Consider the following 124,287-nt stretch of genomic DNA (forward strand, 5'->3'; position numbering starts at 1 on the left):
ACAACCCCTTCCTGCTTCTGAATGGAGAGAAATTCAAAGGGAGAAAGCACAGGGGGACTGAAGAGATTGTGATCTTCTGGTTCTGTTCATTGCTAACCACCACAAAGTGATGTTACATTGGAAATTTATTCTTCCTTTCTCTTTGTTTTATTAAACACATCCAGGAAATAAACTGGCTTGGAAGTAGAGATTGGGATGTGAAAAACTGCACTGCCTGACCTGCTACTTGGTGCTCTCCTTGAGCAGACCATTTCCAGGACTGCAGTGGATCAAAACAGGAGCTTTACTTCTTCCCTTGTGTCAGTATCACCTTTTGAAAGACAAGATTGTGAACTATGACACTGCAAAGGAGGATAAATTACGTTGACGTAGAATTTGGAGTATATACCTACATTACTATTCTGTAACTGGAAAAAAAATAAGATAATTCTGTCCCAGTTATGTAAAAATATGCTTAATCACAATGTAGAAAAGCAGAGAATATATGGCTTATAGTTCAAATACACTGCTTAAAACTTTTAGGTACATAATACTTTTTTACTTGAAATACAAGTATGTTTATGTATAATATCAAAATTCTGTGATTACACGTTGCTATAATAAATATTTTAAATGCTTTTATACATCAGTATTAAATCTTCTAAACTGTCTGATATGTGTTGACTTTGAAGTCTCGTGGTTTATCCTGTCCATAGATACACTTGCACACTTTTTCTGGTGTTTTGCAAATTATCTGGCAGTTATGTACTAGCTATTACACAAGATAGTCAGAAGACACAAGGTGATGGGTTAGAATGTTTCAGATCAGTTGCTGATTATTAAAATGCAGCTCCAATGACTTTCAGTGAGAGAATAGTGACAAACGTTTTTGAAAATCCTATGACAAACATCTCAATTGCTTTGATTCAGTTGCTTGTATGCAGACCTCATAGTATCTGAGAGAGGGTATCTGCTATATAGGACTGATAGATATTAATAGGACCTCATGGAAGTTCCTAGATTTCTGGACAAATAGCATGAATATTTTTATGATAAAAGTTGGGGAGGTGAGGTGAGGATGCAGCATATTCTCCACGTTTAGGGGAACTTAGTCATACAATGCCTGTAGATCTGACCTCTATTGTCAGTTTGAGTTTGAAATTATCAAACTAAGGGCAATTCCCGATAAAGAAATGCTTTATGCTTCCTTGTGGAAGGATGATAATCTGCAACTCTTAAAGAAACAACCTGGAAAGATTCCTCTGCCTGACTTTTTTGCAATTCTGTCTTTGACCTTTCATAGGGTTAGATGATGAGGAAAAAAAAAAAATCAAATTCCTTTGATTTGGCATTTTCAGCAGTTTGGAAAATACAGTTGGAGTTCTAAATATCATCCTATCAAAACAATGAAGTTTAAGACCTTATAAGACCTAAATGGAACTTAGAACTAATGCAGCACACCTGGCACTAAAGTATCTGTTTTTCTATATGTTTGCATCTGTTCTGCTCCAGACATCAGCAGAAGATAACTGAAGTTCTTCCTAGTAGGCAGGTCAGCCAAGTCCCATAAGACTTAAAATCCTTGTCCTCCAGTATCCCATTGTTGTGTCAAGTAACATTCATGCTGTGTTAGGCTTCCTGTGGCTTTTCTGCTTATAGCCTGCAATGCCTGTACCACTGAAAACTTATCCAGCTTCTGTTTCTGCCTGATCCATCTTGGTTCTGTGCTGCACAGAAAAGTCCATCCCAGAATCACAGAATCACAGAACTGTAGGGATTGGAAGGGACCTCCAGAGATCATCGAGTCCAACCCCCCTGCCAAAGCAGGTTCCCTACAGCAGGTCGCACAGGTAGGCATCCAGGCAGGTCTTGAACATCTCCAGAGAAGGAGACTCCACCACCTCCCTGGGCAGCCTGTTCCAGTGCTCCGTCACCTCACTGTAAAGAAGTTCTTGCGCACATTTGTGCAGAATTTCCTATGCTGCAGTTTCCGGCCGTTTCCCTTTGTCCTGTCCCCACTCACCACTGAAAACAGCCTGGCCTCGTCATTCTGCCCCCCACACCTTAGATATTTATAGACCTGGATCAGGTCCCCTCTCAGTCTTCTTTTCTCAAGGCTGAACAGACCCAGTTCACTCAGCCTTTCCTCATAGGAGAGATGCTCCAGGCCCTTCACCATCTTTGTGGCCCTCTGCTGGACTCTTTCCAAGAGATCCTTGTCTTTTTTTGTACTGGGGAGCCCAGAACTGAACGCAGTACTCCAGATGAAGCCTTACCAGGGCAGAGTAGAGGGGGAGGATCACCTCCCTCGACCTGCTGGCCATGCTCTTTTTAATGCACCCCAGGATGCCATTGGCCCTCTTGGCCACGAGGGCACACTGCTGGCTCATGGCCAACCTGTCATCCACCAGGACACCCAGGTCCCTCTCTGCAGAGCTCCCCTCCAGCAGGTCATCCCCCAACCTGTACTGGTGCATGCAATTATTCCTCCCCAGATGCAAGACTCTACACTTGCTTTTGTTAAACCTCATCTGGTTTTTTTCTGCCCAGCTCTCCAGCCTATCCAGGTCTCGCTGAATGGCAGCACAGCCTTCAGGCGTGTCAGCCAATCCTCCCAACTTCGTATCATCAGCAAAGTTGCTGAGGGTGGCCATTATCCCCTCATCAAGGTCATTGATGAAGATGTTGAACAAGACCAGACCCAGCACAGACCCCTGAGGAACACCGCTGCTTACAGGCCTCCAACCGGACTCTGCACCACCAACAACGACCCTCTGTGCTCTGCCAGTCAGCCAGTTCTCAACCCACCTCACTGTCCACTCATCTATCCCACACTTCCTCAGCTTTGTTATAAGGATGTCGTGGGGGACAGTATCAAATGCCTTGCTGAAATCAAGGTAGACTACATCCACTGCTCTCCCCCATCCACCCAGCCAGAGACAACATCATAGAAGGTTACCAGGTTGGTCAAGCACGACCTCCCCCTTGTGAACCCGTGCTGACTACTCCTGATAACCTCCTCTTCTTCCAGTTGTCTGGAGATGACATCCAGTACAAGCTGTTCCATCACCTTTCCAGGGACAGAGGTGAGGCTGACTGGCCTATAATTGCCTGGGTCTTCCTTCTTGCCTTTTTTGAAGAACGGGGTGACGTTGGCTATCTTCCAGTCTTCAGGCACCTCCCCCATCCTCCAAGACTTCTCAAAGATGACAGAAAGCGGTTCAGCAATCACCTCTGCCAGCTCCCTCAGCACCCGTGGATGAATCCCATCGGGTTCCATGGATTTGTGAACATTGGTGTTGCCTAGGCGCTCCTGGACCACCTCTTCCCTGACAGAAGGGAGGTCTTCCATTCCCCAGATCCTCTCACTAACCTCCAGGGTCTCGGATTCCCGAAGGGGAGCTTTTTCACTGAAGACAGAAGCAAAGAAGGCATTCAGTATCTCCGCCTTCTCAGCATCCCTCGTTACCAGAACACCCCTGTCACTTAGCAGGGGAGCCACATTCTCCCTAGTCTTTCTTTTACTGTTAATGTACTTGAAAAAACCTTTTTTATTATCCTTTATCCCCTTTGCCAGATTTAATTCCAGGCGGGCTTTAGCCTTCCTTGTCACATCCCTGCAGACCATGACAACATTCCTGTATTCTTCCCAAGTAGTCAGACCCTTTTTCCACATTTCATGGGCCTTCTTCTTTCCTTTGAGTTTGTGCACGAGCTCCTTGCTCATCCACACAGGCCTCCTGCCACCCTTTCCCGATTTCTTCCTCTCTCCATACCTGGAGAGAGGGAGTAAACAGGGAGAGCTCTTGCAAATGTGTTTATGCCATATCTTATCTTTGACATTTTTTCCAGAGTGGTGACAACCTGAGTCCATGTTATTAATAGCTCCAATGCCTGCAAGTAATTTTACCTGCTACTGTATTCTATTTTTGTGAGAGATGATATTTCCACTAAAATTCACCAGTACAAATGTATTGCCTCAGTATATAAAGTACATTTTTTATTTCTTTTCCTCTTAATTTCTGTCAAGTGACTATCTACTATCTCAGAAAGAAAAATGTCATTCTCCTAATGGGATGTGTCAGTCTCCTTAAGCCCTGGTAGGTTTTTATTTGAAGCTTTTGTTCCCTTCTGACTCTAGCTGTTCATGAAAAAGAAGCCTATTCCAAATAATGCTTATCATATATTTGTGAATGGGAAACCCATTTCTAATGCAGCTCCTTGTTCTTGCACTATCATTTCTGAGCAGAAACTCTGACCTATGTTTCCATCGTTTTCAGATTTCAGCTTGTTAAAGGGAGTATTTGGTATGCAGCACAACGTTCTGCCAACATTTCATTACATTTAGGGATCCAATTACTCATGCAGAAAGTATTTTTTTTCTAATTTGGAGTAAGTTTCCTTTTTCTGGGGAAGTTTTATTTTAATTCCCTTCAGTTTGCAATATCCTACAAGTATTCAATTTTTTAAATTGTAGCAATGACAAAATAAACAACCTTTTTTTCTTCTTTCTGTCTCTCCTCTCCTCTCCTCTCCTCTCCTCTCCTCTCCTCTCCTCTCCTCTCCTCTCCGTCTCTCTCTCTCTCTCTTTTTTTTTTTTTTTTTTTTTAAAGTTACTCTGGAAAAGAACCAAATCCAGATGAGATGCATCTACAGGACTTCTGAGTGAAGGCAACATTAGAGGGTATCTAATTAGACCTACAGTAATAATATCACCATCCTTGTTACAAGACATATATATCTAAAGGCTTGTGATCTGCTGAGTTAGGAAGTTAGCAAGCTGGAGGGTCTACCACAATTTCTGAGGGCCCAATCAGCTACACCACACATTACACACACCATGGAAATTATAACCTACTGTATAGCTTTTGTGTAATCAATTTGGAATGACCAGATTTGCTCTCAAAACAAGACTTCCAGGATGCAAAAACCGCAGATCTGAGCAAAACCACAACTCCCTATATGCAAACTGTCACATTTTTATGTAGTACAGTGAATCTAAAGAATTTAAAACAAGATGCAGAAAATCTGAAATGCCAGCAAACTAGTTGTGCTGTTTGCCCATGACCACAGAAAATGAGTTTGCATGTCCTATAGAGTCTGCAACTTTTTAAAGAACATTTAATGAGTATATTGAAATTGCTATCTATGAATCCAGGCATATAGCCTCACCAAATCCTAATAAAGCATTTCTTCTTCACAGAATCACAGAATCACAGAATCACCCGGGTTGGAAGGGATCTCAAGGATCATGTAGTTCCAACCCCCCTGCCTAGCAGGGCCACCAAACATACACATTCAGATCAGGTTGCCCAGGACCCCGTCCAACCTGGCCTTGAACACGTCCAAGGACGGGGCATCCACAACCTCCCTGGGCAGCCCGTTCCAGGGCCTAACTACTCTCCTTGTGAAGAACTTCCCCCTAACATCCAACCTAAATCTTTCCTCCTTCAACTTTGATCCATTTCCCCTAGTCCTGCTGTTGTCAGCCCTTCTGAAGAGTTTACTCCCCTCCTGGCTGTAGGTTCCCTTCAGGTATTGATAGGCTGCAATGAGGTCACCCCGCAGCCTTCTCTTCTCCAGGCTGAACAAGCCCAACTCCCTCAGCCTGTCCTCATAGGGGAGGTGCTCCAGCCCCCTGATCATCTTAGTCGCCCTCCTCTGGACCCTTTCCAAGATCTCTATGTCTTTCTTGTACTGAGGGCTCCACACCTGGACACAGTACTCCAGGTGGGGCCTCACAAGAGCCGAGTAGAGAGGGACAATCACCTCCCTGTCCCTGCTGACCACCCCTCTCCTGATGGAGCCCAGGATCCCATTTGCCTTTCGAGCTGCCAGAGCGCACTGCTGGCTCATGTTCAGTCTCTCGTCCATCAGGACCCCGAGGTCCTTCTCTGCCGAGCTGCTCTCAAGGACCACTCCTCCCAGCCTGTACGGGTGCCTGGGGTTCTTCCGGCCCAAATGCAAAACCTTGCACTTTGACTTCTTGCACTTCTTCTTGCTCTTGCTTGACTCCTGAATTCCAATTCAGTACTGTAAGGGTAAACGTCCTTATTCTCTGAAATGTTGATCTATGCTTGTGAATTTTAAGTAGCATTTGTTCTTAAGAATTTCAATTACTTTGTTGGGCACTTATATCTCTTTTTTTCTTTCTTTCTTTTTTTTTTTTTTTTTCTTTTTTTTAAATTTTCCTCTTCCACTGTATCTATTTGCCATTTTACGCAACATTGAGTTTTGATGCTTTTATTAATTTTGGCAAAAGACAAGAAATGAAATATCATAAATAATTCTAGTCCATTTAGAAAAGTCCATGACTGTCACACACTGAAAAAGGCCTTTCAAATGAATCCCATTCAAATAAAAAATACAAGGCAGCATCTTGCCTTGCGAAATTCCCCTTTATTTTGACACATATGTTATTTTATCACATATGCCATGAATACTGTGAAATTAGTTAAAGGAAAATGAACACTGGAAGATAAATTTATCTCAGGCATTGAGGAGATTACATTCAACGTATACCCTGGACTAAAACTTCTTCTAGGTAGTCTGTTTAATACTCTTTCCTTGCTAGATTTTAAAAGGAAATACTGTACTTTTTAGCATCCAACAAAGCACCTTTTACCAGTGAACTTCTCTGCAAGTATGTTGGTTTTTTCCTTTATTTTTGCTTGAGTGATTGAAGTTTTAAGCTGTCAAACTAAATCTCAGGAAATCTGGAGTTATTCCCAGTGCCCCCTTGTGTAGCCTGGAGTTCACTACCTGAGCTGAGATGGGGATAACAGAGAGTGGTGCCCTTCTCTCTTTCATCACACTGTCCTCCACCTGGCATTATATGGGCAGAACCCTTCTGGCTTCTGTATTTAAAAGATGCAGTCAGTATTTAGAACACTGCAAAGAGAGTCTAATAACTGAGCAGGCTGAGGCAAACCTAGAGAACGCATATGGATAGTCCTATCCTCCCAAAAAGAGATGTGGCAATCTCTGGTGGGCCTGTGACAACAGGCTAACAGGGCAGGCAAATGACACACTAGTCTGGCTAGTTAAGTAAGAATTCATACATCCATATCCTTGGTTCTTCAAATATAAATTGAAATTTCCCATACATATACATATTAAGGAAAAACTATTCATACCTGTGTCGGTGCTTCTGTACAACAGGAAGATGTTGGAAGAGGTATGTTTCTTCACAGCAACTTGCCCTCAAAAATTTGAGGTCAAATTTTCAGTGTTCTATATTCAGTCAACTCAAATTACACTATTAGTACCATCATTAGAAGTTTCTTAGTGTCATGAAACCCAAAGTCATTTGATCATAGATATCAACCCATTAACTGCTTGTCCTTGTTTCCCACTGTAGCCACTTGGAAGAGAAAAGAATATTTACAATTGAGGTTTTTTTTATAAGACATTTTATGACCAAGCTCTTCAGGTGGGTGGTGGAGGAGAGTGTACAAAACTAGCTGGCAATTGCCCTTATTTAGTTAACTGAATCTTACCAACTGATACAGCTGGGACAGAACGCTGAGGGGAACGCTGATTAAAGAACAGTGGTGTACCAAGGGCTGAGAACAGTGGCAACTGAAGCCATGATTTAGATGGAAGGGTGTACACCTAACGGCCACAAACATCATGTAATACAGAAGCACACGTTGGCCTGGCCAACAACTCAGGGAGCAAAAATTCTCTCCTTTCCTCTCTGCAGTATATCCACACTTGCCAGTCATAACTGTATAGGAGCAGAAAAAGGAAAGTTACACAGAGCAAGTGTCTGGTTTGAAAAACATCTGAGTAACCTGAATCGAAACATCTGAGTAACCTGAATCAAGTGGCAATGCAGAGGTGTCTTTTTTGACACATACTAGCAAAATGTTTATAGATCTACTCTAGGATCCAGAAAAATGTTCTGTTTTCTGTTGCACTCAGTTAAATAGATCTGGATACTATGCACTCCCTCTGTTATCAGTAAGGCATTTACGCTCCTAAAAACCCTCACTTCTATGAAATTGTGGATCAAAATGAGCAACCAAATCTTCTGAAACTTTAAACTGCTAGTCTGAAGTTGTTCCAGAGTATGTCTGCAGATAGAGTCAGCAAGGAAACAGATTTACAACATGTGATGAGAGGATGGGGACAGGAATTCCTTTGGTGTTTAGTCCATACTGGATCAAAATACATGATTAATCCCAAATAATTTTTTCCTCTATCTTGCAATTCTTTGGAGAAATCAACACTTTTCCTGAGCAGTAACAGGAGCTTCTGATGCTTCACTGTTCTCAAACAAGACTGACTGCCCAAGGCTGGGGACCCACTGATCCTCCCCTTCTAGCAGAGCTGTCAAGAATGAAGAGAATTTGCAGAACATGCCTTTGCTTTGCCGAAAGTTTCCCAAATTCATTATATTTTCAGGAAAACAAATACACATATCACACAGAGAGCATTCTGCCATCAGGAAAATGTTGGCAGGATGTATTCACAGCAAAGAACAAAGGCATAAAAATAAATAAGACTAACAAAGACAAGTATTCAAACATATTGAAGTATGTGTTCAGAGTCAGGCATCTCTGATACTTACTCAAGAAAGTAATTACTTTCTTGAAGTATATCCAAAACACTAAGCTAACTTACTTGTTATTCTAGAAATAAAGATGGACAATACAGTTCTGGTTTTCTCGCATGCCCTGCTGTATCAATTACATAGACCAAAGAGAATAAGTACAAAACCCCCTTCACATGACAGCAGTTGCACTTAACATGTAATTTCCGTCCACAGAAATATATGAAGTTTAGAAAGCAGATTTTATATGTATGTATATGTCCAAACTCATCTGCACATACAGAGTTTGCATGATTTCCTAAACTGCTGCAAGGCATAAGAAGACAACACAGCCAATTAATTCACTATATCACTTCTCCCTGTCAAACAGAATATAAGTAAACTGCAGTACATCTTCACACTGTGTAAGAAAATGCATTAATTAGTGGTGAGGACTGATGGGGGCTCAAGGTGGTCTTAATGTCCCTCTTACACCAGCATCATGACAGGACTTGCCTAGGGATGCAACCATGCCACTGATGAGGTTACTTTCTCCTGCCATCACAGCACTGAACACTGTTATGTCTATGCATCTTCTCTCTATGCCCTGACACTTCCTTTCACCATTTTACAATGTACAAAGAATGCACTGTTGTATTATTTTCAGTCTACAAATGGTGATGATGTGTTGATTGTTGGACTGGATGATCTTAGGGGTCTTTTCCAGTCTTAATGATTTCTATGGATTCTGTAAGTACTTTAAGGATTTTGTTTCCTTGTACACCATAAATTCTGAAGTTTTTCTACCACAGGCACTGTTTCTTTCTCTTTCCAATGACAAGAAAAGAAATGTAGCAAGTCTGCCTCTAACTGAAGTACACCTATAAAGGTCCTGAAATTAGATGGAATGATTATAGGCCATTTTGATGACCTGCCATAGTCCCTCTCCACTTGAATTTCAAAACGCATCTTCAATAATATGACACTTCAATCATTCAAACTCCCTTGTCCTGCCAAAGATTTCACATTGCTGCATGCTGATTTGTTCACATTAGTAAATGCTACAAATGAGTCTAGTAGGTAAACTTGCACAGCAGTATGTGATCACGTACTTTGGCTGCATATCCTAAGACTTTTTCCTAGCTTTCACACTGACATAGTAGCTAATTATATGAGCAAACTGTAAGCCTATCTGTTTGCCCTTCCCTGTTGCCAAGTAATGTTTGGTTTGACATGTGACAATAGTTTCAAGATGCTTGAACCATGGTTGATATATAATAAGAGAATGATGTTGAGTGGAAACAATTGCAGTAAGTAACTTCCCTTATAAGGTAAAGAATCAGGAAACTATAAGGTATACATTTAAAATGCTATATCCCTTTAGCAGTAATTTCCATGTTAGAGGATAAATCACATTATCATTTTACCTTATTTGATATCTATAACAAATAAAGAAGTACACAGCTTTCTTTATAGACTTCTACAAAAGAGAAGAAAAAGAAGAAGATAATGTATATATAAACTATCCAAGTATGACTTTGGATCCATGATTTCCGAGCTGGCTGATTACTTCATCTGTGACTTTGATCCAACCAGTGTCTACAGTTATGCATAAGTTTACATATATTGAAAGCTATGCAACCAATGACAAAGATTTTGCAGCTAATTCATAAGCAATTGCAGATTCACTTCCTAAGCTTGTATCTCAGAACATGCAGTCAGTATCATGGCATAGCAGAGATAATTCTTTCCACTTTCCTACATCTTTTCAAGTTGGAATAATTTGGCTAAAATTAACTTAATTTCTAAGTCATCAGAAAGCAAAAAAAAAGAAGTCTTGCTTATATATATGCAATTATTTGGTGTCCTTGAGAATTCTTGGGGAAAACTGAATCCACTGATTCCCAAATATGTGAAACCTTTCCATAATATTTATATATATATATATATATATATATATTTATGTGCTATGAAGCATTTTACATCTTAAACCCACAAGTATTGAATGAACCCCTTAGAAGCATATGGGAGAGTTGGGCTGGCATTTCTATTGACTCTACTCTAGTACTGACAAGTGCCCCACATGTAATCTTTTGCTTTTTAAATTTTCTTGGTTGCCTAACTTAAGCAAATGTTGGAAGAGCCTGTTCATAATCCTCCTAAATTGTTGTTAACATCCTATTCTTTTCAAAGTCCTAAGAATTGAGAATAATTACTATTTTCTCTGCTCCACAGTCAAAGTAAATCTGAATTCTATTCAAGTCAGAGTAGAATTCTGCTCAGAGGGTAAAAAAAGTGCACTGATGCAAGTATGTCTGATTTGTTGGAATAGTGATACTATTGTCAATAGCAGTAAAGCACCCATTAATTTCTCACAGAAATGCATTGTGCCTCAAAGGAAAACAAACAAACACAACAAAACAAACAAAAAACAAACAGGAAGGAACGTTCTCTTCATTCTATTCATTTCTTAACTGTTCCAGCTATTTATGGCCTGTTCTTTCTACCCAACCTTTTGGAGGCATCCATGTTTTTCCCTGGATGCCTCTATCTGTAAAGAAGGAAAGGGATTACTTTTGATTGATCAGTTGAATCTCTGGTGAGAATGAAAATTAATTCCCTATTATGAATGGAGAAGGAGTGGTTTCAATGTCTTGACCTGACCTGACAGCCATCTACTTAGTATGTTGTCTGAAACACTTATTTTGGGATGTCAGCTATTCATCCTAATCAATTGAAACTTTTAGTAGGAGACTAAGGGAAAACAGCTTTCTATTACAACTGATCAAAGTTTAAATAACAAATGGCTAAATGATTAGGTTTTGTAGAGAGAAATCTGAAGAAGAATGTATGATACATTTTAATATTTCACTAACATTTTGTACTGTTCAACCTTGTTTAATTACACTTCTAATTTAAATAAATAAATAAAACATGACATCACTGCATCCAGGAGAAAAACATCCTTTTACCTCCATCACGTTCTGTACAAAGGCACAGTCACAGGTTCAAGAGAAAACACAGTCTATTTCTGGATGGCAGATGCTCCGCAGTGTAATCATTATTCACTGGGCACAGGGATTTTGGGGCAGGCTGCCAAACATCCCATGTGACTCTGCTTATTACCACGTTTCTTAAAGGAGGGATTTTTCTTGGAAGAGATGAGAGTTTATGTTTGATTTGCTATGTAGTTCTTGACAAGTAGTTTTTAAAATTAAATGCTATCATATTTTTTCACATGTACAAAACTTCAAAGAATGTGATCTTCTGCCTCCCAAACAATCACACATTAAACTACAATTCTATGTAGAACTCAGCTCTTCATAAGAAGATAGGAAAACTGAGGCCTGCAAACCCTTAGATAAGTGCATGTAAAATATACTATAAAGAGCAAGCAATATGTTCACTAACATGTTCCTTCTCCAATACAAATTGATCTTACGGTTATTTTGCCTATGTGCCTCTATTTAGACATCTGTGTTCATCTGTGATCTGTACAACATACTCCTCCCAAATAGTAGTGGATAAAATAATCTAAAGATGAATTTAGTTCCAGGATTTGATGGGACACAGGACATAGGACATGACAAACACATAGTTTGCATACTCTAGATCCTGTCTGAGAATTCACAGCTGTAGATCACCAGATCCTTAAGCTTTGCTCTTTAGATATAGGATGTAACCTTATAGGGATGGAATAATAGGACTTCATTATAGACAAATAAAAGGTGGTGAAAAGATGAATATATTTCTTCACTGCAAACTTCAAAGGCCCAGATTTATATCTTTTAACTTATTCTAGGTTCGTAAGAGTTAATTTCAGCACCTCCAAATTAAAATGTCATTTAGACATAGATGTCTTTATAGGTAACTAGTTGGGCTTTAGCTTACTTCATGTATGTGTCAGCAATGTAAATGTCTCATCTGAGCTGGTCATCTAAGCTCTCCTTTTAGGTAGTTAGAGAATGTGGCACCTTATAAAGCTATTCTCTTCCTGAAGTAGATTTCCAGAGTAAATCTTTTAGCCACATCTTAAAAAAAAAAAAAAAAAAAAAAAAAAAAGTCCTTTATTGATGTTGACAATAAAGAGAAGATAGGGAACTGGTTCCCATGTAGATATCTGTGTTGTGGACATTGTAAGTACTAACATCTTAAATACTAACCCACTAGGCAAATAAAACACAACCACGTTTAAAAACTGGAAGCAAGATGGATTATTTATGAGGAAAGACAGAAAATGCTGGCATATGAATTCAGCTTGGTTAAGCTAAGACGAAAATTCTCTTTCATGTTCTTCAGCAACACAAATAACAGGAAAGAAGAGGAAGCCTTCCTGATATGATGAGACTGCCCAGCCTTGTCTACATTAGCTGACTGGCAATAAGACTGAGTTTGCCTGTGGACTGATGGCTGACTCAGTCTCTGGCTGAGAGGAAGCACACCAGAGGGTAACAGCATCCCAGCCACTCTGTAATGGAGACATTGGGCCCTGTAGGAGCCACAGCCACCTCCTGTCCTTGCCTCATTCCACGAAGCCTCCTTCTTGGCATCCATCTTGGGGACAGAAGTTCCTTCACTTCCCTTCTGGAAGCATGAGAGAATTATTACTAGAGAATAATGGGAGGGAGAGGGCAGATGGACGTGTGGCTCGGGACCACCAGGAGCTCCAAACTGCTGTCCTACTTCCCAGCTCTTCAGCTAAATAAGGGATCTGAGATTCTTAGGAAGGAAGGAAAAGAGCATCTCAGAATAAAAATGCCTTTGAAATGTTCTCAGATGCTGAAGAAGTCCTTAGGGGAAAAATTAAAATAAAATGGGTTTGATAGCCTCTGGTTGAACGATTAAAGCAGCTTTTTCCATCTCTAATTTCTATGACTTCATACTGGTATGTTGAAATCCACACTCCATTGAAACTAAGGATGAAACTCCCACTCAATTCCAGGAGCCAGGCTTTTATCTGCAGTGATTGAGGAGACCCTTTGCTAATTCTAATGTCCTAAGTGCTATTCTAGGAATTTCCCCATTGTCATTAAAGCCACTGTTGTCTTCCTAGTGCTGCAAGAGTAATTCCAGTTGAAAAGTGATCAGCAGAAATACAAGAATCATAATTGTAAAGATCTCTTCCTTTTTCTCACTGTCTTTAACAAGAGATGTTTCCACTAATCAGTCTGAGAGCTAAAAATGTTAACCTACAGATGGGATGTAAATCTTGGTAAGATCAAGTTTGGCTCTACAAGTCTCCATGGCCCATATGCAGCTCAACAGCTTCTTTCTATGCTGACACCTCCCACTAGTCACAGCTGATAGCCCAAAGCAGCTCTCAGGCTTAACAGATCTATAGATAGGAGGCAATAACTGAGATCTGAAGGGAACTTGGAGATCCCAGCTTGTTTCTTACTAGATCTATCCATTGCAACTAATGCAAAACATGGAAGCATTTAAATGGTTTTTCTCTCTCCGTGCTAGACTCTCCTCAGTATGAACACTCCACAAGTATCTTTTTGGATATGCTCTCCTTCCTTGCTTGCGGAGGGGTCACCATGTTTGTGCAGTTGTTTCATTTTTGAGGAGCTGAGATAGTGAGGAGAATGCAACAAACCCTTTCAATTTAACCATGGCTGTTTAAATACATAAGCACAGAAAGAAGAATGCAGTGTGAAGGCACACCTCTGAGATTTAGTGCCTATCCCTGGATGATGGGAAGGAGTGTCCTTCTTGTAGTATTTCCCTACTCTTGATGGTATCAGGCTCTGTAGTGTTCCCAGCCCACCTTCTAATGCTGGAAATGCTTCAGCTTGAAATCCTGGATAGATCAATGAGCCATGTATGACTCTTCAGTGTATCAATACCAGTCAAAACAGGAGGGCAGTCCTTTGTTCCCTTAAGTGCTTCTCCTTTCCTCATGCCACCTGGGCAGCTTGAGACTTCAGTGGGTCTCAGCTTCCAGAAAGCACCAAAAGCCCAAAGTGAATCCAAAGCTTAGGTGTTCTGAGTAATCCTAGTTTGTAATCAGAGAGAACTAACAATATAGGTATAACTAAGATGAGAGGCTGTCATTGTCCAGCCTAACAGGGTTGTTAGTTTTGGGTTTATCCAGGAGCCTTAATTTGGCTGGGCTTCATTGCACATCAACTGTATGGTAATCAGTATTATTTTACCACACTTTCCCTATGTGGCAGTTTGGACAATATCTACATAGTTTTGTTCATATTAAATATTAATGGTGCTTGGCATTGCTTCTTTGCAAGATGCTTCTTCATGTTCTTTCATTTGTAGCTTTCTCTTCCTTGATTGCCTCAAATTTTCCTACATGCTTATAATTGCTTTTAGCAAATCCGTGCTTCCTAAATGAGGCATGCAACTCTACAGGCTGGAGTGTTCCACAGCAGATAGACTGCAAAACTGCATTCAAATTTGTTGGCGTTTCTTTCTCTACCAACAAAACTAGAAAAGGATTATGAAAAAAAAACAAATCTGCCTCCAGAACATCCTGATGGCAATTATTTTGTCCTGCAAATGGCAATTTAATATTACATTTTTTTTTATCTGATGTGTAAAACTGTAAGAAAAAAAGTGGGTTTGACCATAACCATGTGCACAGCAATATGAATAACAGATTATATGAATAACATTAATGCTCTTTCTATCAAAACGTTGGGAGCTTTTTTCTTTACTTTTCCACTTTGTATGAAATTACCATTATCATCTGTTTTTTTCAAACATCAAGGCAACCGTAAAGCGAAGCAAATACCTGTTGAAGTTGAAGTAGGAGAAGCACTGCTATATTGAAAAGAATCTTGTGTGGCAACCAGACTTCTATCTTCATTCCCAAGATAAAGTAACATAAGACTATGGATTTTGACATCTCTAGATTTATTCCTGGTTTCTGATTAATGTGATATATAGGATTGATCAAAGTGATACATGCGCACCAAACTTCCACATGTGAATTCAGCAAAAACGGTTTAGATTATCACCATATAAATTAGGAATGTGTCATTTTCTTGAATGAATTTGTATCAACTTTTTGCTGCCAAACAATTGAAAAGTCCCTGCTCTGGGAAATTCCTTGGCGTCAGCTCTATCCATATTCTAAGAATAAGTAATTAACTGCTTATATTGAAAACAGCAAAGAAAAAAAAATGGAAACAAATGGCTCTCTGCACAAATACTTACAGACTGAGTTTTCTAGCAGAGTATCTTTGAGGTTCCTGACAGTAAAATAGCATGAGAAAAAAGACATATTTTTGACCAGAAAAATCAGCAAGAAAAGAATCAAAAGGGAGGTTGGAACTTGATGATCCTTGGGGTCCCTTCCAACTCAAGTCACTCTATGATTCTATGATACTTGTATGTAACAGAAAGCAGAAGTACCAAAGAAGTTTTCTTTTTTTGCCATCGAACAAACTAGTTTCTAACAATAAGAAATAAGAATGAGAGTAATTGTAAATAAGTAAATAAATAAATAAGTAAATAAATAAATAACAGAACTTAATAAATTAAGTTGTATTCTCACAAAGTGGAAGTAAATTCTGTGCTTATATTTGTATGTTGAAAAAAACACGCTGGGCCTTTATAAGTGAGAGATTTTCCATTGCTACCAATTTACAATACCTTAGCAGATTGCATAGGAAATCATTAGAACAAGTCCAAATGCCTGTCTGTGCTTTCTGGAATTGTATTTGCTAAAGAGAACTGGCTCACACTATTAAGCAGAGTTAAAGCTACTATGGAGGTTTAGTAGCTAAACAGCAAAGAATACCTGGGAAATATATTGTGTATTTGTCAGCTCAGTTGTGGTTTTTTGAATAGTTCTAAACTGTAGACATGGAAAAAAAAGCTTTGAGGAAATAAGATCTTGTTATTCTCCCCCCTCCCTCAATCCCTCAGAAGAAAAAATACAGAAAGATATAAGTGACAGATTCTAATTTCCCTCTTCTGTAAATTATTGTTCAAAGTCCATACCCATAAGAAGCCTCAAAGACCGTATAGATTACAAACTTATGCATCATCTCTGTATGCAATGAATTATGACCTGGATGAACTTCATAAATCTCCGTGCAAGAAATCATGCTGTAATGATATCAAGGTTTCCTGGGAGGGCATTTATCTTTCTCTGCTGTGAGATTATCCCTTCCCTGCAATTTCCCACCTTGGTCAATACAAAATTGTTATCTTCTGCAGCAAAGGAGCCAGAAACTTACATGGTAAAACATTTTTTTCATCTTATGATTCTTTCTCAATTCCCACATATGTACACTGGATTTGCCATCAAAGCTGTTCTTCATGTAACTGTCCTAAGGAAACCTCAAGTTCTAACTATTCATTTCAGAGATCCACATAAATCTGAAGAGGCTGTTGTTTGCATTGTGATTTTTATTTCCAGTATTTTGGGGATTTCCAGAGCTGCAAGTAAATCCACTAAGCTCAGAAAATTTGAAATCTACTATTCTCAAATATTCCAATTCTCCCTCTAGTAAATAAACCCAAGATAAATTTGTAATAAACAAGTTTTTCTAAAATGATGTAATACTTACTTTGTCAGCTTGGCAAAATGCCATCAAAAGTGCAAGATTCCTCAACTTATTCAGTCTTTACTAAAACTTGCTTTTAGGCAACACGTGACAAAGCTCAGTGGCATCTATAATTTGTGTAACCCTAGTAAACTGTGTAACACAAGACAAATAGATACATCATCAGCTTCAGTGAGTCTTCCTATCAGGATGAAACTATTTTACTGGAAAGACAAATACTGAGCTGTGCTCTCAGATACATTAACACAAAGTTGGAATTATTTCAGTTAAAATCAGTGAAATTACTTTAGCTTCCCCAAAAAAGCTGCACTGTGATGCGGTTGACATCATTCAATTTTCAGTCCCTTGGAATATAAGAATATTGTCCACAATCTATCACTCATTTCCAAACAAGTAAAAAATCTCTGTAAAAATCTGTACATGTGAAGATTTTTGAAACATTCAATCACTTTGCCTTCTGAATAGTGAAGTTTTCCTGCATTGTATCATAGCCATGCTTTGCATACCAAGATATATTAGTAATGGCCATTCAAGGATCCTGTCAGTTAAGAAACAAAATTACAAAATAGCTGTGACATTTGACAGAATTACCATTTGCAAGAGTAGAGTTACACAAATGCAAGAAGCTGAAAGGGTGATCACTTTCTTTATTTCTTCGTATTAGCTTAATTGGATATTAATCTTCCTTCAGTGTTCCCAACACCAGGAATTATGTGGGGAAACTGTCAAAACTGTTTTCTGTCTGGTACTAACTGGCTTCTATTGATGTTCATGAATTCAGACTTTAATAAAGACTGTCCAACATTAAGCACTTTTGAAAATTGCTTCTGCAAGTTACTTCTGACTGGGGAAAATGTTTTCTTCAGGCTGAGCCCTTCTTTGGTCAAGAATCGTCTCAAAATAGATCCCACAGTGGGACAAATGTGTTTGTTGCTTAGATATGGTCTGCCAAATTTTCATGTGGAATCTCTCAAGCCAAGGAAAGAGAATGACCTGTACCGTGCAAGTTCTTCATGGGTGTTTAATACCCTCAGTTTGAAACCCTAGCTCTGTTTATTTTTCTCATAAAAAAACCAAGTCTTGTTTCTGGGTCCTAGGTTTGGACCAGACCTCCCTGCCAGTGAGGCCTGGCAGGAACAACTGAATAAGCAATTGCTTTGGGTCATGCTGAAGTAACCCTGTGTGACTGACTGGTGGGAGCAGGCAGAACTTGTAGTTGCTCCTGGGCTGGCTGACAACTGAAGGCTGTTATTGCTCACCCTTCCCCTAACCTTCAGCTTATCTTGTAGCTACTGGCTTTGTTTGGTCCCTGAATCTTCAACCTCAGTGCTGACTTGCACCATGCCTATCCTACTGCTGAAGCAAAGGTCATGTGATGTGTTTACCAAGCATAGAGAGTAAATCTTAACAGTCTCTGCGAGTTCTTCAAAATATGCCACCCCTGTGAATGTCATTCAGAAGCTCCCTAGCATCTGGGTTAGCTGCATCTGGATGTGAACAGCTACAGCAGAAAGCATCCTCTAATCACTGCTTCCAGATGTGCACACCTCTCATATGAGGTGCTAGGACTCATAAGGACATATCCTGTGACTCATAGTACTGCATGTACTGGCACTACTCTGAATTGTTTTCATTACATGTTAGGAGTGATCCCGTTCATTTCCAGATGCCTACACTGAAGCACTCACAGCCCACTAGCTCAACATTTCCTTCCTATTTCTTATGCTCCATATTCCTGCCTAGGATTCTTACTCCAACAGATGGCAAGACACAGACTCTATGGAGGGTGCAGACCTGTTCTGGCTGCTGACATTAATCCAGTTTTCATTCTGTAGCCCCAGAGCAGACTTCATGATGTGGGGTATGTGCAGTAGAGCAGCTTGGCATCTGAAGAAGGCATCTTGGCCTTGTAAAGAAGACCATATAGATTGCAAGTGGATACAGCAGGCTTTAGTAACTACAACATTTCCTTGTGCTGATGGTCAATACTGGAATAGAGTACCAAGACTGTATCACTGTGCTTTCTGGTAAGAAACGTACAGAAAACTATAAAAGGGACCTGATCCCACTCAGATAAGAACAAACAAGTCAGAAAGACTCTATTATGCTAGAAATGAGTTATTATTAAACATAACATAAATGGCCTTTAAATGGCTAGAAGTTTGTGTTTCACAACAGCTGACAATTTATAGTGATTGTAACATAAGATATTTTTCAGGTGAGCTACTGCTGTGGTAGTGGTACTGCTGAAGACTTGTAAAATTCCTGAAATGTTGAAACAAATAAAATATCAGGGCTTTCATCTAGTTCACTGGACTTTGTGAAGCAAGAGATAAGGAATCCCATACTAGCCTACAGTGCTGGCACATTTTGAGGATAAGGTAGAACTGGAATTGCTGAACTTAGCTGGCATATCTACCTAGTTTGTGGAGCTTACCTGAGATTTGGTGACAGCACAAAGAAGATTGAGAGAATGCTAGAAGTTCATTCTCTGACAGTCTGCCCTGGCATTTCTTCTACAAAGGAAATTACCCCGCATCAGTGTACAGGCAGGCACTGAAATTAGTGTTTATAGGAACAAGATGCTAAGTGAAGTTGCGGGAGCCCTGATTATTGCATCCTGCTTTGGGATCTGCGCAGTTCTGCAGTTTCTTGAATTTTAAAATCAAGTCAACCAGGAGACTGAAGTTACACATTGAGCTTTCAAAAAGAGCTTCCTTCTTCTCTACATGGAGATCAAAGAATGATAGTTTGGGTTTACAAAGGCTGAAAACTGTTTCTCTCTTCCCAAAATGCCAGTGACTGTTCCAGCTCTTCTCATCTATCTTCTCTTAGATGGGCTCCCATTTTTCAAAATGGAAATGGACTTCCTTTTTAGACTAAGTGTAAGTAATTGTTCTGGTCCATCATATTACGGACAAGTTCTGCTGACAGATGAGTCAGCAGACAAAGGCATTGACAGGGATTCCATACACTAAGAATGTCAGAGTAACAGATTTGCAGTACCGTTACTGGGGCAAATCCAAGTGCAAGACAGTGCAGAGAGATTATTAGGAACAGCTCTGAGAAAGTCTTGGATGAGATTCAAATCATTTGACTGAATAATGTGTTTCAGATTTGGCCAAGAGGCAGAGTTGAGCCTTCAATTTCCACAGAAAGGTGCCTACCATTAAATAATGCATTCTTTCTGACACATCACTTTTTACCAACCTTACTGTTACAGCACTATAATCATTAGTTACTTCTACTATCAGAGAGGTTTGTGTGCAGATAGGATGATGTGTTTCCTACATCCAAAATGTTTGCTGCAGGCTGTGTTTGCTGCTAAGCAGATAAACCACATCTGAAGCATTAATGCTCTTATAAACTGGCTTTTGCTTTCTGATCATTTCTTTTAAACACAGCTTCTACTCAGCATCAGAAAACATTAGCACTTTTCAGAGAAACCAGATCCCTCAGCTCTGACAAAATTTAGCACCCTGATCATTACACAACACATGGTTTCAAAGTGTCTGTTGCAATTTTAAACATGTGTGATGCTACTTGAACTACACTGTCTTTTTCACAAACTGCCCTGGGGAGTTTGTGGAACACATTTTCAGTCAGGTTTCCTGGCACTTTAAGTATAGTTTTCTCAAATAGCAGGGAACATTGAAGTACAAGATGAAACAAAATAATGCAGCACGGAGTAAGCAGGTGCAACTTTCATGGAGTGTGCTAAGAGGTGTTGTGAATTCACAAGTGTTTTGAGTTATTCCAAGTTGGGTTTGATCTGTTTTATCCCATTTTGGCATTTGAGAAGAGTCTTCAAAAAGTCTGTCACAAAAGCCAGGAAAGCTGGACAGCAACAAATTGTTCCCTGCTAATTTAATTTCCATCTTTCCTGTCCTGAGCCATTTTTAGGACGCAAACTCCTAGCAGAGGCAGACAGAGCACTTCTGAGGAAGCGCTTGTTCATGTTGGTATGAAGCCTTTCGTGATCAAAGGAGTGGGTGAGAAATGGTTTTGCAATGGGATGATCTCTTTGATCCAGCTCACCACGTATGCACTAGTGATAGCACTAGGGAAGGCTGTGAGTGAAGGAGTGAGCCCACAGGACAAGATGAGACCACCACTTTCAGCAACAGATTAGATTTATTCAAATGATCCTAGATGTGTGCTGTGTGTTTACCCATTGCTCATGGCTACTGAAAAAATGAGTGTGGACTACAGTCATGGCCAAGTCAACTCCTTTCTTGCAGCTTCAGAAATATAAAGTCATGCTGTCTGCCAGTCACAGGAAAGGGCAAGATGTTGATCAGAAACTGCAGTCAAGGGAGAGGATCACAGAATCACAGAGTAATAGATGTTGGAAGAGACCTCTGGGCATCACCTTCTGCTAAAAAGTGTTCCCTAGAGCAGGTTACACAATAAAGTAACCTGATTTTTTCCTCATATTCAATTTTTTCCTCATATTCAGACAGAACTTCCTGTATTCCAGTTTGTGCTCATTACCTCTTGTTCTCTCATTGGCACCACCAAAAAAAGTGTGACTTCTGTTATCCGAAAGCCAGCTCAGTGTTTCATAGTATGAATTGGCATTTTTCAGCAAAAGCTGTTTCCTGTGAATTCCCTTGCTTGTGTCTGCCTTGCTTGCTTCATCCAGGCCAAAGAAACAATGGAGCTTCTCTGCTCTTTCTCTTCTCTCTTTCTTCTCTTCTGCGCTCTTCTAGGAGCGCAGTCAGTTCCCATCAGATTTAATACTGATGTCTATGCTAAATAAGAGGCAAAATTTAGCCCTACATATGCTAATTTTGGAAGGTACTATTTCCAGAGCTATTATCAAGTGTGGTACCTGCTGAAATATCAATTCCCTTTGTCTTCGTGATCTTTCCCTGGTGTATGCCTGCTTCAGCAGGAGTAAGCTAATAAGAAAAGAACCCTCTGCATTACCTTAGCCAGCTGAAACGGGGATATGGTGCCCTGGGGAATAGCTCTAGTCATTCGAGTTTTTCTGCAGACACTAATAGTAATTGGCCATGAAGGCAAAAGACATACCTGTTCTCCTGACACATAGCTTAGTGAGATGAGCACATCACCAAGGGGAGCTTCAAACCCACTGTTCCACATCTATAGACTGACATCTCCCCCTCTGAAGAACAAAAGTAAATCTCAGCTCTAGGGTAAACAGATGTAACAGTACCATTGTCAGTGATATTTTACTAGACAGACAGTTCTGTATAGTGAAGGCTCAACTGGAATACATACATATACAGAGCTTAAAAAGATCTGGTTTAAAATCACGCAAGAATAAAAAGCTGAAGAAAGCTTTACAATAAATTAAATACAAAACTCCGAAACAGAAGAGAGCACTGTTAGTCTTCTGGCACAAATATAATACGAAGTTCTGATCTCAACAGATTTTAGCTTTTCTTAGGCACAACATCCAGAGCAGGTATCTGCCACTGTGAAACTTTAACAGAAATTTTATTTAGAGTCATGTTCATAAAGTCTATGGAGCAGAATAAGCTATGATTTTTTTGGAACATTGTTGTCTGGCCTTTGAAAGTCTCTTTAAGATTTGTTATCCTGCTCACGCTGCTTTCTTCTCTTCTGCACATATCACTATCACCAGCATGCACGCAAATTGACCTGGCATTCTTTTTATCACATGGGAGAGATGTTTCATTGTAAATAGTTGTGGTGATATAAGACAATATAAGGTTCATAAGATAATAATCAGATCAATGAAATCATCGTCTAGTTACAAAAGAAAGCAAACCATATGTGAAATAAATTTTAAGCCAGCAGAAAGAAAATCCAGTGCTGTCATCACCAGTGTACTTTATCACCTGTATAGAAGCAGTGCATGTGTATTGGACATTCTTGCCACCCACGTCCTAAAATGTTCATACAGACCAGTTTTACCATGCTATCATAAAGCAGAATTTATGCATGCTACCGCTGTGGAAAGAGTATAAGCCATCCTCATTCAACATGCTTTCTCATGTTGAATGTGCAGAAGAAATAGTCAAAAGCTTCAGAAGTTTTTGGATCAGATTTCTGAGCAAGAAGCAAGAAGATTTCTTTGATATAAATAGCTTTGTATCTCCTTCCCACCTTCATAACTAATTCTTAGTTGTTACTATTGTATTGGGAATCCAACATCTAGGCAATGGGAGAGCTATCCAAACTGAAGCAGCTATTTTTATTATTCTTTTTTTTTTTTTTTTTTTTTCATGAGGGATGTCACAGGATGACTGTGAGGCTGGGATTTCCCTGACTAATGTAAAAGCTCTGCCTGGGTGAAGTGGGCAGATGCTGACCAGAGTCTTGTGGAAAATGTTGCTGACTCCTGCTCTGACATTTAACTTGTCCGTTCCTGTCCAAGTTTTCTCTGCATCCAGCCATTGGACCACAATAATACTAGAACTCATCATTTTCCTGGCATTTCATCCACTCTCTCCCCAGTCCCTGCACTGCTAACACAAAGATTTGCAGCATGCAGCGCATTGCTTTTGGCATGTGAGAGAACAGGCTAAGAGATGAAAGATAGCCAGGTAGCACATGCTTCCTCTCCAGGCATGCATCTTCCCTAAGAAAAAGAAAGGAACCACTGTGGTATATGCTGCGTGGTCTTTTCTCTTCTAGGGGCAAGATCAGACCTGTAGGCCAGATTCTGCCTGCATGCCTCTCACTGGGCATCCTCTGTGTTAGAACAGCACTGAAAATCAAAGCTTGCTAAACAGAGACTTGGGGCTTGAATAATTACAGGGAATATAGCAAAGTTTGTATGGAGTCACCTGCTGATTTTGCACCAGTAGTAATGAAGGTTGTTTTCTCTGCAGTTCTGCATAGGAAAGGACACACCCATTGAGATCTTATGTCTCTACATTGCCTCATACTCCATGGCACATCATGGCACCATGCAAAGGATGAGAAATGGAGCCACGCTTATAGCCACTCATAGCTACTCTTGTTATGTGGACATATAGTCACGTGCATTTAATCGTGGCATTTGCAACAGTTTGGTCACACAAGAACCATGCAGATGAAGTAGCATTCCTTATGTGGATCCTATCACCAGAGCTTGCTTTCTGCTGTTGATGGTAGCATGACTCATGTTCTTGAACCTGGGCACAAATGAGCTGTGAAAACCCCTGAGAAAATCAGAAGCAGAGGCAGTGTGTTGTGACACTGAATGCCACAGAACAAACTCATCTCTGTGTTATGTTCCAACATGACAGTGCTTCAGCTGCACACTCCTAGAAAGCATCTACCATTAAGCCATCCATCACCAGTGGAAGCCTCTCATTCCTTTGCTGCAAAGGCAAAAGTAGGTAACTCGTGTGTGATTTATGGGGAAAACTCTCACTAGATGAGTGCAACACACACCCTGTGCCAGCAGCAGTAAATCCAACCCACTGTGCTCTCCAGGGAATGCTTCGTGCAGTAGCCTGAAAAATATGTGCAATGCCTTTGAAAATCTTGCGGTTGAGGGTTGGTGGAACATTTCTCACCGATGTTCTCTGTGGCTACCTGCCTGTGCCGAGAGACTGCTGTGGCTGCAGCCACAGCAAACATTGCCTGGTGTCAGGGCTTGTGTCAGACTTCCCACATCACCCTTGTGTACAGTCAGAAGGCTACAAAGTTTACCTGTGTTAATAAAGTCTGTATTTGTAAAAGAGAGAAGGAGAGATGATTTTAACTAGTCTTGAAAAGAAGGATACTGTAATTGCAGCGCTGAAGTGTTTGAAAGTGTTATTCGAGGACTTTGAAAAAGTCCTGTTCAAATTCCTACGAGGAGAGCAAAGCAAGCTCTGAGGTTACTGAAGAACTCATCTGAAACCAGCATCAGTAAAGCAAATTCTTCTGCATTGGGGCCCTGAGAAGGACTGATGAGCAGCGGCTGGGGCAGACAGCACGATGTTCTCAGGAAAAAGAGGAATTAAGCTAGCTGTCATCAGTTGTAAGTTGTTTTCCATTTTTGTTCATTGGAGTGGATTAAAATAATCCCAAACTGTTAAAATACTCTGCTCAATTCCAAATAAGAAAAGGAGCTCATCTCCTGCCATCTGAATAACCCCAGCAAAGAGTGGAGAGACACACAGGAGGTGAATGAATGCCTGTCCTTAATGAACTACAGGGCAGCAGGAGAGCAGAAAGGAAGCAGGTCTCCATGGCACTGTGCTGGGATATGTCTCTGCGACCTCCATCCTGCAGCAGGGCAGCAGCCAAGCAACTTGTCCCTGGGACTTCCCCAGGGAAACACTCACCAGCTGCTTGGTCCTCCTGGGACCCTCTGCTGCTGCCAGCAGCAAGGGTTTGTTTCTCCCTGAGCTCAGCACAGACTGCTCCAGACAGCCACGTACAGCTGCCATGTTACGAAATGAAGAGCATCTCAATAGTTCATCTACTTGAACTGGCTAATGGTGGTGACTACGTTGAAAAATAGTGTTTTGTAGCAGAGAATTTGCTCTGTCAAATAATATTATGGTGCTCTTTGTAGCTGTCTTATGGAAATAAATAGGAGACATTACTTTCAGAGCGATCTACACATAATCACTACCTTAAAGGAAAAGGAAAAATTAAATCAGTTTCAGAAATCTGGGAGATGGCAGGCGCTAGCCTTCTTAATGGGATTAATAAAAATAATGGCTGCTGTTAATATTAGGTATCTGATTTCCAGTGCTGAGCAAGAAAAGTGCAATACCTGCCATTTTAAATTAATCTGTCATGTTTTTATTCCTTCCTTTCCCCCTGGGATTTCAAAAATCTTGACGAAATGTGTATATACTCTTCAAATATTTCCTGAGGCCAGGGGGGTCCATATGCTCCTAGGAACAAATTTTTCACTCTGTGGGTCATTCCTGATGACATTTAGATTTTCTGACTGGTATATATTGGCAGCACAAAGCTAGAAGATGATAGGGATTTATTTCTCCTCACATAATGTCATGCTTTCTACAGTTTAAGAGCAGCAGAGAAGTAATGTGGTATTTTACAAAGATTAAGCGAAACACCTCAGTGTTCGAATTTTGATTACAAAGCTCCTAAATTAGACTGTAATTGTCAAGGTAAGAATGATATTTTATTTAAACTGCTGCTGAACATATGGTGTTATTTATGCATCAGACATCCATGACAGAAGGAATTTTCTAAGTCTAATTTATGCTGCTAGTGAGCAGCCAGCAAAAGATGAGACCTCACTGTTTTTACCAGCTAACAGAGTGCTGGTTTAGATTAAAATAGTTCAGGGCTGTATTTTCTTGAAGGAAAAATAATCTACACATTTGTACAGAAACCGTGACTAATGTAAGTATAGATCAGTAAGTATAGATCCTCCACTGTCAGACTGTGCCTATGACATAGTCTCTGTTTATCCTCAGCTACCCATTGTGCATCATATTCCACGGCCTTTTCTGTTTTGATTTTTTTTTTTTTTTTTTTTAATGAAAGCATTATTTGCACAGGTTAGAACAGAGGAGGCTATGTTCAGGGATGGTGGACACGTCTGTATTCATCTCTGTATGCACTGAGTTATTGAGATTGCTCTTTCACTTATGTGGAACATGAAAGTAGAATTTGGAATATGGAATATGAAGCTGAATTTCAAGTCATTTTTACTCCTAACTAGGGACAAACAGTTTAGGAGTTAATGTGGTACATGCTGGGAATTATTATTATTATTACTATTATTATTACTATTATTATTATTTAGGAGAACAGGAAATTAGTCAGAAGTTTAGAAAAATTTGAATATATTTCAGTTCTGAATCCTTTCTCCATTCCTCACCTTTCCAGTACTGAGGGAGGGCTCGAGCCTGTATCCATCACCTTGGTGCATTTAGCTTAGCTCTGTAGTTGGCCTTTAGAGGTACAAAATAGATACTTCTTTTAAAGCATGATCCACCTAATTGCTCCTTCTTGTCATTGTCTGCTTCCACCAGCAAATAGATTTATTTTTCCTTAAATGTTAGCACTTACTCATATTAGAGATCCCCCAGGCAGGGATCTGTGATACAGCACTGTTAAATAAATGCAAGTGTGTGCTATGAATCACTCAAAGGGAGCTGCTAAGTGTGCTAATAGGTGGGAAATAGATGTAAGATCTTCACTTTTCAGTCAGAACTTCTGAGCTTTATCTGAATTTGTTTTTTTTTTAATATTTTATCTATGTAACAAACATACTTACATTGAAAAGACAGTTCTAATGTCAGTTGCTTGCCATGCCCCCCACTGTGCAGTGGCTGCCCCTGTGGAGGCAAGAGTTCTCTACAGAATCAGGACAGACAGTGCCAGGTCTGATCCAGCCCTAGCTTCCAGAGTGCAGCTTTCAGCTGTCTTCCACTTAGAGACTTTAAGCTTTTCCCAAGGATGCAACGAGGCTTGTTCTCCCCTGCCTGCACTCCTGTATCTAGTGGCACCATTGAGCCCTGCAAGAGGCATAGAGAAGCACTAGGCTTGCAGGCATGCTGTCATCTGCCTCCTTGATCAGAACAGAGAGAGATCAGCAGGGAGCAGCAACAACGACCAGCAGGATAAAATAGTCTGAAGTTTTGGGACATACTCTTTGGGATAGGATAGGATAGGATAGGATAGGATAGGATAGGATAGGATAGGATAGGATAGGATAGGATAGGATAGGATAGGATAGGATAGGATAGGATAGGATAGGATAGGATAGGATAGGGGGAAATGGATTCAAAGTATAAGAAGAGAGAATCAGATCAGATATAAGGAAGAAATTTTTTACAGTAAGAGCGGTGAGGCACTGGAACAGGATGCCCATAGATGTGGTGGATGATTCTATGATTCTATGTTTCTGTTCTAAGGAGTGTTTTGTCAAGAGAGCCTATGCATAAAAAAAAAAAAAAAAGGAACAGAGATGTTGCATGTTGTTTGAAAGAAAATGCATCTGCTGTTGCCACTTATTTCAGCAAATCTTTGCAAAGTACTCAGATTTCACCGTCAAAAACATTAAACACATGTTTATATCCAACTCAGCACCATTATTAAGAATTTTCAACAGGATATGAACGAAGTCAATAAATCTAGAAAGCAGCTATCTGACAAAGTCCTCTGACCTGCAACAAGGACATCCAACAACTACACAGAAAGGGGCGGTGGTGCTTTCACAGGCAGGGTATAATTACACCAGCCTGAACAAGCTGATCAATACCCAAGTGGACCAGTGTCAGAATTATGGTACACTGCCTTACACTGATGGTATCTGCTATTTCTAAAATGACACCATTGAGCAAGGTAACTTTGGGTTAATTCTCCAGCCTGTTTATTAGCAAGCTCCCAGCTGCATCCATGCTGGTTTTGCTGAGGTACCAAAACCAAAAGGAGATAGAATCTGATATCCTATTCTAACTCTGTGTTGACAGCACAAGTGTGAGATGCAGATGTGCGCCAGTGAGTGAAGCAGAGGTACATCTGCTGACTCAGACAGCAACACTCTCTCAAGTTGGTATTTCACACTTCATGATCAACATGAAATGGCCCAATTTCACCATAATGTTCAGTTTTCCTTACGCCAAGTTCACCATTTTTAAAAATACCTGAATTTTTTAAACTCCAGTAAGACGTGGCTATATTTTTTACTCTCATAAACCCTAAATAACTCTACTCAGTGGGCTGTTGGTGCATACCAATAGGTGGGATCTGGCTCCCGCCAACCTCCTTGGCTGTAAAAGTGAATAGCAGTTTAAGTTTGCTGTGAGATAGTGCTTGTCTGTTTGTTTCCCCTGCCTTGATGAGTGGGAATGAACCTGAGGCTTTGTTCTGACAGCAAAGTACCGATAGTGTGGAAGCCATCTGCAAACAGCCCCTGACTTCTGGCCTACAAACCCCAGCTATTCCCATCTCCAGCTTCTTCCCAGCAGATCCTGCCAATCATGACAAATTGTGCAAAATTTGCAGTGAATTTGTGATGTGGAGAAAAGTCCGCTAAGGGACTAATTTGACACCATCAGATGCAATTTTCCTTTATTACCCTAAGGCAAGATTTAAACTAGTTTCCAGGGGTGAGAGGTGACTCCATTAACCTGCTGTGCTTGCTGCCACCTAGACTGTCTTAAGCACAGCAAAGCTGAGCTTTTGCTCATTTTCTTGTCTTTTCTGGTATTTTTGTCTTAGGGAGGAACTTTTTATTTTCCAGTGGACATCTCTTTTCATATCAGGACTGATAGGCACCAAAGCCTTTTTTACAGCTGTTTTTCGGCGTGAGAAAACCCAGATGTAGGCTCTATTGCTCCAACAGACCTGGTTAACCCTATGTGGTCTGGCACAGGGAGCCAGTGCTATGGAGGGCAGGGACAGGAGGCCCCGAGTGAAGCTGAGGAAATGGAGGAAGTTGAAGTGGGGGGAGATGTGGAACACGGAGCCGGCCCCAGTCCTGCAGCACCACAAGGGCCAGCTCTATGAAATGGAGTCATAGAGTACGAGTGACAAGAACAAACAAGGACTTTTACACTTCAGATAAACATCTGTGTTTGCGTCACCATATCCTTGTTGCACCACATCCAGCATTCTGGGATAGTGCAAGGCTCTCCCATTTGGCTCCACACAGCTCCAGCCCAGGCCCAGCAGGGCTCCTAGCTTAGGGTTCACACTCAATAAAGCAACTTCTTTGGTTCTGGATTCCAGCAGGCACTAGAATAGTGAAGCCCTAATCTCTTGTAATCACCTCTGAGTTGTAAATCTTCCATGTGGTGCTTGCTCTTGTGTATGTTTATCCATGGTACAGTTACTCTACTACACAGACAAACTGCATAGCAGTGACATAAGCGAGCAGATATTAACACTAACTCCACATGAGATTGCAGAGCCACATCTACTGCCCAATTTATGATCATTCAGGACTCAGTTCTATCAAAATGCACCATGAGAACTCAATGCTGCAAGTAAGGAGGGAGTTTACAAAAAATCTGTCTGTATATGTTTCTTTTTTTTTCTTTATTCGAAGGAAAGAATCTTCTGAAAAAAAAATGAGCCTAGTCCTGTTCTGTGCTGGTGAACAAGCTGAACAAGCTGTGAAGGACAAAAGCAGTGCTCAGCAGTGTTTTCAGTGATTAGTTAGAAAAGCAAGGACAAAAAAAAAAAAAAGAAAAAAATCTTGAGCATGAAAGAGATACCTCTTCTACAATGAGTGGTAAGTGGTTCAGCTGTACCAGGGATTTCTGGTGTAGCAGAGGCGAAACCATCTTGAATCTGCAAATATTCAATGTTTGTCTTTGGCAATAATTTGGAAAAGGCATTGCAGAGCCAAGAACAAGAATCCTTGGGAGAGCAGATACAACACAATCTGCCCCAGTGAAGTATTCTCCATGGTTTTAATAGATGGCATAAATTCTGAATGATGAGGTAGTTCCATCACTTTTCAAAAGTCTTTTTAATTATCAAGAAGAGCTGCTAAGTGAGCTAAAGTGAGCTAGTTTTAAGAAATGAAATCAAAATATTTGTATGGGGAATTGGATGGGTTTGTCTTCACCCATTTAACTAAATTAGGTGAAGCCAAAATGTTGAGAACTGATGATTATTGCAAAATAATCTGGATGAAGAACAGTTATAAATTTCAAGTTAATTAGCTATCTCTAAATAGTTTTACATATCTGTGGATATTTTTGTCCTGAGGCAGACAACTGAAAGACTCTGCAGACTGTATCACCTGAGAGCATAAATCTGGGCCACCGTACTTCTGATGGCAGCCATGCATTTCTGTGGTTAGGTACCACCTTGTGTGGCTAATGCTACTCAGTGTCCTTCAGGAACTGACCAATATTCTCAATTTTGGCACATGCTCTCCGCTCTTTTCCCTCTCAGAGGCAGTGTGGGAGGCAGACCTCATTGCCACGTAAAAATGCTTGCAACACTCTCCTCCAGGAGCGATGCATTTGCTTTCAAGATCAACAATCTCTTTGGGAAGAAAAGATAAAATAAATAAAACCAGGAAAATATATTTGAATTGAATTACTGGCACTACTGTTTTTACCTCTCCACAACCTAGCTATGACTTGTAGAACATCCCAAGTTAAGAGTTCATAATTCCAGCTAAACTTAATGATAGTACTTACACAATAGTTATGTTGCAACAGCTAATAGGCTTGATTGTGGACAAATCTGTTTTGCTACATCTCTACTGACTTTGATCCACAGAATGTTCCCACTGCTGTAGTTCCACCGGTAGGTAGGAACAACTGTAGCACTGATGCAAGTGACCACAGCTAATTCAATGATAATATTGTCTAATTGTAGCCCAGGGCAGGCTGCTGTGCTGGCAGTCCTTGCTAGTGGTTGCTGTTGGCTTGCCCACCCAGATCTCCCAGCATCAGTAGTACAATGCAAATTTTTCTGATGGACAGCTTGCAAGGGAAATTGTGAACAGATCAACTCTATCTTAGCTTTCTTCATAAACACAATGATAACAGTAAAAGAGTTTCTCAAGGTTACTATGAAGACTAACAAACTAATGCATATAGAGTTATTTGAAAATGAAGAATTTTTAATATTCTATCCAGTTATAAAAGTTTAGATGCAAAGATAGTAGCCTTCCTTCTAATTTAAGTGAAGTATACTTTTAGAAAGTTCTATAGGTGCTGGGCTTTGTGACAGAGAGCAGTTGATTGCTGCAGATAGATGTGACACTGAGAGATGAACTTTCTCTTCATGAACTTTGGAAAATCTGATTCATCTCAAGTAATTAAAAAAAGAAAGAAAAAAAAAAAGGATGGGAGAAAGATAAAAAGCAAGAAAAAGCAAGAGAGAGTCAGAAAAGGAAAATACATTCTTTGTGCCAGAGTAAGGTGTAGGGCAATGTTTCATATTAACCCTGGTTTCCTTTTCGTCCAGCTGATTTCTTCGAAAAACACAGCTATAGCTGATCCACCAGTCCTATGGCCTGCATTTTTCCTCAGGGAAACTTGTTATGGTTAGAAAATGCACGAGGAAAAATGTTGCTCAGAAATCTGAACATATTTTTTTCAATATAGTATCTTTGTAAGAAAAGGGGATGAATTGAAGATGAAGTTTCTCATTGCAATCTCATTTATTTATTAATTTATTTGTTATTTAGTTTAGTTTAGTTTAGACAATCAGGAAAGACTGGAAAATTTCCAGCCATGCCTAGATAGAAATCATTGGACTGCATTGTGTTGTGTTAGGCTTGACCATAGCACTTTCTGAGGGCGTAGAGGGCTGGAAGTCAAACTCATGTCCCACCTGGCTTCAAAAAAGAATGCTTCAAAAAAAATATGACTCTCCCCTACCATAGCCAGTGATTTCTGATCAATGGCTTTCTCTTTCCCAAATCAAGTGGGAATTTTCCAGAAAGGAGATAGTCACAGAGGAAGAGGGATCTCCCAGCCTGCAGTAATAGGCTTGCTGGTTATCCACCCCTGGGGCTGATCACAGACAGCAAAAGCAACCTGACCTGGCTGCACAGAGCTCTGCTCTGGAGCTCAGCACCCAGGAGAGTATCGATGGTAAACTGCAGAAGATCAAGCTGCAAAATCCTACACCAACATAGATGAGCTTATCAGGTAAGATGTCCTGTTCAATTTCTCTCTGCCAGGTCAGTAGCAATTGTGATGACAAAGAGAGACACAAACACAGACTTTCCACAGAACAGATGTGTTCCCATCACCCAGCAAGCTGAGGCAGATTATGGAGAGTGAGTAGTGCTTCTAGGGGCTTCTTCAAAATGCCTCAGGCCTATGAGAAACAAAGGTAAAAAGAATCATTTTGTAAATCAGAAATATCAGTCAACTAAGATGCTATTTCGCATGCTGTACCAGTGGACTGAGCTTCCTTCTGTGCTCTCCTTCATATGCAGCAACACAGAAGATAAACTATTTCAGCTAATTTCAGACACCTACATGTCTTAGGGCTCAGCTCAGCTCTTTCAGACATCTATCCTAAGACAAATTAATCAGTTATAGAAATCCCTGTCTTTCCGATGACTGCAAAGGCAGTCTAAGTGACAAGTTCATATGCAGATATGTGATCAGATCAGTTCTGTCCACTGCTAACTACTGCCCCCACATCCTCCCCACTTCCCCCATCAAAAAAATGCAGATGCTCTGAAAGCACAAGTCTCAGCACAAACCGGGCTGTGTTCATTGATGAGTAAAACCAGGTTGAAATTCAACTGCTAGCTCTGGCCTCCCACTCATTATCTCTGCTTCGTGTTTAGATCTCAGGGAATTTGTAGAGTTTCTGGGTTGCCAGACACCAGATAGTCTTTTCTGTGAGACAGTGGGTGTAATTCCTTCAACGATTGTGGAGGAATCCCTAGATGGGAACCTTGTGAGTATTGCTCTCTCTCTTCTGAGTTCATAGGCTGTCTGACAAACGCTTATTTTCTGCTGATGTCAGAAAGCCAGTAGACATTCAGCAGCTGTGAACAGTGGAAGCTTAATAAGAGCAGAAAAGTTTCCAGTCTGCTGCTGCACTGGTTATGTATGCAAAGTGAGGTTAAGGAGAGGTAGCTCTGCCCTGTCCCTCAGAATAATTTTTGAGGTAGAACAGTATTCCCTCTTGTCTATCTCAGTATATGTTTAATTCTTAAAAAGAGTTCAGTGATCCTTGCAATGCAAGGATAGTAGGTAGGATATTCAGATAATAAATAAGTTAGTAGTGTGTAGCTGATGGGATGCTACATCCAATTCAAAGGTACATTTCAAATGCAGAGTTGTCATACAACAGACATAGCGTGTCACCAGATACTGAGGTCATACAAAGCACTGTAGAAAATGATCTTCAATACAAGCAATATCTCCATTTCTTTGGGATGTGAATTATTATACTTTTTTTTCTTTTGTTTCTTAGTGCTAAGTTTCCTTCAAAGCTAAGCTGGTATTTGCTGGTTTCAAGGGCTATTTATTGATGTGACAATGACACATTGCTCTGAGTAATGCCTCTTAAGTACTATTAGCATGTATCTGATCTGAAAACACACAAACACATTCAAACAAAAATGCCGTATTAAAAGTCGGGCCTAAAATAAATAAATAGGAAGCAAAATGAACATCTTGAAAGAGGGAACTGTATTTGAAATACTTTAAAGATAAATAAACTTTTAGATTTGACTCCCTCTAGAGTAATTTTAAGGAAAAGCTTGATAGAGGAGGTTTCTTTTTTTGGTTACAGAAACTGCCTCCCGGCAGTCCTGAAGAAATGTATTCCTTTCTAAGTGCAATCCCTTTGTGCTTCTTTGTGGCAGAGCACTCTCCTGGTGCCATTGAAGCTGGGCCCTGCACAGCTCAGAGCAGTGTACGTCACTGACAGAAAACCAAGGAAGACCTTCATTTTTAGTAAGTACTGAAACAGCTGTAGTAGTGTATGTTGACATTTCCAGGACTGGAGATCAAGTCTTGTCCATCTTTGTCAACCTTTGGTCTGTCCTGCTTAGGTCCACCATACTGGACCCATATCTACAGGGAACTGTAGTAGGACAAGATCTTCTTCACTTTGACCCTTGGGGTCAAGAATCTCCTGAGCTGCAGTTTCAAACAAACTCAATACTGCAATACTGCAACATCTGCATATCCCAAGGGTCTATTTTTCCTAGAAGGAAGATCAGCTCATTCAAAATTAACAGTATCATTGTAGCTACTGAGGTCTATGCAACTGCTTCAGCTGAACACTCTCATCTCCGTTGTCCATAACACAAAATCCAAAATTGCATGGCCATGCATTTATATCCTCTGCCAACTCCACTGCTGCTCACTCTGAGGGAGCTGCAAAGGATTAAGTAGTAGTCAGATGTTCAGAAGAAGAAAAGGTAGCACGTAAAATAAAACACTCAATTTCAAGAAACCACATATAGTCTTTCCAAAGTGTTTGTATGTCTAATGAAAACAGAATATCTAATACATTCTGTAAGTTTCATATGTAACAAAGAAGAGAGAATAAAGGACAGGAATGATTTTTCTTCTTTGCCAGACACTAAGATGCAAAAATACCTAAAGGAAATAAATGCTTAAATATACTGCAGCTGCCTGATTTGAAAACACATTAAATATATTTTTCACTAACTTCTCAGCCTGTGATGAATTCTCAGTTGCTAGTTTTGCAAAAACACAAAGGAAAACAACCAAACAAAGCAAGCAGCATCTTTTCAGCTGTAGAAATGAATAAATAAACTCAATCACTACAGCTCGCGTACTGCACTGCAGTCCCTTCAGGAATAAATTTGGATCAGTACACCATAGACTCCAAAGGGTCAACATGACATATTGCATCATATCCCCCTACACAAAAAGGAATTCACTAACAAACATCACTTCCAAAAGTGCTCCTTTATTCCCCTTTCACATTATAGTTTCTTATGAAATATTCTAGTGGATGGCTTTGGTGCTTTGCCACATTTCTCTCAATCTATTTATAAATGTTTTGTTGGAAAGAAAGTAAACATTCTGGGACAAACACTTTATAAACCTTAGCTATTTTCATATAATACTCAAACTGGAATTGGTTTTGTTTAAAATAATAATAATCCTGAACTGCTGTACAGAATGACACAAAATCTCCCAAGCTTATTAAAATGCAAGAAGGAAAAAATGAAAAAGTATAAACCAAAGGGGCTTATACCTCATCTACAAACACAGAAATGATTTATTTTATGAGGGGAAAAAAAAAAAAAAAAAAAAAAAAAAAAAGGCCTGCCAGGTAGACTGCATCCTGCTTGCTATTTAGCTGGTAACAGCCTTAAGGGCAACCACCGTCGTTTGATTATAATTGACTAACATCCCACTGGAAAAACAGCAGCAGCGATGAGCCCGTGTTTTATTTCCTTCCCTCTCTCCCCTCCAGTAGCGGATGAAACAAATGTTTCGCACCTGAAGGCTCTGCCTTCATCCGGAGGACAGCACACCCGGTTCCTGGGGGCAGGCATTCCGCATGCTGCTGCGGCGGCGGAGGGCTCCGTGATGGCCGCATCCTTCCCACCACACCGGAGCGGGGGACTCGCCTCTTGTTTATTTAAATGACACTGTTGTTTGAAAGGATGGGGGTTTCTTATCCTCTTGAGTCATGCATTCTCTGTCTGGGATCCTCTGTTTATGCACTTTTAGCACCTCATTAATTACTAACTGCAACTAAGTCATGCTGTTTTGCAACTCTATTGCCTTTGTTAAGAAATCTCAATCCTGTGTTAGAATGTGAAAGGGGACTGTTATCTACCATATGCCCTGCTTGACTCCTTTTTACAAAATTAGCTTTCTAGTTCTTAAAATCCTTATACAGGTGCTCTTTATACCCTTACGGTTAAACATCCGGGCGGTCACACTTCTAGAAGCTACTGGGTGTCGGTAAAGAGAGAGAATAAAAAACTACTCCAATCCCTGCATTATATATAACACTTTAGCCAGAAAGGCACAATTTCTTAACAAAATTTTAGAAGTCCTGGTATAAAACTCAACTCCAGACGCCATTTAATGAATCTGTGGATACTTAAATACTCTCAAATAGTTAATTATTAAAGATGAATAACTATCAAACCAAGCAATTGGAGATTTTATTTCACTTTTAGAAGAGAGGTTGATGGGATGCTATCACATAAGGAGCAGATAAACTTCCCTGCTATGTACTACATGTTATTGCTATGTGTAACTGCAAGCACGTTAAAGCAGGTTGGTACAAGAATCCAGATCCAAACAAGGACTTTGATAACTCTACAGAAAGCTGTGATCTAAGAATCAGCAGCAGCAGCAGCAGCTCAGCCTGGAAGCACGCCACATTCTTCCCTCTTTGGGGTGAATGCTCTCGGGATTCAGCCCTGTGGAGACCTGGAACCAAGACGGGCAGAGCTTCTGGGAGAGCAGTTTGAGGGCCAAACCCAAGCAAAGCAAAGCATAAATGCTCTGAGGAGCCAGACCTGGCTGCCAGTCCAACCTCTGAACAAGCACCGTGCAATAAGTTCTTTGTAAGTTAGTAAAGGGAAACTGTTTAAACTAAAAGAGGGGAGACTTAGCTTAGATGTCGGGGGAAATTTTTCACTGAGAGAATGGTGAGGTGCTGGAACAAGCAGCCCAGAGAGGTTGTAGATATTCCTGTTCCTCTCCACCCTATCCTGTGCTTTTCCTGCAGTACAGCTTTCTTGTAATTTAGCTCCCCAAACCAGCTCTATGCAAGGTGCAGAAGTGCTGGTATTAGTACAAAGGCAGTGCCAATAGCATCTGACAACACTGGGACCAAAGGCTTAATATAAAACTGCCTTACACCTTTAAGACTGAAGCCACCAGAAGCCACTTACTACCATCAGGCAACCCCCTAGCTATTGCTACACTGTAGAAGACATCAATATGTGACAAATCCACTACACATAACTTCACTGAATTGACTAAAGGAACCTCTGGTGGTCTTCCATTCCAAGAAATAAGCAGGCTTTATTCTTTTTTCAAAAGAGAAAAGATTGTAACACTGTCAATATTGTGATAACAGATAATTAATGACAAGAGTTTTGATCTGCTCATCCTCTTTGAAGTATGAGGGTGGAGCCTCAACTCTCGTGTTCTCTCTCTGGTCCAGCAAGTCTTAGATTTGAGAAACCCACAGCTACAGAACCTATCCCCTTCCTCCTGGGTGAATATTCTGTTTTTTAAATGAAAATGAAAATGTTTTTTAAATGAAAATTTAGAAGATAGAGTAGTTTTGTTGGTGTGTTTCTGAGCTTTTCCTGTGATAGAACTGGGATGAGGAACTATCTGTGTCTGGGCCTGAGGCAGACAGAAAGGCTGTCCATGGGAATATGCAATCTTAGCACAGAGGAATATTCTTCAGGTCACCGGAGCTGAACTGCATCAAGACTTCTTAGCAAGTGGAGGAGGCTGCTGAGGACAGCTGTAACAGCAGCACAGAAACTCCATGCCATGCACCATTGTCTTTCCTCATGCCTGCCCGTTGACTTGTGCACATGCAGGGCAATGTGCACATCACCCATACTACAGAGTGAGTACTCAGATGAAGAAACAGATTTCTCTACTCCCTGCATTCCCGAAGGATTCTACATCAATAATTTCATCAGTAGTGTCCTTGCTAAATCAACACTTTTGAGACCTTCCTGTCCTTTAGTGTCTACTTTACATGTCAGGCTCGTTACTCCTTGCTCTTCATGCTGCACTAGATTAGGAAACCAAATGCGATGAAGTGAAATTTTTTTAAAACTTTTTTTTTAAAAAAAAAAACTTTTTTTTTAATCCCCTCAGGATTTCACATTTTTTTTCAGACAGCTATTTCCCCAGTCCAATGTGCTACTGCTAATCGTTGGGTCAGCACCACCCAGGAAGTGGGAATGAGCAAGTCATTCCAGTGAGTCAGTGGGATTTGTTTAGGGGATCATAACCACCAAACAAATTCACTGGGAGCACAACCACAGTGAGAAAACACCCAGGCTTATAATTTGGGTGCTGTAAGTCGTTCTCCCAAATACTGGGATCACAGAGAATTCAACAGCCAGACAAATGAATGTGTCAGAAAGCCCCGTGAAACTTTCGTTGTTGGTTACTCACATCCTCCAGTTTTACTCAGTCACAGCTTTACCTCGTGGGCTATCACCACACAAAAGTAAACTTGTGTAAAGTGATGCATGAATTTATAACAGTGTGTAGTGATTCTGGTGCTACCCCTGTCTAGACTGAAAGCATTCTTTTAAACTTAGCATAGATCACAAAAGTATTCGTGTTAATCACCCCCATTCCAGGCTATTTACACCCAAACTACACTGAGACTTCCATGGCAATGCTGAGCTTTTTACTAGTAAATCACTGTTGCTCTAGGCACAGATTCTGCAGAGACAGAACAAAAAGTTGGTCTCAATCCCAAAGGCTTTACAATCTGATGGCAAGTCCAAGAGATGGCCATCTGACAGATGAACTGAGAGAAACAATGAGTTAGCAAGGTTTTGAACATCCTCGCATTAACTGCTACAGCTTTCTCTGTGCCAAAAAGTTCTCCATTTCATTTTGACGCCTTCCTGTTGGACTTTCTTAACTGAGCTGCATCTGGAAGGTTTGTACCGCGGAATCCACCCATGCATTTTTCCCACAAATACTCTTTTTTTCCCCTCCATATAATAAAACAATTCAGCTTCCTTCCAGAGCTATCCTGAAGACCAGATCCAAACCTCTCTTGGACTCACGAGGGGTCAAGCTGACGGCAGCGGGCTTTGGAGCTGGCTTGGGCAGAGGGATCGTCCAGACCGACATGCTAATTTAGGGTCTGATCCTGCAGGCTTTGATTACACTGAGATTTCATTACAATGACAGAAGTCATTGCACAAGTCAGAGATGGGAAAAATCAATTAGGTCATCCAGTTGTTCTCTGCCAATGTAGGATTGTTCCCTATTGTGCATTTTATTAATGTTATGCCATTATGTCTTTTAAATATTTAAAGCATAAAGACATTATTAAAAATACTGGGATTGGAACGTCAGGAGCTAGTTTACTTTTAAAAAGCACGCACTTTCTCACAGTTTTAACCTACCGTGAGTGAAGCATTTCTCATCGCTCCCTTCTTTTGGTTTATTTAGACTACACAATTATAATCCTCTGTTTGTGATATTAACAGCTTTTGAGAATGCTCGCGATTTTACAGAAGATTAACCTCCCAAACTGAAGTTGACTGAAGAACAAATGGGTTGTGTTAGGAAACATTACACAGAAATGGAACAACTGTCAGATTTGGAAGTTGGAAAAGAGCAGTAACCCAGACACACACACACACACACTTACACATATATATGTGTATATATGTGTGATTTGGGTTATTGCTTCTACATGTGTGCCTCTGCACGTCTTGCCTAATGCATGCTCCCCTCTTAGTTCATACAGGAAAAAAATGTGGGGCAAAGACTGTCACGATTTGGGGTCCTGAGCAGTGCCAAGAATATTGTTAGTGATTAACAAACAGTAATGCGTAGGATTATGCAAGTTCTGTTCAGGGTGAGTGCTGCAGCCACCCAGCCCTCCCCACTTGGAAAGGCGTTGCTTTCACAGATGCCTCAACAGCAGAAGTCTCATCTGTCCGATGCACAACATGAGGAGCACCTGAAAAATAAGGATCTCATGTCTGATACTGAATTTCATTTCCAAATTATGTCTCAGAAGTAATCCATGGCCTTTAATTCTCTACTGTGCTTCCCAAGTTGGGAAGGCAATGACCCTTTTGTTCACTTACACAAACTATTTCCAGTCTAGAGAAGAACAACAAAGGGGGTAGTATTCAGCTGTCCTGTTCACATGGCTACTTCTGTGACCAGAGTGCCGCTGTAAGCAAGCATCCCCTGGGCAAGAGCTGCAGCAGCGAAACACCATACACCATGCTTTGACGAATAGGCTTTATTTATTTATTTATTTATTTATTTATTTATCAGCTTCAGTTTAAAAACAGCTCCGGGCTGATCTTACAGTCACAGATTCAATGAACTAAATGCAGTTCGGTCAAACTGAGGGCTAAGAAATCTCTTGAGTTCCACAACCGATGAGGATCATCAGCTTCTTTTACCCGTTCCACAGACCCAAGCCCTTGGAGGGCTCACGGAGCCTCCCAGGAGCCGCTCCGACTCACCGGTCCCTGTCCCGGCGCTGCGGCTGTCCCTGCCCCGCTCCCGGTCCCACCGCCCCGCAGCTGTGCGGCCCCGCTCGGCCGGGCTGATGTCGGCCTGAACTTTGCCACCGATATCTTCTCGGGATGAGGGACATAAACACGGCACTGCACTCCAGAGCATTGCTCTGGAACGAGCTCCTTCCACACATTTCACTAATATCAGAACTGTCCCCATGCGCACCGGCACGCGGGAGGGCTCAATCTCCAACAAACCCGAACCCAACCCGAGGAGAACGCGCTCTCCCCGTGCCCGCGCAGCCCCTCTGCTCGCTCGGCGCGTTACTTTTATGTTATGCCTCTCCGGCAATCCCACCCCATCCGGCTCAATTATCCTGGATTAGAAAGACTTTTCCTAGAGCCCTTTTCAAAGGGTCCTTCCCACCGCCCTTTAAATCCCCTACATTTTATGATACGGATATTTCACAGCTCCTGGCGGGGCAGCGAGGGGAGAGACCGAGGAACGGAGTTACGCAGCAGCCAGTGCTCGCAGCGCTCGGGGCTTCCGATGCCATCGGCGCCGCTTTATCCGCCGCCCTCTTTACTCCCGGCGATAGCCGCGGAGATAAGGAGCGGAGCGAGAAAGGATTCGGCGAAGTCGACACTTTTCCCCTGCATCAGCCTCACGCCCTTCTTTGCAACCTCCCCCTTCCCCCAGAACAGCGGTCCCTGCCGCAGAGAGGAAACGCGATACCCCTCCGTCCAACAGCGGCTGTGCCCCCGCTGTGCTCTCTGACGGGATCCCGGCGGCGGCTGCGGACGCCCCGGGACACAGCGACTCGGCCCGGCCCCGCGCCCCCACTACCGGCCCCGGCGGGACCGCTGCTCTGCAGTGCCTTGTGTCCTGCCGGAGGGGCTGTCCCGGTCTGCCCCGCACAGGGGCAAATGGCAGAGGAGCATCTAGGCAGAAGCCCTCACTCCAGTCAGGCTGCAGAAGGTTTCAGACCCCACTCCCGCCTCCTCATCCATCTCCATTTAGAGCAGGGATGCGGGAGGACAATTGCCAAAGGGGTGCCGCACTATGTGCTCCGCACTACAAAAAGGCACGGCGCATCTACCCGGCCCCAGCGAGGGAGGCAACTCGTAGGGCACGGGATCCCGGGAAGGACGACGGCGGAGGAGAGGCGAGAGCAGCCCGGTCCCGGCCCACCCCGCCGAGGGAGGCAGTACGACAGCGGGCTCCGCGCCCCCCTCCCGGCCCCGTTGCCGGAGGAGGACGCCCCAAGGGAGCTCCCCATGCCGTGCCGGGCGCCGCGGGCTCGCCTCGTCCCGCCTCGTCCCGCCCCGCCCCGGGGCCGCTCCCCCGGGGCCCCGCTCCGGAGCGGCTGCCGCACGCGGCTCGGCGGGGGCTGCCCGTCGACGGGCGGGGGGGCCCGGCCCACCTGCGCCCCGCGGTTGCTCCGGAGCGGCGGCGGGGCTGGGTCCTCCTCCTGCCCCCCCGGCGCTCCCGCCCTCGCACACTCCTCTCGCACCGCCGTCGGCCCGCCCGGCCTTGTCGGCACCTCGCCCGCCCGCCGCACGCACGGCCGCTCTGCCGCACGCCCACCGGCACCCCCCCACCATGCTGCCGGCATGGACCCCGGCGGCGGCTGCACGGCTCCTCTCGGCTGCTGAGTGCCCTCTGAGGTCCGCCGCAGGTAGCAGCGGGACGGGCGGCGCTGAAGTGGTATAGGAAGAGCAGAGGGGCGAGGAAAATTAATAAATAAATAAAAGAGGAGGGAAAAAAAAAAAAAAAGAAAAAGAAAACGGAAAGAAACGGGGGAAAAAAGCGCAAAAAGCAAAAGAAAAAATAAAAAAGGAAAAAAAAAAAAAAAAAGGCCACCAGCTCAGCCAAGCCTGGCTTTGGACATCGGCGCAGGTATCTGTGCCGCTGTGGTCATCCCGCGCCGCCTCGGTTTTTTTTCGAAAGGAAAGGAAAAAAAAAAAAAACGAACGGAAAGGAGAAGCGGAACTCTCAAAGGGTTACTATGCAATTGCGACTGATTTCTTGGTTTTTTATCGCTTTGAACTTTATGGAATACATTGGCAGCCAGCACGCCTCCAGGGTACGGCGACAGGGAAGAAGTAAGTGCGAAGGGCTTTCTGCTTTGCCGTCCCCGCTCCCCGCGCCGTGCCGCCCACCTGCCCGGGAGCTGCCGCGGTGTTCCCGAGCCCCGCGCTGAGCGGACCTGCGCGCGTTCCGCGGAGTTCGGATGGGACGGAGCGAGGTTCGGTTCTTTCCTATTTTCTATGTCTCCTCACTGGGATGAGCAGCGCCGGCTCCGGGATGAGTTGCGCGTGATCCTCTCCGTCTGCTAAAGGGGAACCTTATTTTCTTAGCGCTTCCCAATGAGAGAACACTGTGCAGGTAACTTTTTGCCGCGATGTCCCGAGAGCCTTCGTCCCCCCTCGATCACATTGCGGTGATCGGAGGAGGCCGCAGAGGGCAGAGCTGGGACCCGCCGGGACTGATCGCCGCCTCATAGCGAGCGGAGTCCCCCGCGGTGTGGCCGCCCTGGCAGCCCCCGGGGCAGCAGCTCTGCCTCGCTCTCCGGGTGATTCCGAGTGGGCTGAATGCATCCTTCCCTCTCGACCGGGCCGCTCCGATGCACGCCGCAGGCAGCCGTGAGGGAGCAGCCCTCAAGATGTACGGCTGCAGCTTCCGGAGGTGGGGGACTCGGAGCTGAAGCGAACGGAGCTAAGCTCCGGCACGGTTCGCCCCACGCTGGGCTCCGAGCGCCGCCGCGCCTCACCGTGCTCCTCTCCGACCCCCGAGGGCAGCGACCGCGGCCGATCGCGTAGGGGAGGCACTTTTTGCACACCTACCGCTCTTATGTCCCCTTCCCCTGACAGCTGCGGACAGCGGGGAAATACGCGGTAGCTTGCGTTTATTCAGCGAGGAGTACATCGAATTACTTCCTCAGGGAGAGGACGCGGGGGCTGATGTTATTATTTTTTGCTCCCCTCCCCTCCCCGGCATGAGTAGCGTTTGAAAGGCTTTTTTGTCCGCTCTGCACACAGGGTCCGATTCACCCGGCGTGCCCCGAAGCGGATGGGGGCCGCAGCACCCCTTCCCCGCTGCGGTGCAGCGAGCGCTCGGGGATCGGATATTGCCTTTGGCACGGGACGGCTCCGCGGTCTCACGCGCTAACCGCTTGCTCCCTTAAGCCCTGGCAGCCGCGGCCCCTCTGCTCCAGGGGCTTCCCGAAGGAGCTCGGCCGAGGGACACTGGAGTCGTACCCCTTGCACCCTCCCCGTGGTCGTTCCACGCACCGTTCTCCGCCGTCGGGGCCTCGCAGCGGGGGGCAGCCCCAGGAGCACCTTGTGCGAGCCGCGCCGTGCCGGACCCAGAGCCGGGCCAGCGGCGACCTCTGCTGTCCTGAGCCGCGGCGGGCAGCCGGCGGCAGGTGCTCGGCTCGGCTCGGCTCTGCTCGTGCAGTCCTACCTGAGTCTTAGCCCCACTCGTTGAGCTGCGTGATTTTAGGGAGCTAGAACTGGAGGTGTTGGCTGAAAATAACAAACAAACAAACAAACAAACAAAAAACAAACCAAAACACCTGGATGGGGCAACGTGGAGAAGGTACTGAGAACTTGCTCGAAGTTTTCTGTTTAAAAGACAAGAGTTAAGCTGAACTCACTGGTGAGCAATTGATGGAAAGAATTGCAGCTAGAGATGGAAAGCTGGCCCTTGGCTTTGTAAGTGAAGGGCCATATGCATCAGAATGTCTCACCGGGATGTGGTTGAGGTCTGGTTGAGGTCCTTAGATCAGGATGGCTGTAAAACATACTGAGGTATCACTGCTGCTTATTGGGTGTGAAGCGAGAATTAGAGCGTGAGTGTTTATGGAAGCTCTTATAAAAGAGGCTTGGGACACTATTTGCACAGATTATTTCAGCTGTAAATATCTGCGGATCTTTGTTAGTGGATGCTGCCACTTGAAAAAGTGACAGAAGTGGTAGAAAAGACACCTGTCTGATGTGTCTATTACATGAAGACTTTCTCTGGATCTCTTGTCTCTTTTCCCCAGTCAGTCTCCTTTAAACGTAAGTCCCAGACCCATTGCTTGGGAAGTGCTTCCAATTTTCCACCCCACCTATGTACTTCAAATGCAGTTTAAACTATTTTCATCAAGCCATGAACCGGTGAACTTCTGTTACTTCACTTTGTTAAATATCCGAGGCCCTATCCTGTGTATTAATACCACCACTTTTTAAGAGAAAAGAATAACAAAGCCTAAAGTGACTAATTTGCAGTATGCAGCACCAAGCTCAGCTCGTGTAAATTGAAACTTCTTTTTTAATTTCCCCCATCAGAAGGGCCTGGTGCTGAGGCATTACTTATTTTGTACCTGTGGACCAAACTCTCATTGAAGTTACAAGTTGGAATATCCAAAATTTCTGTCTCTCTACAAATTGTAAATGTGCTGCTGGAGGAGTAGAAGTAGAGGTGGATCTCATCCGAAGTCAACAGTGGGGTGCGGACAGGGGTTGCGTCCATAAATAGATGCGGCAGACGCAATCAATAAAAGTTCAAAAGCAAACATGCCATTAGCCAAGAGATGTGTGTGTTCGTTCTGATAAGAGCACTTAAGATTAACAAATTGAGTCGCTTGTTGGGGTCCTACAAGAGAGATTAATAAGCAGCAAGTAGAGACTAACATACCACCTTGTAGGAAATTCTGTGTATCTGCCAGTGAGTAGTTTTCTTAGAAAAGAAGTAGGATTAAGTCCACAGTTCCGAAGTGTTTTGGCTCTGCAGACCACCATCGGCCCTCCACACTCAGCACCGACAGTTGTGCACCTTTCTCATTGACCTTTTAACTGCCGGAAATGGAGCAGTGTTTGATGTGGCTCTGCCAGTGACCTCCAGAGCGTTTGCTGTGACCCCATGGACTGTGAACACGCCAAGGGCTAAATTTGGGTATCATCAGAGTAAGCAAAGTGACAGCAGACAGATAGAAAGTCCTGCGCTCGTATCTGTCCTACATCTGGGGGTACAGCTGTCAGCGTGACTTATGGAGCTGCAGTTTGGGTGCAGAGCTGCCACGATGCGCACTGCTGTTGGCTCATGGTGGCCAGTGTTGGCATGGCCTCCTGCCTTTGTCCCAAGAGAAAAAGGAGAAATTACATTACTAGTTAAAATAACATTGTGTTTTGGGAAGTAATTTTTTTTAGCAGTTCACCATCAATATGCATATTTCTAGCACTTGTATGTATGCTTGGGGTCAGCACGGCACGCATAGCGATACAGTACATTCTAAACATAATATAGGGGTTATTACTGATTTTTTTTTAAAGAAATCATTTAATATCTGAGTGCAGTAACGGAGGGCAGAACTTAGCTGAGCAGTAGCCATCAATGAGCTGAATCTGACCTTGGGTGAGATTAAACTGTTCACTGTTAGCTCTCTTTCAGAGTATTTATGTCCGGCTAATGCATTTTTTTTTTGGTGATGGTTGCATCTTTGAATAGTCAGCGTAAATACTTTGCTGTGACAAGTGCGTCTTTTTTTTTTTGTAGTGAAACTATATTTTGTGTTTGTGGATGAGCCCGTTTGTTTCGAAATACTGTGAAATTCTTATGACAGTCATAAGAAGCAAAAGCAGCCATAGAACAGTCTCATTGTACTTTCATAAACTGCGAACAGATTTCATAGCAGTGATATCTTAAATAATCAAATAGGGAAAAAGTTCTACCCCTTACTGAAAGCATTAGAAGAATTATAGGGTAGCTTGCTTGGGTTGTTTTTTTTATAGCTGTGCGTGCGTGTAGACCCGGGCTTGAAACATACCAGCTGCTGGTGGAGCGGCGCGTATCCCAAGAGCGTCGGCGTGTGAGAGTAAGGAACACTACAGATCAGTTCCTATTTCATACCTGACATCTGAAATGGTGACAATTTTCATTTCTTTTCTATCCAGCTTCTGAAGGCATTTCTTAATCTATTTAAAAGTTCTGCTGAACTGTAAATACACGTAATGCCGCCACTTCTTAAAGCCATTGACAGTGTACCAGCAGATATATAAGAAGTCATACTTCTCTTCGCAGACAGAACAAAACATTGCTATTATTAATGTGATGACTTTAGAGCTTGAACCTGCCTCCATAGTTTTCAGTGGAGAAAGTTCCGTGGACTTTCCTGAGCTGCAGAGGGCTCTTTTCAAAGGATCCCAGGAAAGATTTTGACTTTTGAAGGATTCCTGTGCCGGAATACTTGCAAAATATCATTATCCAAATATGTAAGATACCTACATAGGAAAAAAAAACAATGCCCTGTGCCTTTTACAACTCTGACATATCATCTGACTGGGAGGCAACTTCTTTCCTAAGCATATGGAAACGACAGCTATTTTACTACTTTCACTTACTGAGCCAATTGAAGCCAGTGCAGCAAATGCTGAGATGATGTTTTTCTTTTAAGCTTGTTTTCAGTGTATGAAGCCTTTGCAAATCCCTAGTACATTCCTTCTTGTTCAGCTTTTTTGTTTTTAGTCTTTTCTTTTTCTGGAGACAATGGAAATTCTAATAGCAGAAATTGAGCTAGAACTTAGAAATGGGATTTAGTCATTATCTGTTGCTTAGTCCGTTCATTTTGCCTTCCAGTTAATAAAGCAAGCATGCTGTCTGGACTATGGCTCTTACCCACTAACACTAATAAGCTGCCTATCGCTTCATATTCAATCATTTATAGGCAGTGACTAATGGGAAAACTCTCCATTAAAACCATGGGGGTTCCTGAGAACCTTTTTCCCCTACAATAAATTGTCCCATTTGCTCTTGAAATTAATTTAAAAGTTGCGAAAGTCTGGTGAAAGAGATGTAAAACTAATAAGGAATAATATTTTTGTCTCATTTCTAATTTTGGATTCTGAACAATTCAAAAATGCTTTGCCAATTTTTTTTACCAAAATAATTCAGAACAAAGTAATCATATCAGATGAGAAAAAGCAGCTGAAACCATACATGTTTTTAAACAAAAATCTGTCTGCTATTACCACAAACAATGCAGCAGTAAGTATTTGTTCATGCAAAACATGCTCTGGCCCTCAAAAAAAGAAGATCTACTACTTTTTTTTTTTTTTTTTATAAATAATTGAATAACTGGGCTTCTGACAATGGCAGAACAATGACTTACTGGACACTTTATCATAATGAAATCCAATGGGATTTATTAGCAATTGCTTTGGCCATATTTTTGTTGTTAGCAGTTGAAATGAGCAACGCTACTTAAAGAACAAAAAGTACAACTGCGCTGTGGCTATAGAATAGTTGTTGAATAAACATCCTTGTGTTTTGATTTCTAGCTTACGAGCTCTAGATCATGCACTTTAAAGTGTTCACTTTAAACTATTCACTCGCATCATTACAAACAGCTCCCACTCAAGAAAAGGAGCCGCAAAACTTACTCACACAAGGACTAGCTGCAGGGGTTGGAGCCAGGGGGGCCCTGACCTCTGGCTGGAGTGGCACTGTGCTCCTCACATAGTGCAGTATTTTGCTCCCCACAGCAAAGGCATTAACGGGGAAGAACTTAACGGATGCTTGTGGTGATACTGTTAAGCAAAAGTAAAACCCTGAACCACACGTTCTACATGGAGCTATAGTAGCGTCTTGATACAGACATAATTCTTTCAGGTTTCTTGTTGTGTGTCAGCTTCATATCCTGACACGTTTTCCATTGAAACATGAAAGGTTCGAGATGTGGGATTTCAGATGTTGGATGTTTTCTGCAGGGTAAAGCAGATTTTAGGGTGCTGTAAAATAAAACAGGAACTCACTGATGGGTGTTGGAATGGCAATGATGTATGAATTCTGTGGCTTCCTGCAAGGTGCTAGGGTAGAAACAGCAGGGCTCAGATCCAAGAGTGGGGCACAGATGCCTAAGGTATGTCTGGTGCAGGATTGGAACATCTGAGTTCCTTACTTTCAAAGCCCTGCTGAATTGCCACCTCAGCCCTAAAGTGGACAGTTCTCAGGTGGTTTGTTGTTTCTATGTGAGATGTTAGGTTGCCCAGACTGAGCATTCACCTGGCATGGGAGACTTTTGAGCTCAGTGCCCTTCTGACATTTTCTCTTAAAGAAACCATGGGTAAAAAAAGTAATAAATAAATAATACCGAATAATAAAAACAATGAAACAGATTTCTTCCAAAGATAACAAGGGTCTCAATCATCTTGCTGGCGACTGCTTCTGTACACAGAAATATGGTTGTCCCTGTAAGCAGCCCACTGACCCTTTCCTTTTTTGTGCTGCTGGCTGCAGCCAAACCACCTGAGATGACCTGCAAATAAGAGTCAGTTTATTTGGGCAGATCAACTTGAGCTAAAGACATGTGACATAATGTCATTTTCTAACTCCAGGTGAATATTTTTGCAGCTAAGATTTTGGATACATTAAGGGTAATAAGGCTGCACCTTCCTTTGTTTCAAAGAGAGAGGCCTCCTTCACACTGTTAAAGAACATAGGCACGCACGTAGTCTTACAGGTCTGGATACCAGCGCCAGGGCAACAAACACCAAAGATAGCCAAGATATGATACAGTTTCTGGCCCCAGCTAAGAATTCCTTGCTCAGTGTGGTCATTTCTGTTCCCCCCTTTTGGAGCCCCCTATGCTTTCCATGCACTGGAAGGTAACTTGGATGCCTCGCTCGGAGCTGCTAGCACTATTGACACCAAAGCACTGACTGAGGGCATTGCTGCTCAAAGCAGTGATACTCAGGACAGCATAAATCCCTTACTAATCACCAGCTCCTCTGCCCTGCTTCTCTCCAAATAACTCACCAGAGCAGTGATAGTGTTTTGGTGGGAAGTTACAGCAGAGGTAGGCTTTTAATGTGATTCCCTCGTCTTTCATGTGAAGCAAGGAATGATATTCCTTGGAGGAGGGAAGGGGAGGAGGTTCTTCTGTGAACTACAAATGCAGGAGCAACCAGCTGGTGAAAGGAGATTTCCATTGCGTTTCTTGCTAACATTTACAAACATCCACATGAACCAGAGCTACTAAAACCTGACACTTTAATATGTTTACAGAGTTTATGTGTGTTATCAGCACATGTAATACTCCCAACAGGATTTATTACAGGTTCCTTTAGCAACAACATTTTTTATTCATAACAGCTCAAATGGTCAGAGAGGAAAACAGCCAGTTTCTTCAGAGCTTGCCTCCCACACACACTTGCCCTGCATTATTTGATCGCTTGTTCATGAAGATTACAAATATCAGTGTGGGCAAGTGTTTCACAACCTTTTTTTCCTAGAATGTTCATAGTTAATTTCACTACAATTTTTCTTTGCTGCAGAATAAGAGGTTACTTTTTTAATTTTGCTGTCTGTTACACAGATGAATGAAGAATTATTCCCTCAAAATAAACCAAGTGGGACCAAGAGATATTTATTTAACAAGGGAGTCAGAGAATGTTAAGTGCATGTATTTAGCAAATCCGAAGATTACAGAAAGTTTTAGTAAAACACAGAATTAAAAATAATCCACTCAGATAAGACCTTCTTGCAGTGGGCATAGCGTCCGCAGATGTCATAAAATATAAAAGACAGAACTGTAAAAGCAGGAAAGGTAAACAAATTACACAACATGGTAATTTGCAAAGATGTTCAATTTTCTGGTCCAAAATGAGATAACGCATTTGTGGATTAGGCTTCTTCTTTATGAAGAATTGAACAGTTAATGAGTTTCAGAGTTGAGTGTGTATTAAAACTGAACCTGGAATTTTGCATGAGAGCACAGAACTTTGTAACTTGTGCTGCACCCTGGACAAGCATTTTTATGCCCAACGCCCAGCTTTTAGGGCTAAAACATCTTAAAAGTGCTATTTAATACATCCACTGAGGGAAAGCTTCAGTGGTGTAAGAATTTATCAGTAGGATTCAGGTGTATGTTACTATCAGCAAGAGGACATCCATATAACTGCGGAGGTTACATGTTATTTTCTAAGACCAAAGTTATTCTGAGAAACAAATTAAATATAAAAACAAATTCCCCTGGAAAGATAGCGGACAAAAGTATTTCCATTTCTCTTTTGATATCATTTATTTCTGCCAACAACATACAAAATTGGTATGATTTGAGAATGTTGATTTTCTTCCACAAATGGATACCACGAACTTTCTTCTCAGTAACTCACTTAGATGTTAATTGTACTCTAAAAAATACATCTTCTTTCAGATGTCCCAGGACAAGTAAGCTGTTACATTTGTATCTCTGAATTAAATATATTTTGAGAAATAGCATAACAAATGGTAAAGTATGTTAAAGTTATGTGGTCTCTTAAAGGTCCCCTAAAGGTCTTAAAGCTCCCCTAACGTGAAAATTATGGAACAGATTTCACATAGGCTTTCCTTTGCAATGTTTCTATGTGCTATGTCTGGATGCTGATGAACAATTTTCACAGAGGTTAGAAGCCTGGGTTGTGGGTCTTATTCCTATTTGCTGGGATCTGGCTCTGCACAAAAGGAAATGAGAATTGTACCTGACCAAGATGAGAACAGGCTGCTGTTCTCCTCCTTCTGAAGTAATACTTTCCAGCTAACAGGAAAGTCCACTTCTTCCTCATTGTAAATTACAGCTGAGTCCAGATAAAATAGATTAATCAAATGAATTGTATTCTCTTGCATTGTCCAGCTTTATTGATTATGTAAAAAAAGTAGCATACAAATCATTACTACCACTAAAAGACCACTGAGCATTACAAAAGTCAATCCATAATCCTCTCTGAAACCTTGCATAACATGTTGAAAATCAGTTATTTATTTATGGAACTACTTGGTTGACCCTTTCCTCCTTGTTCTCCAACTACCTGCGACTACTGTTGTGAGCATCAAAAAGGGCCTCAGTTTTTTATCTGGGGAATGCAGAGAGCTTTGACACATCTTATCCAAAATAGATCAGCCACAAAAAATTGCAGTATTACATATAAGAGAGCTTATTCAGAAGAATCTTCCATCTCATGCTTTCTGGCTCCCAGTTCTCTATTTTATGCATTTTATTCCCTGGAATCACACAGACCTACAGCTGTCATCCTTGAGCTGGAAAAACCCTTAACACACTGTTTGCCTATGATCTGCTAAAAAGATCTTTTCGACCATTAGCACACATAGCATTCAACAGAAATGTCAAAAAAAAAAAAAAAAAAAAAAAAAAAAAAAGAAAAAAAGAAAAAAAGAAAAAAAATAAGAAAGAAAAAAACCAACTATATACTTATCAGATAAAGTAGGGATGGTGTTTAAAACTGTTTGCAAAATGTTAGCAAAATCCATTATTTTGATTGAAACTATTTATACATGCTCGTACATTTAGCCAACTCTTCTTCTCTTCGTAGCTGTACATTCATATTTTAATCTACCTATATGCATACAAACTCATGTAGACACAAGCAAGAATTAAAGGTCTTCTTAACACATTCTTAAAGTATTTTTACTTTGAAATTATTTTAAAATAAAATAAAAGGGTCAGTCACCCCAAGCACAAAAGGTGTAGTTTTAAAATCCTTTTGATGCATCTGAAAACTTGTCTTCTACTCTTTTTATGGTCTGTTTGGTCACAGAAAACAAAATCTTTTAAATCAAACACTCAACTAGAACAAAAATAATTGGTTTGGAAGTTTGGTATGGGAGCCTCTTTTTGTTTAGCATAAAACTACACCAGGAATTTAAACGGAGCCTTCCTTCTTTGGTGGTATATAGGTGAAAGCTATCTGGCTTTTTGTAAGGCATCTATGAGCTGGTTGGGAATTTTAGCCAGTGAGGGGAAAAACAATGTTGAGGTGAGCTGTGGGCAGGTGAGATGGGTAGTGCTGGAGAAGGGTCTTTGTGTTCTACATAGCAACTGAACAGCACTGTTGCTAACATTATTTGGGGATGTCCGTGAGTATATGTGTCTGTGTAAGTGCTGAGGGAACAGCAGGGAGTAGTACTTTTTGTGTCATTTATGAGAGAAGTGTGATGATCATAAGTCACATGGCAGGTTTTCAGTTAGGGTCTTGGCCTTGTTTTTATTGGGAGTTGGTTTAAGCAGAATAAACATCCCATAAAGATTACGGGATTGATTCTGTTTCTAGTTGCAACTAGAGAATAGTTGCAATAGTTGCAACTATTGTCAGGAAGCAAACAGATCGAGGAGCACTACCAACATAAAATTTGGATATTGTCAGACTACAGCTTAGATATTTATATAGGCTATTGAAAAAAAAAAAATCCCAAAACCATGATGGTGGGGGATTTTTGTTCTCACTCAGCGAGGAAAGGAGCAGCAATGCAATCTGTACTTTTCTTCATGAGGTGCTGGTAGAGGTCATGAGGCTTCTCCACCCTCTTTTGTCAACGTACAGCTGCAATTTGCCATTTAGAAGTGTGGGAGGAATCCTTTCACTGTTTTCTCCATACTGTATTTTTTCACTTTGTTCAGCACTCATGAGTTTTCTCCTACTCTGTTATCTCCTCAGCTACAATTGCCAGGCTTCCCACTTCCTTCTCTTACTATATCTATGAATTTGGTTACTATTTCTCAAAGTAGTCACTGAAGTAATTCGCAGAATGAAAACATCCACCATGCCAGGCCAGCATGGACAGTGGATAGCTAAAAGAGAGGGAACATTCTCTCATGCCCAGTTAGTAACTATGAGCAAGTCTCCCTCTCACCATTCCCTTTTAATGTAAAGCCACAGTTTATTGCATCTTGTGGTTCTGAGCACAGGGTCTTGAGGAAAAATGGTGAAAAGGGAACAAATGCCACTGAGCCATGGTATGGTGGTATTGATGCTAGCAGTGGATTTCTGGGTGAGGAAAAAAAAAAAGTAGTGAATGACTCCTTTGATTTACAAAGCCACATTGTAAAAATAAGCTATGAATCTCTGTGTGTACACAAAGATGCAAATTCGTGGAGCAATTGTCAAACATAGTCTGGTAGAAAAATAATAAGTGAGCTGGAAGAGTTTGTGTGCTTTAATGAAATACATAGCCCTGAGGGCTATTAAGTGCAAAAGCGTGAAAGGTCCTGTTTGGAAAGTGGTGAATGTACTAGTTGACATCAAGCATAGCTGGGACTGTTTGATCAAGCACAAGTACCAAAACATTCATCCAGTTTGTCTACTGATCTCCAAGAAGTAGGGAGGGACCCTTCAGAGACCAGCAGAAAAAGTTTACCAGTTGCAAAAATATCTGGAGGAAGGGAAAGGGAGGTCTTCCCCTTAATGTTCTCAAAAATGTTTCCCCAAAACATTGTCAGAGTGTGCTACTGAGTGCTCAGATACCAGAATAACTGGTCTCAGTTTAGCAGGAAATTCTCCTTCTCAGATGCAGAATGGATTGGCAGTGGAGTTTGACAGTCAAACTGCAATATGTTGCACTCCTTGAGCAATTCCCAGCTTTCGTAATGCCTGATCATCCTAACTTTCTGTATGCCAAGCCCTTTCTTCGACACACTGAATTCCTCAAAGCTCTGCACATCTCTATTCTCTCTTGTGACAGCAGTTGAATAATGTCTACAGATGGAAATATCTCCTCCTCTTGGCTTGCTATAGAACAGTAACCCCTTCCCCCAGTACACTCAGTCTAAGTGAATTTACAGAGTTAGTCTGACAGTTTCTGAAACAGAAAACCTCTGGTTAGTGACACAACCCAAGCACTGCTCTCCATATGGGCGGGCCAGTGCTTCTTGCTTCTCGTTAAGATGGACTCCCTCTGATGACGTGGGAATGGAAGAGATACCACACCCCATCCAGCCGTCGGCCTCTTGCTGAGACAGCTGTCATGTCTGCCAGTTCTTCCTGAAGGTTTTACAACATGGACAGTTTCAAACAAACATCAGATGAAAGCAATTTTGAGTCTAAACCAAGTGCAGCCAGGTTTGTATCGGTGATTTATTGGTGAAAATCATAATCTCCTATTACCTACTGCATGAGCTATCCAGTTCTTTGGCTTCCAGCCATTTTTAGGGCCTGATTCTGCTCTTATTGAAATTAATGGGAGGTTTTATCACTGATTTCAATAGGAGGCCTTTAACTTTCCAGTATTCTGTCCACAGAGGCTTGAAGTGCTTCCAGATTTCCATCACAGTCTGCGGTTCTCCTCTTTAAGTAAATTGGAAATTAACAGATTGCCTGGGCCCACACCTTTGGATAAAGGAGAGCTATAGATCTGATTCAGCTCTCACTCACAGACCAGTTTCATACCTCAGTAGAGTTACTCCTGATTTATACTGGCAGGGGAGTGAGGTCCAATGTTCCTTATGCCTGGGTCATTGCCAACAGAACATGGAGAGAATTCCAGTCACTTGTTATCCCTTTCCCTGCACCTCTCAAACGCAGCGTATGCATACATATATATGTGGATATATTAGAATCATCTGGACTCTTTTAAGTTATTCACCATTGAAACTGACTTCAAATTCAAATTTTAAAGTTGAAATAACAAAGAAGGAAAAAAGAGCCAGAAGGGAGCCAGCTGCAAGGGTACTCACAATTTTCATCAGTCTACAGGACACTCCTAATAACATATTTTACTACTTTGTAGTGAACTTTCTTTGCTTCTGCCATAAATATATTCCCTGTGCTGTAAATGAATAGCTTGCAAGCTCAGTAAAGTTAATATAAAAGAATAAATCTTAACTACCTAATGTCAGGTCGGAAATATAAATCTTATCTAATATGCCAGGTCAGAAGGAAAGAATACTTTTAGCTGAAAATAGCAAATACTTTCCAGTGCAGAGTAGGAACTTATTTTTCTCTTTAAAAAAAGTATGCTGCCCCTAATAAGATGAGTTGAACAGTCTCTTTTTAGAATCTCCACAAGAAAAATAAACACACAGAGCAGAGTTAATTTATAAAATGCTCCAAAGTTTATTTTGGCAGAACAGTTTTAGGCAGTGAGATTTCTCTCCCTCTCGCACTTGCATTCATACACACACATATTCACATACACACACATTCACATACACACACACACACACATCTCAAAATCAGGGCAGGGCCTTACAATGGCAAATACTACAGAAAACTATTGGATCTGGACAAATTCGCAGATCCTTATTCAGGCTAAGCTCTCATTTTAAAATTAATGGATTTTTTTTCCAAAGTAAGACAACAACTCTCTGAGGTTTTCTGTGACCTACTGTGTGACAGAGAGAGATAACAAGCTGCGCAAGTGCCTCTTGCCTCAGGTTCTACCAGAGACAGGGCAAGCGGTACAGCTTTCATCCCCTCCTCCTGCTGTCAGGGCCCCATGCATCGAGCATTTGTCTGCCACATGGGTCCTTCCCTGGGGCCACATGCTCTCCTTGCTTCACAGGACTCCTGCTCCTCCTTCACACCTCCTTCACATGAACAGCTCTGGTTCTTGAGGCCCGTGTGTGCCTTCCACACTGTGAGGTGCTCGGTACCACCATGTTATAGAAGGCAGATCCTGACTGCTAAAACCCTGCAGAAGAGTGCAACGAGTGGGTTTCTTTTCTTTTTCCTTTCTGGATTCTGGGAAGATGCCAGTAATTTCCAGCATTTGGTCTGACAACTCTTCTACTGTAAATATTTAGAAGAATCCGTTAGAGATTAAACAAAGTGTAAGTAACTGCTCCTAATTGATAGCTCTTATTATTGTTTGCAGCAATAGGCGCTTTACAAATTCATGTGAACATCCTTACCTCTGGGTTACTTGTAGGGAAGGACAAGATGGAAGGCAGCAGGCAGAACACAGTGTAATTTGAGCATCAGTGTGTTATCATTATAAATAATCAGTGCAGAGACAGCATTCTCTAATGTGTGCACCCTCCTCACAAATCTTCAGGACAGCAATGGGCAGAGTATGCTAAGGAAGTGTCCGAACTGATGTGTTTTAACTGATCTGTATCAGGCTGCAAAAGTACTCAAAGTCCTAGTTTGGACTTTTTTGCCTTTCTGTTTTCTGCCCCCTCAAAACAAACAAAAATACACAACAAAGCATCACTAACGAAAATGCGCAACTCCAAACTCTCTCCTAAGCCTACTTTCATCAGAAACAGACTTTGCACTATTATCACATGATAAAGGGGAAAAGATGAGCACTTCTCTGGTGGAATATATAACTTTCATTATCTAAAATTCCTCTGATTGCAATGTCTGAAGTGTTTACTGTGCAGTGTGATACTGGAAGTAGGTAAGGTTGTTCGTGGGCTGATAATAAAATTCTTAAGAAGTAATGCTGGCAGAAATAACTTTCCAGTGGACTCAGAATTGAGAATTAAAAGGGCCACATTTACAGCCTTCTGAGATGAATGAAGATGCATAGGTGCACCTAGAGTCTAGCCAGTTTTTTTCTTTTTTTTTTTTTTTTTTTTTCCTGAAAAAATATATGACATGCTTGGAACACAGTTAACAGCAGGTATATTTCTGTGACATGCATAGCACTGCAAGATTTTGTGTTCCAAGAAAGGCTGGTGTTACTGTTATTTTTTTTCCTCATTTTAATTACATTATATATATACATATATATTGGGATTTTGCAGTGAGAAGTGTATGCTGGTTCCAAGACAGAAGGGGCAAAAATGGATTACAAAGTTTGACTCCAGTTTCCTCCTTGTTGGGTCCTGCAAGAAAAAAAAGCCTGCAGCTCATCCAGGCCACTTGTGATGTTTTCCTAGGGTGGTAGTATCTGATACTCAGAAATATGTGGCATGCAAATAGCCCTCTTGGCATTATATATAATTTTTGAAGTTGGCAGCCTCCTTTCATTTTCCCTCTCTCTATCTTAAAGAAAATGTCTAGATATTTTCTGGGAGTTATTTGTTTTATTTGTCAATTCATCTTAAGTTTCATAGTTACATTTGAATTTTCAGACTTTCAGTCATCATTTTCAGTATGCAAGTTTAGAACTTTACTGAAGAGGAGGTAAAAGTGAGCTGGGTAACTGGGAGAGTTAGGTGAGAGCTGCTGAGCAAGAGCATACTGGCTCACTGGATGTTCCCATTACTTATTTTTGTCTCTTACGGAATCACAGGCTTCAACATCACAGCAGAGAAGAAGGGTGAAACTTGTTAAAGTAAACATGTATCCTGCACGTTGCCTAGAGAGTGAAAAGGAGAAGATACAGTGCTTGTGTTGATCTGAAGTAAGCCTCCACAAGTTAAATAAAAGGGGATGCATCAAAATAAGTAATTAACATCCCCCTTGCAGAGGATATTGGACTGGTGTCTAGACAGATGAAGGTGATGTTTGCTCCAGATATTCCTCTGTGCAGTTGACTAGTACCCAGCACAAATTAAGCAATGTGTTGTTTGTGTATGTTCACAAGCATAAGATGCACTTGAAGTACAGGTGGAGATGTGTTTGACTCTGGTGGATGCAGTGCATTTTTCCAAGTGTTGCTGAGGCAAGGCCGTCTCTGACTGAAATCATTTCTGGCTGAAATCAGTAGCAATCTCTCAGAGAATGACTGCTGTAGAGTAGGTCTTGGATGGAGCACTGGCCTTTCACTATCACTGGACATCATTCATGTCCAAAAGCAGCAGACAAAAAGCCTTTGTCTGCTATTTGGTGGTTGGTCTGTCTGGGCTTTCAGGTGCTGACGTTTCCTTCCCTCAAGCCATTAGGAGGAGAGAACAAGAGTATTTAGAGTTTCTTGACAGTGGCAAGGATGATGAATGTCAAGTAGCAGGTATGGGGAAACAACTTCTATACTGCCATGTGTGCATATGGAGCTTCGGGATATTAGGCAAAATCAAAGCTTATGCTTTGGAAAAGCTCTGGAAGGGCAGACTAGATGGTCTCTTCAAGCAAGAGGTACATGAGTAAGGAGTGTTTCTAAGCTAGTGGGCTTGGATAGCTGAAAGCAAATGGAGTTGTTCTGCACAGAGCTCGTCTAAGCAACTGTGGATCTGAAACTGGAGCCAATTTTTGAATTTCTGTCAGGAGAAAAAGCTTATTTTCTGACACATGTTGATATTGTAGAATCAAGATGGTCCAGAATCTTTTTTACAATTACAGACAGCAAGATTTTTAATAGCATAGTCAGATTAATTTAAGAGTTGAGCTTAGTAACACAAACATCTTTACTAATGCCAGCAGTTCTGTTAACATTCTCCTTATAATAATAGCATTAAGAAACAGAAGTAAGAATGCACCTTTCAAAACCCTTACAAATATCAGTCCATCTTTCATATCTATCCTCTTGAAAGTTTTTCAGTAGACCATTGCCATCAGTTTATGAAAAGCATGAAAGAGGCAGAGAAAGTATTTTCTAAGTCTAGTCAACAGTAATGATCTCATTTTAAGACACACAGATCACTTACAATTCTTGCTGAAGTCCAGAAGGTCATTCCTCTTTTGTTTGTTTTGGTTATCAAGGAACAAATCTTCCATTGGATAATTTGGCAGGTCTTTGTTGATGTTTGTATTTGACTGACCCAAACAAATAAAGAATTTGATCAATTCCTTTGGCTGTAGGAACTGAAAGCATAAATACCAACAACCAAGCTAATTATTGGACAAAAAAATGGCAGTTCTTGCACAATGTCATCCCTAGGTAGAGGTTTAAGATAATTCAGATGGAGTGAGGCCTAGAAATGCCTGTTGCCTCCAGTGACTACAAAGCCTGATGCCCGAGCTCGAGGGACCTCCTACTCTCCATCTGCAGAAGTGTCAAACCGAACAAGACCCAGAAAGATTCTTGAGAGGACAGGAATGCTGGTTGCCTACAAAAAGGAAAGGCGAATCCCTATATGGGTAGGCACTTTGATTTTCAAAGTTGGGTAGAAACCTTTCAGAAATGGTAAAAAACAGTTGAAAGAGAGAAGAACCCCCAGGACTCCTAGATTCTACTATGGAGAACGCTTCAGTGTCATCCTTGAATGTTCAAGTGCAGCATACACTTTTAATTCTCCATCACTTCAGGGGAATTGCTGGTATATCATCTCCCTTTTGTGATTTGAAGGGCCATTCCTGCTTACCTCACAATGTTATGACCATGATGAAAGTGATTCTCAGAATTTGCTCCACATTACCATATGGTTGGTCATATCATAAGCATATACAACATGAGTGTGAAACACATGACTGAGGATAGGAGGGCATTACAGACACTTAGCCCAATTGTGAATGACTACTCTGCAACCAGTAAGAGCTGAGGTGCTCAGCTTTATATTTCTAGAACAGGAGCCCAGTTTTCTGGGGATGAAAAAGAAGTGCAAAAAGAGAGACTATAAGTATGTAAGTATATAGTGAAGTTCATTTTTCTATTTTTTCCTAAGAGCCATGCTCACTGAGTGGACATGCTGTTTAAGGCAACAGTTTATCCAAGTTGTATATAAGACAGCACCTTAAACACATTTCAGAGATGCTAGTTCGAAGAAGCCAAGTGAGATGCATGCTGTAGTTCAGACAAGACAGGAGCAGTGAATAACTTGGCTTGTTATTCCTTTTGCTTTTTGAGCAAGGAGGAGTATTCCATCATTTCATTCCATTAACACATGAAACAACATTCCATTTTTATATCCCCTTTAAAATACTAATTTATCAGTGCTTTCTTAAATTTCTCAGATACAGAGAATAAACAAACTGAGGAAGAGACCATACTGTTGAAAGATTTTAAATAAATGTTTAGGTTTTGAAAAATGAAAAGGTACTGTTAATTTTCTTTTGTTTTCTCAGTAATTTCATGTGAATGTTAAACTACACTAGACAAGTGGCTAAGATTATGTGAAATTAAAAGGATACTTTCTTGATTTCTTCCCTTCTCTGTCCTGCACAAATATATTGTGGTAAAATCAACAAGTCTCCTACCATCTGTTTGCTTACACTGATGCTTCATCCAGCAGATATGCTACACTGAAACCTTATGAGACATAAAAATCCAATTTTGTTCATAAGGCAACAATGTGGAGTTTGTTTTAACGAAACTGAAGTTTATTTTATTTCTGAAAACTCCTGTGAAGCAAGTAGTTCTCAAATCACAAAGAAAATATTGGATCATCACTCTATATTAAAAATATGGCATTTTTATTTGCTTTTATCCACAATTATTTCACTCTCTTTTTTCTATGTCATCAAAATCAGATTGATGAGTATAATATAACTCACTATGAGTAAGAAAACGATGATATTGCTGATACTATCTGACTAATGCTAACACAGTGCTGAGCCCTCAGAGTGTGCAGCCCCCAGCCAGGGCTCTGACTGTTCGAAAGTGCTCTTCAGATGGGCAGAATTGTACACCTGAGAGCACCACCATGATTCTGTCACTTGCACAGCCTGCAGTGCCTTGCAGACTGTGTTATCTGAGAGATGCTGGGGGTTTTAGGATTAGAGGGCCTGCTGGGTGAGGGTAACATGACCGCCTGCCTAGAAAAAGCACTAGGACCTGGTCAATGGTTCCTTTCTCAGGCGAAATAATTTATGGTTGAGCTGCAGCATACTTTCAGAAAGATGTCTGGCCTCTTATTTGAAGCACACGTGATCGAGATCATATGGCCTCCCCTGAGGCCACTGCAGTTATTAACTATGAAGGTGTCCTGAACTTGGCTTGGATTATGTGATCAAGACTCACTGATTCCTATTTCCAACCACTAATCTGCTGTATCTTACTTCCAATAGCAAATGGTTTTATAGCATCAGATATTTTACAGGCAGCTCCTAATTACAGACTGACTTTTTTCTACCTAGAGAAAGATGGGCTTTTTGAGTGTGCACTTCAGGTGAGGCTGGTTTTGTAGAAAACACTCCACTGATCTAGATACAGATTTTATTGTACGTTTTTATCTCTAAAGCAGGCCTAACTGAAGCTTTAATGTATCTGTTCTCACGCCTGTTTTATACCAGTATAATTCTTCTGGTATTAAACTTTCAGAGAACTGTTCCTTGCCTGTAAAGTCATAATAGAAGAAAGAATTGGAGAAGTATTGGGTTTACCAAAGCATTTTTCCTGTGTTGTGACCAAACAACTGTGTTCCTGACGTAAGAGAATACCACAAAGCTGTGGGCTGAAAGCAGATATCCCAGTGCAAACTGCCTAATGGCTGTACCCTGCCTCCAGCAGCTCTCAGACATGTACAATCAAGATACTTTAAAGCTTAGAAATCTTCAGAGAAGGAAAACAGCAGTGAAATAATTCACTAGCTCTTCTGAATGCCCAGTACTGAACTCTTGCTTCATCCTAGGCACTGGGGTGGCCACATCTCTCGCATGTAGTATAAAGCAGAATGAGGCCAACAGCAATCATGTTGGGTTTTGGTAAGAGCCTAGCAGCTCTACAGGTTTCCCAGATTTATCAGCTATGACTGGTTAGTTCTCAGACAGGCAGTGTATTCCTTTTCCAAACACACGCTGCTGAAGAGTTGCTTCAGTGAAGGAAGGGAAAAATGATATCCCTAATGCTCTCACATCATGGAGCTGGATGTTACTCGATTGCCTTGAAGACCTCAGGATAAGAAGTCCTACAGACTTGCACATACATTTAGAGCATTATTACTACAGCTACTGCTGAGATTAGATTACATCACGTTCCCAGGGTTTTTTCAGGATGATGGAAATCACAACATATTTTGTGATAATCGTATTTTTCTCTCATTTTCACATCAGTGAAAAACACTGTAATCATGTTCCCCAATCTTTTGGCGTTATTCTCCCTTGGTTTCCTTTCAAACACCTCTTTCCAATTTTCTGTGAGCATACCTTTGTTGTACTTTTTTGTTTCCATATGGAGTGTTACATATTATATTAGTATGGAAAATATTACAGAGTAAACAGTGGATTCGAGCTGAAAAGGATACTTAAGAGATTAAGCAACAGGATTTGAGTCTCTCTTTCCAGAACACCATTTTTTTTCTTATTGAAATAGAAGAAATCTGATTTTATTCATAGCAGGGTATAGTTTAGGAATTTCTTGATAAAATCAATAGGTAATCTCAAATTTGAAAATCTTTCTGTTAAAAAAGCACCGAAATTATCATCTTTATTGAGCCTTCTGCAGTAAAGAAACAGAGCTGCTAACTCTAAGCATGGTGGAATCTTACTCCCACATATTATGACAGTGATTTAAAAAGCAAAACCATTAATTTTTAAGAGTTAATAAATTAAAATAATAGCAAACTCTTCTCATAAGCATTTTGAGTTCACATATCTTTTCTCTGTAGAATTAGGAAGGAGATTGTCTTCAAAAAGTCTTCTACCAAAAGGAAAAAAGCAATGTTTTTGTTCCTCTGAAGCACATTGAAAACATAATCCTGTTGCAAACATTTGAAGCTTTTTGTTCTTTACTATGAAATCTAAAAATACTGAAAATAATTAAAAATGAAAAATGATTTAGTCTTCTAATTATTTAAGGGATGAGAAGTTCAGAACATTATTTTCAGTGTTTGGGTTAGTGTGTTAAGAGTCATGCTTTTGTCTACTTCAGGAAGATACGTGCCAGCTACAGGCATAAGAGCCTCTAATCAAGGATGTGTCCTTAATTTTAATCAGGCGTTTAAGTCTAATAGAAGTCAAGGGGTCTGCATCACATATGTGAAGGCAACTATATGCTGATGTGCTTTCTGGAGTGGGGTGGAATTTAAGCATGAGCTTACACGGTAATTGTTTGGGTTTTCATACATTTGGGTCTGGATAAGCAAAAGTAGCATAGAATGGATCAACAAACATTAAACGTTAACTTGGTGCTCAGAATATAGAAGAAAAAGGGCCTTTTATTTCCCTGAAATTTCTGACCTTTTTTGTTATTTTTCTTCTCCCTGCTGCTCTTTCCTCACCAACCACAGTTCTAGTTTGCTGTGGACAATTCCCAAAGGGAACATTCCTTGCTAGAGTAACTTAACTAGCTCTTTTCCTTCATTTACAGCAAGTACAGCACCCCTTGCAGAATGCAAAGCAGACCTTTTGGCCACAAGCCACCACTAATAGCATGTTTTCCAATAATCTAATCTCTTCAGTCACAGAACAGAAATCAGAATGTTAAAAGAACTGACTTCCCAACTCGCCTCAATCTGTCTTTGAAATCTCTACTTGGAAATGTCATATGATTGATTAGAACAAATGGTTGCCACACTTGCACCCATGACTCAGTAGTTGCTTTCAATCTGATGTATATGAGAGAATCCCATATAACACAAGGCTGAACACAGTGCCAAGAACAGTTACACATGAAGGCTTGTGTGTGCAAATAAAAAGCCAGAAATTTCAGCCAAATTTGAGAGCATATTGTAAACATCCATGAATTGAACACCTCAACACTCCTAAGAGATAGGTATCATTTCTCCTTTGCAGCTGAAGAAACTGAAGCCCATAGTTGACATGGCCAAAACTTTTATGTTTTGCTCTAGGAGTGAAGCAACTACTCTTTGATTAGTCTCCTACATAAACAGTTGCATTTTCAGACAGTCTACCATTTGCATCTTCCACTGGCATGCTGAAATTCAGGTCATATATTTGGGAATGATGCAGGGGATTAATTATCTCACTTGAGGCCCTAGATTTGAAAATGTTGATGTTATTACTTTCAAATTCACAACGCTAGAAGATAGAAAGGATTTCTGAAAGGAGATGTATGCTAGTGACTTCATCAACCCTGAAACTAGCTAGCTTTCTCCAAAAAGTACAGAACTGTGGTGCTGTTAGAGGGTCTCCGGAAACAAGCAAATACAAAATAACTAGATGTTGAAAGTTTTCCTACTGCTTTTATTTTCTTCCACCATGTTTGCTTTATTTTCTTCTGTACTAGAATGTATGTAAGTTTGCTTTGGCATTGGGAACTCATGCATGTGCAATAATTTTTCTCACTTTCTAAAATGATGAAGATCTCTGTTGGTCTACAGAATACAGGTTGATGCCTTGGTCCATCACTCTGCCCCAGGACATCACTCTTATACACAGTGTCACTTGAATTCGGTCGCCAGCAGTGTGTGCTTATAGGGAGCTGATATCTCATTTTGACAGCAAACTGCTTGACTTGCTTCAGGCCACTCCATGAAGTCACGGACTTGGTTAAGACGGATGTTTTGATACTAGGGCACAGTTCAACCTTTCCTTTTACTTCTTTCTTTTTGGCATCCACACGTGTCATTTTTTTATCACAATGTCACTGCAGCAGCCCAGCATTTGGAGTGGTGTTGTTGCGGTCATTTCATATCCGAGGCCTGTCTCATGGCAGCCCGACATGATGCCGCAAGCCACTAGCCACCAGTTGAGCTGCCAAACATTCATCGCATTGGATGCTTTAAAAATAACTGCTGTGATTTCATGTTTTTCTAATATCTGGAGGATGTTTGCTTTTCACTGAAGCCTAACTAATTGTTGGTGTAACTTACATTAGACAGTTCTATTTGCAGCAATAGTTTCTATTCCTATCATTTATTCTGCATCATCTTAATTATTTTACAGTACGACAAAACAGAACAGTCCTTTCTTGTTCATTACTGTAGTTATTAGAAAAATGTTATTCCACAGAGCACTGCTGCAAAGTGCCAAAAATATTTTGCAAGCTGGCTAAGGCATCTGACACCTGAAAAAGCAGCCATGTCAGCAAACAGATCATTTAATTATGGAGCAAGCTGGGTAGGAAGACCTGCTTCATTAATTTGTTCTTACCTGTGCAGTGTAAGGTTAACATGTGCCCTCTGGACACTTCTGTGATTCAGCCTGAATTATATGATACATACTAGTTCCATTAGCAAAATACTTTAGCAAAACTATATTTTTAAGACCATTTGTTCAACTGTACATAATAAGTGTTGGAGAGTACATTTGTTGTTCATCAGCAGTGTTAAATAATATTCCAGACAAATAAAAACTAGCTACCCATGAAGGTTATAATTCCTAGACTAACTGCTAATCTTTTCAGATGTTTTTATGTTCAGTTTGTGTTAAACTGATTTTAAAGGAAAAAAAAAAAAAAAAGGCAACATTGAAACAATTTCAAAAACATTGACTTTATAATTCTTTAAAATACTTCGTAAAACTAGTAACAGTGACTCTAAGCTTTCTAGATGTTTAATTATAGGTCTTATATTGCATATATATATTTTTTGTTTAATTTGTTTTTCTTTACCTTTGCCAGTGGGTGTCCTCCATTTAATTATTTTTTCTTTAGAATTTCCTTTTCCTTTTAAATTTACCATACATTTTAGCATTCCATTTTTTTTAACTGAATATTTCATAATCTTTTCTTCTTTTGTCAATTTTGTCAATTTCTTTTGTCCACTTTCAAAAATCCGTGTGGAACAGCTTTTCCAGTCTTCAGTCCATAGGGGCAGACATCTGAGCAAGAAATGCTCACATCCTTTGGCCAATTGGGCCAAGCTCCCAGTTGCCATCCTCTCCAGGCCATTCTCACCCAGCAGGAGTCTCCAGCACGGGCAGATTGGTGCCGTGGCCTCTGCCTGAGACTCTTGCCATCATAGCATCCATCAAGGTCACTGCATGCAAGTTAGCTGCAAAGGAAGGAGATAACTGATGGACTTGTTTTCCAGAGGTCATGATGGGCCTATGGCTGTCCTGTCCCAGGTCAGGCTGCTGCTGCCACTAGCGACTGCTGCCATTTGCCCTTTTGAATGCAGCCTCTGCATAAGCTTTTGATTAATTTAACTGTCTGAAAAGTTTGATGTGTCATCATTTTACTGCTAATTGGTTTTAGGATGAAGAACATATTTCTGCAGATGTTACATTTAAATAATAAAAAAAGAACAGTTTAGATTCATTTTCTTTTGTGCTCAGCTGAGCAGATTGTTATGCAAAGACTTGAGAAGTGGTGGGGCACACGGTATGACATGCATTATGTCCCTGTTTAGAAATGAAATGGGTGATAGCCCTGCTTTCCTCATCAGCTCCCCAATAATTCAGCTGAAATACTTCCCAGCATGGCTGTAGACTGGTGGCAGGCTGCCTGCTGCATGTTGGTGCAGTGATGGTAGATACGTTACAGTTTTAAGGGAGAGAAGGATGCTTGGTGGGAGTGAAAAATTTGTTTCATGTGGGCCAGTGTGTGAGGCAGCAAAGCCGGTAGGGAGGGGAAGGCACCAACTTCAAAGAGAGGGCAGAAGGCATACAGGGTGATGAAATAAGCTCTAACTACGTGCTATTCATATTTACTTCACAGAGAGGGCCAGGCGCACGGAGCTGTTGAACTGGGTCTGTCTGTCAAGAATCAGACACCTACATAAATTCCACACAACCTCTAACTCAATCCCACTCAAAGCAGACCATCTAATCACAGTGGCCTTTAAAAATCAGATAATGGTGCTCCAAACCAGGGCTACTCTAAAGTTGTTGACTAATGAGTGGGATCCTCACTCTTCTTTAGGAGTTTTGCCATTGACATTGGTTGGCCAGGACTGCAGGCAGTCTGAGCTGGTTAATAATGAAGCCTTTTGTCTGTTTTCATATTGTACCATCCATGCTTTGCATTCAGAAACCTTTGACATTTTTTTAAACTGTTGGTGTTCCTAGTGATACAAGAGAAAGTTGCAGATAGTTGGATCATTTCATGGGTGTTGATAGCATATGCATCACCACCCAGTACTATAGCAAAGAAGCAGTCACTAGCCCAAGTATTTTTACCACTAAATTAAACTTAAATTTTGGGCAGTATCTTGCATTACTGACACAAGATGAGTAGTTGTGTCGGCCTGGACAATTTAACTTTTTTTTTTTCTCCAGGAAAATTAGAGATTGGTGATTATCCTTGTTACAGATCATAGAAACCAATATTTAGAGACCTTCCATCAGTGTGGTATTTCTTAGTATCTATATTCTGGATCCAATTCTTGATGTGAGGCTTGAATTTGAAGAGACAGGTTCTGATTCAGTGGTTGCGGGCAGCAATCCAGAATAGTTCCACTGTAAACAACATAATTTGGGGCTTCCACTTAGCTTTCGTATGGTATAAATTTTATTGTCATTCAGAAAAAAAAACAGTTCATTCGGTACAAAATTTTGATCAATACCACTTAGGAAAATATACAAGATTGAGAGGATATTAAGTAATTGACTGAAGACACATCTGAGCAATGCCAAGGTAGTGGGATGGCTTTCTGTTTGGCTTATTAATTTTTTAGCACTATAAACATGGTAGTAGAAAAATCATAACTTTGACATGGGATTACAGGCTTTTGCTGTCTAAATCCTTCTCCCTAGTCCCTAGCATGGAAAGTAAAATCAGTTACATCCTGCTGTTCTTTCTGTGGTTTCTGAAACAAAATTTTGAGAGAAAAGCTCTGGTCTCAAAAGACCCTGTGGGAAATGGGAAACTTGCAAATGCTACTGTAGTTGTGTAACATTGACAGTATGAGCTGAGTGATCCTTAAACAGCTTTGAAGTACACAAGTATCTGTGTAATACACAACAATAAAAGTCTCCAGGATGCTGAAGTAGAAAAACAAGCAAAATAAGCTTGGGGGAAAGGCTCTGCTGCTGCCAGGACAACATGACCACCAGCGAGCTTCTTTAGAAACACACCAATGATAGGCAGAAGGCTGGTATTGAGTACAAAATGTGCCTGCATATTTCAGAGAATGTGCATGTACAATATAAGGGTATGATTTTTTACCTGATTAAAAACTGTGCCTGTTGTAGGAAGGGATCTGAGAGTCACGAGAGTCACAATTACATTTGGCAACTTTGGTTTTAGAGTTTTGTTCACCTACAAACAAGGTAAAATCCATCATGATTTTCATGATGTCATCTTGAAGGATTAGACTGTTTTGAGACACCAAGTAAAATCTCTTTCCAGCACTCGTGTTTTTTTTTTCACCTTAACACAGATGCCTTCTGTGCATATATCTGAGTCCTAGCAAGCATAATGAGACATTGCTGATACAACTATTAGGTGAGTCTCATTATGAGGGATGTCCCAAAAGTAATGCCTCCTATGTTATTATGTTGGTCCATGACACCAGAAGTAAACGTTCATGGTATGGCAGTAAAGGCTGAACCTTCCCACCAATATTTGGTCACATTTTGTTGCTGTGTGACAGGTGGCAGCAGAAGGGCAGGCTGACAAAACGTCATCTGACGTGGAAGTGCCTATGGAGCAAAGGAGGGGAATTGAATTCTTCTATGCAGAAAAAATGGCACCACTGGCATTCACCAACGCTTGCTGAATGTTTCTGGAGACCAAACAGTGAATGTGAACACAGTGAGGCAATGGGTGATGCATTTCATTACTGGCAACAGTGACAGTGGTTGACACCTCTGCTGGTGAAGATTGTTATGAACTTGACATGTAGCCTCTTTTTCATTGTTGTTGAAAACGCAGAGCTAATGGTGGTGTCTATGTTGAAAATTATTGTTCTGTAACTGAGAATCTACTCTATCAAGTAGTCTTAGTGTGGTCTTTGTATCTGCTGTAGTTTCCATGGACATACTTTTTGTACATGCTATATCTAGACAGTAAGGATATGGTAATGTTCAGTTTCATATTCTTAGAGTAGATTCTTAGAGTAGACAGTCTTGAAATTTTGTTATTTGGGAACAACTACAGCTGACTCTACTAGTTAAATCTGTAATTGCTTATAGGGTTTAGAACTTGATGTCAGAAGGTATTACACGACCTGGTCCTACTTTTTCCATAATCACAAGATTACTTAAAGCAACGTGCCTCAGGAAACCTTTTGGGTTCCTATACTAATTAATCTCACTGGATTCATAAACTTTGGTGGTGATCCATAGTACATGGGAAAAAAAGTCAATTTCCCTCTCTCACCATGAAAAGAATCTTTCAGTTTATTTACAAAACTCTCTGGAATGAGAAGGAGCCATTTGTGGTTGCTGTGGCTGATTTCTCTTGAGCTGAAGATGCTAGGAGGCTGCACAAAACTCTGTACTCCTGGTGAGATTTTTCAGCCTGTTGATGCTCTTTGTAACTAAATTTGATGGAAATGTGTTCTGGCAGCTAATGTGCTTAATTTTCAAGATCACTTTGTCAGACGTGTGTTTAATAATGACAATGCATCCCCCAGTGAGATCGCAGCCGTATTTATTGAGGTACTCCTTGCTTGTAGATACCAAAACAAAATGGTTACAGATACAATCTTAGGCTTGGAAATAGTCCCATATTCATGTATCTGTGGCTCTTTAGAACTGTTGACCCTTCATGAACAAAAGAGGTTGATTTCCTTTCCCTCAGATAGGAAGTGTATCTTGAGGAAGCCAACATTCTGTCAGGCCAGACAGATGTTTGAGGATTTTTTTTCAGTCCTTATGAGATCCTTTTCTTTCAAAACACAGATGGACACTTGAGGATCTTCTTTGTTGCTTTATTTTGTATCCTAGAAGACAGTAATACTCTGAAATAAAACTGAAGTCAGACAGATCTCTGGAAGAGATACTGTCTTCTTAGAAAGTAATCTTAAGGTGGTTTTGACACAAATCACAGAGAAGAAGAGAAATTGTTAAGACTTTAGTAGTTGACTTTTAGACTAGTTTTCCTGTTTGCTCTTTCTGTGGCTGTCTCTCCTTTCAAGGCTTCCTTAGACTATCCAGAGAAGGCAAAATGGAGAGTCCATGCTCCTCAGGCATCACCACTGGTCCTGTTGCATCTCAGTAAACTTATGGCCAGTCAGACATAGCAATTACTGTGGATGGGTACCTACCCTGCCAAGCCCAGCTGCTGCCCCATCGCAACATGTCCTTTGCCCCCTCGTGGGTGATTTAAGGCCAAACCATCAGATGGAGCTTAGCCTGTAAGATTGAGCTCAGGTTTCATCTCAGCCAGGCTGGCAATCTCTTTAGTTGTGATAATACAAACTAATCAAATCCACGTGTACTCACTCTCTCAGTGCTGTCCTACCACTCCTGGACTTTTCCGATGTTCTGCACTGTATATTACCTACATGTTAGTTCAGTGTTTTTATCCTACAATTGTCTGTTCTATTTCTAATGCATTGCCACACAGATAAATGCTGTCCAAGAAAGTGTATGAGGAAATGCGCTGTGGTTTGCAAACTGAATTCCTTAATGACTTTCTCATTAGAAGAGCTCACTGCCAAATGCTGTTTGCTTTTGCCTGAAGGACAGTCCACGTGATTAAGAGTAATTCTGCTTTACACGAAATAGTGTTTTCAGGCCACTGCCACAGACAGCTGCTTCACACTAAGCAAGGGAGAGAAAAACAAATGCCAATGAACTCATGGAGTGATAAAATGACACAAGAACTCAAGGGATATCCTATTCCAAATCCTCCCATCACCAGAGCTGGTAAATATGGGCATCCTGTTTGGTCGGTGAACCTGGGGCAGGGCTCAGGTCTTGCAGTGAGGTCCACCCAGGAGAGGCTTAATTCCAGGGTAACTGCTGTGAAAATATTTCCTGTGCGTACTCACAAGCCTGGGAAACCAGGAGTAACAACAGCTCTTTAGCAGGGATGGATTTCATATGTCTAGAACATTCATTTCAAGAATGAGCCTCTAAATTGAATTCTGGTAGTTGAAGATTAATGGTGAGACAGTGCATCTTAGCTTTACCAAGTGGAAGAATGATATTCCTTTACACCAAGCTTGTCCCCTGGCTTTCACAATATACTCCTGCCCCTATTTCTTTTATTAATCCTATCAATTTTAATATATATGTAAAGTAAAACTGAGTGCAAAATTTTATTGCCGAGAGTTTTAGAATTTCTTTGCTGCATGCTGTTAAAATCACTCATCATCCCACTATTTAAATTTCTGTTTCAAATTCAGGTTCTTGTCCATAACTTTCTGTTTTTGACTCGGAAATTGCAAATCATTGCTTCCAGAGTAGGCTAGAGTAAAACTTTGGAAAATATTTTGAGAAAGGAAAATCCCCAAAGATTTCATTTCCTAATGAGGCTGAAAACTAATAATCTGGAGAAACAGCTTGAACAAAAACAAACAAACACACAAAAACAAACAAACAAAAAGGCCCAGGCAGGGGAAGAGAATAGTTCAAGAATGCTTTAGAAATCTTCTCTCATCTCTAGTAGTTAGACTTAATAGAAGGAAAGATTCTAGATTCTGGACTTAAAACCAGGCACAAGACTGCTTACAAACTTCTGTATTTGTTGAGCGTCAGCAGTTCTGGCTGGTGCTCGTATAAGAGGTGGGTAAGAACTTCCATGTGAGTCTCTGTGCTTCCACCATGTACTGTGACCATTGGTGTGCTGTATTTTCTATCTTCGAGAGCATAGGATTTCATGATGCTCAAGGAGTGTTTGAATACAAGAAACCTGATTGCTTGACTGCTGGTAAGGCCATAAGGCCACCTCTGTGCACTGACATTGCTCCTAGCAGCCCACTCACAGAGTATTGTCAATCTAGCTTATGAAAATTAGTTTTGACGGTTGTGCAGGAATTTTTATATTGCGTTTTATTTTATTTTATCTTTATAATGAAGCAGTTTGCACCAAAGGCCAAATGGTTACAAGTGTAAGAGAGTGCTCCTTGGACCTTTTTGCAGTGCTAGAACCCTGAGCTTGTTCTGCAGCCAGCGCCTAGCCCATGCAGCCATAGTGCCTCCTGCTTTGCCAAGGCAGTAGATGTCTCTCTGCCTGGCTGCCACATCTAAAAGTTGGACAGGAGTGGCTGTGCTCTCCAAGCAATTTTTCATGTATAGACTTCACAGCATTTCTTAGGGTGGTTATGCATTAAAAAAAAAAAAAAAAAAAGAAAAAAGTGAAGAAAAGGAAAAGTGTAAGCAGTGGAAGCATGGATGGATGAGTGGCTGGAGAAGAATATAGGGATGTTGTCTGGATCTGCAGGGAAAGCCAGAGTGCAGATGGAATTGAATATCATGAGAGATGTGATAACATGAAGGGTGTCCTTAGCTGCATTGGGCAGAAGAGACAGGCAAAGGTTAGTGTACCTCTCTGATAAATGAAAAGAGAGAGCTGGCCTCTTCAGACATGGAAAAGGCTAAGGTACTCAATGAGTTCGTTGACTCTGTCTTCATTTCATTCAGGCTTCTCACACCTCTTGTGTTCCTGAAATTCTAAGCAGGGTTTGGGGGAACAAAATTCCTCCTGGTGTAAGAGTGGAGCAAGCTCAAGACCACCTCATGAGGCGGAATGTGCACAAGTCTACGGGGCTAGATTACATGTATTCTGGGGTTCTGAAGGAGCTGGCTGGTGTAGTTGCCAAGCTGCTCTCCATTATATTTGAAACATTGCGGCTGTGAGGTGAAGTCTCTGGTGACTGGGAAAAGGAAAATATCCCTCTTATATTCAATAAAGGAAGAAAGAAAGACCCAGGGAACTACAGGCTGGTGCGCCAGGGAAGGTCCTGGAGTGGATCCTCCTGGAAAAGATGTTAAAGCACTTGAAAGATGAGGAGGTGATCTGAGACAGCCAGCATGGCTTCACAGAGGGCAAAACATTCTTGACTAATCAGGTGGCCTTCTGTGGTGGAGCTGTGGAATCGGTGGACAAAGGAATGGCAACTGATGTCATCTACCTGGACTTGTGCAAGGCCTTTCACATGGTCCCACACCATATCCTTATTCTAAATTGAAGAGATAAGAATTTGAATGTTGGACTATTAGGTGGATAAAGAATAGATCAGATGGGTGTAGCCAGAGGATTGTTGCCAATGGCTCTATGTCCAGGTGGAGGCTGGTCACAAGTGATATCCCCCAGGGGTCCATCTTGGGACTGGTTCCCTTTCACCTAAGCCATTCTATGATTCTATGGTAAGTATAGAAATTTGAAACTATGCTTGTACCAGGTGTAACATGGTCAGATTTCACCACTTCTAGTTGCTTCCTCATGGTTACAATGTGTGACAGCTGTAGTGCCTGAGATTTGCATGCACCTACCACTTGCTGCTCCAGGAGAGTTCTGTACTGCGCAACAGTAAGTTCTCTCCCGGTGACAAAAAGGTGTTTTGATTTTCTTCATTTCCATCTGAAATGCATTTGACTTGGACTTTTGGGGAGTGCAGGGAGCAGCCCTGGCCATCACTGATCTGTGTTGCAGAGCTCAGGCACATGCTTGGCTTGGAGTCTGAAATGGAGGAGACTAAGGGGTGAACAAGGTTCTCAGTAAAGCATGGAGATGCCTTTTGTCCAAATGTCATGCTCTCCCTCATTTTCTAGAAGTGAATGTTTTCCCTTCACCATTTATTTTTCCAAAGTTCAATGGCAAAACCCAGTGCTGGGTTTTCAGACAGAACCAGTTTCTGGGCATTTCACTGCCCCTGCTTTTTCTTCTTGCCTGAGCCAGTCCAGGAGCCTGCATTGCATTCCAACAAAGCATAATGAAACAGTTTCATTACACAGATACTGGGCTCAAAAAAAATGTCAGGCACAACAGGAGACCATTAAAAAAAGATCTTTTAAATAGCTTTTAAGATAAAAACAAAACAAAACAAAACAAAAAAAAAAAACCACCTTAATTTAAAATGTCAATTCTAGCATGAGAATTTTGCTCTTTGCATTTCGAAGAACAGAAGTTTTCTTTGTTTCACACATTGAGTTATAACATGGCATGAAATCAGCCTTTAAATGGAGCTTGACTTACATGTTTTAACCTATTCCATGTTCCGTAACACTAACAATATGATTCAATGGTGCAAAGGATGGAAGAGCTCCCCTTTGAGGACAAGCTGGGAAAGCTGTGGCTATTCAGCCTGGAGAAGAGAAGACTTAGGAGAGACCTGATAACTGCCTTCCAGTATCTAAAGGAGGGCTATAAGAAAGAAGAGTACAGAATCTTTAGCAGGGTCTCTTGTGATAGGGCGAGGGGAAATGGCTTCAAACTAAAAGAGGGGAGATTTAAACTGGATATAAGGAAGAAATTTTTTACAGTAAGGTTAGTGAAGCACTGGAACAGGTTGCCCAGAGATGTGGTGGATGTCTCTGGAGACATTTGGGATCAGGCTGGACAGGGCTCTGAGCACCCTGATCTAGTTGTAGGTGTCCCTATTCATTGCAGGGGAATTGGACTAGATGGTCTTTAAAAGTCCCTTCCAACTCAGAAGATTCTGTGATTATGTGATTCTCCATTTAGAACTGTGTGCTTTCATTTTTGCTGTCCTATTTGTATGAGATATATCTGTGAGGAACAGAAGAAGGGAGAAAGCATGAAAATGATAGAGTACATTTTATTTCATATTTAATGCTGCTGGAAGTAAATTGGAGATGGAAATTGTTCATGTAATGGATCTTAGCTACAGAAAACTATCTTCTTTTGGCAATAAGGTACTGTCTGTCTCAAGGGCTCACACACAAATCTTGACCTTTGAGCAGTTGTGTGTAGTGTCTTCTCTATCAAGCAAATTGATGCATAATGATCTGTCACAGGTACTCACACATTATATTACACATTATATATTATAATATATAATCCATATTTTATATAGAAGATTTGATGGCAAACATTTTGTACTTCTGCTGCTTTTTCTTCCCACTGTCAGGCTTAATGAAGGAAAATCATGGATAGTTTTTAAATAATGTCAGCTTCTTATATCACATTACCATGTCTGCTTTGAGAGTAGCCTTCTGCAAGAATCACAACATAAGAGTGAGAGAGAGAAAGACATTTTCATGTAGCTAACTTTAAAAAGTCGGGTTTTTTAGGTCTTAATTTCAAAATCAATATGCTGCATACCTTTAAAGTCTTCTTGGAAAAAAACGTTCTATACTTAGTGAGCATAGTTAGTGTGTTCTGGTGGTAAAAACACTTCTCTTGAGGTTACTCTACAAAGTAACTAACTCAGAGATAGAGAATTAGGTTCTTATATTCTTATTGAAATTGTTTGCCCCAGCAGGGCCAAAGTTTGTTCTTTTCCTACCTGTTCAGCTCTACTGAGGGAAATATCCCCCATTCTGTATTCTATCAATGAAAAACGTAAATTTGAACTCTGATTTCTCAGATTGTAGGACTGGTCAATGAAATCTCAGAGCATAGAGAAGTGCTTTTCCCATTCCTGGACTGTCTTTTTGCCAAAACTGAACAAAGCGTAGAGGTATTTCCAAACTTCCCCTGACACCAGGCAAACTCACCTAGGCTAGCAGTTAGAGTGGCAGTTTTCAGCCTGTAAGCCATAGATTCATATGGGCTTCTGGTCTGCCTCCAAGGGATCCGCAGAAGGGAGCCAACAAAAGCTAGCTCATCATTTGTATGAATCATTTATCAGTGTCTACTGATAAAAATAAATTCAAAACACTGAAATAGGTGATGAAAGTATGCCACATATATATTTACAGAAGTTTTACAGGCCTGAGGACAAGGCAGAACAAAAAGACAACAGTATTTACACGTAAGATTTATAAATGTAAATGAGGTCTGGATTTCTCTTGCACACAAAATATACGTATAACCAGATGTCTCAAGTTGAAAGATGAAAGCTTACACTCAGAAAAGTGTCTGGGTTTTTCTTACAAAAGGAGGTAAAAAAAAAACTCACAGACTTGAAGCTACTTGATGTTTAATTATCAAACTCTTATTTAAGAATGAAATAATGAGGTAAGAATTTGTACAGTACTGAAATATTCAAAACATTATTCTCTACCACTGAGAAGTAATTCACTGATGAACATCTGCTACTGAAAAGACAGTCTGCAATATTTCTCCCTTCTCTGCTACTTCTAAGCCCTCAAATAAGAACAGAACAGACTTGAGCAGTGAGGGTAATAAGTTTTCCTTTTGATGTCTGAAGATTTAGAACAATCCAATTGAAATAAAAATGTAATCCTACCTATGCTTCATGCTGGGATTGGAGCAGGGTAAATGCCATAGTTATGTCTGATCATCAGGTTGTGATTGTTAGAGATGCTGGAGAGAACATTCCAGGGAAAGAAGGAGGGTGAGAAGGATGGTCCTTCTGTGTCCTTTTATTAACACGAATTAGCATCAAATCTAACAAGGGCATATTCCTGCACAGCAGAACTCAATAAAATGTCACTTAGTCAGTGTAGGAAATGATAAACTAAATTGTTTTTCAGTCATCCAGCTAATAAAAGTAAATACAAATGAACATGAATACAAATGAATTCATTTGCTGAGCTGTATGTATACAAGGTTAATTGAAGAAACAGCAGAAAAACCACTGAAAATAACTTGAAAAATAAATGTTCTCTAGGATGCTACTGTTCCATAGTATCTATTTCAAATATAATTTGCTCTTAGTCATTTCTGCAAGAAATGGGCACATCAGCTGAGATTCTCAGTTTTATAGAGATGAAATAATCACTGGAATGAAATGTTAAGTCATAAAAGACAGCTAAAAATGAAGCAGTCTGTAAGAGCTGTCATAGAGCAGGATGGTCCACCCTTCTGAGCATAGAGGAATCATTGTACCATGGTTATTTTGAAAGAAATTGTCTAACTTATTATTCTCTTCCCTCCCTTCCCTATTTTTTTAATGCTTGTCTCCTCAGTGCATCCTAACGTGAGCCAGGGTTGCCAAGGAGGGTGTGCTACATGTTCGGACTACAATGGATGCCTGTCATGTAAGCCCAGACTCTTTTTTGTTCTGGAGAGGATCGGCATGAAACAGATCGGAGTATGTCTTTCCTCATGTCCAAGTGGATACTATGGGACACGGTATCCTGACATTAACAAGTGTGCAAGTAAGTGCTGGATAAGGGGAAGCACACAGGTTTGTTTGAATGCTCTGTCTCCTTAGGAGACAAGACAACAGAGAAGCAGATGGACAGGCTGAGTCTTTTTCTGTTCAGTTCTTTTATAGTAATGCAATAGATATTAACCTGAGCAGGGAGTTAAGGTGAAAACCCACAAAACTGCCTAAAGCTCAGGGCTTCCAGCTCAGCATGAATGACCTGCCTGAGTGCTGAGAGATGGCCTCCTCTACACTTTCACACAGAACTAGAGCATTAGCAGGCCACAGGCACTGCTTTCCAGAGGCTGCTCAGCAAGTTGGAGTGGCAGTGGGGCTTAGGGAAAGTTGAGGGCCTCTGAACCTTGGAGCTTGGTACAGTTTAGCTCATTGGCCTTCCCCTTGAGACAGAGGAAATGATGGCTGGTAGCTCTCTGTGCAGATGTGTTTTGTTCTGGTCTGCTTATAGCTCATCTTGCATGCAATGTAGTCCTGTAAATGCGTGTACCAAAATGCAAGGTCTCAACCTGGTTTGGGGAGGTTACCTAATTCATGTTGCCTGCAGGCTGAGAAGCAGAGAACTACTCTATTCTAAAGAATTATCTTATTTGCCATTTGGACAACATTTTGACCCCATTATGTATTTTGAACCATGAATGTACTGGTTTTGCAATATTCTTATCATTCCTTTTCTTTCCTTCCCTCCTGTGATCTTTGTTGTTGAGTTCAACTTTTAACCCCACAGGTGATATAAAAACATAAGTGTGACAGCCAAGACACTCTTCAGATTTTGCCTGTTACTAAAAGCTATTTAATGAAGAAACCCTAGAGTAAAATCTTGCAGAGTAACATGACACTGTGAAGAACTTGCTCAGTTTTTAGCAGTGTGTGGCCTTGCATATCAAACATGAGCTGTGTCATACACAAACTTTTGCTTAGTTATTTTAAAAGACCTGAGAACTGGGAAATATATTGTTTATGCTGATTTTAAGCAAACTCTAAATATTTTATTTCTCCTGGATGGATGGAGATAGATAGCGTGGAACTGGGCCCAGGACCTGTAGCTATATGCACTACAACTAGTGTGTTGTTATTCTGATGGACTGTGCTTTGTCTTTAGTTTGCGTAAGTCTGCAAGAATACACGAAGCATGTGACCATCCAGCATCAGACCATCCTTATTAATTTCTGACTCACACTTGTTGTGGTCCTCAATGTATGTACAGGTCATAAGGGAGTCCTAAAAATAGTTTGCTTCCTTTGAAGACTTTAACATTGCTAGAGCCCTTTAAAGTGATTTTACCTTGAATTCTATTGTATTTGAGTCTGTGGTGTTTCACAACAAAGAGTGTCAGTGTTGTGTCCTCTTTGCATTTCAGAATGTAAAGCTGATTGTGATACCTGCTTCACCAGAAACTTCTGCACAAAGTGTAAAAGTGGGTTTTACTTATACAGTGGAAAGTGCCTTGAAAAGTGCCCTGATGGGCTGGAAGCCAACAACCACACAATGGAGTGCACTAGTATTGGTAAGTCCAGCCCCACATAAAGGCCCAGCGCTACCTGATTTGCTCATGGGGATGGGGGATCTGTGAAGGGCACGAGCTGCAAGATCAGTTAGAGCTCAGGGAAAGGACAGCTCAAATCCACCCAGGAAATATTCTGCATCACAAGGTACAACAAACTCACATCACTTCATAAAAATCAAGCTTGGTTGTGCCCCAAAATACAGCACCAATGCTAAGGGCAGTTCTGCCTCAGGAAAAAAAGCCCATTTCATCCTGCTGACTTGGCCTGTGCTGAGGTAGAATGGCATCCACCTTTAGCTTGAACTGTTACAGTGTTGGCTGCATCACTACCGTCAAAGGTATAAAAATGTCAACGCAAGTCTTACATTATCTTAAAGTTTAAAATACTAACTGCTCTGGTTTTAGTCCTTTGTGCTATCTGTGCCTTTACAGCATGTGTGCACCAGCATTTTGAAGCTTATATTCCCAGAGAGGAGGGCTAGAAATTAAAATGGTATTCGTGCATAATCACCTGACTCTAGAAAGTGAGGATTAAAATCAGATGGCAAACAGCGTAGCGCTCTCTGTGAAGGAGTGAGATTGGCGGCACTGCTCTGGTGACTCATGGCTGCAGAAACGAGAGCTGCTTTTATATCTCTTCAAGCCTCTGACTCACAAGCTCCAATTCTTCAGGCCAGGGCGATTTTGGAGGTCAACACACCTAGCTGTCTGCTTCATCCCTCTGCCACCCCTGCAGCCGAAAGCAGGAAGAGTGATGTGTTTGCCTGCGGGCTGCTGCTATCCATGTCCCCCGCCATGAACACACTGAGGCTGCAGCAGGGCTCAGCTTATTTTGGTGCACTGGCTGTGAACTGTGGTGGCTGCGGGCTGGGAGCCACAGTGGGAGCAGTAACTTCTTCAGCCACCTGCAACCAGTGAGCGCTTAGGCACAGCCTGGCCGTACTGGAAATCTCCTCCTCCACAGCATCATGCACATAACTCTCCCTGGCATAGCCCATTTGTCAGGGCAAGCAATCAGGAGTAAAAATAAATGTGCACTGGTTCAGTGTTTTCTTTCTCAAGTAGCTATTAGTTCAGGTGGTAGTGACGATATTTACGGTTTTATTTTCTAGCAAAGACTTTCATCTTTGGAAGCAATTCAAGGGATAATTTTTGTTTCTTGGTGGCTGTTTCCAAGTGCTATAGCCTTAGCTGCTTGAACAATGAGTCAGTCTTTACTCAGAAAAGCCATTTAAAGTTATGGAGGAAAAACAGAACCTTTCTGTGCACGTGAAGGCCAATTATTTTAACAGGAGAGCTCCAGTGTAATGTTAAAAACAAGATTACTCACATGACAGTTTACTGGAGGGAGGCTCAGAGATCGTCTGAGATAAGTTACATTTTTAAGTTTTGAAAAATTTTAAAGTAAATTCTGAATCTGGAAAAATGTTGACTTAGGAAATCCTCCCTATAGAGAGGTTTTTTCTTCTATAGAGAAAAGTTTTTTCTTCTTTAGTGGAGGCTTAGATTCTTAAGTAACACATGAGAAAGCAAATAATTACTACCTTTTATTAAGAGTAGGGTACTGAGGAGGTGGCATGGAAGTAGCATAGCTATTAAGACCACGTTTTGAAGCTCCAGGTTGCCCACATTTTTGTCTATACTTTTTGGGCAAGTGTCCAGTGGCATACCTTTGAGTTCCCAATATCACTGTAGTTTAGAAACTGCAACTTACACTTTTCTAAAAGGCTACAATCCCTCATTAGTACTAAATTTCCTCTGCTTTGCTAACTTAAACCTTACATGTGTTCCAGATCTATCACTATTTAAGTTGAATGCCAAGCAAGAGATAACCAAAGATGCTTGGTTCCTAATGTAATGTTTCCATAACAGTTATTTCATTATAACTCTATCGATTTCCAAATTCAATACCTCAAAGACCAGCTGCAGCAGCTTGAAACAGTGATTTCCTTCTGCTCTCTCCTGTTTAATTCCACTAAAACCAAAAGGAGCTCTATCTCCACAACACCAAGGCAACCTAAGAAAAGATCCCAGTAACTGATTTCATTGAGACCAATTGTGTTTTTGCTACCATGTATCAGGGACAGAATTACAAAATATCAGGTTCAAAATAGCATCTGACATAATTATTTGACATTATTGTATGCAGTATACCTTCAGTAGTACAAATGTACTCAATTCACTGATTTAAATCTTGATTCATTTCATTTGTGTTTGCTAGCATTTAGCTGATGCAGAATAAGATGAATGTACCATATGCATAATGTATACAAAAAATATACTGGTCAGGCTCAGCTTGTCCTATGTTTGTTGCAGTGCACTGTGAAGCTAGTGAGTGGAGTCCATGGAGCCCTTGCACAAAGAAAGGAAAAACATGTGGTTTCAAAAGAGGAAATGAAGTAAGGGTCAGAGAGATCATACAACATCCGTCAGCAAGGGGCAATCCTTGCCCAGCTACAAGCGAGAGCAGAAAATGTATGGTACAAAGAAAGAGATGTCAGAAGGAAGGAAAAGGTACCACGTTATCATCATCATAATTTGAGTTTTGTATTGTACTTGTTTAAATATTCGCATCTGAATTCTCAAGCCTCAATTGCTGGCTTCCCCAAAACTCCCAATGACATGACATTCATTGAGCTGGAGGGAACTGTGCACTTCCCTGGTGTAAATAAAGTCCTAATGCTTCTGAAAAAAATGCACTTTGTGTGATGCAGAGTACACAGCGTGGGTAGGATGGGAAGATGCACTCTCAGTAAGTACTGCTGAAAGAACTGCATAAATGAGATGTTGCACATGCAGCAAAAAGGTCCATTATAAAACACGGCATGGTGAAAGGTTTTTGTTGAATATCAGGCAGTCAAATTTCATGGTTCAACCATAAAATTCCTCTGAACTGGTTCCTATGTCAAGCTCCTATTCAGGTAAGCCTGTAACTCCTACTATTGCAGCGCTGTGACCTCTCTCACACCCTGACTTCTTTGTACTAGCTCTGGTTGAAAAATGTGGCATGATCTTGCTTTCTACTTGCAGAGTCCCAGTGTAGCAGAAAGACCATAACTCTCCGGCAAGCAAGGGAAACTCCACTTAACACCTCCAGGGACAAAACATCCACAACCTCTCTGGGCAGCCTGCTTCAGCACCTCACCACTCTCTCAGTAAAAAACTTTACCCTGACATCTAATCACAATGTCCCCTCCTTTAGTTTAAAACCATTCCCCCTTGTCTTATCATTATCTGCCCTTGTAAAAATTTGATTTCCCTCATGTTTATAAACTCTCTCTAAATATTGGAAGGCTGCAATGAGGTCTCCCCGCAGCCTTCTCTTCTCCAGGCTGAACAAGCCCAGTTTCTTCATCCTGTCTTCATAGGAGAGGTGCTCCAGCCCTCGATCATTCCTGTGGCCCTCTTCTGGACCCTCTCCAAAAACTTCACTTCTTTCCTGTGTTGGGGATGCAAGGTAGAGCAGTGTGTCTGCCTCAGGGGAGCAGCCAAGACAAGCTATGTACAGACTTCTTCCTGTTTAGACTATATATTCAATATGTCCATGAATATTATCGCTTTTGCTCCTGCACGGTGGCACAGCTTGAAGCACAAACCTGCTACTTCACTGAAACTGGAAGAAAAGAGTATTTTTTTCTACAATAGTTACAATACAATACGTCAGAGCTGAAAATATAGTTCTGAACTTCAATTTTGAGTCTAAAAACTGTTGGTTTTCTTTAAGGTAATAATGATGCCATGTATTTGTTTTTGGTAATTCGACAGCATTCTCAGATTGGATTTTTTCTCTTTGAGAATTGTCTGTATTTCATACGTACTTTAAATGAAACTCCTCACCTATTTTACTGTCAATCCTTATTTAACAGGATCTGAGCCAAGCCGATTTGAAAAATACTGCACACCACAAGAGTTCCTTTAAAATCTTTATTTTTCCTGCAATGTGCATAAAACCATTATTCTTCTCTTTTGAGCAAGTCACAGAGTATATTCTAGTCTGTTTCACACTCAGTAGACAATTCCTTTGAACTTTATGCAGTCAGATGTAACCTACATTCCAACAACTATGTTCCAATACTGCTTACGCCTTTGGGATTTGCATGTGTATAGCTGGGAGGATTTTTTTAATGTTCTGAAAGACACCACTGTACAATCCTCTGTAATATTACCCACAAATGTCTGTCCAATTCATTTTTGTACACCTTCAAAGAGAGATGAGTTTATTTAAAATGAAATAGAAGGTAATCCTTAATAAAACTGAGGAAATTCACACATGAAACATTAGGTTAAAATATGTTGAAGGGATGCATTATGCTCAGAGTTTCCTTATGTTCCTACTGGGATAGGGAAATAAGGCTTTCCAACTTAATCTCTGAGCAACTTATCTTCCTTACTGCCACTATCCCTTATTACTCCAAGAGAAATTTTTTGTTCCCCTGCAAACAAGAGAATGCTTGTACCAAAAGCTAAAGCAAGCTCTGTTCTTATGGCTAGCTAGTCCAGTCAATGAGATGAAGGGAGTTAACAACAAAAACTCTTTTGGACAGGAAAGGGAAAGTAAATACATTTGGACTTACTGTTAAGAAATATTGAAAATGCTATTTGCATTGTACAACTTTACACTGCCACTTGGGGATTGCTTTGGAGACTAGCTTCCAGTGCATTGACTAAGTCTAGCAGCAGACCTAGCAAGAGCCAACAGTGCTGCAATCTGTCATCTGCAATCAAACAAGTTAGAAGACAAAGTTAGTTCAGTCAGTCTTTGCCATTTCCATGTTGACTATATGTCTGTGGCCGAGGGAGTAAGGGCAAAGACCACATCATGACGGGGTATGCTCGTCACAGATCCCTCAGTGACTTTGCTCAAGAAGTTGAAATCAGAGACAGGATGTTAGTCATTTCAGTTGCTGCTATCTCAGAGAGGCAAGTGCATATTTCTGGAATAGTTACACAGAACAAGATAAGACAAATGAAGATGGCTTTTTGTTTCCATCTGCTTGCTAGTATGCCATTAAAGCTGGTGTGATCCAGTATAACTCTTTTTTTTTTTTTTTTTTCCTTTCTCTGTCTAGTAAATTGAGTTTTACTGGGAGAAGAAGCTAGAGTTTTGAGTACATGTCTTCAGATGGCTGTAGTATGCAGGAGTCCTATCAGGCATCCATTAAATATGCAAAACCACCTGTTAGCTAAAAACCCTAAGGCATTTGTCAAGATTTTACTTCAGCTGAAAAAAATGTAACTTTATTCTAACAAGGTTAATAGATAGGTCACAGTGAAAGTAATGCTTCCTATTAATTTCTATGATAACTGCAACCAATATAAAGAGCACAATAACACTACCTGATAGAAAAAATTATCTTAATATTATCAATATTATCAAATTCTCTCATAAAATCATGACAGCTACAAAAAGTTAATTTTCAGCATTACCACCACCATTAGCTATGCATTTTTGCAGCATGAACAAAATCCTGCACGCTGCACTTGTAAAAATCTGCACCAGTGGAGGTGACCCAATGTTTCACAGGTGCTGTGATGGTGTCATTGCTAGGAAAATGCTACCCACACAGTCCATCTTTCATTGGTCCAAGCAGATGGAATTCAGAAGGAGCCAAATCTGGGCTATACTGTGGGTATGATAAGACAGTCCAACCAAGACTGACAATTTGCTCCGCAGCAAACTGGCTTGGGGCCTGACATTATATTGTTGCAAAAGGAAGGTTCTCTTCTTCTCTGGTCTGACTCAAAGTTCAAGTCTTCAACTTAGTCAGTGTTGCGATGCCGTGGTCGGAGTTGATGGTTTGTCCAGTTTCTAGGAAATCTGGAAGGATCACTACTTTCCTATCCTAAAAGACAGTGCTCATCACTTTACCCACTTAGGGCTGCATCTTGAGCTTTTTCTTTACTGGGAAATTCATGTGTTGTCACTTCATGTACTGTCATTTTGACTCCAGCTTATGGTGGTGATACCACATCTCATAAATGGTAGTGATGCGATTCAAGAAACTGGATCAGCCTCATATTGATTCAATAGATCCTGACAAACTTGCTTATGTTGTTCTTTCCGTTCCTGTGTGAGAATTCAAGGGATCCACCTTGTGCAAACTTTATGATATTCCAGCATTGCCACCATCATTTCCAACACAAAGTAGCTGATCTTCAGCTCTGTATGCAGTTTCCTGTTGTAAACCAACAATCTGTGGATAAAGACATTCTTCATTTCATAGTCTGACAGCTGTGCATGACCATCCAAAACATGGCTTGTCTTTAATGTCAGTGTTGCCACTGCTGAAACACATCACCCACTGCCTCGCTGTGTTCACATCCACCATTTAGTCTCCAGAAACATTCAGCAAGCATAAGTAAATGTCAGCGGGTGCCATTTTTTCTGCACAGAGGAATTCAATTCCACACCTTTGCTTCATACACATTTCCAGGACAGACACCATTCTGTCAGATTGCCCTTCTGCTGCCATCTGTCACACAGCAACAAAATGTAATGGAATATTGGTGGGAAGTTTCAGCTTTTACTGCCATAGCACCAGCATCTGCTTCTGATGTAATGGACCAACATAGTAACATAGGAGGCATTACTTTTGGAGCAACCCTGGTATTACACAATAAACTACTTAATTTGTATTCAGTTAACTTAAACTCACTGAGTTATCCACCCTAGTGTAAACACTCTGATGCCACATGGATTCATGTAACAAAGGAACACAGAAGGAGCCTTTAGTATCTCTAACAATAGCAACAAAGTCTTCATTTAATGTCTTTTCAAGGTGCATCAATTTCATTAATGGCCAGATGAGGTGTCCCAGGCAGCACAGAGAAAGAGAAAGAGAGCCTCTATTAAAATAAGAGAAAGCGTGTAAGTTGTATTACAATTTTAAGATGTACAGGGAAGTAGAGTAGGGAAGGAAGCCATTAGTAGAGTTTCACACTTTGCATGAGTTTTGAACCATGTCCCATAAAATCAAGGTTTTGTAATCTCTACAATACAAAGAAACCCCTTTGTACCCATTTACATAAATGTGTGCCATAGCAATGTGTTTGTTCCTGCAGTAGTATCAATTTCTTCCTGAAAATTCTGGACTCTGGAGTAGTTGCTTACTCATTTTGTAGAATTTTTTTTTTTTCATACTGGACAATTTGAAGTTGATGCGCACTTGATTTTTACAACAAGGGTTTTGCCTTCTGAGAATTCATAAAAGGCATGACAAGATGGGAGTCATCACTGAGCCCCTGCTAAAAATTAGTTGCCTATGTCTAAGAAGGTCCTTGATGTATCATATCAAAGGTGGGATACTGGAATACTGCTCTTGGGGAGGGGGATTCATGTGCCATTAGGTGGATTCTAAAAAGAGCAAAATGATTTTTTTCTCCAGAGGGAGCTCCCTTTTCACAATGACTGCTAAGGACAGTCCAGGGTGAATGATGTGGATCTTACCTGCTAACTTCTTAAGCATAACTGCACGGGAAAATAAGATATTTCAATCACAGCTCATCCTGAAAGTCAGATCCTCTCTCCTTTGTATAGCTTGGTGGTATTTAAAACAAAAGGATTGGCGCATGTGAGCCAGAGAGACATCACAAGTGCACTGTTCTCTAGACTAACTGTGAGAGATGGGGTGTCCTGTGTGAAGGTCACTCGTGTGGTTGTGGTTAATGACCTTATTCCATGGTGGGTCACAGGACTTCTGAAGCTTCAAGATGAACACAAAGCTAATTACTGCATCCCTGTGTTTACATTCTGCATACGCCAGTGGGTCATAACTCTGGCCTTTGCGAGCCTGACTTACTATAATTGAGGAATTGAGTTCGATTGTTTATTTTCTGTTTGTTTCTGCCAAGAGGACCTCTCATTTCCTTTCCTCGCAGGGGTTTTGACTCTTTAACTTTAACACATTTCCAGCCCCCTACACCAGGGCTGTTGCGACTGGGAATTCCTTAGTTGCAACATCAAGGGAAATGGCTTTCTGGAAATACCTTGAGCAAGGCAGGATATGGACAGCACAAAGCTGACCACCACCATTGGCCTGCACAAATGGTCACCATTCAGAAAAGAGATCTTGGGAGAGAATGGTTAAGAAGGGAAAAAGAGGATCAGTATGATTCAGAGAGATTTGTGAATCTAAAATAGCTAGTAAGCAAGTATGTACAGCTCAAGAATTCAAGGGCTGGAAAGGCAGGGAAAACCCATTTTAAAATTTAGTCGAAGCACTTTCAAAATATAATTGAAGTTAGGCATTTTTGAATGTCATATTATGTAACTGCAAACTAAGACCTTAAAATCCAAACGAATTAATAGTAGTGTAGCATTTTGCTACAAGTGTGCTTACTTTGTGTTACGGTGAATATCAAATTCTTACCGTACCTCCCAGTTCTGACAGACATACACACTGTGCAAGCAGGCAACACAAATTTGCTGCAAGTCTTTGCATATACAGTGCTATACAGTGTGACAGTCATCTCACAGCAGAGAATGAAGTGGATGGTCAGCTCTTCTTGTGCAGTAAGTGAATCCATAAAAAAAGCTGACTTCATTCTTATAACAAAATGTGGATGATGCGGGAGCACTTCTCCCTAGATCACTAAACCAAATAAGGGATAGAAGTCATCTCTTTTTCCCTTTCCAGTCTTCCCTTCTGGAGGTTCCCTGTGCTCCAGAAGTGGCTTGCAAACATCCTTTAGATGTCTGAGCTCTGTAGGAAAAACACAACATCACTAATACCTCTCCCTCCACCCTTCCAAAGTGCCCATCCATTCAGCACCAAATTTTAAACATCTTTCTAGTATCTTCCCTCTTGAATAGAATTATCTGGGAAGGTGAAGTCCATAGCTGTGACTGTACTGCTAAGGAAAAGCATGCAAAGATGCACTCTCCTTGACTACAAGACCAAGGAGCATCTTTTGGTTTGCATCCAGACTATTTGGGACTATTCTCCTGCTTTGGCTGGTGGGGAGAGAAAGGGAGCTGGTGCAGGTCAGAGACTGAAACCAAACTAGCAGTCATGCAGTGCAGACACAAAAGGGCCTTCCTTTGTTGCATAGCTGTACTGTACTAATCCACAGCACCTTCGTATCTGGTGGCATCACTTTACTGTGTTCCATGGAGACGAAAATAGGAAACCATGCCTACTGTATTCTCCCAGCTGCAGGGCAGAGATCACATGCAAAAGAACAGAATATCTTTTTCTCTTACCCTACATCATTTCCTTAGTCTGCCTGCATGTCCTCATTTATCCCTTTTCTCCACTTCTCACAGCTAGTACTTCCAAAGCCTTGCCCTAACTTCTAGCATTGTAAGGAGCAGTGGGATTTATTTGTCGAAGTTGGAAGAGGAAATCAGCCTCTTGCAGGCTGTGCATCACGGCCACGTATCTTGATAACTTTCTGTTCTCTACTCCCCAGCAGACCAGAGCAAGCTGTTTTCTTGTCCTTGGGCAACATTACCATAGAGTAAAGATGAAGAGAAGTGGCTACTGATAGCACAGCCCACTTGGCCCTTGTCATCTGGGATCTACAACTCCATTTTTGCCTGTATGACCTGGAAAGAAGAACAAATGCAAGAAAGCATTAGTTCTTACAAATCCATCAGATCTAGTACATCCATCAGATTTAGTCCAAGAATGCAAAATATTTGGTGTATGTGATCTACAGAGTAAATCTGGCAGTGGATGTTTCAAGTTTTAATGGTGACACAGAGAGCACTGTAAAATCATCTAAATCCTGAGCTGTGGAACACTTCCATGTATAGCAATACTGTTATAGCACAGCAAATTGTGAGAGTAATGGCACTCATTCACTACTGTTTTAGCTGCCTAATTCTTTTAAGGGGCATTGTCCAAGACCCATCGAAATCCCATTGACTTCAGGGTACTTTGGATCTAGCTGTAAAGAAAAGATTTTTCAACATTCCTTTGTAACGAAGTGAAAACAAGCACTTTTTTGGCTGCTGCTTCTCCTCATCTTACTGAGTTTTTGCTTATTCTTCCCACCCAAGCAGCTCTGTTTGCTTTTCCCCACCCAGGTCTCTGCATCTCCAGCCTCCTCGTCTCTCTCAGCACATGCTCCCTCCTAGCTCCTACACCTGTTGTAGCCTTTAGGCTGCCACTTCCCAGCTCTCCTCCAGCCCCTTAACTCTGACAAAGAAAACATCTGCTGCCATAGCTTTTCTTTATAAAGAGCCAAAGGAGCTTTGTATTGTTCCCAATGAGATAACATCCAGTGTTGTTATCAGAGACTGTAAAGATCAGGAAAGAGGTTGTGGGAATCTCCATCATGGAAGATTTTTAAGGAGGTTAGACAAACATCCATCAGAAACAGTCTAAGTATAGCAGTCCAGCCACAGAGTCCAGTAAAGAACTAGATAATGCTTTGATAAGCTTCCCTACATTTCTAAAATTACCACAACATTTCCATAAATTTTTTTCATGCCTATTGCCTTCTGTAAGACTTCCACAGACAGAAGACATACTGCACATTTGCACAGCACTATTTCAAGTATTGCTGTCTATTGACACATTCAATATAAAGTGTCCTTCCGTCTTTACCAAGCTCAGATTTTCATTTGGGCCTGAAGGAGGACATTGAAACAAATTTTCTTCCATTTTGTTTAATTTAGGTATCCTCTCCTGGTGGTATGCCTGCCATGCTGCCATGCTCCTATTTGCACTCACCAACTATTCCTGTGTATGTAGCTCAGTGGACTTAGAATCATAGAATCACGGAATGACTTGGGTTGGAATGGACCTCAACGATCATCAAACTCCAACCTCCCTGCCACAGGCAAGGCTGCTAACCTCCATATCTAATACTACAGCAGGCTGCCCAGGGGCCCATCCAACCTGGCCTTGAACACCTCCAGGGATATAGCATCCACAGCTTCTCTGGGCGGCCTGTTCCAGCACCTCACCACTCTCTTGTCACACTAATTCACTAGAGATGAAAGCTACCACCACTCTGTCAATGAGCCTATACAAAATTTGATAGTAGACAAAGATGTGGTTCATCAGGGGAATATTGCTGTATTTAGTTTTAAAAAAAAAAAAAAGAAGTTAATTCTAAGGACAGATGCAAACAAATATTTTTCACTTGTGTTTGTTAAAGTAATTTTTAAGTGGTAAGAAATTAATGAGAAGAAAGAAAGACATCAGTCATTTGTCATGCAAAATTTTGGTGGCCATGTTTTTAATGAAAAAAAAAAGGAAACCATTTCCAAAATTTTCAATATTTAGTTCCTTGAAACAAAAAATGGCTGTAAAAAGAATTAACCAGGGGTCCACAAGCTAAACATCTGCAGGCTAGTACCTAATTATTAACTCTGGGGATTTTTCTGGGGTTTACAAGCAAAATGACCCAGTGATGAAATTTTTTGAATTTTGAATCTAATCTAATCCTCCCCAATATCTATAGCAAACAGTAGCCCCAGCATAAAGATTTACAACTACCGTTATGTCTCTGCTTTGTTCTTAAACATGTATTTACTTCTGCTCATTTGCTTTCTGAAATTCCCTCTCTCATTTGTCATCTGAAGAACTCCGTTTAAAAGGAAAACAGACTTCAGACATGAAACACAACTACATTCCTGAAACATGAGATGAACAACCTTTAATTCACGCAACCTTTCATTTACAGTAATGTTTAGTGCATGGCCCAGTCTCATTATGAACGATGCCTCTCCCTGTCATTAGCCTACAGAAAGGTCTGAAACACTTAAGTGTTTAAAGGAGCCCTGTTTTAGCCCCTGTATTCTCTCCTTTTCTCCCTCCCCCACTTTCCATATCCCTTTCTGACTGCTCTTGTTCTAAGTGCATGATATAAATGCTATACTTTGCAAACTGCACTTACTGTTGGCTTCAGGCTTCGAAGGACCCTTCTGAACACTTTTTATACAAACCCTTGCAAGGTCACAGTTGGAAAAATCTCAGCTGGTGGACTTGGATTCCATGAGCTAGTGACCATTTATAATTAATATTAATGAATGGCAGACGACAGATGTTTATTGCTTAAGTAGAAATGTGCATTGCTAAACCAGAAGGATTTTTTTGTTTAAATGCAAAGGAACTGACTTTATTTCTCATGTGGATGTGGGTGGTGGGAGGGAATGTCAGTAGGTGATCTGAACCCTGCTACCTTTAAGAATGAGCAAGGAAACAATACTCCATAAAGGACCCGAGCTCTCTGATTGATTGAAGCCTGTTGTTCAGTTCCTTAAAACGTTAGCTGTAAAAGTAAGGAGGAGTCTTTTCATCCATTTCATTGGCTTTAATTTGCACAGGAATGGCTTTCATCTGTAGCTGTCAAAGCATTAAACATAATTAAGGAACCATTATCTTCGTTCTATAGTTGTGGAACATGAGGATGTCATAAAGACTCCATTATATAGATAAAAGTCCACCAGGAAGATGAAGAATCGCAATCCCAGCCACAGCCTATTTTATTTGTTAGATTTTTTTTTCCCCAGTGTTTTTAAAACAAACTAAAGCTATAATGGATGAATTACTGAAGTTTAAATCTGACATTGTGGAAGATGCAATATGGAGATGGAAGAATCTCTGTGAATCCCTCTGAATACTGTAGGGCTTATTCAGGTTTAAAGTTGATGGAATTTCTGTTTTCTAGCTGAAAGCAATGTACTCTTTCAGAGTACAAAAAATAACTTCCTGTGACATACGAGAATCCTGGGTAACATTTTCAAAAGTACATGAAAAGCTGTAAGTAATTTTTGAGAATTTATGGCTAAGGTTGGAGTGGGAGCTCTGGATTCTTTGTGCAGCGTGTTCTACTTCATTACTATCTTACTGTACTGTATGTTTACTGTTTCCTTGCCCCTGAGAATGCTACACACCTGTATGATAGTCTATAAAGTGTTTCAGAATGTGCCATACCAGAGCCTTGCAAAATGTTTTTTATTTCAGTGGCTACAGAGTTGGTCTTCAGTATTATAAGAAGAGTGCTTAAGGAGTTTACAGCAAAAGGAGGAGACAGTCAGATTTTAGAAACAGTGAATTATTTCATTTTTCACTAATCTGAAAACTCTTAAAAGAGGCAGGAAAGTGTTTAACTGATTGGTTTTAAAGACAAGCATGAGCATAATAGTTGATTTGTGTATAAGATCTTCCTCAGACAGAGGCAAGAGATGGTTAGAAAGAGAGACCTTTGCTGGTCCCCACAGTCTCTGTTTTCAGAGTCCAGAGAAGGTCCTGACTTCTTGCCATACATCCTACTGAAGAAATGTCACTAGTGCTGCTTTCACTTCTGGTTCCCTAGAACCTTTTTGCAGCCCTGCAATATGGCTCTTATAACTGGCCCTATTTACAGGCTGCATACACCCCACGGGCACACTCAGAAGTGCAATGCCTAAGATTATTACAATTTTACCAGCAGTGCTGTAGCACTCCTAATTCATCCCCCGAGCACAAAAGAGAAAAAATAACACATGCTTGCAGCAAGTTCTGCTGGGCTGCCATTATCTCCTGCTGGCAGGAACTTGGAGCAGATCTCCTGGGGAGGTGGCTAAGGGTTGCAGACATTCCTTAGCACAGCCTGGTGCTCTGTGCCATGAGAGGCTGCTTTCTCTTCCCACTGGGGGCTTCATCTCCTCTAACCTTTGAGCTATCTAACCTCATTTGTTCCCCATCTAAATGGGATGGTGGTCAGTTTATAAAGTATACTAAATAAAATGAAGTCCAGTGATGCATCATCACATGCAATACTCATTCTTCACATTCCACTTGAAGCTACTCATAAAACCGGCTGCTAACTTCAGTGTGCAAAGCCTGTGTTACTACAAACAGCTTTAGATCCAGCGTTCATTCTCAGAAGGATTTAAAAAGAATAAACTTATCACATTCTTGGAAAAAACAAGAAAAGACTAGAGAGACTGGATAAAATTTACATGGACAATTTCTTCTATCTGTGACACGTTTCAAACTGAGGATTTACGGGAAATATTAAAATAACTGCATTCAGTTTTGTTTTTTTTTTTTCATGCATGTCCTCCATGACCCCCGCAGAAATATCTGGGTTTTGTTTTTAATGCACTTGAATTTTCCAAAGGAATGGAAAATGCCGAATTGTGGAACTCATCGTATTTCCCAGAAAAATATTGATTTCAGTGAGGACCCACGAGAAAGCAGGCAGGTTCTGAAACAACTTTGCTTTTGTGTTAGGTTTCTGCCCAGTATTCTCTCAGCTTGTTTGCTGGGCTGGCCCTTGGCAGTTCACCTGGCAGGCTGACAAGGACTCAAGAGCCTGAGAACTTGAGATCCCTTTGATGAGAGCATCTTGGTCATCTGAGCTCTTCAAGCTTCATAGACCTCAATTCTGAATCCCTTTATCAAAAAAAATTTCCTGAGCCTTTTTCAGAGGCAGCTCAGGAATCTTGTTGTTTCCAATCCCCTTCTCCTCAAGCTGCTTTTTGCTTGCTGAAATGCCATTCTTCGAGTAGGTGAGAAAACCTCATAGAACCAAGTGGAAATGGCCAAAGTGAAATGTCACGTCACTGTTGTTGAAAGGGGACTTTTGGATTTGCTGATTTGAGTGAAATTTAGAAACATGACCTGCCATTTTAATTGGGATGAAAATGTGTTTGGAAATACTGGCACTTCCTAGAGAGGGGAAGATCAATGTTCTGGCCAACAGAAATAGTACACAGATACTGGAGACATGAAACAAAAAGAAATGGTCATTTTTCAACGCCTTGCTTGTGAAAAGAACCCTTGAAAGCAAATTATTTGTTCATTTATACCAGAAAACAACCTTGGTGACCTCAGTGTGTTTAAGCAAGTACAACAGAGTCAAAACCAAGCCTCTGGCATATTCGAGTAATGGCATCCTGGCTCTGGGCTGATGATTGTGCTGAGTGGATCCATCAGGAGCTGCCTCTCATGTGTATGTGAGCTACTGCTCCACTGGCTGATCAATCAGTCATGCTGGCCAGGATTACTGCGAAGTGTGCACAGGTTCCCATCCACCTGTCAGCACAGGCATCACCACAGGTGGGAAAGCAAACAAATGGAGTAGGGAGGAGACGGAACAAGTGAACCATGCAAAGCAGGGCCAGTGTTACATCCTGTTGACTCTCCATCTTCTTTCACCTTCCTGGGACGTTGGATAATTAAAGAACTGCCCTCAGATACTGCTCCAAAACGACACCTGGCACAGGACAGGTGATGGAAAGCCACCAGCCTTGAGAAGGAAAACTGCCCTTTGAGGTTTACCTACCTGGCACTGTTGTGCTTTACCCAACCTTCAAACTGATGGAGTTACGTTTTTATATCTCTTAAGACACGTATTGTTCACACACGTTTGTGTTTGAACGCATACGCACAATGATGACACTGAATGAAGGTCCAGTACTGAGTGAGGCAGGTCCTGGTGTTACAAACAGTATTAGCAAATCCACTTTGGGATCACTAGCAGAGCCCAGTGTGTTCATGTAGGGAAAAAAGCATTCTGCATTGACTGTGTATGGATGCATCCAAATATTGGATAATATGACTGTCTCCTGAACTAACAGGTTACATTAATGCAAATGGTTTACGGAAAGCCAAAGAAAAAGGCCCCTCTTGTTTATCCCTCTCTTCAAAAAACTCCAAGTAGAAATTTGAATACTGAAGAAAAAAAATTATTTGGGTATTTTCTCCTTTTTACTATTGTACTAGAAAGAGTTCAAATGTCTGCTGAGGCACAAGCATCTGTCTCTTATCATGTATAACTTTTCTTGATTATTTCTAGAGAGGCAGACTAAACATGCGACTCTGACATAATGCAGCATCACATTTATATTTCTGGTTTGCTCAAAAGCCTTCACCAGCTGAAGTAAGTCTCTAAAAAGGACTATATTTATTACCTCAGTGTGGGCTAGTAGGAGGGCATGGCTTGTTGGTATCTTTAAGGAATACAAGCTACTATAGATCTCTTTCAGTATCCTACAGCTACAATAGGGTAGGGTTTTCTGGTACCAATCACAACTATCTGCAGCCTTTCCATTGTCATCTGATTGCATTAGTCTTAAAAGAGAATTACACAGAGGACTCATCTACCATTTTGCAAATTTTAAAGAGCTGTGAAAACTTAATTCCATTCAGAAGTAACTCTCAAAAATCTCAATGCCAGCTCAGCATGAAGGTCGGAGGGAGAACACTGCATTCCTAAATACCAGCATGGTGTAGGTCACTTCTCATCCTAAACAACTGGAGTGTTTTTTGCTCAACTAAATAGCCACGAGTTTCCCTTCTTTGGAAACACTGTTGAACTTTTATAAGCTGTGGGATCTTATAAGATGAAAACTGTTATGTAATTATAAAATTGCTGTTGTTAGCACAACATTAGTGTTGATTAAAACAAGGCTGCTAACAAATTCCCTGAGTCCCAACAGGCAAGTGCAAAGGAAATAGATGCCTACAGGCTCTGTTTTGAACAGACTGCAATAAGTGCTTCCATAAACAGCAAACAGAACTCATTACAGAAATCTTCCTCCTCTGGTTGCTTCTTCAACTGGAGGATATTCTTGGATTTTCAGGCACTGACAATGTCTTTTCTACAGCACAAGAAAGAACTCCAACCCATTTCTGTTGCTAAGAAGTTGTCAGGAGCCAGTTATGTGAGGGACTTTCCATAAGCCTTGCTTGTGAGCTTGTGAGTGCAGCAGTGTCATTTCTCAAGCATCCCAAGAAAGAAACTACTTCCCATATACCTAAATGGGATATAATTCACTCTTCAACTGTTACAGCAACAAATTCTGATATCTTCTGCCTCGGCATCATTCACATGCTCAGAATCCTTCTTTTCCTGTCTGCTTGCTTTTTGAAATTGGTGTCGAACAGGTCTGACCTATTCCTATATTTAGTCACAATGTTCTCATTCCTACTAACATGCTCAACTCAGTGTTGTCCTTTCCTTGTAAGGACCCACAAGTACACATGAGTTTAGTAAGAATATTTTTCAAGTGAATGCAGTTTAATGGTCCAGATCTTATTTTCAGATTTAGTGAAGATCAAGGACCCTAAATCTCCGGAAAGACTATTGTAGGTTTCAGGCTCTAATGTCACCTCCCATCTGCAACTAGAGAAGTATTTCTGTTTTCTAGAGGAGACAAGGAAATAAGTTAGCCACAAGTCCACTTGTGCAGCTGTTCAACCATGTCAATATCATTTGAGGTATCTTGATGTATCTAAGATCTGTAGCTATCTGGAGTGGTATGTGAAGGTCCGGTAGGCTGCTCTTATACAGCTCAGCAGCAGGATAATGTATATATGGCCAAATGAATTGCTTCTTAAATGCCTTTGAACCTTAGCTCCTATTAATTTTTTACTCAACTTTGCTTCAGCAATTGTTTCATCTTCAAGAGGAACAACTAAGGAGATGAAATGCACTGAGCCTGGTACTAAGTAGGTATTTCTGACACAGGTGACCCTCACTATTCTGTTCGTCTTCAGATCTGGTAACTATAAAAGTGGGCCAACATAACTAGGAAAGAAATGATCACTGATAAGAAAGTTATGTTGTTTAAACTTCATAGAGTCTTACCAGATGAATCAGTCACTAATGGCTTGTGAATGAAAGGACAATGTCCTCTGCCTCACTGGGCAGTTGTGGCTTTGGAGGCTTGTTATCTCAGCAAATAGTGCGAGTACATGCCATGGTTTGTGTTCCAGAAAAAAATATGTCACTTTTCATGCAAATGAGAGTGATCCATTTGCAAAATATGACATGACTGGATTACAGAGCTGTACAAAGTGATGTAAGAGCCTGGTGAATGCTCCTCTTACTGGTATCTTCACTTGGCACAACTTCTTCCAGGTTGTTATGTTGTTATTGTCCAGGTAGAGCAGTAAGGAAGGGGTAACAACCCTAACAAGGCTAACAAATGTCTCTGAGAAAGATGAGAATAGTTGGGATGGAGTGTGGTCATGAAGTGGGGGCACTTAGTCCTCACATTTTGCCTCTACACGGGAGCACTGAGGGGTCAGCTGAGGCTGTGAGGAGTGTGAAAGAACATTGTGGCACGTTGCAGCTGTGGCTTGTGGTCTCTTATTATAGCTCTTCAGCTGATTACAGTGTAGTGGGGAGGATTTGTGGTCCGTGGTGACAGGCACAGTGGAAGTACCAGAACCCTTCCAGACAGGAGCTCATTACGTATGTGCCTGCAATCCCAGCAGACACAGTTCTGTTTCTTGTCTTGCCCATTCTGCTCTCCCAGGATGAATTTCTTCATAGGAGTGATGTATCCCAAAGAAATACAATCATCCCCAGTGGATAACATCCTCACACCTCTGGGATTTCCATGATACCTCTTCTATGACAACTCCCACTGGAGCAACGCAGTTTGCACAATCAACTTGCACTTATTCCTATGGTGGTTTGGGGTTTTTCTGTCTACGGAAAGGAGAAGTGAACAAATACACTGCTCTGAGTTCCCTGTGGTAATTGCAACAAAATATAATAGGGTAAGACTAAGCATAAGACTAAAGAAGACAAAATCTGGAACCTGCACATCAGCAATCAGCTGCAACGATTTAGTATCTTCTAAATCCCAAGTTTTCCTAACCCATGATCAACTCTTGCTCTTTTTGCACCATAAGATAAAGCTATAGATTTAGTGGAAACTCCACATTTGGTGTGACAATGCAAGGACTTCTCTGAAACAGCCTAGTTTGTACATTTATAGATGTATTCCAGCATGGAGTATATACACGCAGATGGGCAGACTTCAGAGACTGTAGGCTATAAATTAGATTAACAAGAAGTCAGCACCTTTAAACTGATTTGACATGTAATTATATCATTCTCTGAATTAATTTCACCATCTGCACTTAATTTGAACTACTGCACTTCTCAGCCTTACAGCATGTCTGTAGGCTTATTTCAATATACAAAGCTGTCACTATTAGAAATAGCAAAGCATCTCCTATCTGCAAGAAAACTGACAGAACAGACTATTTACTTCGGTACAGTTGGCAATGTAAAGTTTCCGTTTGAAAGAAGAGCTGTTTTTATGCCAGTTGTTTCACGGAGCTATTTGACTCTCATGAATTCACTTTTTCATGAGCAAAACATTTGCTTGGAAGTGTTTGACTACCTCCTATTTCAATAGACTTGTCCTCTTTTCTTTTCTTTCTTTCTTTTTTTTTTTTTAATTATGTTTCAGAAGGGCTTATGGAATGCATAAAAAGAAAGAAATGATGTAGTGTCAGTGCATCACTATGAAAGAATTCCGTAACCCACGGGAAAAGGCAATAATTCCAACACAGTGCCTTTTTTTTTACATCCTCTTCTTGGCATACTGAAACAAAAAAAAAACAAAAAACAAACAAACAAAACAAAACAAAACAAACAACAAAAAAAAGGCGTTCCAATGGCAAATAAAAGACGCGGTAGGGAAAGGGCTTGCTGACTTCCTCAGGCACCCGTAGGGTGAGTAGGACCGTCCCGGGCCCGGCTTCAGAGTCCGCCGGCGGAGGCGCCGTGCGCGGCACCACAGCGCCCCCTCGCGGCCGCCTTCGGCCCTGCAGCTCCCTCACGGGGAGGCTGTGACTTTTCCCCAGAATATTTTTTGCCTAGTTTACGTTCTTGCATTGCGCCTGTTTCATTGGTGAGATTCACCTTTATTCCTGCCTTTGCCTTGACTTCACCAAATGCAAAGAATTATGTGGACAAACTTGTAAATTGAGTAGCCCGTATCATTTTTTGCACTTTTCATTTAGCCTAATGCCCAGATTTCCTAACAATCTCTACCATTTCAGGAGTCCAGTTCAGTGTGCTGTAGCAAAGGATCAGGAACAAATTTCTGGGAAGAAGATAACATGTATGTGAGCAAGAAGAGAGATGCATACAGGAATTTGTCTCTAGCTACACCCCAGTGCCAGCAGATGGCATAACAAAATTAATCTGCTTGTAGAATCTTCCTTTGGGTCCAAACTGAGCAGGATAAAATGAAGTAATATTATACTGTCATGAAAACTCCCACTTCTAAAAATACTAGTGAAAAGAGCTAAACAACCAGTTTGGGCAAAGGTGACCTTTCAGTGCTTTATTGCATTACCAGAACAGATCAGATCTAGAAGACAGTTGCATTCACAAACAGCAACAATATGGAGATGTTGGTATAAAACCACGCAAAAAAAATAAAAATAAAAATAATTTAAAAAAATTTAATTGCACAGCTGACTCTGAGCAGAAGTATCACTTTAAATACTTTAAATAAATAAATTTTCCTCATTTTATATAATAGAATATCAGTATGATTAAAACAGAAACAGTGAAATCATGCCTAGATGAGTTTAGCTTCATGTTAAGTCTTCCTCGGAAGTTGCAGATATGTAGCCATGTGTATTCTCACTATATTCACATATGTATATAAAAATACGTACATTTTGATCCATGACAGAAAGGGAAGCCATTAAATATTTTTCCAACATGCTTAAATTGTGGCTAAGAAATCACAGCTGAAGCTGCTTTGACCATTCACTTAATGAACAATGTCAAACGCTGAATGGCTGGACAGTTTCTATTCAAAAAAACATTTCAACTTGGGCCAGCTATATTTACAAACCACTGGAATGAAATGCCATACTGTAATTTATGCATTATTAAGAGACAGTGTTACAGCTGGGTATGATGCACGCTCATTCTGACTGGAACTCTCCCAGATGTGGTTAGCACTCCCTGAGCCTGGCACACCCGTTCTGCAGGTCTGCCATGCTCGCTCCGTCATATCTTAGGTGGCATTGTCAAATTCAGAGAGGGATTCTGCATGTATGTGGGATCATCTCTGATTAGTTACTAAAAAACTGAGGGGCCATTTTGCATATAAAGCAACATGAACAATTCAGATGTTTGTCTGTACTTGACTCAATAAGAGTGAAATAGAATTTCCCATGCTCTCCTATCTCAGTATTGGTCAGGAAGCTGTAAAATTAGACTGTATAGCTACACAGTAAGAAGAGGATACAGCATATCCTCACATCTTAGCCTTGCTCCTTGCTTTCTGCCTTTTCTTCATCACCTCTGAACCTCTTTCCCTTTTTCCAACCTATCTTGGATTGGTTGAGTGCCTCTACTCTGCCTGACCTTGGATGGTCATCAGTTTTCAGCGAAGCCACTATACTGCACCTACTTCCCCACTATGTCTTACTCCTGCAGAGACCGCAGGAGTGCCAAAAAATCCCAGCTCTGATTTTGGGATGGGAATAGTTCTCAATATTCAGCACTGGCAAAGTTCTGAGTATTCAGCATTCTCAACCACAAGAGCTACTGTCAAGTTTTTGTAACTTCCCCAGTATCTGTGGGAAATCTGGGTTATATCTGCTGATATTTAAAAACAAGAAGTGTTTTTGACATAGAATAAAATGATAGATTATTTGCAGTAGTACTGTAGTTTATGAGGTGTATAAAGTTATATCAGTCAATAGTTAGTGTTACCTGGCTTAGATGCATAGAATGAATCACAGAATGGCTTGGGTTGGAAGGGACTAAGGGATCAAGTTCCAGCTTGCCACAGGCAGGGTTGTCAGCTGCTATATCAAGTACCAAGTAAGACTGCCCAGGGTCCCATCCAACTTGGCCTTAAACACCTCCAGGAATAAGACATCTACAATCTTTCTGGGAAATCCATTCCAGCACCTCACCAGTCTCTCAGTAAGAAAGCCCACAGGAGTTCCCATTTGTGTTTTGGTGGAGTACATGGAGCTGTGCCCCTGGCTGGGGGAGAGAGAAGTACATTTATTTTGGTTCTAAAACACTGATTGTCTCCAGGGAACTTTCAGCTCTTTGTTTAGAGCCAGACTGATGGGAGGTACTAATCCAGTGTACTAATTTAGTAGGTTGATGAAGAGTTGGACACTCCCAGACACTGGTACTAGTGTCCAGCTCCTGATGGGAGGTGCTAATCCAGGGCAAGTTTTACAGGCTGTGGCAAAGCAGGGGAGTTAGAAATTGCAGCCTGAGCAAGTCTTCTAATGTGTCATCATTTTTATTTCAGGGAAAAAAAATAGGGAGGAAAAAAGAAAAAAGTCCAACAAAGACGAAAGTAAGGAGTCAAAACAGGAAAGCAAAGGGCGAGCAGCCCGAAGACAAAACCGAGAGCAGAGGGAAAACAACAACAAAACGCAGCCGAAGAAACGAAAAGCCCCCAGTAAAGAACAGAACCTGGCACCTGTCGACACTGCACATTAACAGCCTTCCATGATTGTTTAAGTCTTATGATGCTGCTATCTCTACCAGATCGCCCTGAGAGGTGTTCCAACCGTTCAGGCCGCAAATGGACAATGCTACCAGTTACTATTAAACTTTAAACAACATTCCAAATACTTCCTATATTCTCCAAGCAAACATAGTTTATTAAAGAGATTGAGATGAGCCAAGAAAAAGTCTAATAATGGGATACTTTAGAACTGTTATATTATATGCTTCCATGCATCTGTAAAAGGCAATTAAGAAATTTTGTATATATTAATAATAGGGTATAAAATATAGCAATATAATAATGAACGACATTCAGATGAACAATGTTCTTTTTCTTTGTAAAATATTTTTCAAGTTATTGTTTAAGTATGAGGCAAGAGATATGTCTAAATCAAAGATGCAAATCGTATCCCTTCATATATTGTACATAACTATTATGAGAAGGAGGAAAACACTTCTGATTTCTGAAGAGCCAGGAGGAACCAAGGGTTTTATAACCTCTGGTGGAGCAGAGTGGTATTGCCTGTGGTTCCCTGGTCCATGCTCCAAATGTGGATGAGAGACCACAGGGGAAAGCCTGCAGAGCTTCAAAAGCTGACGGAAGAGAAGCAGAAATGTCTGCAGCTTTGAAGACTGAATCCCTGAGGCAGAAAATGATGGTGCTGAGCTTGAATAGCACTCTTATCTGTGGGACAACAGAATGTTTTCTGGTCTAAACAGTGGTACAGTGTGTGCTGTTTTATGCTTTTTATACCTATGTGTAACTTAAGTCTACATTTCAAATCTTCTGGTGAATGACAAATCGTATTTGTAGGAGACAATGTTGAGTTAATAAAAAACAGAGAAATAGACCATGTAACTGTATTTCTCACAGCGATGCTGTCTCCTTTTCTGCTGGGGGAGGGGAAAATTCAGAAGCTTCACAGAGAGAAAAAACTTCAGCCGCAATGTGCACAGTATAATCACAACTTCAAGCATATTGATGAATAGAATTTGCCAACTTTTGTCTAATTTTGCTTAAATTCTTTTCCCAGTTCTTCTGTCTGACACAGAAGAAGTGAAAATGTTCATTGCTCACGGAGCAAGCAAAACCCCATGGTAATGTTCCTGCTAGGGTGACACTCAAACAAGGTACAGGCTGCACTACATGCTGTCTCTCTGCTTAGAAATGGATTTACTCTTTACAGAAAAACACTGAGGGGCCAACTGATCACATTTACTTAGTTGCCATGCTTTTCCCAAGCGTAATTTTCACAGGAGTAATAGCCTGCCTAGTGTGCCCTGTGGTCTAGAAAATGCAGCAGGCAAGCCTTCCTTGCCAGTTCTCCAATGATTTTGACTATGCAGTCTATTTTGGACTTCAAAAAAGACTCAATCAATGACTCTTCAGTGACTTTTGGAGGGAGATACTAATTGTTCAGCCAGTGATGCAGTATTGTTTCTTACATTTTGCTTTATAAGAACTTTGTCTCTTAAATATACACGTGTAGATGTAGTATTTTGATAACAAGGTTGTTGAAGGCTCTCACAGCTTGGCTGTATCTTTCATGAGAACTAGTCAAAACTTTGTGTGACTAGACCCAGACTGTTTTCATGTTATATATTTGCTGGCTGAATCTAAAGGTTGACGATGTACAACATACAATGATGTCTGTAAGAATAAGAGAAAAGTGGGGCATGTTGAATGTCTGTGAGGAGCACCTAACAGTGGAAAACTTGAGTGGAGGTGGCTCCCTGCAGGTTCCCAGCTCCATCAAGTAACTTATCTACATCCTCCTTCACAGTGAGCTAGTCTCCATCTCATACTGCTGACCCTAGCAGCAGCAATCTTCTGCACTTGCATTTTCCCATTCTCTCAGTAGCATCAGCTGAGGAGAAGCTGGTGTCAGAGAAGCAGAGGGCACAGGAGCTGTGCTCAGCACTGAGTAACCAGAGAATGTTGAAAGGAGGCAGAGAGAGGAAAGGGCAAATCCTGTTTCTGCCAGGCTCAGATATTGCCACGGAAGGCTGAGTTGCAGGCAGCAGTTTTGTGCTGAGAGGGGTTGACATCACAGCAGGAAGAAGCGTTCAGTGTTTCAAACCCTCTTTGGCAGCTGCAATTACCAATCTGCCTGGGGTGCTGGTGGAATATTAAGTTGCTCGGGAAGAATTTACTACTCAATTTACTTCTTCCAGGGACAGGCTGACGGCCAGGTAAACTATCCCTAGCTGGATCCATCAAACAAGACCACCTGCTGGACAACATGGATAACTTGAACCCAAGAAAGCTTCGTCTGCAACTATTAGAAATGTTCAGCAGGATGATGTCTTTTTCCTGCTGTAATTAAATATGGGAGTTAGATGACATGGGGACTTCAGATGGAAGAATGGTTTCTGAATAAAGGTATGAGCAAAACCTATACAAATAATTCAGAGGAGAGTTAAGTAGAGGAAAAAAAGCAAAATAAGGGAGCTAAACCAAGAATGTCAGTGATCTCAGTTACTCTCTGTTACATCATTTGGAGTCATGAAGGAATGCCATTTATCTGGCAAAGACAGATGGAAGACTGGAAAAGCAGTATTAAGAGCAACAGATTGAAGGAAAAAAGAGAGTGAAAGGAAAAGAAGTTAAGACAAATGTGAGTTTTGTTATATACTCCCATATAAACCTTTATTACAAACTCTGGTGCGTCTTTCCCTTCTTACACAAGTGGTAGTGAAAAAGATGGTTTGTCTTACCAAGAACAGGGCTTGGAATACTATAACATTTCAGCCAGGATAAAAGTGTAAAAGGAACCTGGCTTGTGCTTGTAATAATTTATAGCAAGAGTACCTGAAAAAACATGATACAACTTTTCCTGGAAATGATCAAGGAAGCTGCTGTCATGTTGTTCACTCCCACACAGGACAGTGTTTGATAATATTTCCTGTAGCCATGGTGAAGCACTAAAAAGTATGTCCAACTCATCTGGGCAACTAAAAATTTCTCCAGTCCTAGCACCTAATGAAGACTACACTGATTGTACGTGAATTACTCCCAAGAAACTGAGGAATAATACAAACCTTTGTAGGCCAAATATATCACAACGATACTTACTGTCCATCAAGCAATAAGTATGTAAAAATCAGCAGTCAATGAGCTTACATGCAAACTGAGTAAGAGATAAGGGGGAGGGGAGTCGCTGGAAGCTACTGGAGAAAGGCTAACTACAAATAGATACTACAAATGGCTGTGACTAAATTTGTGTGAAACAATTGTTTCCTGGTTGAAAAGTGCTCAAAATCTTAAGATTTTGATTACTTAACATTTCCAACTTAAAGTAATTCCCACAGAAGGATTGTGAATACAACTTTCTCAGTTGGCCAAACTGTTGGCCAAATTCACTGTGTGCTAATTTTTAAACAGTTCTGGAATAAAATACCTAATATCAGTTACAATCAATAGAAAAAAAAAAAACCCCACAAAACAAATGAGGTGCTATTATCTCATTAAAGCAAGTCAGGGTACTATAAACAGTAGCAAAAAGACAGAAAATATCAAAAAAACAACAGTTATGGTCCAGTCTCCAGGTCTCACCAAGTTATGCCTAGTTCTCTCACCTGGATGCATGTTAGTATAATCCTGAATAAGGGACTGTAGTGGTAAGACATGAGAAGTGGTAAGACATGAGAAACAATTTGAGCTCTGTACTGTTGAACCCTTCAATGGAATCGTTGCAGCAGCTTTATTCTGAGCCACCTCCACAGCAGAACTATCAGGCTTCTCAACACGTTGAATGAGAGATCCTCCACTTAGCTGGGTTTTGCTGCATGCAGTAGCAGAAGGACCTATCAGCAGGATGGGACCAACCAGCCCTCGCCATGAAAGTCTTGTGTCATACCCTCTACCATCTGACTCCGGATATTTGTGGTTGTGATACTGATGGGAAAGCAGCACATGAATATTGTTATTAATTCAGAAGTATTCCTCTATTGACCTCATGAGTCACTATCATTTCCTTTTTTTGTTTCTGTGGCTTTAGGCCCTGAAACTTGCTGAAGGCTCAACTTCATGATGCAGCATGAATGTACAATGTCTTTTGTATTCAATTGCTATGCATTGTTATTTTCAAGGTCAGCACTGGTTTTCATAGTTTGTGTGAATTTACATCAATTCTAGCAATAAATCTGCATAGCACGACAATTTAGCTTATTACAGGAATTACTTTTTACAGTGAAATTATGCAAGTAGCTGTTAAAGCTGCAGTTTCAGACTAGCTTAGATTCAACAGGAAGGGCTTGGGTGGAAGTGTCAGATTTTCAGCTTTGTTGTCTTAGCACAGTGCTCATACATTAAAGATCTCACACTCTTACACATCCAATGTACCTCCTCTAATAAATGAGAAGGGAGAACTGACTTCAACAAACAAGGTGAAGGCTGAGTTCAATGAATTCTTTGCTCCAGCCTTCATTAGCAGTCAGGCTTCCTGTGCCTCTGACATCCCTGAACTTCTGACCCCTATTGGTCAGGGGACCAATATCTCTTCCCCCTGTGAACTCAGAGCAAGTCCAGCATCACCTCTGAATGCATACAAGCCTATGAGGCCAGATGACACACATCCCAGCATTCAGAAGAAACTAGTTGATGTGGTTACCAAGCTGCTTTCCATCATATTTGAAATATTGTGGCTGTTAGGTGAAGTCTCTGGTGACTGGAAAAAGAAAAATACCCCTCTCACATTCAAGAAAGGAAGAAAGACAGACCCAGAGAACTACAGGCTGGTGAGCTTCACCTCTGTGCCTGGAAAGATCATGGAGCAGATCCTCCTAGAAGAGATGTTGAGGCACGTGCAAGATGAAGAGGTGATCCAAGATAGCCAGGATGGCTTCACTAAGGGCGGAACATTCCTGATCAATCTGGTAGCTTTCTATGACAGTGATGACATCTGTGGACAAAGGAGTCTACCTGGACTTGTGCAGGACTTTGAGATGGTCCCACACATCGTTATCTCTAAACTGGAGAGATATGGATTTGAAGGCTGGACTATTGGGTAGTCGCAGTTGGTGTTACAGCTGAAAAGATTATCATGGTAAAAATGGGAAAAGAAACAAACAGGGAAGGAATGCTCACCTGTAGCTGAAGATCTATGTTCATAGAAAGACTCCACAAATGAGGGACCTCCAGTGCCAGTCAGTCCTTAAATGGGGTCTAAGAGAGGTGCAGCCAGGCTCCACCTCTTCTGGTCACACAGGTGAATTGCCTTCACCTGTGCTCCGAGGGCTGACTCAATGCTTGCCTCAGATGATCAATCAGTGGTTCAGACCGTGACTTAACAGATCCCATACACAGGTGGATAAAGAATTGGTTGGATAGTTGTATATAGGGTTGGTGTCAACGGCTCTATGTCCAAGTGGAGGCTCATCACAAGTCGTGTTTCCCAGGGGCCCATGTTGTCAGCAACTGCGAAATTGCGAGACCCCCCCGCGGGGTCTGATGTGTTAAGCTCCCTCCCTGCTCTAATGATTGATGTGTGATGTGGGCCCCTAGGGGCGTAGACAAAGTAATTAGGCTATATAAGGTAGTTAATACGTGTAATAAACGCCATTTTGCTGCTCATCATATTGGTGTCACCTCGGTAATTGGCCAAGCTGCGGTCTCCCGGGGAAGCGGAACGGGCTCGTACTGCAACAGGCCCATCTTGGGACTGGCTCTTCAACATCTTGATCAATGATATAAGCAGTGGGACTGAGTGTATCCTCAGCAAGTCTGCTGATAATACCAAGCTGAATGGTGCAGTTGACATAATAGAAGGAAGGGATGCCATCCAGAGGCACATGGACATGCTCAAAAAGTGGAACTACGAGAACCTAATGAAGTTCAAGCCAGAAAGAAGTTCAAGCAAGAAAGACAGAGAGCTGTTGGAGAGGATCCAGAGAAGAGCCACGAAGATGATCAGGGAACTGGAGCACCTCCCCTATGAAGACAGGCTGAGGGAGCTGGGCTATGGGGTGACCTCATTGCAGCCTTTCAGTACCTAAAGGGAGCCTACAAACAGGAGGGTAATCAACTCTTTGAAAGGGTAGACAAAAGCAGGACAAGGGGAAATGGTTTTAAGTTGAGGGAGGGAAGATTTAGGCTGGATGTCAGGAGGAAGCTCTTTACAGAGAGAGTGGTGAGGTGCTGGAACAGGCTGCCCAGAGAGGTTGTGGATGCCCCGTCCCTGGAGGTGTTCAAGGCCAGATTGGATGGGGCCCTGGTGTAGTATTAAATGTGGAGGTTGGTGGCCCTGCCTGTGGCAGGGGGGTTGGAGATTCATGATCCTTGAGGTCACTTCTCTTCCTGGCCATTCTGTGATTCTGTGATGTTAGGATGAAAGTTTTTTACTCGGAGGGTGGTGGGTTAATTAAATAGAGAATATGTGGATGCCACATCTCTGGAGTTGATCAAGGCTGGGTTGGATGAGTCCTTGGGTAGCTTGATCTAGTGGATCCATGGCAAGGGGGTAGGAACTAGGTGGTCTTTAATGTCCCTTCCAATTTAAGCCATTCTATGACTCTGTGATTCTATAATTCAAATGTACTTAGCAGTTATACAGTTCCAATTTACTCTCTCACTCAACCTCTTGTTAAAAGTGGATTAGATCTTTCCTACAATGTTGTGATAAATTGTTATCACCTAAATAGATGTTAAGTAAGTATGTTTGTTCACCATTGCAATAACCTATCTGTCACTTACATCTTTCTTTCTTACCTTAGCTACAATATTCCTGGTGGATTTAGGTTTGCTTTTTCTGCTCCAGAATGCTAATTACATTTGCCATTAAGAAGCAAGAGTACACATTGATTTGTTTGGCATATAGATTTCTGGTTTTAAATGCTTGTTGATACTGTTCTATAGAGTATCTCAATATACTAATAACATCCATATCAATCTCTCACAATCAAAATGGTCATTCAATTTCTTAAAAGAAAGCTCTCTTTAGAAGTCTAGTTGGAAGAGCATCTTGATTGAGTAACATTTACTAACCATTTTTTTAGATATAAGCCTGTCTAAGAATGATGATGTGCAATAAAGCAGACCTTTAAGGATTTTCAAAATTGGCCATTTGGTATTCCTTTTTAGAATGTACTAAGTATTTCCTAGGAGTTGCCTAAAATGTATTTCAATTTCTTGTGGCTTCAATTTCCAACTCAGCATTACCATGCTCAATCTGGTCTGTTCATGGGAAGGTTAATAACAAGTACAGAACTTTCTGCCTTGATTTCCTGATACCCTCAGAAGCCTGCAATTGCATTGTGCTCACAGCTGTGAGCTAAATTACATTTAACTCAATACATCCTGTAGAACCATGGAATCATAGAAGGGTTTGAGTTGGAAGAGACCTTTAAGATCACGTAGTTCCAACCCGCTGCTATAGGCAGGGACACCACCCACTAGATCAGGTTGTTCAGAGTACCATCCATGTTGGCCTTCAGTGCTTCTAGGAAGGGGTATTTACAACTTCATTGGGCAACCTGTTCCCATGTCTCACCGCCCTCGCAGAAAAGAATTTCTTCCTAATATCTAGTCTAAATCTACTCTCCTCCAGCATAAAACCATCTCCCCTCATCTTGTCACTATCTGCCCTTATAAAAAATCACACTCCGGCTTTCCTGCAGGCCCCCTTCAGGTACTGGAAGGCCACTATAAGGTCTCCTCAGGACCTTCTCTTCTCCAGGCTCTCAGGTTCTCTTCTCCCAGCTCTCTCAGCCTACCTTTAGAGAGGAGGTGCTCCAGCCCTCTGACCATCATGGTCCTCCTCTGGACCTGCTCCAGCAACTTCACGTCCATCTTATTTTGGGAGAGCCAGAACTGGAGACAGTACTCTAGGTGGGGTCTCATGAGAGCAGAATAAACTGGCAGAATCACCTCCCTCAGCCTGCTGGTCACACTTTTCTTGATGCAACCCAGGATATGGTTGGCCTTTTGGGCTGCAAGCACACACTTCTGGCTCACATTGAATCCCTGACAGTCTTTAACCATTCTCCTTTCTGACTGGCTTTCCTTCAGCTGCATGCACACACCTTCAGGTTTCCCTGTCTCCAACTGAATTTTGGAAGCTCAAGTCATTGAAGTTACACAGAGTGGTATCACATTCACCTCTAGTTTTATCTCTTCCTTGTGTCCTCTCCACTTTCCTAATAAGTGCCCCCTTCTTCTTCCCTGTTCTTCTTCTACACTACCACCAATCCCTTCCTTCTTTTCTCTTGGTTAATGTCACTGGCAAATCTGCTAGTCAAATGGCAGTGCTCTTTTTGTATTTGACCTCCAGACTTTTCATTCTCTTCAAATCTCTCACATACTTTACTTCAGCTGTTTCATCTTATGTAGGCTGGAAAGTAAAGTTAAAACAGTTTCAATACCAGACTCCCTTTTAATGAAGGAGTCTGAGTCTGGGGACAGGGGAGTAGACTAAAAATCCTCTCTTGGATGAAATTTCCACCACAACTTTCTCAGTAATAAGTACTGTGGAAGCAGAAGAACATTTGCAGGCACCACAAAAATAGGACGCAATAAAACAGGAAAGGAAGGGAGAAGAGTAGTGAGCTGGTCTGTCAGCTTCAAAAGAGTGATGTGAACAACATTCATCTAGCTATAGCTATTTTTTTTCTCTTTTCTCTGTTGTGTAATGAGAATACAGGACAAGGAAAAATGATCCCAGAATGAAACTACCAGATTTCTATTTATTTAATTTTTGATGCATCAATAAGAGGGAACTAGAGAAAAGACAAGTTAGGGCAGATATGGGAACAGGAAGATGAGTAAGAAGTTGTAAAACATACTGTCGTAATTTAATATATGCATGAAATAATCTCTACTGATTTGTGGCCAGCATACCTATCGCTGAGCTGGTTAATAAAGTTCTACGGTTGTTTGGGGCAACCTGTATAGCAACCACCACCTTGCACTAGTGAGACAGGTATTCTTCCAGAGAAAGAGATGAAAGAAATGCTTTTGTAATTTATTTTTTTGGGTATATCTAAAGAACAGGTGGGCAGTTCCTCTTTCTACCCCATGCTACAGCACAAAATACATGGTTTTTTGGACGATTCGTTCCTTATAAATGCTATCAGTGTACTTCATACTTCCCTAAAATAAGCTTCTAGGAAAAAGGAAAGATGAATGAAATTTCACAGATAACACAGCCTGTTCAAGGGTATTTCTTTTCTTATGATATTGTTTAATTGTAAATTGTAAATTGTAATATTGTTTTATTCTGATGTCAAAGTTGAACAGTGGTGCAAACTTTGAAAAACATCTTACAGCGAAAGTGTAATTCAAAATGATAAAGAGAAGTTTACCTCAGTGACATTTTGTTCATAAAAGAAGCCTCCAGTGAGTAAATAACAGCAAATCTGTCATGCTGCTACTAATAATTCTATCCTTTGCAACAGGGTTTATAGTCTCATACAGCTGGAGAGGACTAAAAATGGGTAAACTGCCTCTAGATGACACTGATGAACATCACTGCATGACTGCTACTTATTGGAAAAGCAATGTCCTAAACAATGGTCATCCTACCATCTATTTTTCCTCACTATTCTGCTAACTGGTGGAAGAACACCAGATTTTTCAATGCTCCTGGACAAGGAGCATTCACTCACCCTGCTTTTAAAGCAGATTTCTTGAACAGTGGCAGATGTGCACAGTTCTGCCACTTTTTGTGACAGACTCCGTGTCAAATGTCCTGCTGCTACGCTATTCAGTAACAGTACCTGAGATATTACTGCTCTTCCAGCCTCTCCCTTCCACTGGAGAGTGACGTTGGCGGTTCCAAGCATGCAATGAACATCTCGTTTTTCAAGATTCTTGTTACACCTTTCTAAATCACATTCTACCCACCGGCCCCTATCCCAGATACTTTCTGTCTAGTAGATGGACCATAAGTAGGATAGTTAATTCATGCTGCTGACTGCATGCCTTGGAAGGCCCATATGCACATGTATGTGCGTTAGGATCAGAGAAGGAAGGACTGGGGAAGAACTTGGTTTTCAATCACACTCCTCTAAAAAAAGGTGAGATGCCATTACAGTTTTAGACATTTTTAAAGCCTGAGAGGGAACCTTTACATGTATTAATCTCCCTTAGTCATCCCTGAAACGAATCCCAAGAGCCCAGCCTGATCTCTTGGACTGCAGGCATGGCCCATTTCTATGTTTGTAATATACCACACTGTTTCTGTATCACCTTCTCCCCACTGATGCTCAACTCATTTCCTAATGGGATCTGTATGAACTTACATTCTTCTTCAATGTTAATGAAGTAGCTTGCATTACTGTTAATAAATAGTGAGGATTGAGCCACACTCCATTCTCTATCCAGACAAAACCCTTTTGGAGCAGCTTTTGGTGAGTGATAGCTCTCCAGATGATCTGAAGTACAAGCACATATCCTACTCTACAGGGGTTCCTTTGCCTTACTGGCATTTTCTGAGCTTCAGTAGTGCAACAAATGATGTAATTACCATTTCTCATGTGTAGTTTCTTTTCACATTCTGTTTCCTATGACCCTACATTTGAAATGTCTAATGCATTGCTGAAGTCTAGACATGCTGTGCTTGCTCCTTAGAGGGAAGGAGAAGAACAATCAAGCATTCCCAAGTTAGTGGAAATTCCCTTGAGAAATCATTTTCTTGTTTTGATTTGTTTTGCTTTGTTATACAAGACAGAAATGTCAATATAAAATAATTTCTTAAGCACATTAACCCTGAGACTTGCATTTTCAAGATTAATCCCTGGGGAAAGAAAAGCCTGGTAAATTAAAAGTAAGTATTTGAAAGTCAGCTGGGAAGCTTAAGCTGATATTCTCATACGCCATTAGGGGGCCACCTTAATATAAGATCTTAAGAATGAAGCTTTTAGAAAGACTTAGAAGTTTTATTCAGGCAAAAACAGTTGTTCAGGGATAAGTAAGAATTCTTTGCAATTTTCTCATGGGTCCTACAGAATCCTAGGAGCATTTTCATACATTAGGAAATGCAGATCCACTGCAGTTCAGTTACCATCAGTGGGTGGTTAAAAAGCACAATCCCTGCATTGTACCTAAGCTGTAATTAAAGTGGTATCAACTATTTTTCAATATAGAAAGTTTTGTCTTCTGACTACAAGAATAAGTAAGTCATTGGTCAGGAATGTTGGATAGTCATAGTTTCAGGCCTATCAATCCTGCTTAGTGTGTTTTGTAATCAGCTTTTACTGAAATATTACCTCATAAAAACGTCACACTAATAGCATCACGGATCGTATTGTGTATTACTAAAAGCTAGAGCTGCAGAAGCATCTTCACCATCCTTCAGCTACCTCCCTTTCTGGGAAAGCAATAACTGCCACGGTTTCAAAAATGGTTGACAGTATCATGAGGAATTTCAATATTAATTTGAAAATGGGATGTTCTTTGCAAGCTATCCACAAGCATCTAGGCAGTGACTTATTTAGAGGATACACTGACAGCATTGCACGATTTCTTTAATAGCTTTTAACTTGATTTTTTTAAATTCAGTGATACAGATCCGCAGTTAAGGTTTCATTGCATGTTATATTCATGTAAACAAAAATGATGACTTATCTATATAAAGCTGTCAGCACAACTTCTGCTGCCTTGTGTGAGATCTGCTGCCAGGCCATGAAAAAAGTGCTTGGGACACTTCCTTGGCTGGTCTGATGCACCTGGCAATCTCTTTGCTCAGTGAAGCACAAGAAGGAATCTCTAACAAGTCTTCAGCAAAGTCTGAGAAGATTCCCATGGGTATTTACGAAGCAGCAAGAGGAAATTCTGCTAGGCCAGAGAATCATAGAATCACTTAGGTTGGAAAAGACCTTAAAAATCATCGAGTCCAACCATGACATAACCATACCACCCTAACAACCCTCCACTAAATCATGTCCCTGAGCAGAAGGTCAGATAGAAGGGTTACATGCTTCAGGTATGTAACAGTGGTCTTTCAGCAAGCACAAGTTAAAGAGATGATGTTATACTTTTCAACTACAGAAAGGGATATCTGGATGAGGCATTAAAAACAGTATTTTATGACAAAAGGAGGGAGCCAGTGGAAGAAATACCATAAGGAAACTGTGGAGCCTCTGACAATGAACTTCAGCAAACACAAGTTAGAAAAACAGTTATTAAACACTAGAGCATTAGAAGAGAGGGATGGACTATGTTGATCTCCTAGAATTTTCTCTTGCCGTCTTTTGGTATGATTTCCTGCATCTGATTGTATCTATGAAGCAGATTGCAGATATATACAGCAATGCCAATGAGGCTGAAATGGATATGACCATGAATGGGACTCAGTTGGAGGACAGCTGAAGGAAACAGACCTATGGAGCTTTTTACATGTCTAAATCTCACTTCTCTATTTTCTGTATACTGAACAATAACACCCAGTGAGGGCAGAGAGAAAAGAAAACTGCAACACATGATGAACACCCTGAAAAATCTAGATAGATAAAACTAAAACATCACTTCTATCCCAACTGTAGCCAGTTTATAATTTTACCTTTTCTCAGAATGTGCTATGCTTGCACTCCTCGCTCCCATTTTCATGCATTCAGACAAAAATACCCACAGTTTTTCTTATTCTTTTCCAAACAAAACTTAAGTCTCTCTGTTTCTCAGTGACTCAAATGAAGAGCAAAGCCTCCAAATTCAGAAGAAAAATACAAAACATAAACTCTATGATCTCCTTTTTTACAGGAACAAAACTTGTACCGTCATGTTATCTATCTGCCAGCTAGCTGTGCCAGCACCTTTCCAGCTTGCTGGCCAGTTTAAACTTGACTTTAAAAAAAATATATCCTAAAAAATTAGGTTTATTCAAGGTATACACTTGATAGAGAGGTCTTGGCTTGTCAGCCAGCACACACAGAGCTCCAGAGCTGTCTGCAAGAGGTGGAAAAAGAGAAGGGCTGGGGCCAGAAGACCTGAATTCAAAGGAAATTGGCTGCTTATTTTGTCTGCTCATGGAGAGAATAGTTCTACCTTCCAAACTTAAAATTTGTAATTTCTAAAGGGATCAGTGATACCTGTTAGCAGCCAAAGTTGCAGCTTTACACTGCACCTGAAAGATACAGCCTGGAAGAGCAGAGCCCCCTCTGATATATCCATGCGGCCACTCCCACAGACAGTGACAGGATAGATTTGTAGGACCCTTTTAACAACCATGTCAGCCACACACATACCAAAATTTAGTCCAGCTCAGGCAAATCTTCTCTAGCACAGACAGTTCAAGCATTGCTGCTTGCTCCAGTAAGTGTAAAGAGAAAGCAGCAGAGGGAGCACAGTCATCACTGCCCTACTGACTCCCGAGGAAATCTGTGCCCAGCACTTGGCAGAGGGATGGCAATGTAGAGGCAGCCTCCCTGGTTGTTCTCTAGGCAGACGGATGACATTTTAAGAACTGTTGATTCTGTCATCTTAAGGTACACACATACATTATGTCTACAATTAAAGAAAAAGAAGGATTCTTCTGGATTTCTCAAAAGTCTTAGGCATAGTTTAGAAGACCACCTCCTTCCTCCCAGTCACTTCCCAATGCCAGAATAATTTACCTACTCAGCATAACCAGCACAAGTAAAGTAGCAGCACTGAGGAATCAGCGATTAAAGGAGTCAAAGGCAACAAAACAAGAGCCTAGTTACAGGCTTCAAGGGTGTGCTTCTCACAACTTACTGTGAAGGCTGACAGGTGTTGGCAATCTACAGTGTGAGTCTGAGGCAATGGAGCTGAGGGATGGACGTGTTAATGCATCTGAGCAATTGCTGACTTCTCACACACTGAATAGATTACAACCTCTCTAGCACAACAAACTTCCCAGTAATACACCTCCTGCCAAAAGACATTTCTTTACATCATGACTGAAGAATATGAACTACAGGAGAGACCCAGCATCCCAGATCAATACTTACCAGCTTTCCAGCTGGAAGAACCATAATGAAAGAATGAAGCTACATAAAAAACAGATGGAATAGAAAATTTGGTGAGGACGGTATGTTAGTAAAACATACTTTACCCGGAACTTAGTTGCTCCTCGCACTGGATCATGTTTTTCCTTGCAAGTTTCTATTTCAGGAAGGAAAAGAAAAAAGTCTTCTTGCTTTTGTTTTGGCCCTACGCTTCCAGTATATTTCAGACTCTTTTGACAATCAACTTCAGCCTGAAATTCAGAGCTAGGATGCGAGTGAGTCATGTCAAATGAAGACTACTCTCCATATATTCTGACTCACTGCATATTTGAATTTCCAAACTGAAGTTTTTTGCACCCTCTGCCATCTTAGGTAATGTAGCAAATGATTTAGATGTACTGTTTTCACTCACATTTTCTATCGAAGCTTCAGAGATATTACCAACCAATGAGGAGACTTCTTACTAACTTGTTTGTTGCAGTGTTGAGATTATCTGAACAATATTTTCTTTTTAAATTCAATGACATATTAACAACATATACGAAACACAGGACTTATGAAGATCTAGGCCTGATCTGACAATTAAAAATAATATGGAACAAATGCATATTTCAAATCTGTATATCCTCAGTTGTAATTTAGAGGGTCTGCTTTGTGGCAGAAACTTTGAAAATTGCTTTTGTCTTTTTCACTCTATTTTCCAAGATTCTACACAGACACAATGATCAAGAGCAGGATTTCCAGCTGCAGGAGAGTCAAATGCAGCCCCAAAGTTCACTAGGAATGATTTCTACTTATTTTCATTGGCTCTAGAAAAGCCTGTGACTGCTGTTTGTCAGTCAGAGTGCTGCTGTACAGTTTTCTGCATTCCAGTTCCAAGTAGGGCCTTCATCCCCTCCCAAGGTGTTTGAAGAACATCCCAATGAGAGTTTGTCTAACCTGGCAGTGTCTTGCTTGGCAGCTGGGTAACAAGAAGCATTGCAGTGACTTGGCTGGCTCACAGCACAATACCTCCATAACCAACAGAGAGCCAAGCAAAGCTATCCTTATGTGGGAAAACTGTGAACCATTGATTCAGGGGTTGCTAATTGAAGATCTGAGATTCAGAAGGGCCTAACACTATCATTTTCCTCATTCTTGTTTTGTGGGCTCATGATAATAGCTTAATTATGGTTTTAATTCTCAAAATATATAGATTATTGTTCTTCAGTGCAAGGGATAGACAAATAATGATTTCTCTGTTACAAGTCCAACAGAAAACAATGCTTCTTGTTTATGACAGGGACTGGATAATTTATTTGCACGCAGGAGGTGGTTTGTTCCACTGAAAATACCCTTCAGCCTTTAATCTGCTTTTGTTCTGAAATAACACAGTATATTACAACTATCATTATATTACAATAAGCCTTCAATTATTGAGTGAATGAATTTAATCAAACAGGAGCATGGTTCATATATAGATGCAATTACCTGTTAAGTTATGGCTACCAGTTGTTAACAATGCTGTCTTTCACTGCATCATGAGAAATGTTATTTCCTCATTTAAACATGCTCAATTATCAGTAAGGGTGCCAGTGTTAAATAATATTCTATTATTCTATTACGAAGTTATTCCACAGCACTACCCACAGACAGACAGACAGCAGAAAGATGGCAGCTTTGGCATTCCTTATTTATGTTGTACAGTCCCCGCATTGGCATCACACACAGGAATTTCTATACATAGCTCATTATACAAGAAAAAAAGGTCACAAGGGTAAGCTAACCTGATGCAATTCTTCAACAACTGCCATCAGGATAAAAATGCTTTTGCAGCTTTGAATACTTTGGCAGCTGACAGCCCTGCTAGCAGCAGCCTCTCTTTTGTTCACAGCTACCCTGAAGACCTTTGGCTTCTCTCAGTGCATGCCTAATTGTCACGGGCAAGCATGATTCCTGCTAAGAAACACCAGTGTCAGCTGCTTACCTGAGCTTATCAGGCTGTGGCCCATCAGTCATGGTGAGAGCACCATGACTGTTCTAGTTCTGAGATAAAGGATGAGGTTTGGTCTGAGATGAACTTGCCCATTTCTCAGTGTTTACACAGGGTAGGTGTCTAAACTCCTGTTACTGCTGTCAGGTGAGTACAGACAGTACAGACAGTGGACCCTGAAGAATGACTCAACTATCCAAATAGAACTGACCAGGGACATTTTACATTGCCTATCATACTAAATGCAACTTCCAGAGAGGGCATGGATCTGCTGTAAGGCCCATGTCATACCAGTGGCAATGCATACCTCCTACTTTATCTCTGAAACATCATTAGATGTCACAGTAATTGCTTCTGATCTTTGGTGTCCACCTTAGAGTAAGCTGATTTGACCCAGAGACTCTTTTGACTATCCTGATTAAGAACTGAGGGCAGCTGCCTGAAGCATAGAGTGCCATTTGAGATGCCCTGAGGTTCATGTCTGGTGTCTAGTTACTGCACAGGGATGTGGGTATCCCAAAGGCCATGTTATATCTGCCAGCCCCAAGTTTATGTCTCAGAAACTCCACAGCATCTCAAGGGGCATGAGACACCTGTTCATATGAACCTAAAGACTAGTTACATCTCCACAGACTTAAGTGGCTAACTAGAAATCTATAGAAACCACCATATAAAGGCTGAATTGTTTTTGAGGCTCAGATTGAATCTTACCCAGTGTGACTTAGCTTTGATTTACTTCCTTCTGGTTTAAGAGATTATACAAAGACAGTGATAGGTACTCAACTGAGACCATCAGCTCTTAAGCTGCCATAACTGAACTGTCTGTAAGAATTAGTCTAAAGTGAGATGACAATTTTAAAAGTACTTAAAATAAAAGTCACACCCTATCTACACTACTCAGTCTAACCATCATCCCAGGTTCCTCTCTAATATGAACTTATATGTTTTCTATACAGATTTTGACTGCTACTGCATTTTAACTGTGTGATCAGCTAAAGAATGTTCCTGTATAAATGTCTTGCTCTTTATAAAGCTGGCTTTCTCATAGCCTTGTTTTAGACAGCTTTCTACCCCATTGCTGACGACAATAGTATTCAAAATACACTACCATAGAATTTGGGCTACTAAAGATGCAGTAATTCTTCAGTGAATCAAAGAGGAACAAAGATAGATAACAGTCCCTGCTCTGAAGGATGTGACCTGATATCAAGTAAAACTATGAAGTGAGAAATCATATCTTTGCCAAACTTTTCAGCAGAAATATCCAGCTTTCACACTCAGTCAGTAATCCCAAACTGCCCACCCCATCTGTCCAGATATCCCAAGCCCCAACTATTCCTCTGCAGAGTTGGCAAACCTTCTCTTGCAGAGAAACATCTCTTCCTCATACTATTATTTTACTAGTATCTGAAATAAAAGTAATGAGTTATAATAAGCTAGGTAATGCAAACAATTGCTCAATTAACACAATTAGTAGACATAAAATCAAGTTGAATCAAACTCACACGTGCTGATTTACCTCAACCTTTACGGAACATGAAATCAGAATGCTGAGCTAGAGCACCACAGTAATTTTGCCACAGAACACAGAGCAAGATGCATCTATGACTGTATATGAGGATGCACAAAACTGTGTACATTGCTTAAAAACATATGGGTAGCTTTCGTGCTATGGAAATGCAAGTAAAAGTGCACTTAATCTACTAATTCATATAATAAAGCTCTTCAAGCCTTATGACATTACAATCCTATTCCACTTTCTTTCACTATCCCATTGTATTAGCTCTAATTGAGTCTTGGATGAAATCATAGGAAACAATTTGTACAACCCAGTGTTGCTTCACTCAAGGAGTTATATTCTTACAACAGCAATGAATACAATTCATATACACTGGAACAACACAGCTGCAGCATACTGCTTGACATGAATTATGAGGATGGCTTTGAGTGCTCAAGTAAATCGATGTCATAAATTTAGCTCTGGTATAAATCTAGGAATTTATACGGGGAAGGAGGCACCAAAGTCATCTTGTTGTTCACCTGCTCTGTGTTTTAAAGGCTATGCATTATTCAATGCTGATGTAAGCACCCCAAAGTCTGCTAAACTCCATGGAACTGCACTCAGCTAAGCTAGCTGTGAATGTGTCCCTACGGCACTATCCAATATGCAGCCAAGTCAGCAGTGCCAAATGGTGACACAAAAATGAGACATGAAAAATCAGATTTGTCAGAGATTGTTTCAAAGTTATTGGAAAACTTGTAGCTTTTGTCTGAATTTAAAGAACCCCATCACAACTTCCTTGGAGAAAGAATGACAGCAGTGGCAGAAGTGACCATCGTACATCTGAAAGAATTAACTGACAGCAGAAGAACAAATTCTGGAGGGGAACAGAGGCCAGAACTGAGCTCATCTTATTCTAAACCAGGTGGAATAGTGAACTGAGGCTCCTCATCTGTTTGCAATATCAGCCCCTCACGGCCTTTGATGGCACTGCCATAAGTCAAGAAACAGGAACAACCTTAATTCACTGCTCTTTACCCCAGCATTTAACGCTCCACATAATTAGAACTCTTTTTAATATGCAGTTCATGTGAGAACTTAGAATAAAATAACACAATACCTAATCTGCTTACCTGAACATTTTGAAAGAATAAATATTCTCCCATATTAATGATACGTGCAAACATCAAAAGCTTTTCAGGATTAAGAAATCAGATCTAAAACCTCCAATCTAATATTCCAGATGCACCAAATATAAATCTAATTCACACATCAGGAAGTTCTCCCATGGGACTTTTATCTCCTTTTACTTTCAATAATAACCAGTAATTATGAACTGATGGGAAGAAGTCCAGCTCCCAGGTGTAGTAACTTCCAGGGCAACATTACAACAAACTGAACAAATGAATTTTTTCTTGATATTGCATCAACCAAACTGAAGAGAAAAAATGCCGTAAAGGAAATCCAAGCAGTTACAAGCTCAAGCATACATAGTAAAGTATAAATGTAAGTAACCACAACTGAGGAACAACAGCTTTCCTCAGAGCATTCCCTGATGATGCTTTGGAGCCTGGAGAGGATGATGATGTCAGCAGAATACTACCATTTTGTTCTTTCCATCTTCAAAGGATTCTAACTAACAAACCCAAATGAGGCTCCCATGAGACAGGTAAATGTTAAAATCCATCTTACAGAAAGCTAGATTTACTTTTGATTTGGGAAAACTCATGCCAGAGCAGAGATTAGAAAGCTGTACCCTCTGAAGTCTGAGTCCCAAAGGCACAGTAATGATTTTGTGAACTTTTCCTCTCAGCATTCTGCTTTCTGCTTACCGTCTTCCTTTGGGTCCAGAGAGCAGTATGGCATTGTTGTAGCTAATTTTTGTCGTTCTTTGAAACCCACAAAATTGACTCAGACTCTATCAGAACAATTAGGACCACTAGAACTAACATGATGAGCAGGAAGTGGCTGACATTAAGGCACTAAGCAGACAGCATGAAAGGGCATTGCACTCTGAGCTGCAGAAAATGCATTCCTTCACTTGAGATTGCAAATCATTTATTTTCTGCTGAAGTACCTCTTCCGGATAAATGGTGCTAGTGGGGGAGCCTGCTCATGATATTTTTAAACTTATTTGTCAGAGACTTCAACCAGAATGTCATTTTGTCCTTCTCCTCCCCTGGCAAAGATCCACACAAGGTTTAAAAACACTCCCTTGCTTTCAGATCATTTCTTGTCCTTTTTTGTAGGAAGGAGAGGACATAGAAATCTTTGTATGTGGCCTATACCAGTGTAACAGAATTGCAAGGCAGCAGCAGTGAATTACACAGATATCCACTGGGCAATCTACCCTACTGGACTGAATGAGGCTACTTACAAGCACGAATAAGAGACTGGTGTAAGTACTGTGTTGGAGCTGTGTGGGTATCAGAATGATGAGCCTTTAACTTTATTCTTTTTTAATATCAAAATAGCGTTTTTGCATCCCGTAAGCACAAATTCTCAATTAAATCCTGTCAGCTCAGATTTCATGCCATTAAGAAAGGAATGGTTTTGTACGCATTTACTCTGCAATCCAGGAGTTTGCTCAGTGCATTAGCTGGACTGGGAGAGAAATACCTGTATTCAACCAACACTGTTTTGAAGAGCACAGTTTCCCTGCAGTTAACATATACCATCTAGTGATACGAAGAGAAACTGCAATTTCTATTTCATTATTCCTTAAATGAAAGATGATGATCACTACATCACATTTGTGATATTTTGCTTTCTTTCCATTAAAATAAAATGTAGGCATAATAGTGCTAGCTCTAGTAGATTTTCATCAAAATCTAGTGACTCCATCCAGTTTGCAAGAAGATATGATTTGTGAAAATGTATTATCATAGCACAAACTCAACTTCAACTACAGTTAAAATACAGTCTGCCTTATAGCTAAATAAATATTCATTAAAAAGATGTAAAACACAGGGGACAAAATTAAAAAATCTAGAACTTAACCTGCTCACTTTTTAAAAACTTCATTATCATGAGGATCATGTTTTTCTAATACTATATTCTCTTTTAGTGGGAAGAAAGTTAAAAAGAAAGAGATTTTAGAGGCCTAGAGTCTAGAACACAAGATTTACTACTGGAAAAATCACAGAAACACAGAATCACAGAATTGATTGAGGGTTTTGCATATCTCCAGAGAAGGAGACTTCACTGCTTCTCTGGGCAGCCTGTTCCAGTGCTCTGTCACCCTTACAGGAAAGTTTTTCCTCATATTCATAAGGGAAATTTCCATGTTCCAGTTTATGTCCTTATTCTGTTGCTGGGCACCAACAAAAAGACCTTGGCCCCATCCATGTGACTCCCATCCTTTAGATTTTTATAAGTGTTGGTAAGACTTCCCCTTAGTTTTCTACTTCCCAGACTGAACAGTTCAGGGTGTCTTAGCCTCTCCTCATAAGAGAGATGCTCCAGGCCCCTCATTGTCTTTGTGGCCCTCTCCTGGACGCCCTCTAGGAGATCCCTGTCTTTCTTGAAATGGGGAGCCCAGAACTAGATGCAGTACTCCAGATGTGGCCTCACCTGGGCAGAGCAGAGTGAAAGGAGCACATCTGATGATCTACAGCCTTTTTAATGCACTCCAGGAAAACCTTGGTCTTCTTAGCCACAAGGGCACACAGCTGGCTCATGGCCAACCGGTTGTCTACTAGGACAGCCAGGTTTTTCTCTGCAGAGCTCCTTTCCAGCAGGCCAGTCCCTAACCTTTACTGATGCATGTGGTTATTCTTCCCCAGGTGTGGGACTCTGACTTGTCCCTGCCAGACCTCATCAGGTTCTTCTCTGCTCAACTCTCCAAACTGTCCAGGTCTCACTGAATGGCAGCACATACTGTCAAGAAACTTACTAAATCTGTCCATTCAGGTCAGTGATAAAGATGTTGAAGTAGGTTTTCATCCTGGAAAACTGCTGTAAGGAAAAGAAAGGCTTTAAGTACACTATTATTATAACACAGTAGCTGGGGCTTTTTGTTGTTTTTATTTTTTTTTCCTTCTGCTTGTCTGCTTTGCCATATGGATGATTTCAATTCAACAGCAACATACACTGTGATATGATTGTGACAGATGGGGTTATGGAAAAAGTCAACGTTTACTTACTGGTAGAAGAACATTTTACCTTTCCTGCCAACTGGGGTAATAAAGTAAGTTTGTGTATGTGCTGTGTGGAATTTTTTACTGCCTCTAAATGAAAGCAAAACAATACAGACTTCTCCCTGTGAGTTCACAGATAGAATGGGTACAGGTCCAGTGAGAGTCACAGGTTAGGAGAAATGAGAAAAATAACTTACCCTCATCTCCTCTTTTCACAGTTCTCCTCCTCAGCATCATTCAATTTTATGTTTTAGAGAAAAATGGGATTGTTCCCATGACTAAACAGCACAATCCTTCCAAAACTGTTAAATAACAGTCTATTTGGCAGACATCGCTACATATCTAAATTATGTAAGAAAAATACAGAAATTATAGGAGGTACAGAATTTGATACATCAATTCAAGCCTTAGCATTTTATTCAGAATCTACAAATAGTGACTAGAAAGCAGCTTAGCTACAGTACAGCAAGACCGGTAAGTGAAGACTGCTGACACACCTCAATAGTTTCCAACTGGTCAAATTGAAAACCAAGTTGTAAGACCAAGCTTTTGGAGGGCCACTGATCACCTCACAGCCAGCCAGGCCTCGCACTTCACCAAAACAACTACACTTTCGGGGAGCTGATGCAGAGTTACATTTGTCTCAGTGATCGTCATACTGGTCCATCATACTGCTGTGACAGTGCTCACCAGTGACTGCTCCTGAGAGCCAGTGCTGCCAGGTACAGGGACCAATGGCCTGACATTAGCTGCGCAGCACAGGACCAGCTGCCAGGCCACTTGGTACTTCAAATGCCTGCAGCATCAGGGACAAGCTTGTGTCGAGTACTGTAGAAACAACATATCTAATTTCTAAAAAGAAAGAATTTTGGAGATTTTCCATATCTCACCCAGCCCTCTGTGATGGTAACAACATATCACTTTAATGAAAATGTTAGAGGTGCGTGGGGGGAGCTCTGCAACAGCTTAGAGGATAGGAACACAGTGAGCTATAAGCAATAGGGTTTCATGGAACAAATGTGTCATCAAAACACTGTCAGGATTTTTGCTTTTAATATGTTTTTGCTTTGGAACTCCTCAGCCCCTTCTCTGGCTGCCTGAACAGAGGAGCCAGGGGCACACCTGCCACTCTAATGTCATGTTGATGGCTTTACAGCTTCTCACTCTATACAGATGGGTTGCTGAAGTTATAGGTGTGAGGAAAAGGGGTAATGATTCCATACCCTATCTCATTTATGCCCCACCCCGAAGGTTCTTAAGGCCAGGTTGGATGGGGCCTTAGGCAGCCTGATCTGGTAGGTGGCAAGGGGCTGGGACTGTGTGTGCTTTGAAGTCTCTTCCAACCCAAGCCATTGTGTGATTCTGTGATTCACATATTACCCACTCTTCTGCTGCCACTGTGACTTGGAAAAGCTTGGAGCTTCTCCAAAATCTGTTTTGATACAAACTCAAACCATGGCAGGAGACTGTTTTCTCCCATCTTTCCCCAGTTGAGTCACCTGCAGCAAGGGTTGAGCTCATCCTGCATATCTGCAAAGGTTTACATAGTATCACACACATCTAAAGAAGCAGAAAAAAAAAGTCTTCATAAATAGAAAGACTGAAACATGATTAATAGCTCTCAATTGTCAAAGCGTCAGCAAAATATTAATGGTAGGGGTGCAGACTCTTGCTAAGGGAGGAGGTGTCCTCTCAGGACTTGTCTGGTGAATCTTCACTTTTTCAAGCCACTGTGCACATTAATAATGTAGTGGCAAGCATCAGACACGAATTCCAGATTGACGACACTGTAGGCAACGGTAACAAAGAGAAACAAAGGAGGGCACAGAGCTGCGAAGGAAGCAGAGGCAGAAAGAGTGGAGGCGCTTTCAGTTGCAAGAGAGAGGCAGAGCTAAGGCATGTTACAGAAACCACTGCAGAACCAGGGTAAATGTGCTGGTGCCACAGCAGCTAGTACAGAAAGGGATGTGCACAC

At 41.0% G+C, this 124,287-nt stretch overlaps 1 protein-coding gene across 1 annotated transcript; it reads left to right on the top strand.

The window, feature by feature from the left end:
- The first annotated feature begins 42,129 nt into the window (after positions 1-42,129).
- Positions 42,130-101,649, top strand: RSPO3 (R-spondin 3). The gene is made up of 5 exons (XM_052677915.1): positions 42,130-42,700; positions 76,904-77,095; positions 78,461-78,607; positions 80,924-81,121; positions 100,596-101,649. The coding sequence occupies exons 1-5, from the start codon at positions 42,604-42,606 to the stop codon at positions 100,787-100,789; spliced, it is 828 nt and encodes a 275-aa protein (XP_052533875.1). The 5' UTR covers positions 42,130-42,603; the 3' UTR covers positions 100,790-101,649.
- Positions 101,650-124,287: the final 22,638 nt, after the last annotated feature.

Source organism: Tympanuchus pallidicinctus, unplaced genomic scaffold, assembly GCF_026119805.1.
Source record: "Tympanuchus pallidicinctus isolate F22 unplaced genomic scaffold, pur_lepc_1.0 scaffold1, whole genome shotgun sequence".
NCBI classification, from domain to species: domain Eukaryota; kingdom Metazoa; phylum Chordata; class Aves; order Galliformes; family Phasianidae; genus Tympanuchus; species Tympanuchus pallidicinctus.

Excerpts from the sequence above, each read along its gene's own strand:
- RSPO3 (XM_052677915.1), top strand. The coding sequence starts at position 42,604 with ATGCAATTGCGACTGATTTCTTGGTTTTTTATCGCTTTGAACTTTATG. Across the intron at positions 42,701-76,903 it reads GGTACGGCGACAGGGAAGAA|TGCATCCTAACGTGAGCCAG; the intron begins GTAAGTGCGAAG and ends TTGTCTCCTCAG. Across the intron at positions 78,608-80,923 it reads AATGGAGTGCACTAGTATTG|TGCACTGTGAAGCTAGTGAG; the intron begins GTAAGTCCAGCC and ends TGTTTGTTGCAG.